Here is a 144,179-nt window from a genome sequence, read left to right as displayed (position 1 = left end):
TGTTAAATATAAATGCAAGAGATGTAACTTTGTCTTTTCATACAGTTCCCCAACTGTGATACTATCCTCTAATGAATTCTGCTGAAAGTCAGTTAAATCAACTTCAAAATCAACTTCAAGGGAGTAATTACAAGGGGGGGTCACGTGACCGGCCGGACAAGATGGCAGCTTAGGCTCTTCGCGCTTGCCCTAACCTCCCCGTTTTTACCTAGTTTATCCCTTTAAGTCTATTTTTACCCGGATATTTGTGACGTTTTTAATTGCTTGTGACAAAATGACGGAGGCTGGGAAGAAGAACAGTACAGGTGGAGGCTCTACGAAGTCGAACAAAGGAGCTCGTGTTTCCGAACAGGAAGCTATGGCAGACATGCTAATGGAGAGACAATGTGAATATCTAGAGCCGCGGTTCGTACAACTCAACGAGACGGCTAAATCCACAGAGGACAAGCTGGACACGATTCAATCTGAGCTGACCTCACTATCGGCCAGTATTGGTGTGGTGAAAGCGGATATTTTGACTCTGAAAAGCACCGTCAATGATAACTCGAGGACGGTTGCAAACCACGAGGCGGCGCTGGGCGCACTGGAACTCAAGATGGCGGACATGGAGGACAGGAATAGACGCTGCAACATACGCATCATCGGCTTGAAAGAGGGTGTCGAGGGATCGAACGGCGTGCAATACCTGAACCGCACACTCCCGAAGTGGTTCCCGTCTCTTCAGCCTGGGCAACCGGAGATCATGCGGGCCCACCGCATATACAATGGACGTCCTGCAGGAGACCGGCCCCGCACTCTCATCTTCAACGTACTCCGCTACACGACACGGCAGGATATTCTCCGGGCGGCGAGGAAAGACCCGGTCACCATTGACGGCAGGAGAGTGAGATTTGCCGCCGATTATAGTAATCACACAGTCAAGCGGCGTCAGGCTTTCACCCAGGCGATGGACACCGCGCGCGAGAGAGGGGTTGAATTTTTCCTCCTCTATCCAGCGACCCTCAAAGTCAAGGATGGTTCGGATTATCGTGTCTTTAACAACCCCAGAGAAGCGGAGGATTTCCTCAACTCTCAGCCGAGAACGACGCAGGAGAGGTCCCCTCGGGCTCTGGCTGGCGGGGCTGTGAGCCGACACACGCGGCGGAGGATCCATAGCGTCCCCGTCACATCGCTTGGATGGATGTGGGACTCATCAGCTGATAATATTCCTGAACGATGTATGCCGCAACGGATCACGGTGAATGGACATCTCTTTTTCTTTCACGCTTCATATTCCATTTAACTTTATGCGCTTGCTCTAGTGGTGGAACAAGGTAATTCGCATATAAGACTTTATTTCTGCATTTTGAACATTCTTAAAGCGACTGTTTAGTTTAAAGACTGGATTTCTCCAGATGCGGGTTTAATCCCTCTTATATATATTTTTTTTTTCTACTGCTCTTATTGACAGTCTGAGTTGCTCTAATATTTTAATTTATTTTATTTATTATTTATTTTTAATTGATTTATTTATTTATTTTTTCTTTCTAAAGTGTCAGTCACTGCTGTCATAGTTATAAGTTGGCGACGTATATGCTCAGCATTTTGAACTTTCTTGAAGGGACTGTTTAGCTTCAAGGCTGGACATTTTTTATTTATTTTTATTTTATTTTATTTATTTATTTATTTTTTTAAATTGATTTATTTATTTATTTATTTATTTTTTTTTAATTGATTTATTTATTTTTTCTTTCTAAAATGTCAGTCACTGCTGTCATAGTTATAAGTTGGCGACGTATATGCTCAACATTTTGAACATTCTTAAAGTGACTGTTTAGTTTAAAGATTGGATTTCTCCAGATGCGGGTTTAATCCCTTTTTATAAGGCGAAAATCCCCCTTTTTTTTATTTCTACTGCTCTTATTAACAGTCTGAGTTCTTCTAATATTTTAATTTATTTTATTTATTTATTTATTTTTAATTGATTGATTTATTTATTTTTTCTTTCTAAAGTGTCAGTCACTGCTGTCATAGTTATAAGTTGGCGTCGTATATGCTCAGCACTTTGAACTTTCTTGAAGGGACTGTTTAGCTTCAAGGCTGGACTTTTTTTTTTTTAATTGATTTATTTATTTTTTTTTTTTTTTTTTAATTGATTTATTCATTTCTTTTTTTTCTAAAATGTCACTCACTGCTGTCATAGTTATAAGTTGGCGACGTATATGCTCAACATTTTGAACTTCTTAAAGTGACTGTTTAGCTTCAAGACTGGATAGATTTTTTTTTTTTTTTTTTTTTCTCTCTTTCTCTCTCTTCTAATAATATCAGTCACTGCTGTCATGGTTATGTGCAATGTCAACAACTTTGATCTTCATGAGTGTTATAAGTTACCGTTGTCACCACAGAATTCCTGCTGGATTTGATTTATCTTTAGTTTTATGGTATATTGCAGCCTTAGCAGAGGGGCATTTCTGTTTTTACACGCTCAAGAGATTTTCTCACATCAGGGGGTAGATCTCAGTTTTGCCCTTGGTGTAGCCAACACTTTAATGGTAAGGCAGCTACCGCAGTCTTATAGTTTTAATTATGGCTATTGTGTTGTATCTCATGCATCATAAATAAGTCGGTACATTTTTACACGCAGCTCCTTGTGCACGGTTCATGCATGTAGTTCTAAGTATTGAAGGGATGACTTCTTTGACATGTTTTTCGTTATTGATACACTCTGGGAGGGGAGGGGCTGGCTGCTGCTGCCCTACTGCTGCCCTATTTCCGACTATGGTCACGGAATCAAGTATTAGGGAAGGTTTGTTAGTTAGGGCATATTTCTGGCCCTTTCGGGGGGTGGGTTGGGTGGGGGGTGGGTTTAAACGTTTATTTTATTTTTTCACTATTTTTTTTGATGTGGAGCGGCTCACATCGTGGATTTTGTGTTCACATTCTGTTTGTGTGGTGGGAGAGAGGCTTGACTGTTTTAAGTTATACTCACATCTGCTTGGGTTCATCATTTCAGAGGGTCGCAGGGGCTGTTTTCATGTCTCTGTCCGCATCCGCTATAGAGGCTTCATTCTAAATTATGCCTGAACTTAATATTTTGAGCTGGAACGCGGGCGGCCTGAATAGCCCTCACAAGAGGATTAGCACCTTGAGTTTATTTCGCAGAAGGAGAATAGATGTTGCATTGGTACAGGAGACGCATCTCTTGGCTGCTGATGTCAGACGCCTGGCAGATAAACATTATCATGTGATAGCTTCCTCCTCGTCTGGTACGAAGACCAAGGGTGTGGCGGTTGTTGCCAGACGTAACTTTAAAGTTAAAATCCACGACACATGCTCTGACAAGGAGGGCAGGCTGGCAATTGTGAAGACAGAAATTAGCAGCAGGAAAGTTGCCTTCATATCGGTGTATGCACCAAACTGTTTTGATAGGGTCTTTTACGAAAACTTGACAAATAGTATGCTGGAACTGAATGATTATTCGTTAGTGGTGGGGGGAGACTTTAACGCTGTTTGGAGTGCAGCCAATGACAGGTCAAGTAAATCCGAGACAAGGGATCAGAAACTAGCGTCCACAGCTTTACAGACGTGGGCTAGCAGCTTGGGGCTCACAGATCTGTGGCGTTCGACTAATCCATCAATCAAAGACTACTCCTTTTTCTCTGCTCGACACAAATCTTGCTCAAGAATTGACTACATATTTGCGTCCCCTAAACTCTTCTCTAATATTCACAGTGTTTCTCTGCTTCCCATGGCCCTCTCCGATCATAAAGGTGTGCTTTGTTCATCGGTGCTCATTAACGCTTCCCCTCGTGCACCAAAATGGCGCCTTAACACGACCCTGTTAAGACAAGAAGAGTTTGGGGCACAATTTACAGAAAAACTTAAGGAATTCTTGGAGTTCAATGTTGGTTCAGTCGACGATCCTAGAATACTTTGGGACTCAATTAAAGGTTTTATCAGGGGTAATGCCACATGGTTTTCCTCCAACCAGCGCAAGATGCAAATTTCTAAATTACATGAATTGGAAAACAAACTTGCAAAACTAGAATCCGCGTTGTCTGCTAATTACTCAGAACAGATAGTCTTGCAGCGTGTGGTGATCAAAAAAGAAATCAATGCCATCCTCAGACGCCGATCAGAATTCTTAATCCACAGGACTAGGCAGCGTTATTATTTTCATGGGTCAAGGCCCAGCCACCTTTTGGCGATGAAGATTAGGTCAAATGAGCAGTTTTCAGATATCTCCTCTATCAAATTACAGTCAGGAGCTATTACCACCGACCCAATGCAGATTAATGACTCTTTTCGCAGTTTTTACTCTGACCTGTATGAATCAGACATACTTTTCGACAAAGATAAATGTGACGATTATTTGGCCCAATTAAAGTTACCTCGTCTTGCGGTGGAGGCGGCAAATGAGTTGGCAAAACCATTTTCTCTTGAAGAACTTAAGAGGGCTGTGCTCAGTATGCAAAGGGGCAAATCACCGGGTCTCGATGGCATTCCGCCAGAATTTTACGCGGCCTTCTGGGACCTTCTTGGCCCGCTGCTTCTCAGTATGATCCATTTTTCGATGGAGAAGGGCTCTTTTTCTAGGGATGTGAATACAGCTGTAATCACCTTACTACTGAAAAAGGATAAAAACCCGACGGAATGTGGTAATTACAGGCCCCTTAGTCTGTTGAACGCCAACGTAAAAATTTATGCCAAGGCTCTCTCTCGACGTCTGCAACCGCATATCTCGTCACTGGTTCACTGTGACCAGACAGGCTTTATGAAATCGCGTCTAGCCTCTGACAATGTCCGCCGACTGTTGCACGTAATCGACGCCGCAACAGACATCAAACATCCGGCAGCTGTTTTATCCCTTGACGCGATGAAGGCGTTCGATCGCCTTGAGCGGTCCTTTTTGTGGTCGGTATTGGGGGCGATGGGTTTTGGAGACGATTTTGTGAAAATGGTACAGCTATTATACTCAAACCCCTCTGCAATGGTTCTTACAGGTAACATTTGCTCCACTCTGTTCCCAGTAACTAGATCATCTCGTCAGGGCTGTCCTTTGAGCCCGACGCTGTTTGCTCTGTCTCTTGAACCCCTAGCGCAGATGATCCGATTATCACCGGTTATTAAGCCCATAACTGTTCATAACACACTCCACCACCTGGCGCTTTACGCTGACGATATTTTAATCTTTCTTGGCGACCCGTTACAGTCTGCCCCCCACCTCTTATCAATGTTGGATGAATTTGGCTCGCTATCAGGGTTCAAAATTAATTGGTCGAAGTCGGCTCTGCTGCCATTGAACAAAGTGACTAGGGACTCTGTTTTACCTCCTAATATTCCCTCGGTTCCACATTTCAAATATTTGGGCATTGAGATATTTCCCTCTTTACACCTTATTGTGAAGCACAATTATACTGAGGTACTGAATAAGGTCTTGAGTGATTTGGAGAGATGGTCCAGCCTGCCCAACTCACTTCAGGCTCGCATTTCTATTGTCAAAATGAATGTATTGCCCAGAATAAACTTTGTTAGCTCTATGGTCCCCCTCCCTCCCCCTACTGGATACTGGGGTAAACTGCAGGCGGCTGTTTCAAGATTTATCTGGAATGGCAAGAGACCCCGCCTCAGATCTGCCACTGTCCAGCGCAAGAGATTAGATGGAGGTTTAGCAGTTCCCAACTTCAAATTTTATCATTGGTCTTTCTCTCTCAGACCCCTGGTCACATGGTTTGACTCTCAGACGTCGGTTTCCTGGCGCACGATGGAAGAAAGAATGGTGCACCCTTGGTCTTTGGCAGATGTTTTATTTGCGAATATCTCTGTGAGGCAGTGTCAGCTGCGCTGCGGCCCCATTGTGTCCCATCTGATTCGGGTTTGGCGCTCTGTAGAAAGGATTTGTAATATATCTTGTAGATGGCACCTACAATCACCAATTTTCAATAATAAGGACTTGCTGATCGGGGGGAGACCTATCACCTATTCTCAGTGGGAAAGGGGAGGTGTACAGTTTTTGGGTGATATATTCAGCTTAGATGGTTTACGCTCTTTTCAGGACATTAAGAATAACTTCAATTTACCAGGCACTTCCTTTTTTTTTTATTTGCAGCTGAGAGCTTCTCTTAAAGCACACGGTGTACCTTGGCAGCACCCGCTACCTACACATCCACTTCACGAGTTGATCATTACTAATAGACCCTCGAGGGGAATGGTATCCACTTTGTATTTGTACATGCTTGAGGCCTCCTACAAAACGCTTCCAGTAGACAGGATGTGGAGGGGTGATGTCCCCGGACTGGTTCAGGATTTTGACTGGGACGAGGTGTGGGCCAATATCAAACTTGCCTCTCGAAATCCTGACCATCAACAGATCCATCATAATTTTGTGCATAGGACCTACCTGACCCCTCGTAGGCTACATTTTATGAAAGTTATCAGTGATCCCTCATGCACCCTGTGTACATTAAAAACTCCTGGCACTTTTCTCCACATGGTGTGGGAGTGCCCCCCCGTCGCTCGTTTTTGGCAGGGCGTGGCCGCTGAGCTGACGACACTAATATCAGAGACATTACCTGTGACCATACCAGTGTTATTACTGAATGATCTTTACGCACTTCCAGTCCCTGAACGTCAGAAACGGGTCATATTAGCAGGTCTAACAGCTGCTAAGAAAATGATAGCAGTACGTTGGAAGCCCCCTCATACTTTGTCCATCAAACAATGGATCTTGACTTTTCTTGATGTTACTTACATGGAGTTATCGACAGCCCGTATAAATGGGGCCAAAGAGGCGAATGTGAATATGTGGCTCACCACAGCTGAAGCACTGAAGCGCTTGCTTTGATCCTCGTGTCTTTTTTTTTTTTTGTTGTGTATTTGACTTAACTTGCTTACTTAGCACCGTGAGGTTCTATATTCACTGTTTCACAAATCCGCGACTCTCTCTTTTTTTTTTTTTTTTTTTGTTGCTTGCTTTAGCCGCCCTGTCTTTTGTCTTTTATTTTAATTTCATATACAGACGTCAGATAATTGTCCTGGTCTTTAATAGTTTATTTCATTTTATGTGTGTCCGGGTGGGTAGGGTGGGGGTGGGGGGATTGATGTAACATATTCAGTGCCTGTACATCATTGATTGTTGGTTTTCTGTTTGAGTGAAAATAAAATAAAAATTTGATCAAAAAAAAAAGGGAGTAATTACAAGACATTAAATTGTCTGTGTGTTATCAGCTTAAACACATAGTATTTGTCTAGTAACTTAATAACAACACTTAGACATAAATCACATTTCATGTTTTTATATCTATGACTAACCTTGGACACTGTAATAGCTAAGGCCTGTAAACAGAATACCTTGGAGTATTCTGTAAGTAAGTGTCTAAATGAATATGGAGAATAATGCCTTAAAAATAGAAATAAAATAATATGAGTACAAAATGTAAATAACAACAAACAGAAGAACCAGATAAATAAACATAAATCGAATTAAAAGTAAACTGAGGTATTGCACAGATATATTATACCTGGCAGTGATGATGATGATGATGATGATGATATAGATTTATTGTTATTTACACATGTACAGTGAGCTATAAATACATAGAAAGAAACTGGAGCGTCTCACTCTTCAGTGCAACACGTAATTTTGGTGATATAAAAGTGATATATTTACATCGGAGTAAAAAAGAGTTCATAATAAACACTAGTGCAAAAATAAGAGTGATGTAAGAATGTAGATGACACAGAATTACAGGAGGTATTGTTATTGTGGGTAAATGATTGCACGGCATGTAAATTATAGCACCACTGGTGAGGTTAAAGACATTGCATAGAGTACACAGTACTAAATATGCAGTACCTAGTCAAGTCAAGTACAGGTGGAGGGGGGTTATGGTCAGATTGTAGTTACTGCATGTTGGAGTGGGCAGTGATGGGTTTCGGGAAGAAAGCCGTCACGTAGTCTGAGTCTATTGGCCCTGGTCCTTGTACTTGTAGCGCTTCCCTAAGGAGAACAGGTCAAACAGTTCAAAGCCAGGGTGGGAGCTGTCCTTGGTGATATTCTTGGCTCTGCTGAGGCAGCCGTAGGTGTAGATATCCATCAGGAGGGAATAGGTCAGCCAATGATGTTCTGTGCCGTCTTGAACACCCTCTGGAGTCTCTCCCTGTCCACTGTGGTGCAGCTACTGTACCATACTGTGATACAGTATGTCAGCAATCAATCTCACTCTCAGCTCTCAATGAAGGTAAAATGATAACAGAGCTAAGAGAATACACTTGACCTGTAAACTCTTATGTAATACTTCACCAATAACACCAACGCAAGATCTCAGTTTTAGAAAATGTATTAACGACTGCTGGAAAAACACACATCCACTTTCTCAATGGAGAAAAGAGAATTAGAAAATAAAAAAGAGAACCCATTGGTATAATTTTTTACTTTTTTTCAATTGTTCAAGTTCATTTTGAGTGCACTCTTTGTCTACTTCTGTTGGACACTCTGTAGTTGGAGTTCATGATGGAAACCTCTGATACCAGTACCTCTGTGTGTAGGTGAAGTCAGCAGAACAAGGTCGCTTGTTGTGGCAGCAACCGTTTCCCGACCAAAGCAGCTCGCAGCAGCAGCGACACATCCTCCAGCTACCCCGGCAGCAGTGACATGTCCTTGATTAATAATTCTCCCCCAAGATGACTCACCGGAGCCGGTGTCCCTGCGAGCTAGCGTAACCGAACATGCCTTGTGCTCACCTAAACACAAGCGGTGGTGGAAAATTCGACTCACACACTCCGAACACGTCGGTCAACTACAGTTCACAGTCCGTCACTGATAAAACTCCACACTGATGACGCACACAGTCCCAGAGTCTCAGCTAATCTCTGCCAGTAATACGTTGCCTTTTCTTCTTAGTTTTTTTTCACGGGTCAACTCCGGAAGGGTAGACCCCTCGAAAGTCATGAACTCACGCATGTAATAGAATTATTTTTAACATTTTTAAATATTCAAACCCCATGAAGTTATGTTTTTAAAGTCACTCTTTTTTTTTATATATATATTTTTTTATCCTGATTTTTTTCCCCATTTTTTATCACCCAGTGCTCCTACCTAATATTGAGCTGAGGTCTCTCTTATCCTGAGGAGTGAACAGACCGCTTCTTTTCACCAGACAGAGTGGGGCTTCTCTGGCCGGACGTAGCGCGTTGAAGGATTACGTTATTCTGGCCAGATCCTCCCCACCCCACCTGGCGCCCCGGCTGGCCAGAGGGGGCATGTATAGCCCAGGACTGTTGCATGTTTATGTTAGGGTAGCTCACATTAGCTACCCAAGGGAACACGGGGAGAACATGTAAACTCCACACAGAAAGGCCCTTTCGCCAACTGAAGTCATGGGGAACTTAACATGCACTAAGTGCCCAAAGCGTCCCCGGCAAGAATTTAACCCAGAACCTTCTTGCTGTGAGACAGCAGCACAACCAGCTGTGCCACCATGCCCCCAAAGTCACTTATTTTAAACATGAATTATTTATACATCTTCTTTATATCAAATAGTTATTTATTTAAATTTTAACTACACCATGAACTGGCATTTTATCCTTAACTTATTCCCATGAAAATAATAAATTAAATACCACTGATATTTATCAGAATATTACATATGTATCCCTTTTGCAGAAGGGGGAAATATTATACAGTTCGATTGCCACAGGTAGGAAAGGTCTCCTGTGGTGTTCTGTGGTCTTGGTCTACGACTGAAGGTGCTCTGACAGGACATCAGTGTGGCAGGCAGGGGGTGAGAGGTGTTGTCCATGGTTCTGAGCAGCTTCCTCAGCATCCTCCTTCTTTCCACCTCCACCACAGACTCCAGTTCAACACCCAGGACAAAGCCAGCTCTCCCGATGAGCTTATTGAGTCTGTTTTGTGTCAGCTGCCTTCAGTCTGCTTCCTCACTACATTACAGCGTAGAAGATGACACTGGAGACCCCCGAGTGATAGAACATCTGAAGCATGTTTCTGCAGACTTGAAAGTTCTGAGCCACTATAATGCTGCTGTCTAGAAGCCTAACATACTGTGGACATCCTGTGAGGTATTTGTTGATCCAGGCACACAGTGGAAGAAATTTATGAAAAAAGTCTGGCATACAGGGAGTTATAACTCAGGTGCGTCTCAGAATTATGCCGTAATTAATCCTTAAGTAATTCTCTGTTAGGTATTAATAAAGATTTTTGAATTAAATTAATTTAATTATTCCTCGTACATGTTTTACTGAATTTTGAAAATATCCCCCCCAAAAAATTGTAATGCAGATAAAAGTTAAGTTGGGACTTTGTAGCCTTTCAATTGTTGTCATATTACAGTTCTTCATCTTTTGTTTGTAAACTGTTACATTTTAAACATAAAAGCACATTACAATGCAGCTATTATGGTTTCTTAAAGATTGTGTTTATCCACTTCGCTACTCTATAGATAGAGCACTTTCTTTTTCGTACTAAATTTACATGGAAAGGTCAGTTAATTAAGATTCACCATAAGTGTTGAGAAAGGGCAGAGTGTCCTGCAAAAATACAAGTAGTCTACTGCATTTGTACTGTGCTGTGTTGAAAGAAAAAAAAGAGCTGTATAAAATGAAAACAATGCTTCTGCTGGATGTGGCCAGAAACATCTTGTGGTAAAGTCATGTTCTAAGGTGTTGAGGGTAATATCAAGCATTAACCATGCCTGTGGCCTATAATGTCATTAAAATATAATATAAATGTGTTAAATATAAAAAACAAAACCCATTTGTGTAGTCGTCACCTGTTTGTCTCACCTATTGAATGTCCAGGGTTTGTGGGTTTTTTCAGTCTTTGCCAGTAAGTTATATTTTCACATGTGCACAGCTAACATTGTATTTGACCTCTGTTAATAGACATTGGACCTGTGCGATGCATACGTTATACAAAGAACTCTTCGCACAGTCATGACAGCTTTCCTAATGCCTGGTGACGAGGTATTAGACAGAAGAAAGAGAGTAATATAACTCTGAAAGCATTTCCTGTGGTTCCTCCTAGATTGAAGTTTCCTGAATTGATGGGGTTCTAAAAGCAATTTGAACAAACAAAGAAACCTGTGCTACCTGCTGATATTTTCACAATTCATGGTATGGTTGCAACTTGTACTGTAGATCAAATAAGTCCATTAACTATGAACTGTTAATGCACTCAAGTGTTGTAACATCAAAACTACTTAAAGGGAGAAACTCAGCCTGACCCTAGAGTTATACACCACTTCGTTATTGATCCACAATGAGTTAAGCTAATAAAACAATAATTATTTTCCACATTTCTATTGGACACAACTATTTAAAATTTACAGTGCTGGAGGAAAAGTAAGTGAATCCTTGAAGGTAATACCTGGCCAATGCCTCCTTCAAGCAAGTGTTTTCAGTATGTCTGAATCAGACGTGACATTCAAGAAGGATTTTTTTGCCCATTCTTCACAGATCAGATATATATTTAGGATGTCTGGCATGAATAGCTGTCTTAAGGTCATTCCATGGTATTTCTACTGGGTAAAGGTGTAAGATCTGACAGGAACATTCCAAACGGTGGAGGGCGGGAGCACATTACACCTGTTTTAAAATCGCTGCATTGGCTCCCCGTCCGCATCAGGATTGATTTTAAGGTTCTTTTACTGGTTTTTAAGTGTCTTAACGGTCTTGGGCCATCTTATTTATCTGATTTGCTTTTACCGTATCAACCCTCACGGACCCTGAGGTCCTCTGGCACCGGCCTTTTAACCATTCCCCGAACCAGGACCAAAACCCACGGTGAGGCTGCATTCAGCTATTATGGCCCTTATTTATGGAACAGCCTGCCAGAGAACCTCAGGGCCGCAGAGAACGTTGATATTTTTAAAAGGAGGCTCAAGACACACCTTTTTAGTTTGGCTTTTATCTGATCTCATTTACCTAGTCTTTTCAGCTGTTTATTGTGTTAATCCATTTTAGTGACTTTTTATTTCATGTTATTTATTATTCATCTTAAGTTTTGTATAGATTTCTCTAAAATGTTACACTTTTAGGCATTTTTTACTTTCTTTTTATCTTTTAGTTTTTAGCTCCAGTGTTTCCTCAGGGGGGTCGTCCACACTGGGAGGTGTGCCTGCTCCGCCCATGGGGGTGTTGTCATGGGGGTCCCTCAGGCCTGGGTAGCTGGGGGTGGGACTCCACCTTCTGTGTGGGGTCTGTCCTAGTCTGTCCGGGTTGGGGGGGGTCTCTGTGGCGATGCTCCTTGTGGTCATGGTCGGTGGAGCCTCTCGGTGGGGACAGCCACCCATAGGTAGTGTTTTCCTCACCTGGATCGTTAGTGCTAAGCCATGTCACCAGTCCATTTACTGTGTGTGTGTGTGTGTGTGTGGGTGTGTGAGTGTGTGCACATGTGTATGAGTGTGAGTGAGTGTGTGTGTACGCGTGGGGGGTGGGGGGTAGGGGTCGTATGGGATGTTTTAAATTGTGTTATTGATTGTTATTTTATTCTGCGTGTAAAGCACCATGTGTTGCATTTATATTGTATGATTTAGTGCTATATAAATAAATAAAGTTGAAAGTTGAAAGTTTTATTTTTCTGTAGCCATACTGTAGATAATGTACTTTAATGCAAAGGGTAATGTGGTGCATCCTGCAACTTGAACTAAGATTCAGTTGGCAGGCAGCCACTCCAAAATAAGGATATACTTTAGAACACTTTTGTAAACTTGTAAATTAAGTTTCATTTTGAACACCAAGTGGTCCAGACCCAGGCTGTCCAGACCCCAAGTGGTCCATACCCATGGTACTTCCTCCACCATATTGATCATCACCGCACCACGGCTGGGATGGTGTTTTGCCTATTGATTGGAAAGTCAATGTGCTCTTGGGAAACTTCAGGCAACTTCAGTGTTTTCTTGTTTTTTGTTTAGAGTGGTGGTACCTGCAGTGGTGATTTGCCATTGACATCCTATCTGTTCAATGGCTTACATGAGGTCAACTCATGAAAAGGATGGTTTGCTAGTTCCAGTAATGTCTTCAGCTTTAACGTGTTATGCCTTGAATTTCCATTTTAATAATTGGACTCTAGCTGTGCTCTACCACGGTTTTTCCATAACAACCACCATGTTCAAGCATAAGGGGGCGAATAAACTTGCTGTTGAGAACTAGTAAGCATCATGGCCGACGTGCGTATCCTACGTTTGTTTGATGCGTTGACATGCACGTTCTCCAAAAGACACTGAACAAGTACGCACCCTGCAGTTCTCGCTTTGCCCGCAAGTGTCGGGTCAGAGCACCAGCTGACCACAAGACTTGATGCGGAGGTCGGAAACCTGCGGACTGTTTTGAAGAGAGGCTGCTGAGCAGGAGCTATTATCCTCACATTTATTGCCACCGCACAGTGACAAATGTGCGTGTAACTAGTAGACTAGTTTTGGGTAGTTGACAGTACACTCAACAACACAATGTTGATTTAATGTTGTAAACAACCAGCAGCATACTTTATGTTAACTTATGTTGTGCAACTCATAGGTAGCTTGGCTGTCCAGTTATCAAGGCTAATGATAATTCTATTAAAGAATGATTAATAATTAATAAAGTTGACTATTTATCAAATTGTATTATCAAAAATGATAATTCTCGTAGGGGCACCACCGCCGGGGCCTTACTTCCGGTGGGATTCGATAACTAACAGCAGAAAATCAGTCTCATTATGATTTGAATTATCCTGCAGAACAGCAAATCTTACAGAATAACAGTGAAGGCGTGATGTCCGAACACTAGGCTCTGCTTAAACAAATCAATTTGTGACCAAATCTTGCATGAAATAACACAACCACTCATAAAGAAATCAATCAGAATTTATTTACATACGGGTATCAAAAGAGATGTAAATAGATACCCGAATAAATCTGATGGCGCACGACATTATTATAAAACCATTAACTAACAAGAAAAACAACAATCAATAAAATGAAACATAAACGTTAAATGCATGGAATGAAAAGAAAAGAATCAAATGTAATAATAATAAAGATGATAAAGAACACAATAATGATAACGTACAGTAATACGCATACAGTAATCTCATTAAACATAAGTTCAGCTTTACACCGTTCTAACTGACTGATCGCCCAAACACAGCCTCACGTCTCCTCTGGATTCTGCATCTGGGCTGCGGGTTCTGTCGGGGGTTCCAGTCCGATGCGGCCTCGTTCCTCTCGGCTTTCAGTCCAAGCAGTCTCTCGTCTCTCTCTCTTCTCCTTCGACTCTGAAGAAATAAAAAGACAGGGGTGCAGCAGCCGGGCGATCCCGCCCTGGTCAACGGAGCCTATCACGGCGTCTCGGTGCGCGCAGGGATCCGGTCCACTCGTCGGACTAGCGGGCTCCCGTCCGGGCTCCTGAGCGCGTGGGCCTCACGGACACAGGTGGCTGGGTGCTCCTCGGGCTGAGCTGGCAGGCTGACCGGAGGATCAGGCCCTCCTCGGGAGAGAACTTAGAGCGGAGAGAGAAATTAGAAAAGAGAGAAACTTGGGAGCGCAGTGCGCTCCGTGGTAACGGGTCTTACGCTCCGCCGGACACTCCAGGCTCGAAGCGGCTCCCCCCCCCGTCTCGTCGCAGCGCTCAGGAATAAATGGGTAGATGCGGCCGTGGCTGCCTCGGTCGGCAGGCACGTCTTGTCCGGTCCGCTGGCTGAGGGAGAGAGCGAGCACTGGGCAGGAAGGGAGCTTTTGAGTTCCGCGGGCTGCGTGATGTCACCAGCCCCTGGCAAGTTATTGGGTGCTTCCCGCTTTTGGGCTTGGGGCGGTTTTACTGAGAGGGACAGTCCCCCCCTTCAGGGCTCGCTTCCGGGGGGCTCCACCGAGTCTGAACCCCCCTTGGTGTCGTCACCCCAGGGAGTCTGTTCCTGGTCCCTTTGCGTTGTCTTTTCCTTTGTTCCTCCAGGTCTGGCGGGAACCCTGCTGGGTTTGTGGGGGCTATACTGCGCCTGACCCCCCTCCCAGGTGTCGTAAACCCCATGGAGTCTGTTATCTGATCTGGAGTCATGCAGCATAAACTTTGGCTTGGCTTCGGCCCTTTACTGGCCCAAGAGAAATGTTCACCCACTCACATATGTCATGAATTCATAATCATATTAGTCCAATAGTCCAACATCCCCCCTTAGATTTGACGGCGGGAATGCAGGGTCTGGTTGTCAAATCTAACAACAGTGCAACAGTCCATGAGATGCAGTCCTGGTTGGCAGAGGGGTACAGTACTTAAGAGTTCAGAGGTTAGCATAGCGTGGGAGGCTTTGTCTGGGCAGATCAGAATCATCTATGCAACGGTGTAAAAGTATGAAAATGAACAAAACACATTCAAATAATACAAAAATGGTTAAATCGCATAATACAGTGACATCACTTCTTAAGGTGAGGTAGATAAAAGATAAAAATAAAAGAAAAACTGGAAAGAAAAGGGGAGGTTCGTTGGATTACAGACCCTTGATACGTAACTGCCAGCAGCAGACCAGGCTCAGTTGGTGATCCCTACGTGTTAATCCCTTGGCAGAGCGGTGCTGAGGAAGGAAACGGATCGGAGGGGTCTGTTCCGTAACAGAACCGTAACGGAAGAAGGAAGTCTCGTTCCCTATTTGGTACTCTTGAGAGGACGTACGATCATGGTAAGGCCCGGTGCCTTCAGCGCCGGGGTCTGTGTTCCTTTGTGCCCATGCAAAAGTCGACCGAGGGTGGTCACGCAGGTCTGTCACATACTGGCGCGCGGTGCTGGCGGAGGCGACACTAACATTGTCAGGCGGGTACAACGGGTGAAGTGGCAACTTCATTTGCTGACCAGCCGTCCGTTCGAGTGGTGTCATCGCAACCGAGCGGTGTGGCGTGGACCTGACGACCCTGAGATCTAGCAGCATATGGACAAGAGTTAGATTAGCTCGTTTGATCTGACGTGGGGACCGGGAGTCAAAGGGAGCTGTCATGACATTTAAGGCCAAATGTGTGATTCTGTCCGGACCACCCGACCGGGGAGCCCCCCGGCGGCTGAAAACATGGCTCAGGAGGAGGACAGTAATCACCCATTTGGTAAACCAGCAGGTGGCAGCGAGGAGATAACGGTTCCCTCCCAAGGATTTCGGGACCGTCCCCCCACGATCCACCCGCAAGTGTGACCCTGAAACTGTCATGCGTGCGCGTGCTGCAGTCTCCACTATTTGGGAGCTGCACAAACCTGACCCCCCCCTTTCCCACGAGGGCAAGAAGGGGGTGTGGTTGACGAGGGGTACCTGGCTGACCTTTCGGTCCCCGTCCCCTGGGGGCGGGGGTTCTGGTTCCGGATTCGGTCCCAGAGGGGGCATGACGTGGGGCAAAGCACCGGCCTGCCAATCTAAAGACAAGAGTCCCTCACGACCTTCAAGTGGTCTCGGGGCCCCCGAGAATGGCACGGCATCTAAGGAGAAAACGTAGGCGGGACTTATGGGTCTGACCCCGGGACCGGTATCTAGGAAAGCAAGGACACAAACACAGCTGTTAAGAACTGATGAGCAATCAACACGCCGATCCGGTCCATTACGGACCAGTTTACCGAGGGAAATCAGAGAAGGGGGGCGTGCGCCTGCGCGCGCTGCCCTGTCCACCCCCACCAGGCAGATCCTGGCCACGGCTGGGGGGGTGGGTCCGCCTAGTCATTCTGTCGGTGGCCTGGTGCCCCGGTCCTCAGGGGGCCCGGAGGAGCGAGGTGGTTTAATTAATCCCTCGAGGGCCTGGCACACGTCCTCAATGAGGTCATCTTTGTGGCGCTTCCGTCTATTTTTAATGTATTTCGGCGCAGCGGTTTCATACTCGTCATACTGTCTGGCCGGGTAGTTAGACCCCCCTTCGTCATGCTGCTCTAACCTGTACTGTGGTTGGTACTCTGACTGACCTGGCGGCGGGCGAGGCTGGTAGTGGTCCCTGGAACCTGGTTCAGGTCCAGTCCAGGCACGGAAAACCTCGTCTCCGAACTCTACGTGACGGTTCTCAGTTCTCTGGACTGCAAGCACCTCGGTATCGTGCTCAGGGGCCCTCGCTGGTCGCGCCCTAGCTTCCCAGGCAATCTGTGCGTACCTTCTGATGTCCCGCATCTGTAGGTCCCTAGTTTTACAGTACATGGTTACATTATACTTTATGCTATCGTGAAGGTTATGCAGGAAAAGGGACTTAAATGCCTGCTCCTCCTCTAAACCTGGGGCGTTGCACCCCTGGAAGTAGGCAGCCCGAAGTCGCCAGTAGTAATCTCTCGGTTGTTCGGACCTCGTTTGTTTGATCGCAAAAGCGCCGAAGGTGGCGGATGCCCGATCAGAAAATATTGAGTATTCTTCACGCAGCGCCTGACATAAAGCTGAATAGCGATCTCTTGTGTCGGGGTGCAGGGTCTCCAGGAAAACATGCACGCTTCTGGAAGTAGTCTTCCAGATTAATTTCATTTTCTCCCGGGAAGTTGCTCCCGGGAGGTCGAGCAAGCATCGTTCAACCTCCCTCAAATAGTCATCAATGTTAGATCCTTTGATGTGGGGGTCAAAACGCTCTATGTCTCTCGCCAGAGACTCTATTTGGCGCGTGCGAAGACCGTGCCCGTAGAACGGAGCTGGTCCATCATTTTCATCATCTGAGCTTTCCCAGTGATGGCGTCCCCTGTAACGTGGGGGGCGACGTTCTCTCCGATAGGGCGGAGACGGGGTCCTCTGCCGTGAGCTGAGGACCGAGCGGTAACCCCGAGTGGGTTCCGGCTCGAAAAACAGCGGGTCATCCGAGGCATAGCGACGACTTCGACTCGGCCAGGGATTTGAATCAAATTCTCTCCGATATTGTACGCCCTGACCGCGGCTCCTCCCTGGAGGGATCATTTCTGGGCTAACCGTGCGCCTTTCCGCTGCCAGCTGTCTGGCCTGCGGTCGGAGGTAAGGGTATTCGGGGGATCGTGAGTTAGCAGCCGGTCCCGAAGGCAGTCCAGCTGTTGAAGCTGGTCCTGCGTTCGGGGCCCTCTGCGCAGGGGGACCCTCGGCGTCCGATGATTCGTCTTCGATTTGTGCTCGAGCCGCAGCTAAGAGGCCCCTCAAGCTTCCAACCGCTTTCTGCAAATCACAATTTTCCAGCCTCTCTGCCTCATATTTCTCTCGCCACTCGTTAATTCTATCCCCGTGCTCCGCCGCCTGCAGTTCTGCCTTACATTGCCCTAATAAGGCCAGCTGGCCCAAAATGTCGGCTTTAAGGAGTTTTTTGGTCGGGTTTTTAGCAAAGTTAACGAGCTCCACTATCTTCTCCTCGCAGGTTTGGAGGTTATAGCTATTTATCGTAAACAGTTCTTCTCTAGGTATTTCCATCATACGTGCAATTACTTCTTGAGTGTCGGAAAAAGTGACGCTGGGGGAAGCCTCGGCTTCCCCTTCATGGTTACCTGAGCTACTCATCGCGCGTCTGGCCAGGGGACCAGGGACTGAAGGGTACCTGGCGAAAAGCTTCCTATTCAAACGGAACTTGCCTGATGGTCCTCCTTAGTCAACCTCTGGTCACCTCTGCTGGCTCTGCGTCCAAATGCGATGAGTTTCCTGCCCTGTACACCACACGCAGCGCGAACCGGACACCAGTGTTTCGCTTGCGACTCTGCCAAGAGATTAACACTCAGTAATGAAGTAGATTCACGTTATCACCCAGATTAGGAGGAATGAGACAATAAATGAAGCATGAGAGACTGAACCAACTCTGATCTGTGCCTCAAAGCAGTTGGGTTCTTGGTTATCATAAACAGAATTGAGATAACCTTGGAAGCACAAAAAAACAAAAGAGAATCAATAAGGTGGATTAAAATTTAAATGCCACCAAATTAAAGATTCAATTTAACAAACACGGTAGAAATTAATCCGAAAGATTAATAACTCACATGGGGTAATCCCGACAAAGTTCTATTAATAGAATTTAAAGAACTTGAAGCAAAACCAACCATTAACTTCAGTGAAGCAAGGTTGCAGAGAACAGGGAGGTTTTAAAATAACCGTAGGAATCAGATAATGAGGGGAAGAAAAAAAATAAAAAATGTTTTTCTTCTGATGACAATTAATGTTCAATTATTTCATACAACTTGGTCACAAATATTGTTATTAGAGAGCCTCACGCTGGGGCGCCATTTATGTTGTGCAACTCATAGGTAGCTTGGCTGTCCAGTTATCAAGGCTAATGATAATTCTATTAAAGAATTATTAATAATTAATAAAGTTGACTATTTATCAAATTGTATTATCAAAAATGATAATTCTCGTAGGGGCACCACCGCCGGGGCCTTACTTCCGGTGGGATTCGATAACTAACAGCAGAAAATCAGTCTCATTATGATTTGAATTATCCTGCAGAACAGCAAATTATTATTATTGTTCAGGGAAGAATTTGGAACAGCTGCTGAATGTGGTGGAAGGAGAACTGAAAAATGTGAAGGCATGGTTTGATATCAATAAGTTATCATTAAACCTAACTAAAACTAAGTTCATAATTTTTGGCACTAGAAAAAAAAATAATCATATAACAATTAAAATTAGTGGTATGGAAATAGAAAGAGTATATGAAAATAAGTTCCTGGGGGTAATAATCGATGATAAACTTAGCTGGAAATCACACATAAATAGTGTAAAATCAAGAATGTCTAAAACCCTAGCAATAGTAAATAAAACTAATTATTTTTTCTGTCAAAGAGCACAGTTTTTAATGTATAACTCACTCATAGTTCCATACATGACTTATTGTGTGGAGATATGGGGTAACACCTATAAAACAAATACAAACCCTATTTTTCTATTACAGAAAAGAGCGTTAAGGATAATTGATAAAACCGACTATTATGAACCAACAAATAATCTTTTTATTAAATATAATATCTTAAAATTCCATGATATAGTAGAGCAGAAAACTGTTTTATTTGCCTTTAAAGCCCAGCAGAAACTGCTTCCAAACTGCATTCAGGACCTGTTCCAGATAAAAGAAACCTGTTATGATCTGAGGGGGAAACTCATGTTTGAGATGACGACAGCAAGAACAAATATTAAAAAGAAATGTACATCAGTTAAGGCTAGAGAAATTTGGAATAGTTGTAATAACAACCTAAAAATGTGTCGCTCTATCGTCAAGTTTAAGAAATTGTTTAAAGAAAATATTGTAAATAAATATAAAACACTATAATTATAAAGTATACTATCAAAAAACATTCTAGGATGTGAAATGTCAATTTTATATTTTGTCCTACTTATTTATTTATTTTTTTCTTCTTTATGTATTGTTTGTTTTCACTGAGTAAAAGCTAATGTCTCATATTTTTGCTGATCAAAAGAAAAAAGGGTAGGCACTATAAGCCACGGCTTCAGCCTACACCTTTTCGGCAAAAGAAATGTTGATTTTTTTTTTTTTTTTTTTTTTTTTCTCTTCCTTTTTATCTTGTTCTGTACAAGCCGAAATAAAGATTAATTCATTCATTCATTCAAATCTTACAGAATAACAGTGAAGGCGTGATGTCCGAACACTAGGCTCTGCTTAAACAAATCAATTTGTGACCAAATCTTGCATGAAATAACACAACCACTCATAAAGAAATCAATCAGAATTTATTTACATACGGGTATCAAAAGAGATGTAAATAGATACCCGAATAAATCTGATGGCGCACGACATTATTATAAAACCATTAACTAACAAGAAAAACAACAATCAATAAAATGAAACATAAACGTTAAATGCATGGAATGAAAAGAAAAGAATCAAATGTAATAATAATAAAGATGATAAAGAACACAATAATGATAACGTACAGTAATACGCATACAGTAATCTCATTAAACATAAGTTCAGCTTTACACCGTTCTAACTGACTGATCGCCCAAACACAGCCTCACGTCTCCTCTGGATTCTGCATCTGGGCTGCGGGTTCTGTCGGGGGTTCCAGTCCGATGCGGCCTCGTTCCTCTCGGCTTTCAGTCCAAGCAGTCTCTCGTCTCTCTCTCTTCTCCTTCGACTCTGAAGAAATAAAAAGACAGGGGTGCAGCAGCCGGGCGATCCCGCCCTGGTCAACGGAGCCTATCACGGCGTCTCGGTGCGCGCGGGGATCCGGTCCACTCGTCGGACTAGCGGGCTCCCGTCCGGGCTCCTGAGCGCGTGGGCCTCACGGACACAGGTGGCTGGGTGCTCCTCGGGCTGAGCTGGCAGGCTGACCGGAGGATCAGGCCCTCCTCGGGAGAGAACTTAGAGCGGAGAGAGAAATTAGAAAAGAGAGAAACTTGGGAGCGCAGTGCGCTCCGTGGTAACGGGTCTTACGCTCCGCCGGACACTCCAGGCTCGAAGCGGCTCCCCCCCCCGTCTCGTCGCAGCGCTCAGGAATAAATGGGTAGATGCGGCCGTGGCTGCCTCGGTCGGCAGGCACGTCTTGTCCGGTCCGCTGGCTGAGGGAGAGAGCGAGCACTGGGCAGGAAGGGAGCTTTTGAGTTCCGCGGGCTGCGTGATGTCACCAGCCCCTGGCAAGTTATTGGGTGCTTCCCGCTTTTGGGCTTGGGGCGGTTTTACTGAGAGGGACAGTCCCCCCCTTCAGGGCTCGCTTCCGGGGGGCTCCACCGAGTCTGAACCCCCCTTGGTGTCGTCACCCCAGGGAGTCTGTTCCTGGTCCCTTTGCGTTGTCTTTTCCTTTGTTCCTCCAGGTCTGGCGGGAACCCTGCTGGGTTTGTGGGGGCTATACTGCGCCTGACCCCCCTCCCAGGTGTCGTAAACCCCATGGAGTCTGTTATCTGATCTGGAGTCATGCAGCATAAACTTTGGCTTGGCTTCGGCCCTTTACTGGCCCAAGAGAAATGTTCACCCACTCACATATGTCATGAATTCATAATCATATTAGTCCAATAGTCCAACACTTAGCTTACCTTGATTTCTTTGTGGTAAATGGAGATGTGTCGTTTCAGGTTTGTAGGGTTCTTTCCTTTCAACTTATGACTGATCCCCGTGCAAAGCATGTTACTGTTTTATTTTATGAAATTAAATCTCTGCGTTGGGTCTGACAGTGTTCAGCTGTGGCTGCATGCTGCGCTGGCGGTAACTTCAAAAGGGGGTGTGTTTGTGTGTGTGTGAGTGTGTGGGGGGAAGGGTATGTTCGATATGCACACTGACCACAATGCCAATACAAAGTGATAGACAACTGTGCTCCCGGACAGTCCCGGTGAGCATTTGCGAACGCACAGCGGCGCTCTATGGCAAAAGAGACAGGAGGAAGTGATACGTTCATTATAATTATATATTTCGTATCATCTTTGTTTGTGAACGAAAGTTACCATAGATTTTAGCGGAGTATTTATTTTGTGAATTATATTTTCGTTTAGTCTTTATTAGTCAATGAAATTGCATAATGATTTTGTCCTAGTTATTGTTTATACATGTGTTTTTTGTCTAGTCCGGTCTCGTTTTCGTCCGGTGAAAAATGGTCGAGAACAACACAGGAGTGGACCATGTTCTCTGCCTCAATTGCCGACGCGTCAGCTCGAAGTTGTGGACACAAAGTCTCTGGTGTCTGTCGTGGCGGCAATCCCAGAACCCAGTGGTGGACACCGGAAGTAAGGGATGCTGTTGTTACCCTGTGAGACTCCTGACCCAGTAGATAGGTCCCGGCAGGCCAAGCACGCCGCAGCTCGGGCAGTCCTGGAGGCAAATACTCAGGTCTTGGTCTAGGAGTTTGGTGAGGCCATGGAGGAAGACTTTCGGTCAGCCTCGAAGAAATTTTGGCAAACCGCCCAGCTCCTCAGAAAGGGGAAGCAGTACTCTGCCAACAAGGTTATGGTGCAGGTGGGGAACTGTTGACCTCGACTGGGAGAAATCGTCGGAGGGTGGAAGGAATACCTTGAGGATCTCCTCAATCCAACTGACATGCCTTCCATTGAGGAAACAGAGACTGGGATGTACTCGTCCATCACCCAAGCCGAGGTCACTGAGGTAGTTTGTAAGCTTTTGTAAGGTGGCAGGGCACCAGGGGTGGATGAGATCCGCCCTGAGTACCTCAAGTCTCTGGATGTCATAGGTCTGTCTTGGTTGACACGCCTCTGCAACATTGCATGGAAGAAGGGGACAGTGCCACTGGAGTCGCAAACCGGGGTGGTGGTCCCTCTTTTTAAAAAGGGGGGCCGGAAAATGTGTTCCAACTATAGGGGGAATCACACTTCTCAGCCTCCCCGGAAAGTCCATGCCAGGGTACTGGAGAGGAGAATATGGCCGATAGTCGCACCTCGGATTCAAGAGGAACAATGCGGTTTTTGTCCCAGTCGTGGAACACTGGACCATCTCTATACCCTCCGCAGGGTGCTTGAAGGTTCATGGGAATTTTCCCAACCAATCCACATGTGATTTTTGGAGGAATTTGGTTCGGCAATAAGTCAGACTTGTTCCCGGTGCATGTTGGACTTTGGCAGGGCTGCCATTCTGTTCATAATTTTTATGGACAGGATTTATAGGCGTAGCCAGGGGCCAGAGGGGTCGCTTTGTTTCTTTTCAATGCCCAGATCAGAAGTAGGACAGTTGGAGCGAAGCTGCTGTGACGTATTTGATTGTGTGATCTAAACGAAGAAGACAACAACACTAAAGATGTAGAATATGGAGTAGATGATAGATGTGCTGCTGGGTCTGTGGCTTCTGTTCGATACCAAGTTAAAAAATGAGAGTGAGAGAAGCTTCAAGCAGCAACGCTTTTTAAAAAAAATTTGTTTTGTCTCGGCGCTGTTGAAAAGTCCGTTGGTAGCCGCGAACAGGTATGAAGTGACAGAGCTTCTGGTAGATCTGGTCGTTCCTTATCGCCCGCCAAGATCCCTTTTTAATTCTCTCCTCAGCCACCAGGTTTATGAACATCTGCACCTCAGAGTTGGATCATGAAACAGACTTTTGTGCTGCTATTGCCTGTTGAATGAAATGAAGAAGAAGCCGTGAGTCGCTCTTTTGCTGATTTCCGCCTCCTGACTCAGACGTCTGATGGCCCCGCCCCCTGACCAATCGGTGGCGTGTAGTGTGATGACGTCAGAAGTAGCAGCCCAACTCATGTTTCATGTTTCAAAGTTTATTTAGACGGGACAATGCATATTCATGAACACTACATTAAGCAGTGTAAATACACCAGGTTTTAGCAGAATTGCTAGTTTCCACCCGCAGTCCCCACAAACAACCGGACACACTCACACTCACACCTACGGGCAATTTAGAATGATCAATTTACCTAGCATGCATGTTTTTGGACTATGGGAGGAAACCGGAGTACCCGGAGGAAACCCACGCAAGCACGGGGAGAACATGCAAACCCCACACAGAAAGGTCCTGCTGGGCCTGGGAGTCGAACCGGCAACCTTCTTGCTGTGAGGCAACAGTGCTAACCACTAAGCCACCGTGCTGCCCCAGCACTCAGCCCGCATAGAACCTCGGAAGAGTACACACAACATGGTTGAGTACTTGTGGAGGTGATCAGTTGACTGTGTGGCTTCCTTTAGTTTTGGCAAGTGGGTCAGAATGTTGTCCTTCACTTGGCTTGGCTTCACTGCAGTCTGACATTCAGGTTGTTCATTAGTGCAGTAACATCCACAGCAAATCCGAGGTCTGCCACCTAGTCTTCATCTGAAAACTCTGGGATGTTATGTCCTTTCTTCACACAGAATTCCTGAATCTGGTCTCTGAGGTCCCAGACACTTTTCAGTACTTTGCCCAGGCTGAGCCACCTGACAGCACAGTGATAGCTAATGTCACCATGTTCAACCTCATTTTCTTCTTCAACAAATTGTCTGTGATTTAGTGCTCTTATGATGAAGTTAACCGTTTGACTTACATTGACTTACACAACACTTCCTGATAATGCAGTGCAAAAATGTCAATTTCTGCACAGGGTTAATTTCTGTCACTTTATCCTGCATTCTCTTTAAAAGTCCAACATTCTTCTCCGTCAGATTTGGACAACCGTCTGTTGTCACACCTTTCAGCTTGTCCCATTTCAGTCCTAACTTGTCCAAACCTGCATTTACCTCTGTGAACAAGTCATTACCAGTGGTGGTCCCATTCATTAACTGCATGGCTGCCAGCTCCTCCGTGATTTGAAAGTCTGCAGTTATTCCACGTAAGAAGATGAGTAGCTGGGCGGTGTCACGCAAATCGCAGCTCTCATCCAAAGTCAGAGAAAAACAGTCAAATTTGGCTGCTCGGTTCTTCAGCTGAAGCTCCAAGTTTCCAGCGATGTCCTCAACCTGCCTTGTTACAGTACGTTGGGAGAGTGACACATTCTCAAATGCGCTCTTTTTCTCCGGGCATATCAGTGCAACAGAGTCCAATAAGCACTCCTTAACAAACTGTCCAACAGTAAACGGCTTACTTTTTCTGGCAATTTTATGAGAAATGACAAAATTTGTCCTGACGGCTGCATCTCGCCTTGTTGAGTTTGCAGTTTTGCTAGCAATGGATCAGCCTCTGTTGTGTGTTCTTTATCAGAGAAATGTCTGTGTTTTTCCTCATGCTTGGTCGTGTAGTGGCGACTCAAATTATATTCTTTAAACAGAGCGACCTGTGTACCACAAATCAGGCACATGGCTATACCTTTAATTTCTGTGAAGAAATACTTGGCAGGCCATGTCTTGTTGAAAACATGGCATTCCATGTCAACTTTTATTTTCTTAGCGTCAGAAAACATTTTGAGGGCAGCATCACGCGCCGTTCACCTTCATGCACAGCTCACATGCGCATACTCTACACGGAAGTACTACGCCTTTCAAAATAAAAGCAGCACATTTGTATTGCACGCACTACATAGATTATTTTGTAAATTAAGTTGTAATTAAATGAAATTTACAGTATGATTGACATCATGTGGGCCGGACAGAGATGCACAAAGGGCCGGATGTGGCCCGAGGGCCATATTTTGCCCAGGTCTGTTTTAGATGCTACCCTGCTTCAGCGCACCGTGATACAAAGGACTGTGTCATTAAGTCACTTGTCCAGACCTGGATGAGAACCTGATGACGACCATTAATTAGAATCAGGTGTGATGATGCAGGGCAACATCTAAATCATGCAGGACAGGGGGTCCCAAGGACCAGGGTTGAAGACCCCTGGTCTAGACTATTTGTTTTATTTATTGTTGGACCTACAGAGACAATCAAGTTGGGTATTTCAGCTCCATGTCAGTAGTTTGTTATTAATTAAAGGCTCATCTAAAATTACTTTGGCCCATCCAGGATAGAAATCCTGGCGCCGCGCCTGGTTGTGCTCCTGACTACAATTAGCTTCTGTTACAGTAATTGGTCTATATTGGTTGTCTTGCTTTGTCCTTCGGCACTGTGAATGTGCTAATGTGTCTCTTTGATAAAGACACAGTGATGATTATGATTGTGTGTTATCATATTAACTACGGTTGTCTGTATATGATATGAGGCTGCTTCCTCCTCCGACCTGAGCTGAGATAGGTGGAGGTTCATAGATGGATTAACAGATCACATTTTATGCCAAATAAATAATAATAATATAATAATAATAAGCTTTATTTGTATAGCACCTTTCCAAACACAGTTACAAGGTGCTTTTACAAAGCAGAATTAAAAGGCAGAATCCAATAAAATGACAAAAATATAAAAACATAAGAGCATAGAAATACAATAAAACATTAGAAAATAGTAACGTTGGATATTATAAAATACATTTTTAGATGTTAAGTAAAAGCACATTTAAAAAAGTGTGTTTTTAAAAGAGATTTAAAAATGGACAGAGATGTGGCTCGCCTGATCTCCTCCGGCAGGTCATTCCAGAGCGACGGGGCCCTGATAGCAAAGGCCCGGTCGCCCTTAGTTTTTAGTCGAGATCTAGGAATCACTAATAGGGACCCGCCGGAGGATCTCAGGCTACACCTTGGCTCGTATGGGACTAAGCAGTCTTTGATGTACTCAGGGGCCAGTCCCATCCGGGCCTTAAAAGTGATCATTAAAATCTTAAAATCAATTCTAAAACGCACAGGTAGCCAGTGTAATGAAGCTAAAATCGGGGTTATGTGTACTCTTTTATTTGAATTTGTGAGGAGTCTGGCAGCAGAATTTTGGATAAGCTGAAGTCTGGAGAGATTATGTTTACTTAGGCAGGAGTAGAGTGAGTTACAGTAATCTAAACGGGATGTGATGAATGCATGAATGACAATTTCCAGGTTCTTGGGAGACAGAAAGGACCGGATTTTGGAGATTCTGCGCAGTTGAATGAAACAAGACTGGACAGTTGCTTTAACATGCTGATTAAAGTTGAGATTACTGTCGAAGATGATACCAAGATTTCTGCAGCTGGGGGTAATACTGGTGGAGAATAAGCCAAGTTGTGGTGAGATGTGATTGTGTGTGGTGTCTGGGCCTATGATAATGACTTCGGATTTGTCCGGGTTCAATTGGAGAAAGTTATTAGACAGCCAGATTTGTACTTCATTTAGGCATACTTTGAGAGTGTGTAGTTGATGGTTGATGGTAGGGTCGAAAGAGAAATAAAGCTGTGTGTCATCTGCGTAAAAATGGAAACTAATATTGTGTCTGCGGATTATGTGACCTAGAGGTAACATGTAGAGTGAGAAGAGCAGTGGGCCAAGGACTGACCCCTGAGGTACTCCACAAGACAGAGATGCTGTGGAAGATCTGCAGTCACCAATAGCAACATTAAAAGTCCTATTGTGGAGATATGAGTAAAACCAGTCTAAAACAATGCCAGAGACGCCAACCCACTTCTTGAGACGTTCCAATAAAATCAGGTGATCTACGGTATCAAAAGCTAAATGAAGGCAACTGTTTAATTCCTTGGAGTTGACACAATTTTTCTTTGCTACTTCATAACTATACTGTATTTTTTTATTTTTTTTTATTTATTAAGTTTATTTGTGTCAGGGACAATGTACAAAATTACATTAGTCTCAGAGATGAGAAAAGATGCTTTGTACCGGATTTAGCTTACTAGCTACTTTCCATCCGTAATCTCTGGGCAGGTATATGAATAATAAAAGGTAAGAGCGTCAAATACAAAACAAATCAATCATATACAGTATACACATGTACATACACACATCAACACATCACTCACACACTCATGTACATAACATATTACATAACAGGGGGAAATAAGTTGTTGTAAAAACAATTGTAAAACAGTTTAGATATAAAATTAATGTTGGAGAAAGGGAGAAAGGAGAAAGCAGATTGTGCAAAGGTAGAGCTACGCTTCGGGATGTTACAGTCTCCACTTGAGACAGACCTTGAGGCTCTGACAATGTGTTCAGAGCGGAGTGCAACGTTTTTCAATGGGGGAGGAGGAGTATTACGAATTATTTTATACACTAAACGGACATCTGAGTACAATATTATGTACTAGAATTACTTGCACTATGAGACAAACATAATGCTGCATGCTTTCATCTGGCTCACAAAAACTTGCACAGAAAAACATCCTTCACTGATTACTATAACTACATGTGCTAAGAGGCATCTTGATATATAGCTACCTGTGCTATGATGATATCTACCCACTGGATGGCAGTGGATACATTTGAGTTGTTTTTGTAGCCTGTAGGTGTTTATTTTTTGCTATAACACAGTGGAAATATCCAAAGATTGGCACTTCAACATCAAACACAGAGCCAACTATGCTAACTTTACCCACCATAAATAGCCCATTTTAACAACATCTGCATATGAAAAAAAATAAAATTAAAAAATAAAACAAAACACTATGACAAAGCAAACTTGCTGTAAAGCTATATTGAACTACATCATCAGGTATTAGCAAAAGCACTGGTAATATTGAAAAAGTATCTATAACTATTTTTAAGAGGCTTGAAGTCATATTCAGTTGTTTGCCACACTGTAAAAGTAATTTCTGTTATCAAATTCAGTTTTCTTACCAAATACGCAGCACAATAGTTGTATATTATTATTTTCAGAGACTTCTACTTTTATAGTAACAAACTCTTAAATAAAATTCATGTCCATGTCCTTGCCTGTCTTAAAGGGATTGTGACATGAAAAACACATTTTTCTTGATTTTTTGTGTTTTGTTGAGTGTCTTGACATCAATTACACCCAAAAAACAACGAACTTTTAACATTCAGTGTATTGTGTGCTTTCTGGGATTTTCCGCATAACTATGCAAAAACGGCGCATCTGGTTTGGTGGCGGGCCGTTACGTAACGGCCCGCTAAATCACCGCCCCCTCCACCCAGCTCCCTGTCTCCTCTCCGCTCCTCTCCAGCGCACCATAAAGGCTGATTTATGGTTCCGCGTTACACCGACGCAGAGCCTACGGCGTAGGGTTACACGGCGACGCGCACCGTACGCTGTTTAGAGCCTCTTTTGTTCTAATCACCGGAGGAAAACTGCTAAGAAGACCCGCGGCCACTGACTGGACTTAAGATAAGGGGACAGTGCTGCTTGCATGCCTTTTATTTTTGTGATTATTTGCTGTGGACTGTCTGCTTCGCCCTCCTGCTTTTCCGTGCATGCTTCGCCTGTCGCTCCGACGCCGCTGTGAGCGTATGGGTTGGAGGAGGTTTGGAGGAGGAGCGGCGCAATGATTGACAGGAAAGGGGGGAAAGGAAGCATTTTTCACGGCGCAAAAAAACACTGTAATAAAAAGCCAGGAATAGAGTACTAGAGTGAAGTTTTTCTTGTTACACTCTTTTAGACACATTTGAGGGATGTTGGCCAAGACTTTTAATAGTGTTAAAAGCATGTTAAAAATGATGTCACAATACCTTTAATAATAAATAATATATTTTCCCTTTAGTAATCCCACAATTCCCATCTGCCCTGATCGCTTGCACCTGTGTCTCATCAAGTCCTATTTCTATATGTTGTATTGTGTTTCCCTTGCTGCCTGCTGATCCGTATTCTTCTCGTCCTCATGTCTTTCTGGTTTTTGTTAAGTTTAGCCTCAGCAGTGTTGTTTAATAAATCAAGTTTTTTGGAAATCCTGCCGCCTTGGTCTCCTGCTTCTGAGTCCTACACAACCCAAGCGTGACAGTAATAATTAAATATATGTCCATTTTCTATACCCGCTTTATCCTGTGCAGGGTCACCGGGGTCTGCTGGAGCCTATCCCAGCTCATCACAGGCGAGAGACAGGGGTTCACCCTGGACAGGTCGCCAGCCACATATACAGACAGACAACCATGCACACTCACACTCACACCTACGGGAAATTTAGAATCATCAATTAACCTACTATGTGTGTTCTTAGAGTACCTGGAGGAAACCCACGCAATATATATATATATACTATATATATGTGTGTGTGTGTGTGTGTGTGACCATATTGCTGATGTGGCTGGTGATTCATCTTTTATAAGGATGTAGAAAAATAGATGTATTGAATAAACAGGGACACAAATACATGTTCGGCCTTTTACCGTTTAATCTGTAGGATCTCATATCTATTCCTTTATTACTTTTGCTATATTTCTAATCATTCGCTTTCATGCCCATCAGTCCAGACTGCTTAGCCTGCTTCAGAAATGTATTTCTTCAAACTTAAATTTTTCTCCACTGTTGGACTGTTTCACAAGATTTTCCTTTTTCCACCACACTGTTCCTGAGTCCACATCTCACAGTGAATCTCTGTGAATAGCTGCCACCTGTAGAGTCAATATCCTTCATCGTAAATTTAATGTTTGTGCTGCCCGCTTTAATAACGTGTTCACAGCCTGAACATTGGCAAGCAGCAGTAGCAGCAGTCACAAAGGCCTGTAGCCATGGTGCTTTGTTAAGTGTGTTCTACCCTCTCAGAAAAGAGATAGAATAGAGAGAGGTGCTTTTGTTAAGGTGGATAAAAACATGATTGACTGTCTCAGTGGTGAACTTTGTTAATAGAGACTTACTATACCCAAGACTCAAAGATGTCCCTATTTGTTTCAGTCTCTATCCATGCTGTTTTTTTTTTTATCCCTCCGATTTTTATCTCATTTTTATCATCCAGTGTTCCTACTTACGTTAGTCCTGGGCATTGCTCCCTCTTTGCCAACCATGGGAGGGCCATACTGAGCTCAAGTCTCCTCCTTAACTTGAGGAGTGAACCAGACGCTTCTTTTCACCAGACAGGGTGGGGCTTCTCCGGCCGGACGTAGCGTGTGGCTGGCCGCCCTTTCACCAACACTCACCCACCCACCTTCTAGCTGTGAGACGGCTGCACTACCAGCTGCGCTACCGTGCATGCCGTTTTAATGCATCATGATGCAACAAATTGCAATGGTTATGTTTTCTTTTCTTTTTTTTTATGAATCTGATGCTTTACTATTAATTGAATCTGTGAAGTATATTCCTTTTTTAATTGTAAAAACTTGCTTTTATATTTATATTTAACACATTTATGACATTTCTCCCTGTTCATGGTATCTACTAGGAGCTCTTTCATAACCTTTACATTATTATGTGCATGGCCTATCAGGAAACTTTTTGAAGGCGTGCTCTGCGGCTCCATATTCTTCCCATTTCTGAGAAAGGCAGCTGCACAACAGCCATCAGATATCAAAGCAGAGCTGTGGTTAAAATGACAACATATATTTAGACCAAAATGTTTCTAATATAAAAGAAAGGAAGAGTAAAGATATTAAAGCCTAAATCCTAAACCAAGAAGTGGGAGAAACGTATTAAAAGAAAAGTGTCTGTGTTTGTGTAGTCCTACTAGTGTGTGTGTGTGTGTGTGTGTGTGTGTGTGTGTGTGTGTGTGTGTGTGTGTGTGTGTGTGTTGGGTGTGTTCGCGGCTCTGCCCGCAGGGTGGAGTGATGCGTCTTGTGTAGCATGCTAGTGAGACGTTGCATGTAGGGATGCATGTGACTTTCCTCCTTAGCCCCTGTCGCTGACCAACCCACTTTGGGTAAAGGAAGCCGAGAGAATACATAGGTCAGTACATAGCCTCTCCTTCACCAAGACCCCCCTCTCTTGCCTCCTCGTGGCAGCACAGGGTAACTGAGGTCCTGCGACCTCAGGCTAAAAGGAAGGGGATCGCCGGGTAGCAGTCGGCCCGACCAAAATACCACTGCCCCATCGCCAAGTGGGTAAACCCGGGAGGCTGCTCTGGTTAGGGGAGAAAACCCCAAGATTAAATCTGCACTCGGGGCAGGCACAGGCGGAGTCCAACAGAACAGATCACCGGTAGTCCCCTGCAACTCCAGTCAGGTCGAAGGTCGTCATGGGTCTCTCATGCCACTGGAGGTCAACCTGATGGAGTGAAGATGGTGGGAGTGAGGACTGCACACCCACACCCTCACCTTAATCCCTACCTCTGTGCAAGCTTCTTGCTCCGACACCCTCCCACCCCACCCCAATCCCCTCAAAAAGCCCTCTGGCGACATGTGAATGGCGGCAGACACAGGCCAAGGATGTGGCTGGGAGTCTCTAGTCAACCATGCACACAGGCGGCAGTGGAGTGATCGTCGTTGTGACTGCGGGATGATGCAGCGCGTCACCTCGGTAGCTTCCACTGTGACAGAGTAGCCCCACACTGCTCTCCCCTGGAATGGGGAAGGACCTGGAAAAGGTGGTTCAAAAATTGCCTGCTTGTCCCACTCCGGACGGTAAACCACAATCATCGGAGCATCCCCCTCTGCAATCGGAAAACAAAGAAAATCTGCTGTAATTTATACATTGCGTCGTGGAATGTCCGTACACTGCTGGAGTTGGCCGAAACATCCGAGAGGTCCCACCGTAGGACAGCACTTGTGGCCCTGGAGCTTGCAAAGTACAATATCGACATTGCAGCACTCAGTGAGACCAGACTACAGGATGAGGACTCCCTATCAGATGTTGGTACAGGTTACACTTTCTTCTGGAAAGGGGTCCCTGAAGGCACTCGCCGCATCCATGGAGTTGGTTTCGCTGTTAAGTTAAATGTTAACTGCTGCAGCGCATCCCAGAATCCCCCATCGGCATCAATGAGAGGCTAATGACCTGGCGTATTCCCCTCAACAAGGGACGCTTTGCTGCTCTCATCAGCGCTTATGCACCAACACTTGATGCTGAACATAACATAAAAGAGGACTTCTACCGGGCACTTGACACCATCTTACAGAAAACCCCAATAACAGACAAAATCATTCTTTTGGGAGATTTCAATGCTAGAGTGGGCAGAGATCACCTGGTATGAAAGCAAGTCATTGGCCAACATGGAGTGGGGAAAATGAACAACAATGGGCTTCGGATCCTCTCCCTTTGTGCAGAACACCAACTGGTCATTACTAACTCCATCTTCCAGATGAAGAACAGGCTCAAAACAACCTGGCAACACCCCCGTTCAAAACATTGGCACCTCCTGGACTATGTAATTGTCCGGCAAAAGGACAGACGGGGTGTTCTTACCACTAGAGTCATGCGTGGAGCAGAGTGCTGGACCGATTATCTCATGGTCAGGTCCAAACTCCTCATGCACATCCAGGCCCATGGCCCTAGGACAGCTAGGACAGCCAAACAAGAAACTCAACTGCTCAGCACTAAACAGCCCCGACACCAAAGACAACCTCCGTCGGTTACTTGCAAGAAACCTTGATCAGATCCCTGAGGAACCCACTGACTGGCCAGCCCTGCGTCATGCCATCCATAGTGCAGCTTCAACCGCGCTTGGGCATTCAAGGAAACGTCACCAGGACTGGTTTGATTGTAACTCGACTGAAATACAGTCACTCCTTCAAGCCAAACACCATGCACATAAAGCCTTCCTGTCCTGCCCTGGATCTGCTTCCCTTAAAGCCACCTTTTTTGCAGCAAGAGCTGCGACTCAACGTGGCCTCCGGACCATGGAAGATAATTGGTGGGTGCAGAAGGCCAAAGAGATCCAAAACCTGGCAGACTGCAATAACACCCAGGGATTTTATGATGCTATTAAAGCCCTCCACAGCCCTAGGAAACGGGCAATTGCCCCTGTCTGCTCTGCTGATGGAGCTACCCTTTTCAAGGACCGTCATGAGATCCTTGGCTGCTGGGCAAATCATTTTGAGACTCTCCTCAATCACACAAATCCTGTCGAGCTTCACATCCTGGATGGACTGCCAGACCTGCCACCAGTTGAGCACCTTGACTACCCACTGCAGTTTTGTGAGCCCCGTCAAGCCATAAGAGACCTGAAGAACAACAAAAGGGCAGTACCTCATGGCATCCCGGCAGAGGTTTTTAAGAACGACGGGTACCTCCTTACACGCCGCCTACACCTCTTGATCACACATATATGGGAACATGAGATGCCCCACAAGACTGGAAGGATGCCAACATTGTGGTCAACTACAAGAACAAAGGTGACAGAGCAGTCTGTGGGAACAGTTGTGGAATCTCCCTCCTCTCCATTGCAGGGAAAGTGCTGGCAAAGATCATGCTCAAGCGCCTGGAGCACATCTCGGAAGCTGCTCTCCCAGAGACACAATGTGGTTTTTGGAAGTCTAGGTCGACCACGACATGATCTTTGTCTTAAGGCAGCTACTGGAGAAGAGCAGGGAGCAGTGCAAATACCTCTATATAGCCTTTATTCACCTCAGCAAAGTGTTTGACACCATAAACCAAGACATGCTCTGGAAACAACTGGACAAACTTGGGGTACCACCCAAGTTTATGTCCGTGCTGCAGCAACTGCATACTGGGATGCAAGCCAGAGTAATCACCGGAGAACTCCAGTCAGAGCCCTTCGAGGTTAATATCGGGGTGAAGCAAGGCTGTGTCTTGGCACCAGTGCTTTTTAATCTCCTCCTTTCTGCCATCACCTGTCTCTTCCATCGTGCCTTGGATCACAAAGACGGTGTTCATCTTGAATACCGCCTTGACGGCAATCTTTTCAACATCCCTCATCTCCAAGCCCATACTAAGACAAATATCTGCCATATCTGTGAGCTACAGTATGCCGATGCACAGTCCTAGCCCACAGCCCAGAGTCTATGCAGCATGCCCTCAACACAATTTCCACTCTGTACCAGTCCCTCGGTCTTCAGGTCAACACACAAAAAACAGAAATCATGTTCCAACTCATTACCCAACCTCCCTCACCCCACAGCTTCCATATAAACGGTATCCCACTCAAAACAGTCGAACACTTCACCTACCTTGGCTCTACAATATCCTCCCACTGCTCCCTCGACACAGACATACACACCCGCATCAATAAAGCTTCATCAGCCTTTGGACGGCTTCGCAGAAGGGTTTTTGAAAACCGTAACCTCAAGGTCGGCACCAAGATTGCAGTTTATAATGCAGTGTGCGTGTCCACTTTGCTCTATGGGGCAGAAACATGGACACAATACAGAAGGCACATAACAAACCTGGAGGCCTTCCACATCCATTGCCTTCAAAAAATCCCCGGTCTGTCCTGGGAAGATAAAGTACCTCACTCGGAGATCCTGAAGAGCACCAATTCCAGCTGTATGGAAGCAGCTGTGACCAAAAGACACTTACGGTGGATAGGTCACACAATTCGACTGCCTGAATACCGCCTGCCCCACCAAGTGAAAATGGCCACTTCTGTGAAAATGTGTTTTTTTCTACCGGACAGCATCATGTTTGCAAAAATTGTGAGGCTGGCCCTATTATTTTTAATATTTTTCACCTGGTTCATCACCCCAGCAACCACCGAAACAGGAAGTAAACGCTCCATTGTTTACAACCGTGAACAACTGTTAGCCCTCTGTAGCCAAGGGAAGCTAACCGGCTAAAAGCCTGATGTTCCCCCGAGCTGAAGAGGAGGAAAAGAGGACAACGCTCGGGTATTATGTGCGTAAAAAGAAGAAGCGCTTCAAGCCGACACTCCCCACCATCATCACCGGGAATTTGAGATCCTTCGGAAACAAGATGGATGAGCTAACGGCACTAGCACGGCACCAAAGGGAATACCGGGAATGCAGCATGATGCTCTTCATGGAGACCTGGCTAACGGAGCATACACCGGACTCTGACGTTACTCTGGACGGATTTAATCTGATAAGGGCAGACAGGACACGGGAGAGCAGTAAGAAAAAAAGGAGGGGGGCTTGCTGTGTTTGTGAACAATAGATGGTGTAACCCTGGGCACATCACGATTAAAGACCAACTCTGCAGTGCGGACATTGAGCTAAGATAAGTAAAGAAAAAAAAAGTATATGTATATATATATATATATATATATATATATATATATATATATATATATATATATATACATATACATACATACATATTTATATATGTATAAAGTGCAAGATAAGGTGATGGCTTTGGGAAAAAACTGTTTTTGAGTCTGTTTGTTTAGGGGAGCAGGTCGAACAGGTGGTGGGCAGGATGGGTGTTGTCTCTGGTGATGGACTGCGCTCTGCTGAGGCAGCGGGATGTGCATGTGTCCTTGAGGGGGGTGAGGGGGCAGCCCAAGATCCTCTGTGCTGCGTTGACCACTCTCTGGAGCTTCTTCCGTTCTGCCTCAGGGCAGTGGGAGAACCACACCGGGATGCAGTAGGTCAGGATGCTCTCAAAAGATGATCGGTAGAAGGTTGTCTTCCTGAGCACTCTCAGGAAGTGCAGATGCTGCTGAACTAAAACAGCTTTTTAAACAGAAATGTGTCACTAATATCAGTTTTTTCCACTGCCAATCACGTGAATATGGTGTATACAGTATTGAATCATACTTCTACTGATAACTTCTGCAACCTACGATTCCTGAAGGCAACATGACTGAGTAACGTCCCCCGCCTTCTCTGTTCTGCTGTCACTCATGATGCCACGCCCCTCTCAGTTGATGCCACTCCCCCCACGCCAGATCCGGGCCAAAAGTCTGAACCTGAAAAAAAAATTTAAACCTGAAAAAAAAGAAGTGAAACTGAAAAAAAAAGACGTGAAACTGAAAAAAAAAGATTTGAACCTGAAAAAAAGATTTGAAACTGAAATAAAAAGATTTGAAACTGAAAAAAAGATCTGATAATGAAAAAAATTAAATTGAAACTGTAAAAAAGAATTTTCAGGTTCAAATTTTATTTTCAAATTAGCAAAACTTTTGGCCTTGATTTGGCTCCATACACCTTCTGATAAGGATTGGTTTTCTTTGCAAATGTTATGCCGTATTTATGTACATATTGAGTTTGGTTGTCATGGTTATTCATGTATTGTGGTTAGCGGTAGGAACCATAAATCAGCCTGTAGCTGTTATTACCGAGCGAGCGAGCAGCTGCGTCGGTCTGTATTTAAGTTAAATGAAACTTTTTTACACGTAGCCGGGTATTTACAAAAACGGATATTTTCCCCTCTACGTTTTAAAAAAAATCCTTGTTTACACGGACCCGCATGAAAATGCTCTTAACGTCATGCAAGCCAATCAGAATCCTGGAAAAACATCAACAAATGACACGTGTGTAACTTCCAGTTAAGGCTGATTTATGGTTCCGCGTTACACCAACGCAGAGCCTACGGCGTAGGGTACGCGGCGACGCGCACGTACCTTGCGCGTCGCCGCGTACCCTACGCCGTCGATTTAACGCGGAACCATAATTCAGGCTTCATGCTGCTGGCTGACGCGCTCACAGGCTTGAATGAGCAGGAGGCTGGACGGGGGGGGAGTTACTTTTAAGTGTGACTTTAGAATATTAAACAGGTAAAATACAATAAAATATTGACGGTGGCCAAACTAATTGTAAACACAGGTCACACACATGACGCTGGTGAGTTTCTGGTGCATAATGTGACGTTCTGAAGCTTAAATCTCAGTTTTCCTCCGTTTTCCTCCGTTTAGACGCAAACGTGAAAACGGAGTTTTTGAAAATCTCCACTTTGGCCGGAGTTTTCAGAAATGATCGTTTTTGGGGGCTTTGAGCTGCGTTTTCGTGTAAACGAACGGCCAAAACGCATGAAAACGCCTCCGTTTTTGCTTCGTGTAAACGGGGCCTTATATGAATGTAGAAAGACTAACTCTATTTTATTCCTTTATAGCTTTGACGGTGTGTTTTCAGTGTATTTATTGTACATCCAAGGAATAAAAACATCGTGAACCATCAGTTTGAGAGTCATCCATCATCAGGGGATGCTACAGAAATTATTTTTTCTCTCTGTGCGGCCCAGTACCAGATGACCCACGGCCGGGGCCCAGGGGTTGGGGACCACTGCTGTACAGTAGAGGAGAGAGGGCACAACCACGCTACCCGAGAGACCAGAAGCCGGCAAGGGAGAAACCCGAACCCAGACATCCAGCAGCCACATGGGGACCAGAAGCCCTGGGCCCATGACCAGGGGTGGAGGCAGCCAGGTAACCACGGTGATGGACCAGGACCCAGCTGAGCACCAACCACCCAGCATGGGCCGATTATGCGGCCAAGAGGTCCACACCCTCCAGGCCCACAACCCCCACCCGGCGAGAGGCCAGCCCGCCCAGAGAGACGGGGCCACCATCACTGTTGCTCAGGAACCCCCCTACAAGGAGCCTCCCGGATAGGCCCGGCAGCAGAGGGCCCCAGATCCAGGCTCAGACAACAGACACACATTCATCCATCCATCCATCCATCCATTTTCTCTACCCGTTTCCTCCTTTATTTTTATTTATTTATTTATTTTTTTTTTTTATTATTATTTTTTTACTTTGACTTTCTGCTGATGTATTTGTAAAGTAAAGTTTTATTATTCGATTATCAAAAATAAGGTTAAAAAAGGTAAAGTGAACATCAGTAAAAAGAATCTACTCTTTCTACTATGACCACATTATGGAAATGTTTCAGTTATTCAAATGACCTGGAATGCAAACTTTTTCTGCCAGACACATCACTATGTTCGCTGCTGCTTCTTTGTATCTCAGTAATGCTCCCTGAACAGTTCACAGAAAAGGTTGTTTAAGGAGACTGGATTGCATGAATATACAGATCCCGCTTATAGAGTTATATTTCAGGGACACTTAAGACATCAACAACAAGATAAAGTGTCAAGGTAAGTTTTATTTATTTTCTTTGCCACAATGGGTTTTTGACTAACCACACACTTAAACAAATATGAATATGTCAAAAATTAGGATATTGCAAGTTATAGTTATAAATACCATGAAAGTTTTTGTATGAAATTCAGTGTGATGAAAGCAGATGTGTGAAGCTGATTGAGCATATGGAGTAAATTATATTTTTATTTAATGGTTTTACCTCTTGATATGAAGTACAAATGTTTTAAAATCTTCCAGATCTTTTCTTGCTGGAAGAGACCTTGCTGTTGCTGTGAAACTACCATGTGTCTCGTTGCTGTCCTCAGACTTTATTTAGATTTTTCTTCTTTTTTTAGCAGTGGTTCCCTAACTTTTTCTGGTGGGCACCTCTGTGGTTTGAAAAAAAAAATGTACACCCCATTGCTAGCCATACATTTTTCAAAAAATGCCTTGCTGTGCAGAATGTGTTTAAAAACATGAAGGCAAGGCAAGTTTATTTGTATTGCACATTTCAGCAACAAGGCAAATCAAGGTGCTTTACATAATAAATATATGAAACGTGAAGATGGAAATGAAAAAAAAGGTCACGGTGCGGTGGCAGAATAAAGAAAAGTTAGACTAAATTACAGTTGAGTAGTACTAAAATTAAAATAGTTTAAAGTTAAATTCAGAAGAGTAAATATTTCCGCCAAAGGCAGCTTAACGTTTTTAATCGTTTTTAATCTGTTATTGATGTTTTTGTTGAACAACGCTCTGTCAAACTAACCCTGTCAAAAACCAAATTATTATGCTCAGAGGCGGTTCTAGAGTCTCTTGGGGCCTTAGGTAAAAATTCACAGAGGGCCCTTCCAACTAATCAATCAACCTTATATAGTTAATAATCTGACACTAAACAAAAAAAAAAAAAAAAAATGTCAAAGAAAAAAAAAAGTTTTAAATCATGCCCTAAATAAAATATAAACACAACTGGCAGACAACGATAATTATTTACATCCAAGCACTGTGGCACTGTTTTTCTAAGTGTCTTATCAAATAATTTTATAACTTAGCATTCTTAGCTTGACAGTAAAGTTTAACTGAGTAAACAAGTTGATTGCAGGTGTCTTTACTGGGACACTCAACGTTAGCAGGACAGACTGAGCTGCTCTGAACCATGTATTATTTGCACTACTTACTGTACCATTTTCTTGATGCTTTTTTGTTCCTCCTGTTTTTTTTTCTTTTATTTCTTACAACTAGGATACAACTTTAGGATATTCTCCAGTGGCTGACCACTGTCATTGAAAATTTTCCTCATTGTCACTGCTCTGTTTCGATTCAAAGTTGGTCGGCCTTCGGGGGCCGCCTTCTGGCTCAGGGCCCCAAGCATTTGCCTGGTATGTCTGTTGGCAAGTGGCAAATGATTAGCTAGCGGTATCCAAGCATGTACTTTTAATTCAATCATGCAAAGTGAAAACCTATGACTTTGCATATTCAAATCATAAACAGCTGTCCTGCAGTCACTTCCTGTGATGATTTTTTTTTTTTTTTATCTGAACCACGCAGACTAGTACAGTTTGTCATTTATTGTTATCTAATTCAAGATGGCAGGGTGAATAATGTATATTTCCGACCATGGTTCCACATTTTAGCACAGGATCAAGCCTTTGTGTGTGTGTGTGTGTGTGTGTGTGTGTGTGTGTGTGTGTGTGTGTGTGTGTGTGTGTGTGTGTGTGTGTGTGTGCTCATGTCTGAGTGGCGGCTTGTCAATAGGGGGCGCTAGGGCGCCGCCCCCATTAAAATTACAGAGGAAAAAAATAAATATATATAGACACAGTACACATAAATTACGTAATAAAAAGTAATTATCACATCTGTGCACTCATAAAATGTGTCTGACTTAATTTTTCAAGCCTTCCCATCCCATACTGGGTTTATTCAGAGTTGTTTTTTGTGCAGACCGAAATATATAGGTTTCAATGGCAAGGGGCGCTGGCCAAATGAGTGTGTATTGCATGTTCTTAAACTTTTCTTCCATGTGACTTCATGCTGGTCTCTCATTGGTTACTCAAAGCCTCTCCTCCGGGCGCAGCTCTCTGCCCCTGTCAATATCTCGATATAATAACTGAAAAAACCTGAAAAATGGTTCAAATATGTTATTTTGTTACTTGAAAAATTTTAAATATGTTTATGTAAAATATGCTACATGTATATGTAGTATATGTATATGTATATGTATATGTATATGTAGTATATGTAGTGATATGTAATAAAAAAAAAAAAAAATGTATGTTCAAGTAGAGTTTATAGTTGTGTTGTAATCCCCGCCAGTGCGCCCCCCCAAAATGTTTTATCACCTGTGTCTGATATGGAAAAAAGAAAAAGATCTGTCATTGTGTTTAGTTCCTCTCTGACAGTCAATATCACTTACTTTGAAATGGCACATGCATTTATTTCACTCACAGCTATGTCTCAGTGTTGATTTCTGCCACGCCTTGTGTTATATAAACATTGCATTTAAAGCAGCACAATGTAACTTTCAGCTTTTGTTGATTTTGGCGGCTCCTTTGGACAAAAGCGGTAGTGCTTTACCAGAAAGAACCCTACATTTTTACGTTTTCCAGATCCGATGTAGTCCTGCAGAGTGTGAGAATAAAGATACAAAAACATTATCTTTCTGATAATTACTGACCTATAAATCAATCGACATACTTTGTTGATCACAAGTTTGAATTTTTTTCGTTGTTGAAGTCACTGTAATTATGCAGACAGTAAAAGCAACTAATGCATAGCTATAGAAAAATTAAAGAAATGTATATATTTATACACTCACAAGATAAAACTGCACATTATAAACACCATATAAGGTTTCTTTTACTACCCTTGTTATTATTTTAATATACAAATTCCAACAAAGTAGATTTCTTTTATATGCTTATATAGTGTTTATATTGTATTCTTTTTATCTGGAAGTGTATACTTTGCCTATATATTTCATTTTTCTGACTATATTTTACTGTATCTACAAATGTGTTGCTTTTACCATCAGTGTATAAGTATCTGTATATACAGACCTGCAGAGTCAAATTGTTTACATAGATATTGACCTTTGATACAGTAGCAACACTTACAGCAGCTGTAGTAGTTTCAGGATAATTGTTTTTGTAAAACACACTGACATAGGTGTTGACAAAAGTGCATACCTGAAGGTGATGAACGTCTTTACATCCTTCAACCATCTCTTGTCCAAGACGACGGCTACAAGAGCTTGTAGCGAGTGAACGCCGGGCCAATGTTTATTCTTGTCCGGGCATTTAGCTTGTTACTCTCCCGCTTTCTTTTTTTCGCCTACTCCAATAAAACTTTTACTTTCTTCGTTTTTTTCGCTGCTTCGGCCATGATAACAGCTCTGCGTTTAGTGTTTAGCTCAACACCAACCTGAGCTCTGCGCTCGACCACGCCCCGCCCAGCTTTCGTCTCGACTACGAATCGGGAAGGAGGGGGAAGTGCCGTATGCCGCAAAGCAGTCAAAGCCGTACAAATTTGTAGTTTTTTAGTGTGGCAGGGATCCTACCATCCACCTCGAAGTTACATAGTGCCAGTGAAGACGATACAGACCCCTCAGACCATGACAGAGGTGTCATTAAACCTGTTGGAAGTTGATGTACCATCACAATGACTCTGGAAATATTATATTAAGGTGGAAAAGTTACATAGTGCTGCTTTAATGTACATTTTCCTCCATTTGTTAACAATCAAACATCTCTCTCCCAGTGAACCATGAGAAACCATAAGAAAAACATGAAAAGGTTCCTGTTCGTGCTGCTGGGCATCCTTTTCATGTGGTGGCTGAGTTTGCCGTATTTCATCCTGGTATGTTTCCCCTACCCCATTGCATTTTACACTTGTTGTACATAAGGGGTGTGTCTCAGCCATATGACAAATCAGTGGTAAGAAAAAGTATGTGAACTCACTGTAATCAACTGGTTTTCTGTATTAATTTTCCATAAATCAGATGGTAAGAAAAAACGAAATACAACATGTTTACGATGATACCACACAAACGTTTATAATTACTTGTCTTTACTGTGCACTCATTAAACGTTCACAGTGCTGGAGAGAAAAGTAAGTGATACCAGAGAATAATTACTTCAGCAAAAGCTATATGGAGTATAGTTTTATCACCTGAAGTCCAATTAATAAAAAGAGTTTGGTGGTATGGTTTAGAGATACTTCCTTTATCTATTAACTTCCTTTTATCCGGTGTGTTTCAGCAGCGTGAGCGGAGACACCCAGGGCTCTGAAAGATTTCTGTGTTCTTTTATCTGCTGCACCATAAGAAAAAAAACAGAGAACAGAATCAAATGTTATTAGGCCGCGTTCAGACTGCAGGCAAATCTGATTCATATCTGATTCCTTCTCATATCCGATTTTCAGGGCTGACTGTCCACACACTGTTTTTAGCAAGTGTCCATATCGAATCTGGCTCTGTTCAGACTGGGCCACATCATTGACTGATCTGATGGGTTGCCTTAGCAACGACGTCAGAGCGGAGGCGTCACCCAGCGCGTGTATTGTGTGAAGTCATGTAATTGCGACATCAAAAACAATAACAATATGGAGCCAGCTCCCATGCTGTTCCATACCTGTAAAGCTGGGCATACACTGTGCAATATTTTAAATCGTTTGAGACTGCCCCATCTCACTCTAATCCTCCCGTCGGACCTCTGTTACTGGAACTCGAGGATGGTTTTGGGGCAAAACGTGCGTCCTGCCCACCCGATCAAAGGTAATGGGGATCCTTTATTTTTTTATAATTTTATTTTTTATATATATATATATATATATATATATATATATATAAAAATATATATATATATCTGTACCGTTCTTGATTGGGTCGGCACTGCGCATCATTTTTAGACATAACAATGAACGCATACCGCAAAAGTTGTGTCTCGGCGGAGGGACCCGGCAGCAGCAAAATGAGAAACAGAGAAAGGTGTTCAGAACAAAACCACCAGCAAACTAACAAACCAACCAACAAAGCTCAGAGTTAACAAAACGAATCAGCAATGAACAACAAATGAGCTGACGGGCTGCAGGTTCAGGCTCTCAGCACGACTGAAGGCTGATTTATGGTTCCGCGTTACACCAACGCAGAGCCTACGGCGTAGGGTACGCGGTGACCATACGTGGAAATGCGGTCTTTTTTTCTGCTATTAAAACATGATTTGTAATGTGAATTTGCAACACTCAAACTACAAATAATAGTTTTTGACGTGACATCAGATATTGTACATGCTCTCTGTGAAAAGATGAGTAGCTCCACAAATGGAAACGGGCGGGTGGTTTGGAGCGCCTGGGACAGTCATATCCGATCTGAGTGTTTGGAGCTGTTCAGACTGAGACGCATCTGCCCAAATGAGATATGGATCGGGTATGAAACTACCTCCCGGAGGTGGTTTCGATCTGGTTTGCAAAAATCGGATCTCATGCGGTTTGGGACTGTTTAGACTTCAAAAGAGTCATCCAGTTTCAATCTGGATGGGCTAAAAATCGGATAGTTGCCTGCAGTCTGAACGCGGCCTTACAAGCTTTATTATACTGTATGATGCACAATATTTTTCGGCTGAACATACATTTGTCTGAAACCACAGAGGTATGAGAAAATACACACCGTGGTCATTGATCAAGTCGTATTTATACTGAAAAGAGAGGTAATTTGGTCTTCATGGGTGTAGGTCTCTAGCCTTATCTTTGAGCCAGATGCTAAGAAAGACCCCCAACACCTGTCACACTTTTGAGTTCTTTGTTCCTTCTTAAAAAGAAGACTCAGCGAAAAAGTCTAAAACAGTCAGGGCTTTAGAAAACAGGAAGAAGCCTTGTCCTAAGAGTAAGCAGTTGAAATGTAGAATCTTCACAAACACATGTAAGCCACTTGATTAAATCTTAACACCTCCCTCTCTCCAGCTACTTCCTCTAGCTTCTCTAGGAAGACATCAAGGCGTTACCAAGTAACCTAAGAAATATAATATCTCCAATGTGTCCTGGGTCCACCTCAGGTCCTTTTCCTTGTGGGACATGCCCAAAACACCTCCCCTAGGAAGGTATCCAGGAGTCAACTTAATCAGATGCCTGAACATCCTCAGTTGGAATCTCTTGACTTGGAGGACCAGCAGCTCTATTTTTTGGTCTTTCCTGGATGACTAAGCTTCTCAGTCTATCTTTAAGGGAGAGTCCAGCCACCCTGTGAAGGAAACTTTTTTCACCTGCTTGCATTTGTAGTTGAATCTCATTCTTTCAGTTGTTACCCAAGAAATGTGACTGCAGGAGAGGGTAGGACTATGGATCAACAGGCAAATGTGTCTGTCTTTTTAGCTCTCTTGATCACAATAGACTGGAACAAAGTTTGCATTACTGCAAATGCTACCCTGATTCACTTGTCCATTCTTCTCTCAAATCGTGAGCAAGACCCTGATGCCATTTGGGTAGCAGCCAAAAGCATGAGCCTTTACATGCTGACCATTGGTTTCTGAAACTGTCTGATACTGAAAGGTATCCGCTGATGTGAACCATGCCTTGTAAAAAGATCTCTGAGGATATATGATCAAGAGTAGATACCTAAGGCTGCAAAATGATACAAAATCATGTTCAGGGGTTTTGGCATTAATTGTGAGCACTTTGAGTGTCCAGCACAATATGAATCAAATCCATTATTATTATTAGTGTACAGTTGGACAAACTGTTCATAAATAGTGACATTTTAGTATTGTAGTCACTCTTCCTAGAAGTGGGCTTCCAGCCAAAATGGCTGAATTTTGTGCAGGTCTGATCCAGAGTCATTCCTGTCGAAGAAGTTATAACTCTTCATTACTCTGTACTCCAGTACTATGAATGTTTAGTGGGTGTGTTCAGATTGTTATCACCTTAAGCATATGTTCCTATTTTGTTTCACATTTTTTATAACTAAAATATTCAAACACTACTTGTTCTGTTTTCAGCATAACGTTGACCATGTGGGTGATGCTGTGACTGTTGACAACATACTGAGACGCAATGGAAATGTGATAATGGAAACACACACGACTCAAGGTGAGAAAGGAATTCAGGGTTTGGGATTGTAGCCAGAAAATATTTAATAAATCACATTCTGTCTTTCATGACAACTCTAATTTCTTTCTTTGATTTTAAAGGCATTTGGTAATGAGCATATTAAGTGCATCACAGCCAACTTCTGATCTTGATTGTGATGTTTGATTACTAAGGAAAAATTAACTTGATCAATCTGTCATCTGAAAATAGGTTCTAATCTGGATTGGTTTGAGTACATCAAATAAACACCGCAACAGGATTAATTCAAGGAACATTTGTCAAATAAACAGATAAAGGCAGTTATATGTGTGTGTGTGTATAATATATATATATATATATATATATATATATATATATATATATATATATATATATATATATATATATATATATATATATATATATATAAATAAGTGGAGGAGAACACTGAAATAAATAGATAATAAAATAGGTAATAACTCATACAGCCTTTGGATGAATCTGCTTAACATCAGAGAAGAAAAGATAGTAAATGAGGAGGACAGAGAGAGAGAGAGAGAGATATATATATATATATAGAGAGAGAGAGAGAGAGAGAGAAGTTTTCCTGACCAGAAATCTGATATAAAAATACAGTATATGTATATAAACAACTACCGAATAATTGATGTTTAACTTTAAAGAAACGTTTATTTTAACTTCCTTGGTTCGGTGGGGAGAGACACAAATGCATGGCAGATAACCTGCCTTACTGAGCCGTAGACTGGTTGAGCCGAAGTGGAATTCTGCACCAAGTGTACGAACAGCCGGCCTTGGTGAGATGCTCCGGGGCCCAATGGACACTTCTCGGGGATGTTAAGGTCGGCCTGTCGTCTCGGCTGGTTTGGCTTTTGTCTAGCCTGGTGTGGTCGATGGGCAAAAGGTGCTGGAATTTCTTCTTGCTGTGTGATGAACAGCGCAAAACAAAAAGGAAGGCCAAAAATGGAAAAACTCAAACTTAACTCAAAAAGTACAAGAAAAATCAAAATTTCTCTGCAGAGAATATCAAGCAGGTTTTAGAATGATCCAAAAGGTTAATCAAAAATGAATCAATACAAAATAAAGACTGATTTCAATCTAAGAAAAGAAGACAGAGCTTCTGAAGAGAGAAACAGAATGAGTCAAACTCAAAGATTCAGAGAAAATTAACTAAGGAAAAGACAGAAAGCTAAAGGAACCCAAAAAGATAGCAAAACTCTCCAACTCTCTCATGGGGTGCCTAGTTTTCTCCCCCGGGGCTGTTGAAGTCCACGGGGTCAAGTTGTCTCTTCAACCAATCATGAGCTGTTGAGATGGTGGCGTTAACACCTTTCATCTGTTGTCTACTTCTCTTATTTCTTTAGGATAAAATAAAAGAATAAAATAAAAAATGATTTCAGCTTTGTATACGTAACCTCATTACAGTTTTCATGCATAACGTATGTTACGACCCGGTTCCACCAGGGAAAAGTGGATGTAACATTTAAAAACCAGATCTTAAAGGTTTGACAGTTACATAGTTTATTGTCCAGTTTGTATTATTTTCTCTATACACAACCACTAGTAAAAAGCACAAATTAATCAAGAGTCAACCAGAGTGTTACAAACCAAAACACGGGATAAAACAAAAAAACAAATGTCAGGCCTTTCAATTAGAGCGGTTACCAGACCACAACAAAACATAACTAGACAAATCTAAAGTCATTAAACCAAGTGGCTTCAAACCAGTAGCTGTAAAAAGTCCAACCACAAAAACAGGATACATCAAATCAAAAGTTACCCAGCTATTTACAAACATATACAGCAAGTCAAAACCTACCCATGTAACGAGGCAACTTGCTCAAACAAAGACACAGCTGCCACGTTTGAGGGGCTGTTCTATGGAGCCAAATCAAGGCCAAAAGTTTTGCTAATTTGAAAATAAAATTTGAACCTGAAAATTCTTTTTTACAGTTTCAATTTTATTTTTTTCAGTATCAGATCTTTTTTTCAGTTTCAAATCTTTTTATTTCAGTTTCACGTCTTTTTTTCAGTTTCACATCTTTTTTTTCAGTTTCAAATTTTTTTTTCAGGTTCAGACTTTTGGCCCCGATCTGGCGTGGGGGGCGTGGCATCAACTGAGAGGGGCGTGGCATCATGAGTGACAGCAGAACAGAGAAGGCGGTTAACTGCGCGCAAACTCACTCTTCACTCCCCGTCTCTCTGTTTCTCTCTCTCTGCAATGTCATTCAAGCCTGTGTGATACTGAATGATATTAAGGGTGAAATCTACATTCAGACATGACTGTAGACAGTCAGATCAAGTGGGGTTGTGGACTTCTCTCGGATTTAAAAATAAAAATAACAGGAGCTCAGGATTCATCCATACAGTAAGGGGCTGCTTTATTACAAACAATTCCACCATATCAACATATAAATCTAGAATGTGTGTGTTTAACAGCTTAATAATGTCATCACATATCACAACATATATCAGACTTATAATAAAATAGCGCTGATCGTGTCCCTGTGAAGCTCAGCGTCAGTCAGGACTCTCAGCTGCTGCTGGAGATGCAGCCGCGGTGAGTGGGCTTGCCACCCGTCCCTTGAAATACAGAATTGTTACGTAATTGGGAATTAGAATTCATATAAAACAGTTTATTCCGTATTTCACAATGGTCCCATGCGCGTCTGTCACATACGCACACACTAGTTAAGCCTAATTATGCCTAAATAATGGTCCGCGTTAAATCGACGCAGAGCTTACGCCGTAGGGTACGCGGCGACGCGCACTGTACGGTGCGCGTCGCCGCGTAACCTACGCCGAATGCTCTGCGTCGATTTAACGCGGAACCATAAATCATCCTTGAGCAGCACGGAGGGAGGAGGGAGGAGGGGGAGCGGGACTCTTCGCACAGTGTCCCCAGCAGATGATTTGTAATACAGGCTGAGCCTACCGTTAGTTCTTAAACTGTAAAAAAGCTGGGGGGGACTAAAGCATGAGTTTGAAAAGTGGGGGGGCATGTCCCCCCTGTTCCCAGTGGAAATTGCGCCCTTGCGCCTCACGGCGTTTTATTTTCACTCGCTTTATTTTTTATTTCTGCAGTTTTCATTATGGAACAATCTGTGTGCTGAAATATGGAGAACACTGGAGACAGCTCCGCTCACTTACTCAGACAAGTGCAAATTGCACTCAGCCGCAAAACTTTATGGGCGTGTTTGCTCCGGTATATCATTAGAGCAAAATCTTTTGTGAATAGGACCTTAAAGCAGGGCAAATTGCGGGCGCTAATGCAGCGCAATTCACAGCGCTATTTGCGGGCGCAATCTATTCTTGGTGGATTTACCCCTTAGACTTTCCATAGATTGGACATACTGTTATGAAATATTCAATGTCTCAACTTGGTTATACATTGGTGATCTTGTTCTGCTAAACCCACGAATACTAGTCTTGCCTTGTTGTTGACCATGACTTGGTCTTGGTTCTTCCTTGACTACAATATTCGCATTATCTCTGAGTAAACAGCCCTGTTTATACAAAATGTATTAAATCAATATTCTATGAACCTCATGGCTAACTGCATGAAGACTTAAATTCAGATGTAAGCATATTGATGTGTTCAATGAAGAACTTGTTCTCTCAGTTTCCTCTGTGCCACAGTTGAAAAACTACAGACAGGAGTTACAAGCACTTCAGGTGAAAGTGGAAGTAGATAAAGCATATGCTGAAGTGAAGGATGAGATGATAAAGGAGCTGCGCTCTGATAAACTCCAACTGCAGCTGCAAATTTCTCACTTGGGAGAGCTCTTGAAGGTACAGCTGGAGAAGGAAAAACTACAGTGGAAAGAAAAGGTGCAACAGCATGAAGAAGAGATACCAGAGCAAGTCGAATCTGGAAAAGGTTCTAAATCAAATATGTGTAGCATTTCACTGTTAACATTCGTGTAATCCCAGAGTGAGGCTTGAAACCAAGGAAAGTACTGTTTTTGTTTCTTAGAGCAACAAACCAAAGATGATAAAAATTGCCCAATACTATCCATGGATGGATTTCCACACTGCAAGCAGAAACTCATGGTAAGAAAATGTCATCATCAAAACCCAAGCATTAATTAAATCTCTTTTGAAACTACCCTGAATGGGGTAAGGGGTGATGTTATACTTCTTTTTCAGCTATGATAATGTACTTCTGTTTCTGTTGTGTGTCTCTGTGGTTCTGTGTGGCTCCAGTGGATGAAGAAAATGTGGAAGACAGACCTGTGCTACAGCAGTTATGGGGTCAATGGGTCATTCTGCTCCTTCCTCATCTACCTCAGTGAGGTATGAAAGTTGTTTTGATGCATAGTCACACACTAGCCAAGTTTTACCTTGACATGCCCGGACACGACTGACCGCAACTCCCCCCTACTGGACCACTCACTCGTGTGACCTTTCTCTGGATCATGCTTGAGCATGATTGCTCCATGAACATATGCCAACACTTCACTACATGCAGTTTACGACTGCAACATTACTGACTTTTAGATTTTTTCTTTTTAGCCTTATTACATTTTTGTATTGCTGGTCCTCATGATTGTCATGAGCAGCTGTGCATCCACATGTCTTGCATACATTGTGTACACACCCTTCTCCATATGCACTACACCAGGGGTATTCAATTAGATTCGGCCGGGGGCCACATCTGCAAAAGGACTGTATGGAGAGGGCCGCACAATTTGAAAATTTGGGGGTTTTCAAAATGTAATTTGCACTCAAAGACGAAGACTTATTTATATATAATACATTTGTATTATACATTTGAATATATCTAGTTTACATATGAATTATGTATTAATTGTCTCCAGATTTAGTCATTGTGAATGTTAAATATAATATTCAGATAAAGAAATATTATTTTAAATGCAAGTTCATTTTGAAACCATGCATTGTGCAAACTTAATGAAGTTGATATTGACCTACTTTTAATAAAACACGCCATAATGACAAAGCACCACTTTCCACCAAGATTTCCTTATTTGAATATTATATTAAGCATTGAGCACAAGCATTTCAGTCCATAGTAGCCAGTTTGATGTTATAAATAAGGAACCAAAATATTAACCATAAGCTCCTTTATTAATGAAACATCTGTGCATAATATCAGCAAAACAAAACAATCACATGAAATTATAGGAGGCTTAGAAGTCCTCACTTATTCAAATGAAAAAAATGTCAGGCCAATCCTAGAAGCCTATGTCAACAAGTCCTCTGTACAACGGAGGTTAATAATAATGTGACAAACATTAACACTGTGCAACACTGGCAAAAAATCTGAAGTAAAAAACATCTCCAACTGAGATTAACATGTACAAACACTATGCATCGTTAACCAACTAAAAAAAGGCTACCAAGCATCTTAAACTTAAATGCTATATGCATTCTCTGCACACATTACAAATAAAAATCGCACCTTGTGTGAACGCATTCCTGGCATATCTGTCTGCCCGTCTGTCTGCATGTGTCTCAAGGCTGCTCGTCAGCCAGCGGTGTGCAGCAGGCCAACAAAATTACGCACAGCTCAGCGCAGCGCAGCGCAGGTGCATCACTATTATTTAAAAAAAAAAAAAAAAAAAAAAAAAAAAATTTTTTTTTTTTTTTTTTTCAACAAACAACCCCTTTTTTGAAATATGACCAGGGGCCACATAAAAGCTCCTGGCGGGCCGCATGTGGCCCGCGGGCCGCCAATTGAATAGCCCTGCACTACACCATACAGCGCCCAAGCACAACCCTTTCAACCAGAGGCCAGGAACCATGCCATGTTTAAACATGGCATGGCACATCTAGTTTTGTGTTTAAACACAAAACTAGATCTCCCTAACATATGCACATTGGTCATTTGGGGTATTATATACCTTGGTTAGATAATACTAATGATAGCAAAGCAAATCCATTATTGAACATACAGTCTTTTTTTTTATACTGTTTATACAGTCTTTTTTTTTACCCTTGTTTGGTGTAACTGTTTGTGTCTGTGCTGTTTTAAGGTAGAGTCCTGGTGTCCCAGGGTTTCAGGCAGGGTGCTTGCCCCAGTTGTGGAGAAAACCCCAGAGGTAATGGTTTTGATCAAAGAATGCTTGGCTCCATGCAATGTGTGTTGCAAGTATTGAGATGTGGTGAACAGACAGTAGACCTGCTAGAACTTGGGAGGTGTTCACTGAATTACAGCAAATAAACATTCAGCAACTCCTACATTTCCAACAGATTATACGTCCAAATGATATAGTGAATGAAATGACTGAAATAGAAGTATTATCATTGGTACTACTTGTCTCATTTGTATTAACTTTTTACTTTGTTTTGCTTTTCAAAGCAAAGTTCAAACAAATTCTTCAAAGTATAACATGCTTTCCTTATTTCCTCAGCTAAAATTTGATGGTGCAATGATACGTGAAAGTTTTAAAGGTCTATACGACTCTATGGCAAACAAGGCCGAGTTTGTTTGGATCCAGAGAAGAATTCAAAGCATGGAAGACATTTGGCTTCAGGCAATGCAGTCTCTTTCAGCCAAATACAAACTGACAAAGCGGAAAGCCAAACAGGTAATAGGTCTGCTACTTATTTGAAAGACGTACAGCTTTTTAGTTGTCATTTTATCAGTTATAGGGTCTAAAGACTTATGCCTAAAGAGGACTCCTGAATCTGGCTTACCTCTGCTATGTGATGCGCTGACCCCTAAAACCCCAAGCATTCTGTTCAGCACGCCAAAGTTCAGCTGATAATTCAATAACTCAGAATTAAGTTGTAACAGATACACAAAAATACACTCAGAATTTAAATAATTTTCTTCCCCGAATCCACAAATAAAAGGTGGCGGAGGTAAGCGTTGTACTAAGTAATGTTCAGTGTTGGGACCGCAGTGAAGTTAGTTTTAATTTGGATATTCGACAGACATTCGCTCTGGATAAACCTCTAAACCTCTCATTCACTTAGGGTCCAGGCCGACTCTGAGAAAGCTGTTCCAACATTTCAAATGCACACGTATTGCGGATTTTATAGTAAACACAGGGACACAGAAGAGGGCTGAAGTGTGTCCCGACTTTTAATAAAATGTGTGATACAGTATAAGCATAAATACTATGTTTAAAGTTATTGCGGAGCTTGCAAGCTATATATATATTACACATATATATAGTGTTGGATCATAGTACTACTCTGGCTGCATGAGATACGGCACTTGATTTTATTTAAAATCTATTCATAATTGTATTCATTTTTATAGGCTACCTTTGGGGCAGAAAAATAGACTCAACATTGACAGTTTACTTCTCTGAATATATAATCTAAAAATTAAAATTATTATTAACAATAAAATGCAGGTGACAGGGCTGTTGAGGGTGGAGCTCCCCCTGCTGGTAGCAGTAGAATACAGGTTTTATGTAATGGTTTTCCTTTATTTTAAGACTATTTTCACTCTAGATTCTCACTACAGGTGTTCATTTATAAATTAATATATATTTAATTATATTATATATATTATATATATATATTATATTTTTAAAAAAATTACATAAATTCTTCAAAAGCCTTTCCCTTTATTACAGTTTTGAACACTTGATATCTGGGCTTCACAATGTTGTCACTACAAATGATTTTAAACTGTTTCAGGGAAGATCTTATGAAACTCATTGACAAAAAATTAAAAGAATAAAGGGTAAGCAAATTTGAATAATTTAAAATGTATATGACATATTTCACCATTTCTTTATTTCCTACATAATCTATGAAATCATTCAGAGTTCAATGTCTTCAGTGAGATTCACAATGGAAATATTGTTGGAATAAAGAAATCCCAAACAATCTTTTACAGGTACTTCAGTGTGTTTCACCTCCAGTCCGTGCTGAAGTTGAAACACACTTTGAGCGCAGAATGACTCAGAATCAATATCATGTTGGATTATGGGTTTTTTGTAAATTAGGAAGTATAGATTAGAACGCAGACTCTGCAGAAAAATAAACAGCTAAATTTAATAGCTCTGCCCAAGTACACCTCCAAACGGAATTTCACGAAATATAAGTCCAGGTCTGTCTTTGAAGAGGGAATAACTTTAAAGTATGGTTTAAAAAAATAATTTGCAACATATGTCCAGTTTTGCAGACAACAAAAGGTTTTGGCTCAACATGAATGTAATAAAAAATTATGTAGACTTGTTTCAAAGAAAACGTATATTAGTCGATGGCCATCTGCCAAATTAATTAATAATTCTGTTGTGATGAGGAGTAATAATAAGTCCACCGTGGCTGAATAGTCACTCTGCAAGAGCACTTGATGGCAAAGTATTGTACTTGACAGTGAGATCAGTGAGAGCAAAGATTTCTCTTAATCTTGAAGGAACCTATCAACACAAAAGAAATAAGTATTATTGCCAAGGTCAGAGCACCAAACTCACATACAAAGATTATGACCATTTCATTTTGCATGCCTATATTTTTATGTTAACATACAATATAAACTAGTCATAATACTGACAAATTAAAATAGAAATTGATGACAATGTTCATGATGAAATTAATTCAAAAATATACCCGTGCACCTCTTCTTCTGCAGTTGAATTAGTTGTAGAAGTTGACATCATGTTCTACAAGATCTGCAGCTTCTTGGATCATCTTCCTTTTGAATTTCTGCTCTCTCTTTACCCGCAAGCCACCAGAGGCGGAATTTTGGAATTGTGGCTGCTGCAATTTGTGTTTTGTGACAGGCCAGCACCTCCTCAAACAAAGTGCCAACAGCCTTGATTACAGCTGCAAGTATGTTAGAGAAAAACTGAGCCTGTAGGCAAGTGCTTATGGAATAGTGGCATACTCTTTCAGAATAAGCACTTGCCTACAGGCTCAGTTTTCCTCTAACATACTTGCAGCTGTAATCAAGGCAATAATCACATGTTGGAATACTTCCCCCACATTTGATTATAATTGGATTATGATAAAGATTTGAAAATTGGATATATATATATATATATATATATATATATATATATATATATATATATATATATATATATATATATATATATATATATATATAGCACACTTAAAATACGGTATTCTCTTGTTCAGTTTTAGTACTAAATTAAGTGTAACATAAGTAACAGAAAATGAAACTGTAACAGCAATTGGTGATCAAGGAGATTTGCAGGAATAGCAACCCACAGTTGGGTGGCTGCAACAATACTCACCATAGATAGAACTATAGCAACTTTAGCACACACCAAAAGAATGTCTGACTATTCTGTTAAGTTGAGAAATTATTGGCCACAGAGCCTGCAAAGTAAACCTCAGCTTCAGTCATTAAAATTCCTCAAACATATGTTTAAAAGCTTCAAAAAGAGTAGCTTAAAATGTTGATGCCACAGTTTGGAAAAACCAAGAAAATAATGTATTAGTGACTGAACCTTCAGCATAGATCTGAGCTTCTCAGACGCAAATTCAAGCCTTTTTACTTTTCCACATTAGTGTGCACTTGCTGGATATAATATTATTCATTGCTTTTGAATTAAATGCAGCCTGTTATTTTTTTCCTTTTTTGCAAAAGCGAGTGATCATTGTGGCTCCAACAGTAGGTCCTATTGGTGTGTAAATACAACCTCAGAAGACGATTGGCAACGCATAACTTTCCCATTACTGTGCAATTATCTATTTTACAAAAATGAAAACAAACAAGGAAAAAAATCATGTGGGCATACCAGGTACCCCCATGATTCAAAACTGAGATCCACTCCAGGAGAAATGATTAGAAACCGCCACTTCCTGAATGTTTAATAGAGGAACTCCAGCCTGTCCTTTTACAATGCTGCTGTAGTTCATCAAGGTTGGTATAGGCAGTTAAATGCAAATTTCTCTTGAAGCTCCACTACAACATTTCACCCCAGTGGTCTGGACTTTGGCCAGGATATTCAAGAACTATGGCGATTTTTTCCTTACTTGCTGCTGTACCTCAGATCATAACACTGCTACACAAACCAATTTCAAGCAAGCTTAACCAGTCACGTGGATGGACTCAGATCCATCTCCAAAATACTCCAGCATGAAGGGTTCACCATCAACTTGCCAACTGCAAAGTGCCCAATCCTGTGGCTGTTTAGTTTTGGCCAAACATAGCAGTGGTCATTCAGGCCGAAGAACTTTATCCGTCCACAGGAAATTGTTGCAGGAGGCTCGGGTTTTGCTGGACGCTGCTTTCCAAACCTCACTCCTGTTTCCACGTTCTTTTTAGTCAGAAAAAGTTTTCTCACAGCAATGTTTTCAAAGAAGCTTTTAGATGTTTATTTTATTTTACTTTTTATTGTGCTTTGTGGACTTCAGAAACAACAATTGTTTCCTCTTAACACCATTGTGTATACCTTTCCAACTCAACGTTATATTAACACACGCCTGAAAGTTCCAGACAAGCAAACTGCCGGGAGAGCTGCTGACAATGACCAAGCCCTGAAGATTACCAGTAAAGGATTTGGTTTAAGTGGCATTATATTTGCCAAATAATAAAACCCACAACAATCAGATCCCTTTGTATTATGGTTTCTACACCAAAACAGGATTCAATGATTAAAAAAATATTTGCAGAGAAATGTGTGTATGTGTAAAATATACAGTTCCATCACATTTCACATGGAACGAAGACATTTCAAAATCTAAAGGTATTTAAGGATGTTTTTAAAAGGGATCTTGTTCCAGTGAAATTAAATTCAGGAAATAACCTAACGCAGGCATAGAAAAAGTAAAACAAGTCTTCCTAGAAAGTAAACACAGTACATCACATTGAAATTTCACCTTTTAATAAAGGGTTTATCTGTTGTTGATTTGAATAGGGATCTCAGTAGTTTGACTACACTGAAAGCTGCCCCTTGCCCATGAGTGTGATTTCCCCCTCTTGTCCAGATTCTCGTACATCCTGGTGCAATTACACGTGAATCAGGTTTTAGAATAATAGATGGAGCTTTCAGTGGAGGACCGCTGGGGGAGCTGGTTCAGTGGAGTGACCTGATCGCCATACTTTATATTTTGGGTCACCATCTTCACCTGTCTAACTCCATACCCATCTTACAGAAGTGAGTATGCAGAGTGACGATGTCTCATTACATTGTTTCTATTAGAAATAAAATAATATAATATAAGCAGACAAATGTGACATTTAACGATTATTGTATTATACAGCATGGATCAAAATGTAAGGCATTTTCCATTAATGTAGTTTAATCATATGATCATCTTTCCCCCCACACTTGATTCTTTATGTGTGCATTCATGTATTTGTCTCCCTCTTTCTTTCTTTCTTTCTTTCTTTCTTTCTTTCTTTCTTTCTTTCTTTCTTTCTTTCTTTCTTTCTTTCTTTCTTTCTTTCTTTCTTTCTTTCTTTCTTTCTTTCTTTCTATCTTTCTAGTATTCTAAACGGGAACGGAGGTTCCTGCCCTCGTAAAACAAAGACAGAAGTGAACCTGATCTATACAGACATTGTCGGCCTCCAACAAATTCAGCCACTAGTTAAGACATCCTGGGAAAAATACAAGTATGTATCGGGATCTGATTCTGACAGTACTTGAAAAATCATTGTATCTCCCTTGAGATGCACATAAGTGTTCACACAGCCTGCATTTACCTGTCTTTTAGTCTTTAATTACTATCTCTTAGTCGCTCTGTGTGCTTTTGGAAATAGTTGATCTGAATATCTGCATACAGTGGCATGAAAAAGTATGCGAACTCTGTGGAATTGAGTGATTTTTCTGCATTAATTTGCACAAACTGTGAACTGATCTTCACCTGAAACAAAGACAAACTCCATGCACTGGTGGAAAAGAAATAAATGGAGCCATACTAATTACTTCAATAAAAGATAATTGAAGTCAGTTAAATCTAAGTAATGAAATGAGGTTAGAGTTGTCATTTAGAGCCACTTTGAGAAAAGACAGTAGTTGTTTCTTGTTAACCAGAAGCTGTGACGAATCCCTCAAAAAGGAGACGTTTGTGGGCACACGATCAAGAGTAGTTGATCTGCATAACGGTTTAGTATATCCCAGACCTGACTGCTGATGAGATTTTGGTAATTTTTGAAGAGTAGGATTGACAAAAACTATATAAAACTTTTTATCAAATGAGAAAAGTGTGACTCATCCTTCGTAGTGGCCTTTAAGCTGTGAACGGCAGTATCTGCTGTCATGCAGGAAAAATTTGCTTTGAGAACATTACAGAATAATTATTCAATTATATGTATTTGAACCTGCTTATTTGCATTTTTGTAAGTTTAGCGTCATTTTTGATAACGACTGTGAACAATGATCTGCTCCATCAAGTTGTGGTTGGATATTCTGCAAACATTTTTGAACAGTGATTGAAGTTTGATGTCTGTCTGGAATCAAAAAGATTATTACTGGCATGTGAAGTCTTATGACGCTCTTGTATAGTTTGATCAGTAGGTCCTAAATGATAAATAAATGAGGTAAACACCTTGCTGAAGAGGTTTAATAAAACAGTATGTGAATTTACTTATGTGTCAGTGAGCATATGTGTTTGTTTCAGGTGTATGATGCGAGTGTTGGACACTTTTGGCACGGAACCAGATTTTAATCACGCAGATTGGTCTAAAAATCACAACCTTAAGAGTCCATTTGGCGGCCTCCATCTGATCCCCCTGCAGTTCTACACCATGTTCCGTACGTTTCTATAACCTAATCTATGTTTTTATTGATGAATAATTCATTAAACACTAGGCTGAAGTTAAAATGTAGTATTTTTTTTTCCGGTGTACGTGCGCGTATTGTATGTGAGCAGCCCACACGCCAGACAACACGTTCCTGGGCTTTGTTGTGCAGCACCGGTTGAATGCTGAGAAAAACGAGCAACTGAAGAGACAAAACCAAGCTCTTGTGTACGGCAAGAGAGGCACATTTTGGAAGGTAACACCAGAAACAAGCTTGTTTAATAAAAGGATAAAGTCTATAGTTAGACATAGTTGCAATACTTCAAACACTTCATTTCACCTTTTGGATGTTTTAAAAGTTGGATGTGGTGTGTGGATGTTTAACTTGCTGTTACACTGCAGGATAAGGAGGCTTATGTGGATGTTATCCACAAGTACTTGGATGTCCATGGTACGGTAGATAATGGCAGACGGATTCCAAGTTATGTGAAAAACCATGGCATTGTTAAAGGGACTGAAGTGCATGCCTTGTTGAGGCAAAGCAAGGTAAGTGTGAGCCAATTACAAAATGTTGTTTTATGTTAATTATTTATTTGTTACTTAAGCTGCTTGTTACAAAAACCAAGTTGGCATTCTTGATGAGTCTGATCTTTAACACCTGCATCTCAATCAGGGATTGCAGAAGAATGGTCTTTGGGACTAGAAAACGTTCTCAAAGTAAATGCTATCATGAGAAAAGTGGACTGAGTGTTACTGTTAGACCTTCCAACAAGACCGTGATGTGAAGCTTGAAGCCTTAATCATCAATGAATGGATAACGGAGAACAATGGAATTTGTAAATGTCACAGACGGAGTCATGACCTGAACCAAACTAAAAGCTGTGAGTTGCATTAAGATAAGGATGAGAGTGAGGAGCCTTTCCAACCTCAAACAGCTGAAGAGACTGGTGTGATGATGGGCAGAGGTCCAAGTCTGAGAGGAGAACAGTTTTACACCCTGTAAGAACTGCCCGGTCGCGGTGATGGCAATTAAAGCCTCTGCTTTTAATTACCGAAAGCGTGTGTGAACCATGTCAGTTTAGTCCCTCAAACAGAGGGGTTGGCACAGCAGACCAGCACGCCGGACACTGGCTGTGGAGGAACAGGATTCCCCACCGCTGCTCTAAAAGCTTCTCCAGTGGAGCGTTTATGTGGCACTCACTTGTCTTGGTGTTGACTGACACCATGTGGTGACACCGAAGAAAGGCTTTACTTTATCCTATTCATTCAAACTTCATGTGTTTAATGTTTTTGTTCTACTTCTTACATTTGCAACTTGTCTTTTTTTATTTTGCTTTTATTAATTTGTTGTAGGTTTTTGTAGGATTGTCCTTCCCGTATGAAGGACCTGCTCCTCTGGAAGCTTTAGCCAATGGCTGTGCTTTCCTGAACCCAAAGTTGGATCCTCCACAGAGCAGCCTCAACACGGAGTTCTTCAAAGGAAAGCCCAACATCAGAGAGGTCAGCAGTCTCTTTGGGAACACAGTCATTTGCTTTGATCAATTATTTAAAGGGATGTAGTGTTTTCTTTTTTGTATAGATATGTTTATTGAGGGCATAGCAAAAAAAAGAAATAATATTTACAATAACAATATAATTATCAATATCTCTCCCCCTTTTTTTTTTTTTTTTACCTTTCATAACATTAATTAAACCAAAATAAATAAATAATAATAATAATAAAAAAAAAAAATGTAAGTAAAAATTAAAAAAAAAACAACAACACACCCCTCTCCCCTTCCCTCCCTCATATGGTCAATAGATTACATCATTCAAAATAATTTTACATATGTCTATCAATACTAGAACAAAAATGAATAATAAATTAAATAATCAAGTCCTGTGTAAACACATTCATTAACATGGTAGATTCAGATCATTAGTCCATTAAAAGCAAAAAATCCAAAAAAGGTCCCCAAATAAGGTCAAAGTCTCTGTTTTTTTTTCTAACGGAATACAATATTTTTTCTGGAGTACAATATGATCCAAGTTCATTGATGTAGTGTTTTCTAACGCACCTCCTCCAGACACACTGTTCAGAAATAAATCTAATGCAAATCATATACAGTAGGCTACATATATACATACATACAGAGATAGATTACATATTGGTTGTACATGTTTTTCAGTCACTCTCTTACTTTTAAATTTAAACATACATTTTATAAATGTTTATTTAAAATTTTATATTAAGTCAATGCACTGAAATTTCATGCAAATGTGTATTTTTGATGTAGGCTATGTTGTGAACAACAAAAAAGGAGCTATTCTATTCTGTTCTATCTACAAAGCCAAACAGCAAAAACATTTAATGCAAATGAAAGCTAGAAATGTTTGGTTGATTTCCTTTTTCTTTTTCGATGTCTGTGCCTGCATAGGTGACATCTCAGCATCCGTATGCCGAGGCGATAGGAGAGCCCTACGTGTGGACGATCGATATCAACAACCTAACAGAAGTGGAAAGAGCTGTCAAAGCTATTCTCAATCAAAGTGTAATGTTCATTGCAATATGCTTTCATACATCCCCATCTCCCAAAAATGAAGTGTAGATACAAGTGTACAAAGATGCCTTTTATTACTGCAGTTTGATGTTTTACATGTGCTTTCAGATTGAGCCTTATCTTCCCTATGAATTTACTTGTGAAGGGATGCTCCAGAGGGTCAACGTCCTCATTGAAAAACAGGTTGGAGAAGTTGACAGAAATGGACGATTAGACTTGCAAGCCTTTCGTTTTCTCCTAATCTTTTATCATTTTGCTTCAGGACTTCTGCTCAAGTTCAAGCAGCTGGCCGCCTTTGAGTGCGCTCCAGGTAGTGACGGCAAAGGCTGGCACTTCTTGTAAAAAGGCATGCCAGAAAACTGGGCTAATCTGCGAACCTGCATTCTTTGGATACCTGAACAACGCTGAGAAACTCTCTAAGTAACTATGCAAGCAAATACTGATGTGAACACATATGAACACATAAACCTCCGGCTTTTTGCTGTGTTAATGAATGCAGTTGCATGAAAGTAACAAAAGTAATGAAAATGGTAATAATTGATGACCTCTTATAGAAAGCCGTCATGGTCTTTGCACCTAATCGATGGACATGGAACGTTCTTTTTTACACCCTGGACTGTCACTACCATCATTACATTGCAATGTTCTCGACTTAAACAGCACGATATCTCCCTTCTCTGATTCGACTATTTTCAGATATTTTTGACTGGGTTGTATTTGATGTCTACTTTAAAAAAAAAAAGAAAAAAAGAAAATGATATAAGCATAAACATAAGATACATAAGAAACTATGCATTATGAGCAGTGGTCTTTCAATATTGCAACAACATAAACTTTTTTGCCTCAACACTTTGTTTACTAGCAATTTTCTGTGAATTATTGTTCTGAAATGTAGTTTACGATTTTGAATTACCAAAATTAATAACTATGCTCCATTAAGTTATTGTTATGACGATGATTCATTTTGTTTCCACAAATTCCGGGCTCGCACCCTTTCATTTAAGCTATCCATATTCATACAGTATTAGGATTTTTTAATCGTGATGACACGTATTTCCATCCTGATGAACATGTCAATCGTGCACTGCACCACATTTTCCTCTAAAATATATAATTAACTACAATTTCAAAGGGAAAATGCAGGGATGAGGAGGGTCTTAGAAAAAGAGACTCAAAACTTATCCCACCCTCCAAACATTAATCTGAAAAAGTATTTAACAGTTAAACTGAAATCAATAAAGAAGAGTGTTACAGGTTCAGTTTACACTAAATGTATAGTGTGATTGTGCCACTGAATTCCTCAATCTCTATCTGGCTGACGTGGCTCAGCTCTTTCATGATTGAGAGCACAGCTGCTGATTTTAGTTTCTTTTTACAGCTACAACATAGATTGTCAAACATCAGAGTTTTCTGGGAGTCAGATGGTGTTTCCAGCGTACAACAGCGACAGCAATCACTGCCTGCTCCAGTCTGATCCCCTGCTCTTCAGCTGTGTCAGATCGGACCCCTCCTTGACTCGCATCTGCCCCTGCAGGGACTACATTAAAGACCAGGTGGCCTTGTGTAAGACATGTATCTGAAATGAATATGCTGATTGTAAATGCAGGAAAGACTGGTTACATAGTGAATTAAGGATTGGGATGGAGGGTTTTAAAATATTGTGTCCATCTTCACTCTGGTTAGAAATGTGAAAGACACAATAATAAGCTAAAGATTCAATTATTTGGATTTATGTTGTACTGTCTCACACTGGAAAAATAATTTTATCTGTAAACCTAAGCCTAATACTCCATCTGGTTTATTCCATTTGGTGTGACTTAGTTTAGTCTTTGTCAATCTAGTGTTTGTGGACTTTGTGGGCTGTGGGTTTGTGGTCTGTCTTTATATTGTCTTGTCTTTCCCTTACTCCCTGCTGGTCCATGCTGTTTCCATGAAAGGTTTTTTGGGGGGGATTATTGCCAAGTTTACACTCTTGTGTTTTTTGTAGTTCCTGCTCAGCAGTGTTTCAAGTTAAAATAAATCACATTATTCTGGAACTCCTCCCTCCTCGTCTCCTGCGTCTGGGTCCTACTCAGCCACACACCTTAACATTAACATTATTTGATCACCAACAAAGTTAGAGAAGTCCCCTTTAAAATAAATCATAGGATGTACCCCACAAAAAAAAATCTCTGGGTGCAATTCTGAAATGGACACAAATCAAACATTCAGTTTCCAATTAAACTGAAATTCTTTTGTTTTCATGATTTGTTTCAGGGATGGCAGACTCAGGCAAATAATAATGCAACAAAAAGTCCAAGTAAAACATCTTCAATAAATATAGAGGGCAGTTTAACTAATTTTCAGGAGAAAGGAGATAATTTTTTATTAAAAGAAACCAAACAAAAAACCCTAATGGTGTCACCAAGGAAAAGCAGCTGTTCTCAGAAATCGGGAAAACCACTGAGCTATTTTGTGTTTTGGCAAATTAAGGTATTTTATTTTTACAAATCTCCTTGAGGAATGTTAAAAAAAAAAGCTAGGAATGCTGCTGCTGTGTTGATTAGCATGTAGTTCTGAGTGTGGAAAATATATCGGCTTGACCCGTCAGCCCCAGGTCTGACCAGGTTCCATCAGGTTCCATCTTGTACGAGACCTTTGGTCCCAAGAGGAGCGTCTCATGGACGCAGAGCTTCTGTCTGCTAAATTGGATTTGTGAGATTATTTATGCAAAAGCTTTGTGAAAAAAACAAATATCTTATTCTAAACCCTATTATCCTTTAAAAAACAACAAGTGAAGTAATAAAATAAAATGTTCTTTTCAAATGCAGAATGAAATGCTGCTTGTATGCAGCTGAAATCTGAGATGACTTGCTTACCTGCAGCCTCCACGGCTTTGTGTAACTGAAATGCACAAGTTAGTCATTTAATCTTGTGTCATGCTGTCAGTTACACCTATGACAAAATTCCCTAAACTGTCTCTCCATTCTGATGATTAAACAGTGAAAAAAGTTCCTTTACTGAATCAAATAAATTTCAGTAACAGAGAGAATTTAGCTTTTTTTTTTAAATTGTCCTTTAATGTAAATAAACAGTGTTTACATCATCTGTAGTACCACTGATGTCATCATTTTACAAACATACAGTCTGTTACATAGTTATTCCTTTGGAAGGTCAGTCACGTTTGTGTGTGTGTGTGTGTGTGTGTGTGTGTGTGTGTGTGTGTGTGTGTGTGTGTGTGTGTGTGTGTGTGTGTGTGTGTGTGTGTGTGTGTGTGTGTGTGTGTGTGTGTGTGTGTGTGTGTGTGTGTGTGTGTGTGTGGCTACAAGCCCATGCAAAGCACAGCAGCTGAGAAATCGCCTGTATTGCTATTATATCTTCATGAAATTTGGGAAACGTAATGGTCTGATGTCTTTTCCTGGATCCTCGGTACACGGTTCATCGCTACAACCTCGCCTGAATGACATATGCAGTAATTCCAGAAGAGCTTGGACGTTATCTCGGTTGTTTTGGTGCAGTTCAGCAATGTTTCCAAGCCATGCCCATCAGATAATAAAACCATGTATCAATTGACGAGGCTGCATGTCTTTGGACCTCACAATATCAAAAAAATAAAAATAAATAAATAGTGATTAGTGATTTTCAAATCACTAATGATTTGAAAAACAAAAAGTGTCAAACAGAAGTTGGGGTGAATTAAATGCGAATGTAATTGTCAGTAGAGAATGACAGACCTTCGCATTGTTTATGTTATGCCATTAATTTGTTGCACGAAACATGATCTGCAGCAGTGCAGGTAATACCCGGAAGGTTGGCTGAAATCGTCGGCAGCATAAATGTGTTAAAAATAAGTGTCACAGAACGAACAAAGAGTCAAAAGAAAAGAGGTAGGAAGAATATTGTTGTCAAGATCAGAGTGTTTTTAGCTTGTTTTTTTTAGCTTTTCCTATACAATCACTCGCCATTTGAGCTACAGAGTTACAACAAAGCATCACATTAATTTAACTGTTGTGTGTATTGGTGATTTCAGCATGTGCAAACACTGTGTTTTGATCAAAAAAGTCCATGTAAAGATTGTCTTCTCTTCGGGAAAAAGGTGGGGGGCAAGGCGTTACAAATCAGTGTGCTGTTGGTGAGTTAAACTGGTGTGAGCGGATTCACAGCTTCACAACCCATATTCTTTACACAAAAGAGCTAATATATACCAGTCATTCTGGTCCAGTATGTCAACTCAGAGCAGATGCAGCAGATGTAGGCCGCCTCTTTGTCGCTGCCCAAGGCTTTCACTGCCTTCAGCTGGGGAGAAATATAAACTCACTCCTCTGGAGTGAATATTAATCACCTCTGTTGTTATAATGCTTCCAGCCACAGGGGGGCGCATAGACCATTCATTAATATTCACAGAGGAAAACCTTAAACCTCTACAGGGCACTTCATTAAAAACTTTGAATTTAAAAATAATGAGTGTTATTCAAGATATTACAAGACTAATACTTTTAACAAAAGTTTCAGACTATTACAAGCCTACTGAATTGAACAAAAATGGAGCTTTGCCAGACTTAAGTGTATTAATCTTCTTGTCTTGAAGCCGGCAAACATTAGTCATACCAGCGAGCTCACTATTAATACTGTACCATGTAGTTATTTTGATGCTTCTGGAAAGCAAAATTATTATCTAAAAAGAGGATGTTGTCAGTGTTTGTTTAAACATGTTCCAGAAAATAATAAATTATACTCCAAATATCAAAGTCTGTATAATAATCCCCAGTGAATAAGCAATTCTTGCTTTAAAGTCACCCTATGTAGCAACATCTCTACTGGCCACATGGGGGCAGCATATCAGTTTATGCGTCATCCCCTGGTGTGAGAAACAAGAGCGTGCATCTCAAGTGGCCATACTGAACCATGCCCACTCATTAGCACAGTATTATCAGTGTCCCTCTTGTCCGTACAGCAGATGTGCACATGCCGCCATGTGACTAGAGGTGGTAATGCTATATTGGATGACTTTAAGCACATAATGAGGGATTTGCTCAATAATGAACATCTAAGCCTGAGACAGGACCTTCAGATCACAGGTACACCTTATCAGAATTAACACTTGCAGTGCAAAAACGTACAGTAAGACTTGTCTTCTCATTTCACCAAAATCTACAGTAAAATGTAAAACAACATTTACAGTATATGCACACTACAGAGTAAACATTTTACTAAGATATGCAAATATTACTTAGTCTGTACTTTAAATATATGATGTCTACTCTCAAATACGGAAATAAATATATTTACAGGCCATGTGCTTTGTCATTACATTCTGTTCATTGCACGTAATGTTAAGGTCAATAACAATGGGAACATGCAGAAGAGAAGGTAGACACACAGAAAACACTGCGTCAGTAAAAGATATTCCTACACGCTGGTTTGACTATGTTATTGTGCCTAGGTTCATCTCAAGTGTCATCTTTGCAATCTAAATGAAAAAAAAAGAGGCAACCATGACTGAAATAACAGTACTTCAAGGAATAAAACACCTTAAGCTGAAACATTTCAGTAGTAAAACGAAACACAAATGATGCAGGAATCTGTCCTTTCTAAAAATGTGTGTGAATGATTCTTTTTCTTATTGCCTGGTTATATTTTACTCTGATGTCATCAGTTTCAAGTAAAAAAAAAGTTACTGAGTAAAGTTCAGCTGCAAACATGTCACAGTAAGCTAAGTAAACTACAGAATTCCAGCAGTCAAAACGTTTTCACAAAACATTTCTCTGTTGATCTCTTAATCTGATCTCTTAAATTCTTTTTGTAATAGTTGTAAGCGGCAGTCATCAGTGCTCGAGGAAACATTTGCTCGAAGACTCCACAAACTGTCCTCTGCAGCGGGATTTTTGTGCCTGAAGGTTCCTCATCATCATCATCATCATCATCATCATACAGTAAGCATTTGTGCTTCATGAGTCTTAAACTCTTTTTCATTCAGTTCAATTCAATTTTATTTATATAGCGTCTATTACAACAGAAGTTGTCTCTAGGCGCTTTCCAGAGACCCAGAACATCTTTCATCTAGAGTTTTAAGATCGTACATTGCCACACGCCTCCAAAGGGCAGCGTTTGGTGAAAATACCCTGTACGAGTTTTAATTTTTTGTTTTGTTTTTTCTACTTTCATCTACCTTTTTTCTCTCAGATACAAAGTAGACCTCATGTGAACAGGCAGGTCAGGGTCTCCACGGAATTATTATATTATTTTGTAAATAAGTTAATAACTTAGTTTGCGTCCAACAACTGGATGTTGCAAAACAGAAAACTGAAAGCTCATTAACAACCTATTGTTTAGTATCTGGATTGGGTTAACAATTTCATGAAAAACTTTAAGAAGAAAAACCACTCCATTTCATAAACTAAAACAAAAAACAAGAAAAACAAAGAAGCAAAAGCAGTGTTGGCATGAACAGTGTTTTCTTAGCTGCATTAATGTCTGTCCTCCTGGACAAGGCCAAAGCTGTTCTTGTGCATCTTTTAATTAGTTTAGTATCTCCGCTTGTACTCATCCAGGGGGCAATCTTTAAACTGGTACTTTCACGAACAAAATCAGAAGAAAAGAGGCAGAAATTCTCCCACTGAGAGGTTTTCCTTCCAGAAGACGGTCTTCATCCATCGTCTTTCAGACTTCTTTACGTGTGTGCATGAACATATGTGTGTACTATGTACAGGATATACAGCATATGTGGATGTACTGGAACACAAGTGAGTATTGTCTTTCTGACTGTGAGAGCGAACGTGGATGCAGGAGTGTATGAAAACGAGAGAGAAGAGAGCGCGAGGAATCTGCGTACATGTTTGGCTGCGTCTGTGCCTGAAACTGCTCATCTGGTTTACATCCTGGTCTCTCACTCAAAGCGTTCGTAGTTCCTCGTCTGTCTTACGCGCGGTACCATGTCCGTCAGGAGCCTGTTGGCAGAGAAACAACCTCTCATTTAAAAACTTGCAAATGTCTACATTTTTAGTTTTAAAATATATCCTGAGTGAGCTGATAGACTGATAAATAGACAGCTCTAACCTGACATGAACATATGTCTGCAGATGCATGTGGCAACTTGTGATCTGATCTCATTTATATGTACCGTATTGGCCCGAATATAAGACGCCCCTGATTATAAGACGACCCCCTCCTTTTCAAGACTCAAGTTTGAAAACAGACAGAAAATAATTACAGTACATCTGAAACAAATGATTATAACAACATATCTCGAGAGAGAAAAAGCATGTTATTTTGCCTCATTCATATCATCATCTTGAAGTTTGCATCATAACTTCAGCTGCCGGTTAACCTGCCGATCTTCCACCCACTTTTCTCCAGATTGTTGCTACGTTTCTCCATTTTCTGTTATCTCTTCTCTTATTTTCTTCTCTTTTCTTTCTTACTGCTATTTATTATTTTTCTTCTTCATCACAGGGATTTGCTTTGGCCTGGGGAGTTAAATTCAGCATTCGCTTTAAAGATATCTGGCGCCATCTAGCGTTGTAAATGGGTATAATGTCTAGACCCCGAATGTAAGACGACCCCCACTTTTTCAGTCTTATTTCAATGCAAAAAACACTGTCTTATATTCGGGCCAATACGGTAAATATACAACAATGAAGGCAAGAGGAAACATCCGAAAAAATGGACGATAACAAAAGGCAGAAAGAACAGAAATGATAAATGTCAGAAGTTAAAAGCTAAAGAAGAGAATTAAAGGAGAGATCAGTCTGTGTTATTGTAATTCCTGGTTGTTCTCCTGCATTTTATTATTTGCTTTAACATGATGCCATTATTTGCATGTCCTTCCTCATAGACGTCATCAGTTATGTACATGACCCTGCTATGTGGAACGGGATGCTTTGTGTGTGTGGAGCAGGGACTGGATCTCAATGTGTTCTCAAATACATTCTGGACGCATTTACAACTGCACTTCAGCAGCATGGATGTTATTGCCAGGTGTAAAAATGGCCACTGACTTAATATTAATTAATAGCATTAATAGAAGCGGATCAAAACTTAACTGATGACAGGGAAAAAACACTGCAGAGAGATAGTCACTTACTTGACCCCGTAGGCAAAAATGATGAGTCCAATAAGAACTCCGATGGTCCCATCCAAAAACCAGACACTCGGGTGCTCATCAAAGACTTCGGCACTGATGAGAATAGAGAAGCCCAATATAGCGCCAACCAAAGAGTTAAACCCTAAAAAAACAAAGTTAAAACAAGTCAAAACAACAAGCTATTCACCAGCAACCTTTAGTTTTCCTAGACTAGACTTGTACTTTGAATACACAAAGCTGCAGTACAGATATTGTAACCTTAGTTATGGTAGAAATGAAGCGCTAAACATTTACACTAAATGTATTGAATCAACCATAATTAAGATGGTGCACATACAAGTGCCAGGTTCCCCTAATCTTTATAAATGAACATTTCACAAAAAAAATAAGAATAATTTGATGGAGAGCATATATTTGAATGTTGGAAGTAACAACAAATCAATAGCAGTAACAACAAATCAAAAACTCCAACATAACCCAGTCTCGTCATTTTGTTGGATAAATCAGTCTGAAAATATATAAATATGTTGACAGAGCTGTTCAAATTTGCAGGATATTACTATGACGTCCCAGACCAGTATAAGCGAAGAATTATCCAGTTTCCAATGCTCATTTCTTCGGACAAGAAGTCGCATCAGTCAAAAAATGCGTCATGAAGTAGAAAAAAACATATCTAAGGACTAAAAGTCGCATTTTTGGGGGAGATGTCATTCACAAAATCCCAGACCAAGAACAGACATTTCATCTGGGGAGGCAAGTTATAATAATAACAATAGCATGAGAAACATACCTGGGAGGCTGACTAGGCAGAATCAACATAAAAAGCTTGCGAGTCCAACAAGCAAGTTTACCAAACCCTCGATCTCATTCCACATCATTTTAAGTTATTGTTTAAGTTACTTGTCAGTGGTAATGCATAGCACATACTGGAAGCTGTCACAAGCCTAGAGCGACTTTTTGCGGCTGTAGGTAATGCCTACTCCTCATGTCGGTCAGTGTTAATTTACATTTAAGAACATGTGAAATTATATATTTTAATAAGTCGCAGGTCCAGCCAAACTATAAAAAAATGTGACTTATAGTCCAGTAATTTCACATCATGCTGCATTTGTTTTAACTTGGAAGTGGGTAAAGGCATGCCATGTAAAAGAGGATGCAGCAGGTGACAGATGCTTTCAACAGAGGTGTGATGTGGTGTTTCAATGAGGCCTTTTTACCAAAACATGCAACATCCATGTGGCAGGGTGGAGTAGCTGCAGCCACTCAGGCTGACGGGACACAGGTGTGTCCCATCAGCCTCTCCACCCTGCCAGCCTTGATAAGGAGGACTGGGAGACTGCAGCTGGGTCGGACTGAGAAGCTGCTGCAGAGAAGCAGAAACTGCTGCTCGTGGTGCTTGTGCACGTGTGGTGGTGTCGTGTGACAATAAAAGGGTTCTGCACAAAACTCTGTGTCCTCCTCTATTGCCACTTCTCCACTAGTCTCGCTTCAGCCCGGCTCGGCTGGACGCGGCTCCACCCGTATGTTTTTGCACAGCCAGGGGAGAAGTGGGGGGGGGGTGAAGCTGCTGTGACGTACTCGATTGCGCAGCACCTTTGTTTGTGTCGGCGCAGAGAAAATCAGACCTCAGAAATAGTCCCGGCTCAGCCCGCATAGAACCTCGCTCGAATGGTTACAGAAAAATGTATCGGCTTGGAGCGGCTCTACCCGTCTCAGCCCTAATGCAAAAGCGCAAAACGGGTAGAACCGAGCTGAGGTGGTACTAGTGCAAAAGGGCCATATCCTGTCGGTCGGGCCCCCGTAGCACTCGCACTGCTACAATCCATTTCCTTAACATCTCTGAAATCGGTTTAAAATGTTTTTTTTATTTTATTTATTGTATTTTTTAATGCTGCAAAATGTTTCATTCAAATCAGAAAATCGAGAAAGATGAAAATCACTATTTTGTTTTATTTTTGCAACTTAAATCTTAATTTTGCAATCTAACGTTACTGCTGTCCACTGTGCCTGAGTTATCCTTTATAAATGTGTGTGTGTGTGTGTGTGTGTGTGTGTGTGTGTGTGTGTGTGTGTGTGTGTGTGTGTGTGTGTGTGTGTGTGTTTTTAAATATAATTACATTTCTTGGAGTTGAACACTAGCTCAGTAGGTTATTGTCTTGCCTGCGGTAAGTGCACGGCCTTGTGGGAAATAAATCCAGTCTCAGAGAACAGCAAGCTCAGGTTTATTGGATTGATGCCCTGTGAGTTGGACAGCGAGATCTGGGGACAGGGTTGTGTAGTATTATCCATGTGTTTGCACTTGTGTGTATCCTACCATCGGTAATAAGTGCTCGACTAGTCAGCTTTCTTCCCAGCATGAACTTGACCACTGCCAGCACACCACATGCGAACCCACTCACTATGGACACGCTGAACAGGAAGTCATCCTAGGGAGAGACACAGGGAAGACAGTACATGGGAAGCGGGCAGGACTTGTAAAATGCAGGTATGTGTAATGTATGAAATATCTTGAAGATGGTTTAAAGTATGAAGCACCATGGCAGCACCATTTTCAGATGGACTCTCATTGCTTGTGGCAGCTCTAAAGTTATTAATACCAATTGTATTGCTACGGGTGCACCAGCTCAAGGTCACGCTAATGATGACTCAGACTTATGTGAAGCTTGGGTGTTTCAGCTTAAGAACCAACACCTGAGTGTTGGCCTCTCACATTTAATTAGATCGCATCAGGGGGAGATAGAGAGATCAGAAAGAGAGAAGAAGAAGAATCAGAGAAAAAGGGGAAGTTGGATGAAACAGTTGTATTGTCTCTGCCAGACTGTGACTTTCCACACAAGACATTTAATCAAGGGTATTAAAACAGACTTGCATGAAATGAGATGTTATATACAACCAATCAGAGTAATTGTGCCATACACTCACATCGCCATGAGGTTTGGTAACAACTGTGGGATTTACAACACATGGAAATGAAGCTGGGGATCAATTACATCTATGGCTCATATCTCCAACACTGACAAAAGCTAGAATTCTGTAAGTTTTGGGTGTTTTGTGTCCCACCAGGCTCTGACTTTCTCTGCTGCCCTCGTTGCAAGAATGCAGCTGCAAGTGTCCTCTTGTCTGCTGCCTGCAACATGACCTGCTGATACCGTTCAGTTACCCATTCCTTTTCTGGTGGTCTTTCTTACTGTAATTGATTATCAAGATCAAAGTGATACAATTTTATGGATCATAAATGTCACTTTTAGGATTTAAAGGACAATAAAGTAATTCAGTGCCAACATATCAGGTATATATAAAGGACAAATGTGGAGGAGGGTTAGTTTTAGACTTGCTTTTCCCTGTCTATGACATACAAACGTACTGTATAAACTGATGAAAAGTGAACTATTTGTATTTGTGGTCTGGATTATGTTATGCTTCCCCCCCTTGTTTATCTCCGGCCATCTTTTATCTGTTTATTTGAAAACTGAAATTGAAGGACATCTCACACCAAAAGGAGAAGTAGTCATCATAGACTCTTAAATGAATTGAAAAATAAAAATGACAAGAATTGTCTTTTTTTTCCTCACAATACCCATTATTCATTCCAAGTTTCTGAATGTATTTGAAATGATTTTTCTTTGTGTCTACGCCACATTTCTTTCTTTGAAAAGGAGGATGAGATATTTTCAGTTTGGCTTCCAATCACTGCCACACTGTACTTTCAAGTGAATAATTTTAGAAAAATTGATAAAAATGGAGAGTAATACTTGAAAAGTAATTGGATGAACTGTGTTTCTTTGAGAACTTGTACTAGTTAATACTGAGAAGGAGCAAATCTAGACAAAGACATGAAGACTCTGTGGTCACTGAAATATGGTTTAGAAGGACAAAACATCAAAGACTTTAATGCATTTCTTTACACTAACAATCAAACTAGCACTACTACTACAGTGACTCAGCTTCTACATGATAATCACATTTTATGTTGCCGTCTATTGCTGTTGTATCTATTTTTGCCTGTTGGATGATGTCGTGAAGGCATGAGGGACACTCTTTCATGTTTCATAGCTGGTAACTCTATTTGGACCTTTCATATCATGAGGACATCTCACTTTTCATCATCTTAATTAAGCAGTGATAAAACTCTTTACTTAAATGTGTAAATATATCATATTTACTGCGTGATTGGTTGTCTTTTCTTCCTGAAACAGCAGTAAAAGCTCTGTGTTTAATCTAGTACTCGACACAAACAATTGATCAGAGCTGCATACCAGGACATGGTCTGGATTTCTGATTTTCTTCACTGTCTCTCAACTCAGCCCTATTTAACAGCCCTATATGTCAAAGTTGCATCATTTTGCCATACTCCCACCATACTGATGTTTTCCTCTGGCAATGCAGTTTACACTTGAGCAATAAGATCTCAGCAGAAGATGACATCAAAGTTTTGGCAATGACACCATTAACTGAGGCACATCATATTTCACATTTATTACTTCCTCCAAGTCATTATAGTTGTGTCTCAACACACTGTTCACTATACACACAAATACACGTGCACGCAGCATAACAACAGATCGCCTGTTTAATGTCTGATGAAGACTTCTGTGAGCAAGTGCTTCTCTGCCCCCCCCCAAAAAAATCAATCCTCGATGAGTACAGAAGGAAAAAACCATGGATGATTATAAAAGAAAAAAAATTCTGGGAGACAGCTCAAGTGAGCTTGTGGAGAATTGAACTCTGTTTTGAACGGGAATAGAGGGAAACAGAGAAAAATGTAGTGGAAAATAATAATGAATGAGGCAGTAGTGGAGGGATGGTGGGTGGGTGAGAAAATGACAAGACCATTCCATCTTTGAATCTTCTGAATCCACTGCCTTTTTCTTAAAAAACAGAGCCAGATGGTGGCAGCAATTCTCAACTACACTGATTATATGCCTGTTGCATGCTGAGGATTATTAATTGCACCCTTTACAAGTTTTTTGCTCTCTTACTATTCACTAACAGACCAACAGCAGTATATTCATATATAGTTATGCACAGAAGAAGAAAAACATGACAACTGAAAAAAGAAGGCAAAGAAAAGAAAGAAGTGAGGAAGATACTGAAGGAAAAAACAGTGTTAAAGAGACATATAGCAGGATTAGGCTCTTGCTGGTGCTCAGAGATGTAACACACAGACTTGCTATTAATATAATGGCGCTGAAGCACCAAACACAAGCTGCAGAATATCTGCTGCCGTCGACCTGCTCCTCTACCATCTTCTATCTCTTGGCTCTACTGCTTCTTCCTTTATCTTGATTTGTCCAAAAGAGACAATTACAGACCCAAAATCATGCTAATATACTACACAGTTTTCATTCACTTAAATACCACACCCGCCTGCATGTCAACGCTCAATAATAGTGTCACTGAATGTTTTAGTGTCTGTTCATCTGTTCACTGGCTTTTAATATTCAGGTAATTCATTCTTGTAATGAGGCTGCCGAGCAATGGGCCATAAATGTTGGAGAATCTCTGTTACGATGACACTGCAATGGACTGGTGACTTGTCCCGGGTGTACCCCTGGCCCAGGGTCAGAAACAGCTGTAGCAGCTGTAGCAGCCCCCAGTCGGTATAGACAAGGAGAAGCTATTTCACCTGGCATTATTCCAAGTCACCCCACAACACTAATCGGAAAGGGAAAATAGTTTCAGGAAAAACTGATGCGTAAAGAATATTATTATTTTACTTCATAAGGGAACACGGGGAGAACATGCAAACTCCACCCAGGGTGTGGGCACCGAAGTCATGGGGGAACTAACACGCACTTCAGCGCCCACAGCGTCCCCGGCGGGAATCGAACCCAGGACCTTCTTGCTGTGAGACGGCTGCATTTGTTTTGAATTTGGATACAGGAAGAAGAAGCGGAAATGACGGTAATTGCGTCATAATGTTCTCCGCGCGTTGCAGGTTTGATCGAGATATCTCGAATGATTAAATACCATGTAAACGGAATATTCCGAATGTCTCAGTAACCGGAATATTAGCAATAACCTGAATTTTGACTGCATGTAAACGCAGTCACAGATTGACGTGACATGAAAGAGTGCCCCAACTGTCACAATGAGCTACTACAATATGTTTAAAAAGGCCAAGAACAACACGAGTATAATCACTAGGCTACTCCAGTCCCCTCCCAGTCCACAAACATTTATGTTAGGCTAATTGCTGATTCCAAATTGCTCGTAAAAGTGAGTCTAAGCATTTGTAAGCTTCTCTTTATGTGCCCCTGTGATGAATTGGTGGCCTGTGTAAGGTGGACCTAGCCCAAAAAGAGCTGGGATAGGCTCCAGCAGACCCTTGTGACCCTCAAATAAGTAGAGATATCAAATGGAAGGAGGCAGGAAATAACCAGGAATACATAGAAGAAGTAATCAAGGAGCTTAAATGGTAAAGAACTGAATTCAAATTCAAAATACTTTTTTCAACACTGACTCAGCCATATAATCTCTGTTATCAAGGTGACTTTTTCTTACTTACTAAAAGCAGGAAAGCCAGTGAACAAACAAGTGTAACTAATTTCACATAAAAATGCAAAATAAGCCAAACCTCTTTAACAGTGACGTATGTGAGAGGTAATGCATTGAAACTGTGCCAGCACTATGGCAACAACATCATTAGAGCGCAAGAAAGCAGATTTGTCATGGTGGAAACATCTTTTATTTTTCATTCACAACAACCAACAAACCAGTCACCTCCTTAGAAGTGATTGAGAAAAGTAATGCAAGTGCTTTATGCTTTGAGAGGGAAGAGACATGTATCTGAGAGCAACATCGAAGCATTTTTGAGAGCGTGCCAGAGAGAGGGTGATTTTAAATAGTGGACCTTGAGTTTGTGCATCTCCTTCCTCTCACTAAAACTTAGTGTGAATATGTTGAGATTTGTTCCTAAACGACATCTACTGCAGCATCTTAAAGCTTCGGAGCCCATTAGACTGAGATATTTTATCTTATGTATTGGCTTCATGGTTTAATGAAATGGACAAGCGATATAAAAATTTGAAAGAATAGAAATGTATATGATGCAATGGGAACTTCCCAAACTTGTGCAACAATTGGTAAAAAATGGGCAGAACCCAACAAGTGAAAACTTATTTATATATAAATGTATCTTTATAGCTATGTTGAATTCATCAAGCACTAAATATGAAGCCAAATCCTTTTACTCCATGTTTATTGTTGTACTCATGATTAAAATCAACTCTTATCAGGCAGCACTGTCCTCATTCTCCATTACAAAGAATCACTTTAATCTACCTTTCAAACACAAAAAATACAATATAATATGAATGATCTTTCATTTAATTATGTTAATGAGTTCAGATACGACAGTGGTTACTGCCTCTGGTAAAATATCACTCCTGTATTAACCATATTTCTGATATGTTTGCAACAAGGTGACAAGGCAAAATATCTGTTTATCAGAAAGTTATATTGGTAAAATCTGCTACCTGGAAGTAAAACCGTTTCTTGTTTTTGTGCAAATCAAAAACTTAAAAACACAGTCCTTCCCCTTGATGCTGTTCGCGCAGGCTCGTGTACGTGTGTGTCTCTTACCACCTGTGGAGGCATCTTGGCGACCAGACCATGGATGGCCTTTCCGAGGATGCACAGGGAGGAGAGAACAAACACAACCCCCAGGACTATACATGCTCTGCAGACACAAACAGACAGAAAGAAAAATGACCAAAGTCTCAAAGGAAAGCACTGAAAATAGTATTGCACTAAGTTTAACCGAGTGTTCAACTGACAATTCACCCTTCGACTTCTAAACCTGAGAAGTTAGAAATACCATCATGATGCACCATTCCTTTACACACACAAACTGTTCATCAACAGAATACAGGGAGCCTTGTGACCAAATATCCTGACAAGGTGTGGGAACATGCTAGTTACATATGCACTCTGCAGATGTGGTTATTCAAAGCCTCCATAGCGCTTGACTTTATTAGGGGCCTATCTTTCTCTGACACTTCTGCCAGTCCTGAATAATATCCGTCTCAAATCTCTCTCACTTTAGAACACACAATTTTCATTTCAGTCCTGCACAATAAAACTGACGTGATTCTCTGACAAAAGGGCACTTGCACCAAAAGGTACACTTGTTTAGATTTTTATACTTTTTAAACTTATATTACACACAATTATTACAATTATAATGACTACTTATGCAAAAATGCTGCAAAACCCCTCCTTTGGAGACTGAGGAGATTTTTTTAATTTAAACATATAAAAAAAATTGTATACGTTTTAAGTTTTCTAGTAATAATGTCAGATGAAGCATTCCAAACCAAAATGAATGAGCCCTCTAGTGTATCTCTCCATTGCATTGAACAGGCTGTGTGCTGCAAAATGTGCTGCAATTGTGACCGGAATTTCCTGCGCTGGGCTGCGGATGTGACGTCAAATGACGCTGCATGCGCATTCTCCCCGTTCTCCCGTGCCGGCTTCGCTGTTGGCTGCAGTACCCCTGACAGCCGTCGTGGTGAAGGGTGGCGCTAATGAGTCTCATTTCTTAAAAGGAGCCTCATGCTCCTTTAAATGGAAGATTCCTATTTGAGACTTTGTGTGAGTGTGTGTGTGTGCGTGCGTGCGTGCGTGCGTGCGTGCGTGCGTGCATTTCATATTATTAAATGTTCATGTCAGACCAGCAATCCTATAAGCAACCCAAACCCATGTAAAAGTGAGCTTATGTTACGTTTGACAAGGATTTTGCTAAGAAACTAGTACTGAAATGATGACATTTTCCATATTATAGACATGTAATTGTATAGTGACTTTTGAAAGCAATACATAGAATGGCAATTCAGACTGATTTGACCACTAGAATTCATAAGTAAATAGGTGTCTTATGTGTCGTTGTGTAGTAAAGAAACAGGACAATATATTGATTTAGATGCATCAAGATGCATTTTTAAATGTTAACAGGTGAGTCATTAGTGAACTGAATCATGAATTGAACAAAGAGTCATGCATCTAATAGAGGACTTCAAGAAAAGCTATTGCCAGCGAAGTCAAAGAAATCAGATAATCATACCGCCCATCGCTAGTACAGCTGTGATCAATAAGCTCTTTCTCAATGGAGAAACTTCTTCCCTGATTTTGCAGAAACTGTGGACAGTTTCTGAAGACGTTTAGTTAATGTCCCAGCATGAAGGGACCCTCAGTGTACTTTGTAACTGTATGGTAATTGTTCCAGACAACTGAAGTGGCTAGTTGAACACGTGCATGAAGCACCGGCACCCACCATAACAAGAAAAAGAAACTAGAAAACAGTAGAGCTCAACTTCTGCTGGGGAAAAATAAACCTAGAAACATTTATTTCTCCTCAACAACAATAAGAGGAATGTAATACCAATACCAACGGTTTCTACTTACATATACTCCCTGTGTGCAGAGTGCACAGCTGCTGCATTGCTGTAGCGCCAGAGGACAATGACTGATGACATAACATCCAGCGTGGCATCAAACTACAGCAGAAACCAACACACACACACACACACACACACACACACACACACACACACACACACACACACACACACACACACACACACACACACACACACACACACACACACACACACACACACACACACACACACACACACACAGACCGAGGACAGAAGGCAAAGAGAAAAGATTAAATCAATATATCTGAAAATGTCTTTTTGTCATCAACTAGTGTGAACAGCAGTATTTGTTATATCAGCTACATATGACAGCATTTTCTTTATGTTCGAATCACACATTCCTTTTGAAGTTAAACTTTTTCATAAAACTTAAAATGGGGTCTCATCATTATCATCATCATTTAATCTTCAAAAATAAAACATAGAGCTAAAAGGTTGACAAGGTTTCAGTTTTATACCAGCGATCAGTTGCCATGATTTCAACGTCTTTTCTTCAATGCTTATTGCAATATTATTAAGAGTACCACCGGCGCTTTCTAATTAAAATTCCCATCTTTAATAAAGAGATAGCTAGCACTGCAGATTATAGGTATTCTTATTGCATTATGTTAACCACATTTTCCACTCCTGTGGCCTTTTTGATTTCACTGTTATTAAGTCTTACCTTTTTCAGCTGATTGCAGGATCAATATTTTCCTCTGAAGAACCAGCAATAAGCATTCTGCAGCTAATTGAGCCTGCAGATCTGTTTAGTAGCCACGCTAAACATTTTGACAGGCATGCTCAACTCTGTTCCCAGTTCCTCTTGTCTGCCCTGTTACCTTGGCGACGAAAGGGCCAATAACAAGTCAACACTGGGATTCATTAATAAATCAGCATGACCCCAGTTGTGACTTAAACATTCAGAGTAAAAGGAGGGAACTCACAGCAAATCCGAAGGCTGACGCACTGTGTCGCATGAATGATACAGCTGTGGAGACAGAGAGCGTTGACGTCAGTGACTTCTGTCATTCAGATCAAAACAACCACAAACAAGTCCATTTTTGATGCTTTTTTCAGTTTTATTGACATTACATACAGATCATTTTTCATAGGAAATAAGGCTATGCACAAACACTAATGTGACATCCACGGTTGATGTTCTGCATGAGTGAGAAGGGGTCAGTCATAGTGCACAAAGGTAAAGGGTTTAAAACAAGATCAAACACAGTGAGGGGGACGTTTAAGCCTGCACTCCTTTTCCAGAAAATTCCATTGACCCTTAGTCCTCCACAAGTCCAGAAGTGTTTCCTTCTGTCTTTATTTCCTTCCCAGCAACAAAAAGGTGTGAAACAGTGAGCAGCAGTGGAGAAATACAGGAGCTATTTAATATTCCAGACAGAAGGACCTGGTCTGTTACCCTGCAGCACAATTTGATCAATAAGTACACAGTCATTAACAAAGCATAATATTTCTTGAAACTCTTGAAACTGTTACATTCACAGCTTTGTGAGCTCCCTGAAAGCTACACTGAACATGATTAAATACATGCTGGTTTATGAACAGAATGAAGAGCATGATATATGTATGGCTGTGCAGTGCTTGTGCAGCGCACCTGTGTTGTGTTGTCCTTCTGCCTGTCCTTGAATGTTTTGCTCCCTCCCTCTTTGCTTTCAGGGGAGGGTCTCATGAGACACCACATCGGCAGTTAAATTGCCATGGCAACAGGAGATTTGAGGCCAAGCTGGGAGTTGGTTTGAACTTATCCAACCAGCACAAAGGTTTCATCTCCCTCCTCCCTATCTTCTACCTACCAGTCTTTCTCCTGCCCTCCACTTTCACTCAGATTATCACACTCAAGATTTCCTTTCACAAATATGTCTTCTTTCTCTCGCCCTCAGCTCTCTGTTTCATCTCTCAGTGATGGCCCTTAGGTTTTTCATTCATTCTGGTTTGAGCTTACTGTTATTATTATTGAATACCATTATGTTACAAATAACACTTGATGTTTACAGAAGGACAGGATTTAGCTGAACTAGGGCTGTTCGATTAATCGATTTTAAATCGTAATCGCGATTATGTAATTAGAACGATGTTAAAACGTGAAACTCGTAAAATCGATTTTTCACTTTTTTTTTTTAATTTTTTTTTTAATTGGAAATATAACATACTGTATGTTTGCAAGTGCTGATTTGCTGATTTTTTTTTCAGAGATAAAACTTATATTTTTTAAAACTTTTTTTCAACTTATTTTACAGAGTTTTGCACTTTATTCATTCATTTTGGGGCAAATGTTCAATAAAAAAACAGCATATTTGAAATCATTTCTTTGCCTTTTGTCAATTCACAAAATAATCGTAATCGTAATCGAAAATCGGATTTTGAGAGAAAAAAATCGAGATTTTATTTTTGGGCAAAATCGAACAGCCCTAAGCTGAACTATATGGATATCAAATAGAAAGCATAATGAGGGGCAACACTGGGGCTTAGTGGTTAGCACTGTTGCCTCACAGCGAGAAGGTTCCTGGTGCGATAGTTGCCTGTCTGTATATGTGGCCCTGCAATGGACTGGCGACCTGTCCAGGGTCAACCCCTGCCTCTCGCCTGTAATGATCTGGGGTAGGCTCCAGCACACCCCCGTGACCCTGCAAAGGATAAAGTGGGTATAGAAAATGGATGGATAAATGGAAGCATAATGAGGTGAAGCAAATGAAAGAAAGCTACACAAGAGAAATAAATAACCTAATTGAGAAGGAAGTAAAGAGGATGAAGTAGAATAGGTAATAAGACCCCTGGTATTAGTCACACTAGCTGGTAACACAGCCCACTATATCCTGACTACCCATCCTAGGGGCCATTACCCAGAGCCCCCTCTCTATTTCCTCTTCACACATTTTCTTCTGAGCCTCCTCTCTCACTGTATCTCACATGCAAAGCCTGTGAATATCCAAACCTCAACCAGACCGCTAATCCATCTGGAGAGTCCAAGAACAGAGCCAACCTGAGACCATGCCAGCTTTTACCACTGATGCAAAGACCCAACGAAGATGCTCAGAGCTCCATTATGTTTTTCCTTTTATGAAGCATCCCTTTTAACACAATAAGGCTCCAGAATAGAATCAAGCTTCTTAATCAGTTTATTCTTTTTTTTAAGTCACTGGCTCTGATGCTACTGCCCCAACAGAAGACTGCAGATGATAAAACACTCTCCAGTACAGACTTATAGGAGATATGTAGTAGCTTTCTGCAAATGGTGAAGGACCTCTAAGCTTCCTCAAGAAATACAATCTGTTCTGTCCTTTCTTATACACCACATCATTATTGTGTCACCTCTCCACTTTGTTTAAACAGACACCAAGGTGTTAATACTCCTCCACCCTTCCACTTCATCTCCTTTGATGGAAAATTTGACTTATTCCTTGCTCGCTTAAAGGTGCATCTCCTTTGTCTTGTTTACATTTTAGTTGCAATGATTAAACCCACACAATGCCACAAAATGGTCCACCAAGGTCTCTGAACTTAGTCTCTTGTCCACCACTAACACAACCTAAATTTTTTTAGGTTGTGTTTCTGCAGTTCATAAGACAAGTCTTCTACTGGAAGTCTGTAGACGTCAGAGTGAAGAGGAATGGTGAGAGTATGACACCCTGAGGTGCCCCGGACCACCCAATTACTCAAATTCATGAGGCTATGATTAACCTCCCGTAGCACTAGGGCTGTTCGATTAATCGATTTTAAATCGTAATCGCGATTATGTAATTAGAACAATGTTAAAACATGAAAATCGTAAAATCGATTTTTCACTTTTTTTTTTTTTTTTTTACCTTGTCTGCACACATATTAATGATTGATACCATATTAATGATTGATGGAAATACCTCTCAATACCTGTGACAAGTGCCCCATCGGAGAGGCTCTTTAGTGTAGGAGGGGGCGTTGTAACATGCCACCGGGCATCCCTCAAGCCAGATGCGGTAGACCGGCTCGTGTTCCTTGCAAAAAACTTGCAAATGTGAATAGCAAATGTAATGACTGACATTACACACCTCTACCTCCTTCATGGGTTGCATTATTATTTAGCATGCAAAGACCCAGTTTAGTTTAATTAGAAAATGTCTTGTTTTATTTAATTGGAAATATAACTTACTGTATGTTTGCAAGTGCTGATTTGCTGATTTTTTTTTTCAGAGATAAAACTTTATATTTTATTATATTTTTTTAAACTTTTTTCAACTTATTTTACAGAGTTTTGCACTTTATTCATTCATTTTTGGTTTAATAAGAGCAAAGTTTGCACTTAAAGCCCAATGGGGCAAATGTTCAATAAAAAAACTGCATATTTGAAATCATTTCTTTGCCTTTTGTCAATTCACAAAATAATCGTAATCGTAATCGAAAATCGGATTTTGAGAGAAAAAAATCGAGATTTTATTTTTGGGCAAAATCGAACAGCCCTACGTAGCACTAAACAAACAACAGTGGGTTTTGACATGGGCCTGTTTGCTTTCTCAGGTGGGTCAATAAATGGTTAAATAAAAGTTGTTAAATGAGTTACATGATGTGTGATATTTGGGGAACAGGTCCTATGCTCGTTAAGGACAGATAGATGAGATTTCTTTGGTACTGGAACAAGGCAGGGTGTCTTCCACAGCACCGGAACCTTCTCCTAGCTCTGGCCGGCGGTTGAATCCCAGATTGCTCGTCCACATAGGCCTTCAGGACCCTGGGAGTGACACTGTCTGGACCTGCAGCCTTGTTCCAGTACCATCTCTCCAACTGCCTGTTATAGACAGACAGGAGAGGGAGGCAGAAGAACCCCTATCATCTCAGGTGTAGTTGGAGACAACAGCAGCACCAAGATCCATGACTGAGGTGGCTTTGAACTTAAAAGCACGTCTGCCAATTTCTTTAAATGTCAAAGGAACGGAAAGGAAGGGTTGCTGAGTGTTTCTGAGAGAATATGAGGATGTATATGGAATCAAATATTGTTTCAAGTAAGATGGATAACTAAAGTGGATACATTTGAATGAGTTGGAGCCAGTGGTATTGTCTTCTTGAGCGGAGGGGTAACCAGTTTAATGATTGATACATGGAGCAGTGGTGAGTTCAGTATGGGCACCTTAAGACAAACATACAGAGACTGTTGTAAATTACATTGAGGAGTTGAAGATGTGATTCATAAGTGTTCCGGTAGACAACATCAGCATAATCTAAAATTGGTAATAACAGTTGTGTGACAATTATTTTCCTTGTTTGTAGAGTGAAACAGTTTATTGAATGGTAAAGGATGCCTAATTTGCGATGTAATTTAGTTGTGATGGACTCGTTATGATGTTTGAAGGTGAGTAATGGGTCGATCCAGAGGCTGAGGTGTTTGAATGAGGTCACCTGTTCAAGGGGTGAGCCATAGTTAAAAAGAATATGGAGATCTGGGTTATTTCCGAGGCCTAATCTGGTACCAAACAACATTGAACGTGATTTATTTTTGTTTAACAATAGTTTATTTGATGATGTAGGGATCTTTCAATTACTGATGTATTATTACCGGATGTATATATTACTGTGTCGTCTGCATATACATGTATTTGACAGTTGGAGCAGGTTTTTGGGAGGTAATTAATAAAAATGGAGAAAAGGAGTGGTCCAAGGAATGGGCCTTGTGGTACTCCCTTCTCAACAATTGTGTATTTGGATCGGATTCCATTAAGGTTAACACACTGACGTCTGTTATGGAGATATGAGTTGAACCAAACAAGAGAATTTCTAGAGATACCAATTGAGTAAAGTTTGTCCAGTAGATGGTAGTGATCAACAATGTTAAAAGCTTTAGTGAGATCCAGAAATATTGCACCAGTGAGTTTACCATTTTCAGAATCTGTAAATGTATCATTTGTAAATTTAAGAAGAGCTGTGGTTGTTAAGAAATTTGATCTGAAACCAGACTGGAATGGAGAAAAAAATATTGTTTTCAGTAATATATTGTGATATTTGGTTGAATATTAATTTTTCAAAAATCTTTGCGATGGAGTTGATAATATCCTCACAGTTTTTGTTTTTTTTTGGTCACAGGTTACCTCTGAGCAATATGCTTACAGGAGGAGAAGAGAAAAATCAGACTGTGATATTTCTTGTTGACATAAGGTTGTGCAGAGAAGCTGTATATATCTCTGACGTTTGCAATGAATCCAGCATCTTATTTTCGCTCGTGGAACATTCCAAATACTGTTGAAATGGAAATGTGACAGAGATGGAAACCTGGTCTCTAGAGATTTCTACAAATATCTGAACTGATAACATCACACGCAGCATCAGCACTTTCTGGCGAAGGGATGTATACTGCTACTAAAATAGCACTGACAAACTCTCAATAGATAATATGGATGAAAACTTAGAGCTAGGAGTTCTACATCGGGGCTGCATAGACAACATTTCACATTAGTCCACCTGGATCACTTTGCTACCTTCTGTAGCTGACAGGCACTGCAGTTCCTTTACCTTGACTTCTGCTTCTACTCTTCAAATCTCTGTGTGCCCATACTATTTGAAACCCGGCCATATCTTTAAGGAGCTCTTTAAGGAACACTTCTGCATCTAGTAAACTTCTCTGCTCATCAGAATTAGTTAGAATATTTGTCCAGCTCTTTGTAGGACTCAGCACTGAGTAAGCTGTATGCACTTATGACGAGATGACTGCATGATAGTTTCTTTTTAGACGTAGCTTTCTTGTATAAAGGGAACAAAAAAGAATTCTAGTACCGACATGGCAGCACCTGTGTCCAGTAGTCTGACCAGCACTTATTCAGCTGTACCCTCCTATGTGATTTCTTGTTTGTGTTGTTCTCCCATATATAAGCTGCTTTGGATATAAACATCTGCTAAATAACAGTAGTAGTAGTAAGAGAGACGTTGGAGTCAGGTACAGCACAGACCAAAAGTTTGGACACACCTTCTCATTCAAACAAATGGGGAAGTATGTCCAAACTTTTGGTCTGTACTGTATATGCTTCTGGACCCCATCTCAGTGTAACACACAACAATCCATTTTGTAACAATTCTGTTACTACCTCCTAAGGAGAACAGCAGCATAAACATGTCTTTCAGCTTTCTGCCTCTGTATTGGATTTGTGAATGAGGTTGTAACTGTTTCTATGGCTATGCTTTTCTACAGAGGATAAGTAAGACTCTTAAAGCTTACAACAGTTTTTAATGTCATTGCACATGCACAATGGAAGAAAAATCTGCTCTAATCTGTTCTATTCAGAAATAGAATTATTTTCCCAGACACCAACATTGAACAGCTGGAATGGTATGAGTATAGTGACAATAAGTAACATCTGCATGACTCAAAGCTGCAAACCAGAACATAATAACATAATACATAATTTTACTTATTAAACTGGTTGTTTATAAAATACATAAATATCAAGAAACTATGTTATTAAAGTCTTTGAAACATTTCTCTTCTGATACATCAACATTTAGATTTGAACGTAGGCTATTTAGTGGTTTTCCTGTATTAAAGCTCAGCTCAACACCCCCAAGCTTGTGGACTGTTGTCTCTGCAGCAGTGAAGCCCTTAGTAACTAAAGCATTTCTAATCCAGCTAATGACATTAAGAGAAAATAATGTAGACTATTTTATTGTGATACGATTTAATCCCTCTGGTTTATGTCAAGTTTGCTGACTATGATGTCCTTGATATCTGTCACATCGAGTAACCCTTTACTTCATGGTTTGATTTCTTAGTGCGTAAAAACCATGGTTGTAAAATGCAACCATCCATCATGTGGCCATCCATTTTCTGTACCTGCAATGTCCTGTATCTTAAAGATTGTGAGGTGAGACGTAGGTGCACTATGGACAGCTCACCAGTCCACCTCACCCCACAAGGATGATAAATAGATAGGAACGAACTGGAGATAATTTAGCAGTACTGCACTCGATTCTGAATGCGATGTGATTGTTGAAGTAGGTGAAAGAAAAAGGTAACTGAAGTTACTCTGAAACTGAATGTGCATGACGAATAACAAATGTTCAACCTTTTGTTGTTAAAACCAGCTTCTACTTGACACCGCCTCGAGCCCCAATCAGACCAGCATGGCCACACAGAAAAATGTGGTGAGAAATTGGGGGGCAGAGTGGTCTGGATTAGCTCTGTTCAGCACAAGAACTGATAATGAGAAGCAACTGGCTCGGCCTCAGCACAGGTGGCATGGACTTGCTAGCGGAAACAGTGGCTGTTGAGCATTCTGCTGCTTCATTTACAAAGTCAGGTTGGCGGCCTTATGGATGAGCTAGGTAACAGCCACAATACACACTGTGTAAAAAAACAGACTGAACAACCTAATTTAACGGCATGTGTTCTGTCAGACAAATGTAATTATAAACAAATATTTGATAAAAATTGGCCAAATAGAATAAAAAAAAATTGTTTAGCACATGGAGTTTATAAGCATAACACAAGTTGTCATCAAAATGACAGATCCTAAGAATCAACTATACGGTTGTGATCAAGTAAACCTGCCAAACCTATTAACATGCTCTAGTAATCTTTGGCATGTGGTTTAGTATTCTTTATGGGCAGCCTTAAGACAGAGATGAACATGAGGGTGGCAAATAGATGAGCCACACAACAAGCTGGAAAGTAAGACGAAGAGGAAAGTGTGGGATACGTCTAGCACAGTTAACAGGTTGTCAACCGTCAAAGCAGACTCCTTTGACTTCCCCAGTTACAAAGAGGGGAATCAGTCTGGTTTCTAAGCCAGAATGAGTCTTTTCTTCTTCAGTTGAGTTGATGTGGGTTTCAGGTTACAGGAGTGTGGCCTGTGCAATCTGAAATGTTGATGTATTCCTTCATGAACTTCACAAATTGAGAGCTGGAAAAAATCATAAAACTATGCATTATGGTATATTAGCCACAGGCTTTAGAAATACATCTGCCAACCTTGCTGTCCTGTTGTGTGTTTATCCCCTGTGTTTTAAAGCGTCATGTGAGCCTGTGCATGAGTGGAAATGCTGTTGTGTGCCGTCTCACATACTGTTACATTCCTGAGCAGTTTTGCACTAAAATATTGTGTTACTGGTCTTTGGCAGAGGTGTCCTTTGAGCTGTTCCAACTGCTTTTGGACTTTCAACAAACAACATAACAAAACATCATCCAGATGAAACTTGTGCCTCTGTGCCCTGAAGAAAAAAAAAGACAAAGAGCTGAGCCACAGGTCAGGCTCTTTTTCTTTTTAATCCCACCCCAAGACTTCATTTTTAATGCTCATTGATGTGCAGACAACCTTCAGGGTTTCCTCGTGGTTAATTACTACAGGACCCAAATCAGTACAAAGCTAAAGCAGAAATGAAGTCATGTGTCATTCCTTAACCTACGGGATCTGTGATTTATGATTGGTTATAGATCCAGCATTGGTGGGTGAAGGGCTGACCACCAGAATAATTGGCCCCTGCAAGTAAAAGCCTCCATGTGTGACTTTCGACATTCCAAGAACGCTTGGGAAAGAAACCTGCTGACCGAGAGGCACTCATCCATAACTTGTCATGTGTTTAACCTAGTTTCATGGGTTTCATTCTGGGTGGCACACCTCAACAACACATCATGGCTAAAAGCAAAGCAACTATCCTTTAGCGCTTAAGGTCAAGTTTGGCAAGTGTCAAGAATGATATTTATTTCCAAGCAATTCAATCGTGGACACATTTGATCAACTATCAGGGAAAACTATGTCATCCTTTGCCAAATTTATTTATGTGAACTATTTTCTCATGACACAGGAGATAATCTAGTGCAGCATACGATCAAAAGAGCATTATATGGAAATTACATGTGGTCATTAGTTGTAGTGATTTTTCCCCTAGAAAGTAAACGCTTTTTCACACTACTGCCTCTTTCACTTCTTTTCCCAGTCAAGGCAAATAACCACCATCCCTGCGTCTATTCTGTTCAAGAGTGGGGTCCTCCTCTCCACTGTCACACACGCATGTGTGCTCAAGATGAAGGATTGAAATGAAGATCACTGTGATCTATTTCTTTAGGCTATTCGTTAGGCTATTTTGGAAATATTGGTATTTTATAAAATTCATGATATAGGGAGCTGTCAATGGTAATGGTGTCCCTTGCCTCTTGCCCAGTGGCAGCTGGGACAGGCTCCAGTAACATCTAAGACATTCAATGTTTTAATCATCGACTTCATTTCTTTTGTGGATTTAGACCATTTTTTTCATTTCAGACCAAAAACACATTAAAAAAAGTTGGGGACAGTAAGATTTTAGCAATTTATAATGTTCCTTCTCACAACACTGAAAAGGCCCTCTGGCATTTTGTTGCATTCCTTATAAACAGAATGTGAAGGTCTGCAACAGTACATGGTGATTATTTTCAAATGTTTTCATTTTAAATTACACATTCTCTGTCAGGGACAGGTCAGGACTGAGTTTTCTTCTTTAGCCATGTTTTTATAATAGGGAGGACTATTTTTTTTCGGTGTTTTGTCAAAAAAAACGCATGGAGGACTCTGGCTGACCTCATGAAAGCAACATACTGTAAATCTCAGTGTGCTTCTTTTCATTAAGGATGCCATCGCAGTGAAAACTGCCTTTGCCAAGAGCACTATTAAAACCTCAAACCATTACAGAAGCTGTTTTTTGGGCTCGTTGATAACAACATTTGGTTATTTTTTGTTTCAGGTTCATATCACACGGTGCCCATTTAAAATCTTTCCTTTTTGCATGATAAGTGATATTTGTTGATGTACTCTTGTCCATGTGTTTCTTTAGCTATTGACAAAATGATGGTTCTTGATCTAGTTGCATCTCAGGCACCGGAGATTATGGGCCGTTTAACTAGGTTTCAGCCCTTTCTCTTAGGTCAATGACAACGACTCCTTGAATGGTTTGACAACATTTTGAATTGTAGAAAACAGAGAGTCAACACATACATGACTTTTCCATGTATGTGTTGAGAAAGTAGATGTCATCTGTCTTTCCTCCTGAAAGACTCAGACTGTCATGGATACTACTTTGTCATATGGATGCCTGTGTTTCAAATGGCATTGTGCCTCCATCAGCTCTTTGCTGCAAATTTTTTACGTTTTCTAAAGAAATGATGTCAGTGATCAGGTCTCCTGTCTCTCCTTCTGCCTCCTAGATATATACAAGGAAGAGACTTACTTCAGATGCTAGAAATGTATTTTATTTGACATCTTTTTTATGTATAATTCCAGAAAGAAAAAGAGAGTGAGATGTACGTCTTGATGTAAGGAGCAACTACCTAACAATCGTAACATGACCTCAAAACCATCTGTTAAATTTGTAATCTAATGTAATCATGAATTCATCTGAGCAGGCAGAACTCTGCTTTTGTAATGCCACTTGGTGGGGATCCAAGGATGCTTCAAGACCCTTTCACCTCTATTCACAGTGTAACCTCGGGTTTAATGACAGAGCAACACCCTACTTTGTGCAGACTTCTAAAGCCTCACACTCCAGTCACTAACGTCCAGAAACTAGTGGCTTCTGGATGTTCCCATAGTGTTTTTCGGTGGGGGCTCCTAGTCTGTGAAACAGCTTATCTTTTAATATCAAAGCTCTAACACCACTGATCATTTTAAAACTCATCAATATGTAAGGCATAACCTTACATATTGATGGTCACTTACTAAAAAACATAAATATTAAATCAGTTATTCATGCTTTAATGTGTTTTCAGTTGAAATCATTAGTTTTTATAACAAGCCACCATATTATTTATTTATACAAATTACTGTATAGTATAAAACGTAAATACAAGCATATAATTTATGTTTAGTTGTGGAAAGGGGGTGGGATTAAATAAGTTTATACTTCCTCCCACTCCTTTTCGAACATGTAACTGAAATATGTTTTTTGATGTGTTTTTTTTTCTTTATGTGGTGGAATGCCCACCTGTATTTGTTTCTCTTATCTTTTCTTCTTGTTTTTTTTTTATACATGTTCGAAATAAATAAAAACAAAAAAAAAAAGCCACAGCTGAGCGGCTGAGCAGACTATTTAATCTCTCGTCTGCAGCCGTTGCAACCTGGTAAATTAAAAAGTTTTTTAACAAGCCATAACTCAGTTTCCTTGGTAACACCTGAGGGTTTTGACTAATACCTGGAACAATCACTACCGTCCCATAACGTCCTTATGCAATGGACACAGTGTTGACTTCTCCAGTAACTAGGACGGACCTGAGATACGATTTAGCAACAGGAGATATTCTAGTCCGCTCAGCTCCGCTCGGCTATTTTCTTTTCTCTCCAATTCTGCATCCCAGTCATCAAAATTGCTAAATTCACCAAATAAATTAAAAGAAATTACAAAATCATTCATGTCGCCGTCCTGCGGTAGCCGGCTCTTCTTCTCAGAATCTCAGTTGCCGTGGTTACAACCTGGCAGTTGATCCAGCGCAATTATATTAAAGATATCAGGCAATTTGACCAAACTTGTTTTCTAGGTGTAGGTTATCACTTTAAATGTACACCTGCCAGCCAATCAGAATGGAGTATTCACACAGATCGTGGTATAAGTATTTTTACTCATTGGCATTTTGTCCCTCTTGAGCACCATGTCGTGGTTCTTTATCATACATGCAATGTCTATTCATGTGCTTTATTCTGTCATTGCATCATATTTGATTGTTTTTAGTTTTGCATTTATTGTTGACATTGTGTTTTTGTTTCGTTGAATATCTGACTGTATAGTGTTTGTGTGAAGTGTTTGTGTGAAGATTGTGTTTGTGCACAAATGTTATAAAAACTGTAATGCACATATTTACTAACATACTCAGTTCTTGAAATGAACATTGTTCTCTATCATCTGTATGAAAGAGTGCCTTGAATTTCGATTTCATTTGAGTTTCTACTGTAATTTGTTCTATTTGAGTATCTGGATCAGAACAATAATGACAGAGGAAGAGTATGAGGCAAAAACTAAAATAAAAAAACTAAAGGAACTGGCATATTATTAACCCATAAAACATAGATTGTACTCAAATACATCACATGGAGAAACTGTGGAATATTTGTGGCCTTTAGCAGCATCTTCTCAATGAGAACAGACATCCTTTTATATGCGACTGGCAGGCCTAAAGCACTTCCTCACAACAACCCTTTACCCTTTACAGCCCCGCGTTAAAGCAAAATTCCCATATAATTCTTTTGATTCTAATAGATACTTATTAAAAGCATATTATTAAGTATCAAAAGTACATTATTGTGTACAAACTCAGTTACTACACATTCTCATTCCATGCCTTCTCTAAGACCCTTTAAATGTTGTTTTAACCACCACCCTGCTCAAACACTATAGAGAGATAAGTGAGGTGAGTTACTATGCAAGATTGCAGATTACATTCACTTGCCTGTCCAACAGAAGTCAGTCATTTTCACATTTTTATTCTTTAAAAACAGCTGCTGTTCAGATAACCATGAAGCAGCTCTTCTTTTCAGGGTGAAAAGCTGATATGACATTTCTCATAGACGGAGAGACTCTTGACAACCGACTGGATGAAGAGATGTCCATCTACTTGAGAGATACCTATTTACATGAGGCAAAAGGGACTGAGAGCTCATCCAGTTAGCCTGCCAAGGGGTGTGACTGTTCTCTGGACACCTATGACACCTTTGATACGACTGAGCATATGGAGGAGCACACTTACACAGTAACCTGACAGCCAAATATTTCTTTCTTTCATTCGTAATATACAGTATTCATTTAGTTGTCTTTCAATTTCTATCTGGGACCATACGTTTTGTTTTGTGATATTATGTTGGATATAGTTCTGTGTAAATCATCAATAAAATATTGAGTTCCATCTGGAAGGCAGAACTACATGAAAATTATTAACATGTTAAATAATCGGTCCATATACAATAAACATTACTTGTGTGGGAATGTTTACACCTGTCTTTGATCTACCCCTGTCATACAAGGGTAAAATTTGTCTAAGGCTGCAGTCACACGAGCCAATTTCGACCGTGTCATGTCCAAGCATGATTACCACCCCCCCTCTTCAGTTCTTCTGCTGGCTCACGCTTCCATTACTCCAGTCTTAATGTGCTATTTTACTGACTGTATGTCATCACATCATGCATGTGTTATATGTGCCCTGTAAGCTGCAAACTGGTCCAAAAGCATGTCTTCCAACTGTGCCAGAGACCAGCACTCATACCGGCCAAATGAAACAGACTTCAGGTATCAGTTGCACATGAGCACAATATGAACCGCCTGGTGGGAATGCTATATCAGAGGAGACTTTCAGCTCTTTAACCTTTCACAACGATAACGTTTTGCAAACAAAATAATGTTCCATAGAATATTGAAAATAATACTGAAGAAAGATGCTAATTTCTTTCTCATTACGACCAGTAGTGGTACCATCAGTACAATCAGTATACCGAGTCTACAACAAACAGTTTATTGGAGTAATTGTATGTAAAAAAGCCCGTAAACTATCACAACATGAGGGAGTGGAAGTACCGGTACACTTTATCCCAAAGGCTGCAGTGAGCCACAGCCTAATGAGCACAACATTCTGCGATAATTAGGACCGTTTATTATGTTTGACTGGACTGCAGAAGTCAGCTTAACCAGCGGTACAGAGAGCTAGCTTCCTGCTATCTTGTGGAAGAGTAAAGTCAGTCATTTTATTCTTATACCTGAGTGGCTGCTTTCAGTTTCTACTTGAAACAGCACAGGTGGTAAACTATGGAGGATTTTTTGTGCCAAAATTAAATAAATAAATACATCATTAATTAATTAAAATGGGAATGAAATATATCATTAATTAATTAAATGTGTCATGAATTAATTAAAATTAGAATTAAATATGTCATTAATTAATTAAAATACAATTCATTTTAAGTAAAAATATATATTTATTATCTCAGCATTTAATTAATTAATGACACATTTAATTAATGATTTCGTGTTACGTGTGAATTATGAAATGTAAAACTGCATTTAATTAATTAATGACACATTTAATTAATGATTTCGTGTTGCTGAATCATGAAATGTAAATGTAAAACTGTCAGTTTCACTCGTCAAACTCAGTGGGCGGGGCTAACGCAAATCCAGTGGAATCCACTGCTTTGGTCTGAAACTGGAGGTGGAAGAGGAAGCCGTTCGTTCTAAACATGACAACTGTGAGTTCGGAGGATTTTCGTGAACTTTGTTGAGAGTTGGTGAGCGATATCTTCGACCTTGCAGAGTATGTGGAAGCAGGACCTGCTGAGCCCGAGCATGTAGCGTGTAAAGCAGAGGAAGTTCCTCTGCTTCCTCTGCTGGATTCGCGTTAGCCCCGCCCACTGAGTTTGACGAGTGAAATTGACAGTTTTACCTTTACATTTCATGATTCAGCAACACGAAATCATTAATTAAATGTGTCATTAATTAATTAAATGCAGTTTTACATTTCATGATTCACACGTAACACGAAATCATTAATTAAATGTGTCATTAATTAATTAAATGCTGAAATAATAAATATATATTTTTACTCAAAATGAATTGTATTTTAATTAATGAATGACATATTTCATTCTAATTTTAATTAATTAATGACACATTTAATTAATTAATGATATATTTCATTCCCATTTTAATTAATTAATGATGTATTTATTTATTTAATTTTGGCACAAAAAAATCCTCCATAGTAAACAAGTGTTTGTGTAAAGGAAAATGGTGCCTGGTGTTACTGCCCCAAGTGAAGCAACATGGTTCCAATAAAGCACATGCACAACTACGGTTGTGTTTTGATGGAACTCAATGGGAGTTTTAGCACTTTCCCATGTAAATGTAACATGAAGCTGCTTGAGCTTATCCTCATGCCTAGATTTTCTCAGTTTTAAATTTTATGTCATGTTAAAATCTTTCACAATCTTCACATGGTTGTTTTTTTAACTCTAAACCTTTTCAACCATTTTTGAAAGTCCCCATGTCAAGCAGGTGAGTAAATATTTGCTCAAACACGAGAAACTTATTTGGTTGGTGTCAGCAGCAAGATGAACTGACGAGGAAGCTAACTTTAAGTGAACAGATGAGTGTGATAATTTGTGGGCGTCAGAACTGTCAGAATCTTGTCATTGGTGTTTGTTATATTCATTACCAGGGATATGAATATAAAGTACAGGAGGTGTCGAAAAAATGATGCGGCTCCTGTTTCCTGGAAGTAACTTGATAAGGGAAGCCCCTTCAGCCTCTTCTGCTATGTCACTCACAATTCCACAGCCATGTCATCTGAGGTCCCATCCCCCGCCACAAATCAGTGTAAGAAGTTACAAACGGGATATAGAACGCTTCTGAAGCTGTCAAAAAAGTTTTGTAACAGATTTTAATCTCAAACTTGTCTTGTTTTTTTTATATGATAACCCAGAATAACAGACAATAATAGAATGTCTCCCTCCCAGCGTCCAATAGAGCCAGCTTCTTCGGAAAGAACAAATTTGACTACGTATATCAAATACACTGTTTTATTTATCCTATAACAAAGGAAATCATTGGCTGTTGTCTCTTTACAATATTCATGCTTTATTAAATCATTTGTCTAAGTGGTGTATAATAATAAAAAATAAAAATAATAACCAACCTTGAACAGCAGTGGTCTCACTCTGCTTTAAACAAACAAATTAAATTAAATTAAAAACACATTTAGCCCCAAATGGGCCCCTTGAACAGTAGTGGTTATTATGTCCCTGTTTGTGTGTGTGTGTGTGTGTGTGTGTGTGTGTGTGTGTGTGTGTGTGTGTGTGTGTGTGTGTGTGTGTGTGTGTACACGCGCATTCATGGGACACTTGGAGCTGAAACTCAGACCTTACCCGGCAACAAAAATTCTATTTTCTGATTGGCTGATAGGTTGGTAACTCCAGTCAGCTGCTCTGAGCTGAGAGCTCAGTGTTTGGTAGGGGAATTGACCATTATAAGACCCCCCCCACTATTGTACAGGAATGGGACATTCCCGCAGAAGCTGCTGAGCATTGTCTTCATGTTCTGCTGTTCATTCCTAATGAATACTTAATAGTGCAAACACAAATGAGTCTCCTGACTCTCATTTCACACAAACACTCAGGACACAGCAGTCTACCTTTGACTAGTTTGAAAGATGAGCTGTTGGAATTACTCTGCGATGAAGTTAATTTCTCAGCATGAGAAATGCCATGTGTGGCGTTAGAGCGTGTGAACTTGTTGAAATGCGGGAGTCTCACGCACAATGCGTGAGACTTGAGAGCCCTGCTGAACTTCAGCTAAATCACAGGCGCTGAGTTCAAAGCAACAGGAAGACACAACCAACCAATACCATACCAAAACTGTAAAAAAAAACGTGACCTTAATGTGACAATGACATACTGGGCGTGAGTGTGAGTGTTATATTATTTATTAGACAGACAGCCCAGCACAAAAAGTTTAGATAACAATGCGATAGATTTGGTTTTAAATTTAACATTTGGCTACTGAAAAAATGTTAAATATTCTGACAAAAATGTTGCATAAAAAAATGTATTAGGACAATAACGTTGGTCTGAGTTAGTGAAATGATGTCCCTCAGCGATGAGAAGAAAACTGGTGCAGATATAATGTTTCAGCTATACATCTCAAAAAGACCATTGCCTGATTAGCCGCTGACAGGTCATGTCTGAGCCCATTTCTATAGGATCCATCAAATCTCTGCTACCGTTGTAAAAAATGTCCATATAAAATTAGCAGGATCAATTGCAACCACATAAAAATGTAATTACATGTGCTTCTCTGTTCCTCAAGAGCAGGCAATCAATTACATCAGAACAAAAAGAATCATGTGAAAGACTGGAAATAAAAAGGACAAATGACAATGTTCGGGGGGATGATTAGACATATAGAGTGAGAGATCAAGACTGAGATGCAATGTGAGCGGGACGTCAGCTGAAGCGGTAAAGTCAGAGATGAAAGTAAAAGACAGAAAATAAAGAAAGAAAGAGATGTAGATTATATAAGCTGCTGCCAATCGATAACACTGAGCTTCCAATTTAAATTGAAGGGTGTCATCTGAGCCCTGATGAAAAATATATCACCGTGGACAAAAACTGTGGTTAATGAGAACCTCTTAACAGTCCCAGGATGAGAAAACATATTGCCAGTGTTTGAAGTGTAGCATTGTGACTGCCAAGCAGTTCATTTAAATTCTACAAGCTGTTAAACTGGTATGTTTAGAGCATGTACAGTAAGCAGAGGCTGGGAAGAAAAGGCAAGATAAAAGCAAGAAAGCTTTGCAGGAAGATAAGGAGCAACGGCCGAAAGGAAAAACGAAGCACCATTACAATGGTCTGAGCAAGGTATTTATGCATATACACCTCTGTGGACAGAAATTGCATGAGGTTATTAGTTGGCAAGAATGCTTTTTCTGCATCAGACTAATTGGAAAGCCAACCAAGCTCTGTATATATATATATATATATATATATATATATATATATATATATATATATATATATATATATAAGGGCTGTAATCTCCTCGTCGACTAGTCGATTTATTAGTTGATGTGGCCTGGCTTGACTAAAATTCTGATTGGTTGATTCTTTAATTTCATTTCAAACTGTAAGCAAGGTCCGGTGATTTGTTGAACTCTATCATGTCAAAGACAACTGCATTGTGGCAGAATTTCATAAAAATAGACAATGGAAAAAAAAGTTGAATGCAAACTTTGCAAGCAAAAGTTTGGATATCGCAGCTCCACATCAGACATGGTGTATCACATGAAAACGGTAAGTCAACTTGCCCCGTCCGTTTTGACAATATGAACATGTCACAATTGATATGTTTCAATGTTTTAGTCTAGTAATTGTTTTTTTTACTTAAGGCGCACCTGACCGCAACAATGGTAGCATCCCCCAGATCACACCAGATGTTTAGCCTCTCACTCCGATCCACCTGTGTGCTGTTAATGTAACTAGCGCCGTCCTCGTGTCTCTCTCTTTTTCTCTCTCTCTCTCTCTCTGCGCGCCTGCCTGTTTCTAGCTGCGGTGGAAGGGTGTCGTCTTATTAAATATATATTCACATTGAAATTCTGGCATTTATTTGAGCCCCACCAAAATATGGGTTAGCCCCACTGTAGTTGAACCAGAAAGAAAATACTCGCCGCCACCGGCGTGTTTGTTTATGTGTGTGCGCGCACACGTGCACATTTCTGTAGGTCAATGTGTTAAAATGCTGGTATTCCTGGACTGGGACACGGAGAACAACAATAACCCTCAGGATGTTAGCTTCACTTTCACAAAGCTTTAAATAGGCATAGACACCCACTGATTACTATACACAGAATAGAAAAACAAAAAAAAAGCATAACATACAAAATATCCGAAATAAAGGGCTTGTAGGAAAATGGCTGATTATATTGGATGCAGAACAAATGCAATGCTTCCTCAGCACCAAATCCAAGAAGGCTGCGGCCGTCTGCTCAGCTGCAAAATAGCGTGTTTAATAATTCAGGACGTACGGCTCAGCGCTGCACCATGGTCCACACTCTGGCTGAGTTCACCCTGCAGAAAACCCTGCTGGGAGTCTTCCTGTCCCTCCGCCTCTGCCTCTGCTCGTCATCCCTCATGCTTCTTCACCTCGCCCTTTCCTGTCCTGTTCTCCCTCTTTGGCCAGTATGGGTACCCTTCCTGCTCCCCTCTTTTTTTCTTCTTTTTGCCCCTTATGCTCTATCATACTCCTCTTGTTTTTGCCGCAGTCATTCAATCCTCCTCCCCCCATTTCATCTCACTGTTGTTCTACCATTTATCCCCCCCCCCACACACACACACAGACACTCCTCCCCCTCCTCTCTTAGAAAATATCACACTCCAATCAATGTCTCCCTTTCATTTTGTCTCTTCATTTGTCTCTCTGCTACATTAATATCCTGACCTTCCATTTCATTCTTCACCGCGCTGCCCACACTGCTGCTGCTCCACCTTCAGCTGTCATTCCCCACAATTTCGTAGCAGTGTTTATTGGCAACAGGGCAACAGGAAACTTAATGTGCACAGCAAGAGAAGCGCCATCTGTAAGCAGCCTGACACTGGGATGTCACCACGGTTCACGTGAAGACTGGTGCTGATGCTTCCTAGCCACGCCAAGTTTTCACAAGTTTTTGTGTTTAAGAGTTTTCTGAACTTTTACTGGAGTCCTTAGTTTTGTCAATATTAAGAAAAAAAAAGGTCCCTCTGGTAGACTAAACATCCAGTATGTTTGCTGAAATTATAACTTCACTGCAATTTACTGATTAGTAAATAACAGTTAAATAAAACCCAACAGAGTCATAAATGTCTCATGTTGCAGAAGAAAACCTTTCTAGCGGCTGTTTGTTATCACTTAATGCCCTCACTGCAGGGAGATTTTATGTGATGACAACAAAGAAATAAAATTAAATTGCAACCAATGGGCCAGTAGAAGCTCAGTGCTGCAGTTTGTCAAAGCTAAAATGGTGTCAATTTAGAGCATTTTTTTATGAAAGGAATACAGATTAAACATCTATCTTGATGTTAGGTTGAAGAGTTGTTATGATAGGATTTCAACAATTTACAGCGCCAGTAAATTGTCTGTCCACATTCACTTTTAAATCATCCGACTAATACCGTTACCCCCAGGTCCCACCTGATGCAGAAGCACTGAAGTCCAGCTGCGCCTGCCAGCCATTGTGATTTGGAGCAATTCTAAAGAATGTGGCTGGTCTCAGGAGCATGCAGGGACGTCCTCGGCTCCACTAGACACTTGTACAGAATCTATTCTGTTGTGCAGTCGTGGTTGTAGCTCTCTGATTTACACACATCAGATCGAGCTGGTAAGAAGTCACACAAAATAGAAAACCAATAGCATGGAGGATCCAATCTTAGTTTAAAATCATGAGCAGAGTGTGTTGGGACTATATGGAGGCCTGGGATAAAGATCTCAGAGGATTGCTAAAGAGATTTCAACCATGTAGAAAGTTTCATTTTAGAAGTTGAAAAGCAGAATTTAGTTGACAACAAGACTTGATACCAAAAGTTTCGGTAAAATACTATAAAATACTCCACTCTGACCTGAGGTCAAGTTGAGGACGGCGCAAGACCGTGGCACAAGAAGACCAAGGTACCTTCCCCTCCAGCAGATCTACAGCCTCCGACCTTACAGCCTCTATTTTGTACCACATGCATTTCATCACATGACATTGAAAAGTACCTTATTCATGCTAAACATCTCATAAAAGCCAAGCTTTGCAAAAAGAAAAACTGGGGTCAGGGTGAGCCAGTACCACACAGGGAAAATGGAGACCTCTTTAGAAAACAACAACTCACGACTTAACACGCATAAAGAATGAATGATGTTCAATTCAAAACACTGGAATCTTTATATTCAGATTGAACATTATTGATCTCACGGACAATTCACTGGCAGCGCAACCCATCTACAAATATAAAAACATGTCAAAGCCCCAGTCAATACACAAGCAGAAGCCTGCCCCCCAGTTTCCATCTACAGCTAAATTTTAGACTGATTGATTAATGAAAATATTTTATATAAATGTAGTACAAGTTGAACTGTATAAAAAAGATTGTCTTTCAGAAACTTGACCCTACCTTAAAAAAAAAGAAACTTGACCTTGCTTTGAACTGTGAAAACATTCTAAAATATTAAGGAGAAAATTATAATGAACTTAAACACATCTGAAAATAAATAAAAAATGGTATTTTACTTGGAGGAATTGCTGAGTCAACAACTTAGCTCCGAAGAAGATTTAGTTTTAGCAGTCAGCAGAAATTGTAAGCAGAAACGGGACCTTGTGTGTGCTCATAAAATCGTATGTTTGAGAGAGAAAGTTTGTTTAAAATAAGTCTTTTTTTCTTTGTTACTTTTTTGTTCTGCTTTGTTTTCTCTTAATAAAGGACCCTTTTAAAACAAAGTCCATCTTGGGTTTCTTTAACCGCAGCGCATTTCCCCAGTACTTTAACAGTTTAGTAATGAGCCCTTTGGAGACTATCCTGCACAGTCAGAATGAAGCCCACACAGAAAAGTCTAACATACTTATACGAGCGGGCATATAATAACAAAAACACTGTATACTGTAAGCGCTACTCTTGGTGCGAGGTATGATTACTTCCCACCAAGAGCTGCCAAAACCCAATTACTGTGATGTTTTGAAAAGAATAAAAATTAGGCTTCTGATTTTTTTTCCTCATCATGTTTTATACTAGACAGTTCTTGACTTTACAGCAGGAAACAGATGACTTTAAGTGAGCAAACAAATAATCCATCAACTAAATCTTTAGTAAAGGGAGCTTTTTCATGGCACTGACTCAAAACCAAGATGACTGATCACATAACACTGGCATTTAATCAGACAAGGATGAGCTTCTCCTATTAATATCCAGTCGCACAGGTGACTTTATTACAGTTTAATAGTCAGTATTTCATCATTTAATCCATGTCGTTGAAACCAGTTTCTCCTCCAGCCTCTCCTACTGCTCTCTAGCTATGTGACTTCAACCATAAATACAATCTTAAAACTAAACATGCTAATTAGTGACATCAGAGTCACAGAAATTCATGTTTTCCAGAGTTTTGCCACCTATATACGATTTTCAAGATAAGATATAAAAATAACAACTTTATCACCTTTGTGAGTGGTGAGATGTTCAAGTGACATAAAAACAACTCGGAAACTCAAATTTGAACAAAATGTAAGAGTAAAGTTTGCATACTGTACCCTGCACTGAAACTCTCAATCATTATTGTAACTATAGACCATGTAGGCAATACTAAGTACCCAATGATGAAATAGCTTATAGATACACATTAAGCAACACTGATTTCACTGATTTTCATCTGTCTCTAACAACATTGTGGAAGAATTTTGACCCATTCTTCTTTGCAAGATTGCTCCAGTTCATATTCATTTTTAGGGCATCCAGTTATGAACAGCATCCTTAGGCTATGTACACACGTAGCCGGGTAATTTTAAAACCGAATATTTCCCCCCTCCGTTTATAAAATAATTTGTATCCACATTACATCGTTTTTAAAAAAAAAAACCTTCCACACATAACCGAAGATCTGCGTTTTCGACCACATTCATAAGCATTCCAAACCTGTAGATCGTCTATTCTTCCGGCCTTCGGGCCTGCCTCCGCGGCGCAGCTCTCCCGGGAGCCGCGTCTCGTTCTCGGTAACGAGCCCGAGTCCCTCCAGGTGTCCCACCACGGAGCTGCCGCGTTAAATCGACGCAGGGTACGGCGTAGGGCTGCGCGTCACCGCGTACGCTACGGCGTAGGCTCTGTGTCGGTGTAACGCAGTAAACGGTGGTCAAGAGCAGAGACCATTTATTTAATAAATAGCTTGGAGAACAGATGGTGGATCATCTGTAGTTCTGTAGTAAACAAAGGTCGCACGTTAGAGGTCAGACTCAGAGCAGATTTGTTGTTGTTTTGGCGCATAATGTGACGTTCGAAAACGCGAAACGCTGGTTGTCTCCGTCTACACCAGTCTACACGCATACATAAACGGAGTTTTCAAAAGTCTTCACTTTGCCCGGAGTTTTTTTAAACATTCGTTTATTTGCGTTTTCATGTTGATTACAGGTCCAAACGTAGGAGAATATCTTCGGTTTAGCAGATACCCGGCTACGTGTGTACGGGGCCTTAAAGGTGCAATATGCAACTTCTGAGAGCTAGCAAGATTTGAAAGTGCCCCCCCCCCCCCCCCCCCCCCCCCCCCCCCCCCGCCCCCGCTGGGCGGAGAGTCCTGCAGCAGCAGCCCGGACCGACGCTCTGCTCCCCGCTCTCACACACATAGCGGGACCGAGCCGCTCTGGAAATAACTACATAATAACTACATACTGGGGGTCCGTGGCAGAGGGGAGGGAGGGGGGTTACACTGGGACACTGTGAGCCCAGGAAGATCCGTGGGAAGTGGACACGTCGGGCTGGAAGCGAGTGCGCGCATGGGACGGAGGGGGGCGTGGGCGTGGTTTAAAATGAAGGCATCTGATTGGTTCTTTCCCTTCCTGCCAAGCCTCTGGTCTTCTGACCAATCCGAGCCATTCGGTGCGCAAATAACTGATTGGTTAGAGTTTTTACAGGATTACAGCTTTCAGAGAGGATTGATTTTTTTCTTTTCTTTATCTGAACACATTATTCACTGGCTACTTTCAGGATGGAAGGACCATTTCACCCAGTATAACAATAAATGTTTTTGAATACGATTGCAATTAATACCTTTAATGTCCTGCCACAACTGGGACTGTAACAGCGCTATTATAAAACTGTGTATCTTTTATTTAGTAAGCATGTAGATTCTCACGTAGATTTACTGGTCTACATCATTGTTCAGTTGCATGAGCCGTAGACACCCATTGTACAAATTTTAAGTGTGTGTATTTAAGTAGATATTTTTGTTATAGAATACACAAAGGTATGAGGTACTTATTTCTACGAGAGCTTTCATGACAACAGAGCTCAAGGTTCATCATCATTCATGGTGGTAACACCAGCACAGGAAGCGCTGACAGGCTTCTCAGATGAAAACACAGTGTGATGTATTGAACTCTGAAGAAGTTGGCATCTTAGGGAAACCAATGTAGCGACTAGAAATGAAACTGTATCAGGATTGAAAAGATGAGCCAGCTCGATACACCCAGAAAATATCTCATCACCATGCTTTTGAGATGACACAGTAGAGACAAAGCTCTTCCGCAAACCTGCACAATGTTTTCATGTGAGCTCTACATAAAAAGAAAAAAGTAAAAGTCCTGTCACAGTCTTAACTATCTTTTTTCCATCTGAAAGACTTGTTTTTATGCATTGCTATCTATGACCTTTTCTGCAAATGCTCTGTCTCTGAGAAACTCACTAAGTTTCTCACAGCGAGTTTCACATTTAGCTGAGCAGCTGCAGCAAGATTTTCAAACAATCTCGCACCCAGTACACTATTTCTGCTTAAAAATGAATGAGGTCTGACTCAGAACCAACAATTACTTCCTTATATCAGCTTCTGTTCTGCAACTTTACTTTAGCCGCAATCCTCTTGAACTTGAATACACCTTACGGTGATACTTGGACACGTCATCAGTGATTGACCCGGGGTCACAGGGTGTTTCGGGTCTTTAACGATCATACACCCTCACCCGGGCGACCCAGCCGGGGGTGATCAATCCCCGGCTTGTGTCCAAGTAGCGCACCACGGATCCCCCCTACGGATCCACAGCCACCGTGAGGCCTTTTCTGCGGCCTAGAGGATGTTCTTGGTGGCTCTCCTCAACTGCAGTCCTCTAACTCCAAGGAGTTTGAGCACTGTCTGGAGTGAATGTTCTGCGAAACCTCTGCACCCGATTTCGACTGGCTCGCAGCGGGCTCTCCAGCCATTGCTCCGGCACTCTGTGGTGAGCTCAGAGTATTTGGCCCTCTTGCGCTCATTGGCCCTTATCAATCCGGTCCTCCCAGGGGACCGTCAGTTCCAGCAGGACCACTTGCTTGGTGGACTCCGATGTTAATACCATATCTGGGCGGAGTGAAGTGGCAGCTATGTTAGTTGGGAACTTGAGTTGCCTTCTCAGGTCAACTTGGAGCTGCCAGTCATGAGCGGTAGCGAGGAGTCCTCCTGCGGAGTTTGGCTGGTGTCTTGCCTTCTGCCCCGCTCTAACAAACGTGATTGACTGCTTGGGCGCGACCTGGGTCTTGCTGTTCTGTATCGCTGTGCAGATGGAATCCGCCAAGTATTTTAGAACCTGGTCGTGACGTCATCGATACCGCCCCTCTCCTAACGCCTTTGGGCAGCAGCTCAGAAGGTGCTCCATGGTGCCCCTCCTCTGGCACAACTTGCTCTTCAGAGTTAATAGCAAAAGAACACACGATGGATGAAACTGATGGGGTTGGCTGTGAACTCCACTTCTCCTAACACTGTAAAGATACTGTAAATTTGACACTTAATCATAGGGAAAAAAAAACATAATTCAAGCTTTGGACAGACCTTTCATAGTTCAGTCACAGAAGTACATGGATACTGTTCTGAGTATATCTCTTGTTCATGTTGTGTTTTCTACAGCAACTATAGTCACAAATGAAGACTAGACAACTAAAGTTGTTTTGCTATGAATAACAACATGTAAAGTCTTGTAAATAAATGCGGGTAGGATGATTTGACAGATGAAAATACCCTGTCAGTTCACGATTCCACATAGACCACGCTTCCACATAGACATCAACATTTATCTAAATGTGTATTAATACAATGGAAGACTGTTATTGGGCTAAAGGTTGCATTTTTGAGAAGCCTTATTATCCATATTACTGAGCGTGTGTAAGTGTACATGGACATTAGAGGTGTGTGAACGAGAGAGTGATGGTGTGTGTGTGCATATTTAAATTCCTGCAGTTATTCGACTAACCATAAACTACTCTATATTCACGTTTTCTAGAGGTAAATGCTGGGCCATCTGTCAGACAGCTAAAGTTTTGCCAAAACTGGGTCCCGTGGCAGGACAGCAACTAGCATGTACATCGTAATGGAAAAAAAAAAAAGACTGAATAAGGGAACTGCAGTGGCCCAGTCAAAACACACACCTCAAACTGATTTAAATCTGAACAAAGGTTTGCATAACCAGGCGTTATGTAGTGCTGTATGTCATGTGCTGCTGTTCATCTAATGTTTTATTGACCTCATTTTAAGACATTTTAAAAGTTGGTGTTAATTGTCAATGTGAAACTAGTACACAAGTGAGTGCACTTCTTCGTAATTGCACACACACACAAGAGTTGCAGTCACACTTTATTGTGGCGGTGTGGTACTTTGGGTTTTCCCTTGCTAGCACCTTTGTCATAGAGGGCTGTTATCTTGGCAATGCTCGAGGTCACCTCATTCAATATGGTTGACACCTCCAAAGCTTACAAGAGAAGCAGAAAAACTGACACATCTTCTGAGTAGTCAAGGTTTTGGTAGAGGACCAAAAAACAAAACAAAAAAAAGACTTGATTCCATGGAAATATTTCAGAAAAATGTCAAGGACACCGTGCTAATCTTCACATTCAGTGGATAAAAGATAATCTAGGATGTGTATGTGTATGGCCAGAAGACCAGATAGTTCTGAGGGTCCACATTTTATTAGCTCAGGCAGCATTTTTCTGGCCCTTGCTCTGTTTAAACAGACTTTCAAAGAGCCTCTCAAGGCCCAAGCTGGTTCCAAAAGGTCATCTAAATTTAGGGCAGATGTGATGTAATATCTCTTATAGAGAGGCACAGCATGATACTCAGTACTGTATCACATGTTACACTCCTCTGACTGGCCGCATCCAACAGAGCCCAAAGGAATTTTAAGATAAGCTCACTGGCGATACTTTAAAAATGAAAACATGCAGCAAGAGGTTCCAGTATGAAATTTGCGCATTTAGTTCATCAGTGAGATGTGGGTCAGTTCTCACTTGCATCTAATAAAATAAATATTTGACATGCATTACCAATGGTACATTCTCCATAAATAGCACTACCACTTCAAAAAACATGATTAAAAGTGTTTACTGAAGTGGACCTTCTGAGATGTAGATAGTCCTGTACGGTGCCCGGTAGCATTTTGTCACCACATTCTAAATATGACTAAATATCAACATGCAGAATGACAGTGTAACTTTATATTCAATAAAACATCTTAAGTCCATTCATCCATTTTCTATACCCGCTTTATCCTTTGCAGGGTCACGAGGGTCTGCTGGAGCCTATCCCAGCTAATTTCAAGCGAGAAAGTGCTAACCACCAAGCCACCGTGCTACCATCTTAAGTCCTTGTTAGATTACTGAGTTTATGAAAGAGAAATCTATCAGAGTTAAACCTAGGTGGTTTATTAGCTAGAATCATGTGTTTTAAGACACAAACATACGCAGACACACTTGCAGCCATTACACAAGTGGCTTTGGCTGTCAGCTCAAGAAGCAGCTGAGGGCTGAATTTAAATTAGTGCCCCATTTTTGCATGTGTGTTTGTGCGTACGTGGTAGATTGAGACTAAATAATTGTAAACAGGAGGGTTCTCATTCATGAAAGAGTCAGGCATCTCATAATATTGTTCCATTTTCCAACTTGTCAGATAAATACTGCTTACTTGTGTGACAGCCACCAACACCTTGTCATCCACACATCTCCCTTGTTTCTTATGTGGCTCCCTGGCACAGCAGCACGAGGGAGGGCCAGCATGAGGAGGAGCTGAATAACCTGTTGAAAGTCCCTCATGATTTTTGATTTTGATATTGTGCTTTAAGAGCATGAAAACTATTTGGAAAATAGTTTCAACGTTGCTTGAGTTTTTTTTTTCTTTTTTGCAAAAAAGATTTGAAATGCATAAGGGCCGATGAAATCGTTTAACATAACCCAGACAGCAAAATATGAAATATGGTTAAGCAGAAATATTGAATCCATGTTGAAGCTAGACATTTAAATTATACAAAAAGTTGTCAGCAACAAACAGCATACGTTGATTCAACACTGATTAGACATAATTGGCTAGAATTAGATGATTGTTGAGAGTGACTCCTAATATACCACAAGTTTCTGTTGTTAACAGATGTGAAATATGCTACGCACTATTCCTGTTATAGGACCACATACATTGAAAACCCTCACAACTATGATGCACCAAACCCTCATGGCACCTCTGGGCTGGTCGTGGGTAGTAATGTCAAATCTAAGTTTCTTGTCAGTAATTGGATGAATCTGATTTCACTTTGCTCTGCGATAGACTGGCGACCTGTTCAGGGTGAACCCCTGCCTCTCGCCTGTAATGAGCTGGGATAGGCTCCAGCAGACCCCCATAACTCTGCGAAGGATAAAGCGGGTATAGAAAATGGATGGATGGATGGATGGATGGATGGATGGATGGATGGATGGATGGATGGATGGATGGATGGATGGATGGATGGATGGATGGATGGATGGATGGATGGATGGATGGATGGATGGATGGATGGATGGATGGATGGGTGGATGGATGGGTGGATGGATGGATGGCACAGACTCTTGTTTTATTAAAAAGAAAAAGTCACCACTTTGAAAACTACATTCCTTTTTACTTAACCAACATTTGGACGTGTGGAATAAAGTTTATTTTACTGTTATTTGTTTGTGTCTATGACAGTTAGGGATGGGAATTGATAAGATTGTATCGGAGCCGGAGCACGCGGCTCTTCCTACCACACGCCAGCTGACTCCACGCTCCCAGGTTACAGGGGAAAGCACCAGCCGGCCGAGCCCTAACAGTTTCCTCCCTTTGTTGAAATTTCCACATTGCAAGTATTGTCGCCCTGTTGTCATCCTTTTTGGTAAAATGTAACCAAACTTTCCAGCGTTTATGCCGCTTTGTCCCCATGTTTTCCTGCTGGGCGCGTATGTGCACGTTGTTTAACTTCGCAACATGCGTTTTGCGCCCACTGGAATCGATAAGGGAATCGTTTGCAAAAAAGGCAAACGATTCCAAGGAATTGAAACACTGGGAACCGGTTCTCCACAAGAACCAGTTCTCGATTCCCATCCCTAATGACAATGCAGAAGGATCATGCAGAAGTGCAGTTAATGTGGAGCAGTGATGGTGACTGCATGTTTTCATCTAATGCAGTAGTCTTCAACATTTGTCTTCACTGTCCTGGATCCTTTAGATGTTTTCTTGCTGAAACACACTTGATTGCATCACCACCAGCTTGTCCTTAAGACCTACACAGGTCTGTCCATAATCCACTCATTTGAGCCAGGTGTGTTAGAGCAAAACAACATCTAAAGCATGCAGAACATAAGTTCCGGAGCACCAGAGTTGAAGAACACTGAACTAATCTATCATTAAGCTGTGTGACCGTGGACCCAAGTGAATCTGTGAACATCATTCCTGACGTGTCAGCTTGGATCTGCCGTCCATGTTGTGTCTGTAAGATGTCTGGATTGACTCCAGAGGTATGCAACAACACAGTCAGTAACACATCTAACTCCATTTGCAAGCAGATATATTTATATGGTGACTTGGCTTTTTCTAGTTATACCTCATTGATCACCAAAAAGATGACGAAAGATGAAAATAACCCTGTAGAATGAAGATACATGACTTTCTTACATTAACTTCCTCACCCTCTCACAGGCATATGTGAAGCTATTTATGAGTTCCATCAGCTCCACAGTGAAGGGCTCAATAAAACATTAATGTATTAAGGAGAGAATTACGTTCTCTAAACCCCTTTCCCTGAGGCTAAACTGGCTGGAGCATACACCAATCTGTTCCCAGAAAGCAAATTACAATGTGAGAAAACCTAGACCCTTGGTAATAGATCCTTTATGGATCACTTCATCATTGATCACAGTGGAACTAGTTGTGGAGATCTCTAAGAGTTTTATTGACTGTTTTTCCTCCCATTGTACACCATATGGCAAGAAACCAGCCTATAAAGTAGTTTAAGAGTAAAAGTTTCCTTCTTAAACAATTCATACAACTATAAGGATACTTCAAAATATGTAATTCAAAAGACAATATGGAATCTGAGAGTAAAGAGATGGCTTTTGTTTCTAACATGGAGAATAAGATCAAGAGTGATATTAAAAACAAAACAGCGAAGAGGGCACAGTTCTATCCATGGTATCTGAAGGGCCTCAATTGGTTCTGGTACAATAGCTTTTAGTAAGCATTTGTGCTGATTTCAACTGGAAGTATGATTGGTCTTTCTAATGTTTTTGTGACTATTAGTCAGATTCCCATAGAACGACAGCTATGTTATTGCGTCTTTCATTATTTTTTCGTTTCTTAATTTAACAAAGCAATTTCCCCACTTAGCATTAATGAAGAACATCTGAATCTGAATTTTATGTTACTGATACTACAACCAAAGCCTTTTCTTTTACAAAGTTGCTTTAAAATGACTTCTTCCTCTTCCTCTTCTTTTCCTTTCGGCTGCTCCCTTTATAGGTTGCCAAGTTATTCTTCTCCATCCACCCCTGTACTCTGCATCCTCCTCCCACAACAATAAACCTCATGTCTTCCTTCATGACATCCATATACTGTATCTCCTCTTTGGTTTTCCTCTAAACCTCCTGCCTTGCATTCACAAGCACCTTTCTTTCCAAAGAATTCGCTGTCTCTCCACTGTACACGTCCAAACCATCTCAGTCTAGCCTCTGACTTTATCTCAAAAACATCTAACATGTACCGTCCCTCTGATGTACTCATTGATCGTATCCATACTTGTCACTTCCAAAGAGAACCTCAACATTTTCATTTCTACAATCTCTAGCTCTGCCTCCTGTCCCTTCCTCAATACCAGTGTGTCCAAACCATACAAATTGCTGGTCTCACCACTGTTTTGTACACCTTTCCTTTCATTCTTGCTGATACTCTTTCATCATACATCACTTTTTACCACCTGTTCCAACCTGCTTTAACATGTCTTAATGATATTCTTCCCTTTATGTTCCAACTAAATGAATCCAAATGATGAAGATGAACCCTTTACTTTTGTCTAACACCACCTGTTGAAAAAATATTTGATTTATCACATGAAATATTTAAAGATTTACAGGTGTGGATTGACACATTTTGTAATCAGTGTCCTGATTCCAGGACACTTTTCCCAGGCTCCCAGATTGCATGACTAATTCTTGTTCAAGCTTTCAAGTATCAAGGTCCTGTGGCTGTAAAACAAGCACAAATCATTACCCCACCACCACTATGCGTGACAGCTGGCGTGAGGTAGATCTGCTGATATGCTGTAATTGGTTTTTACCAAATATGGCGGTGTGCATTATGGCCAAACTTTGGTCTTGTTTGTCCAAAGGACCTTGTTACTACAATTTGTGTGATCTGATCAGATGTAACTTTGCAAACCTTCACCTGTGCTGCTACAGTATGTTCCTTTAAGAAAGACCAGGGATTCTCCTTGAAACCTCTCCAGGCATATTTTTGCTGATTCAGACGGCCTTCTGTGTAGCATTTGAATGTTTTCCGTCCAAGATTCTACGTTGACCTTAGTTTGTGTTTCATTGTTTAATATGGCCCTGTTATGGGCCCCCGGCCAGTCCTGGGCATACACCTGAACAAGAAGAAGTGGATATAGATAATAGATGGATAGCTTTACAGCCTTTCCCAGACAGATGGGCAACAACAACCGTTCCTCTAAATTCATTGCAAATTTCCTCCCTGAAACCTTGCAAAAACACATCAGAACTCTCATGACCTTCAAAGTGTGCCAAAACATCTGCTTTTATAGAGATGCTCACGATGATCAGTTGATCAAGTGCTTTTAGATTGGGAGCACCTGGCTGCTACTTATCATCCTAATTCCTATGGAAATACTAATGTCATGTGTTTACCCAACAATAACCTCTAAAAAGAACCAGATGATTTTGTTGCACTATGTCATGAAATATAAGTTTAGAATTGAAAGAGAGTGTGCTTTTTATTTGAGAGAAAAATACACATTTACACTCTTTGTAAAAGTATGACTTAAAGGAGCTTGAGGCTCCTTTTAAGAAATTAGACTCTCTAGCGCCACCCTTCACCACGACGGCCGTTGGGGGTACTGCAGCCAACAGTGAAGCCGGCACGGGAGAACGGGGAGAACGCGCATGCAGCGTCATGTGACGTCACATTGTTGAGGATATTTTTATATAATTATGTGAATATTTTATAATCATCTAACACCTAAGTAAAACATTTAACTAAGACTAATATTGAGAGTGGAGAGAGAGACAGAGAGAGTGGGAAAAAAACACTGGCCGGACACACACACACGGGTAAGGGAGGGGGAAGTCCGCTGCACTTGCAAACCTATGACCTTGAGTGAACTGCAAGCGAAGCAAGTGAGAGGCGAAATAATGAAGATGATTGTAAATGAGCACCAAAGCTTCAGGTTCCTATGTGGCAGTTATCTAGCAATGATAAAGGGAACATAAACAAGAACTTCAAAGTATTAGGAACAGATGTGTATGATCATTGATGGTGAAAATAATGCATTTATTGTCATATGTCTCTTATCTTCCTATAAAAGCCGTGGGTGCGGAGATAAGTTTTCAGAGTTTTCCTTGGACCGCGGAACATGCGATGCTCTCCTGTGGACGTCTTGTACTTTTTTTGGAATAAAGGACCTCCACAGTATTTGTTGGACGAATGCCAGCCGAAACTTTGACTCCTGTGTTTTCTTCAAGTCCACGGATGAAGGAAAAACTTAGACGATTTGGAATAATGGAAAACTTAGGATTATTGTGGAGATCCCAAAAAGGATTTTCTCTACAACATCCGCAGCCCAGCGTGGGAAATTCGGGACCGAATTGCAGCACATTTTGCAGCAACAGCCTGTTCAAGGCAAAGGAGAGATACACTAGAGGGCTCATTCGTTTTGGTTTGGAACGCTTCATCTGACATTATTACTAGAAAACTTAAAATGTATACAGATTTTTTTCATAAATCCTGCCACAATCCGGCCTCAAGCTCCTTTAAGGACCAGATGTAAAAAAAATGTATAAGTAGTTCCAAAAAGACAAGAAATATACTGTGATTCTCCTTTGTTCTTTGTCATGTAACAAAGGGGTATCTTAATAAGGTATTTGGTGTGTTTAGTAAATTAAAGTACCTTGATCTATTGTAATCCAAGCAAGCAGTACAGTAAGTAACTAAGCTGTGATTACAATTACATATCAATCAAACTCAATAGAATATGACAAAAGATATAAACATAGAATCTGACACGACGAAAATGTTAAATACATCAACTAACTCAAGACAAGATCTGTTATAGAAAACCTGCTTAATTTTTTTCTGTGAAACGCTATGAGATATAAGACAGGTTATACAGCCAAACTGTGACTGGCATGAAACACGCTCAGCCTCTCAGACATTGTTTTCCGATGCTTTCATCAGATCACATTGCACCACCACACTTCTTGGGTGCATCAGTGAGGAGTAAAAATAGTCATGTAGTGCTGACTGATAAAAGAGGGTGTGAGGCTGCTTAGGGAGGCTGTCCTATAATTATGCTGCAGATGGAGAGTTTCTGACAGCCAAGCAGATACACAGATAAAACACCTTGTATTTTCTGATAAAAATGCCTACCCAGACTTTCCAACAAACATAGCAACTGCAAGGACAGGCGTGTAACTGAGGTAGCCCTAAAATGCACCGTGCAAACACAAACAGAAAAACATAGCTACTACTGAGAAATGTTTCCATTCTACAGTGGCTGAATACATCAAAATAATCAAATACACATGGCAGTGGCAAGAAAAGGTACGTGAAGGCCTTGGAATAACTTGGTTTTATATTAATAATTTCATATACAGGTAAGTCACAATAACAGACTAAAACAAGCTTAATTCTGTGGTCTTATTGAATACAATCTTTGAACACTAAAAGTGATGGTGGAAAAACTGAGTGCCACCACATAAATTACTTCCCCACAGGTGCTCTGTTTGTGGATCACAAAAAGTTCATTTAATCAGTAGTTTGAACACCTGGAGTGCAATTTAATGAAATTAGGTTGAAGGTGTGATTTAGAGCTACCTTAATTGATAAAAGACACTCAAACTGTTTAACGTTGTCATTCATAAAAGCTCAGTTAAAGGAGCCGTCTGTAAGAAATGTCCCAAACTGTTACTGCAGTCACTTTCAAAATATTGTTGAGCGGCGTGTACCCTCCCCCTCCTCCCCCCGACCAGAGGTTGCCAGGTAGGCTGCAGAATGCAGCAGGAACGTAGGCTGCCATGGCTGCGATAATTAGAGCCGAGCTGGCAACCCGGATGCCGAAACAATACTGGCTTTGTGATTTGGAGATAGGTGGAGGGTGGAGCTTCAGGCCAAAACAAAAAATGACAACATAAACATCAGTTGAGGGCTGCAACTCCTCTTTTTAAACGGGAATATCCTGGCTTGAGTGCTGTTGTCAGTGACATAAGTATTTGAAATGAACATGATTTTTAAATGTCTGTTGACATATCGGGGTCATTTTATGATTTGTTTTATTATTGCTCTTACATACAGCTCCTTTAATGTGAAATGCCTCTGAGAAAAGGAACCTTCTGAAACCTGCTGCAGAGTAGTTGATCTGCAGCAGGCTGGAAAGCCCAGCCAAGGCGGCTATAAAGGAACAAGTAGAACCCTCAGTGAGGTAGAGAAGAACCCCCAGGTAACAACTAAAGATCTGAAGACCTTGGCAAACATCTCTGTTTATGAGTTAACCATGCATACAGTAAGTCACTGAACAGACAGGCTGACGATGACACATACTGTAGGAAATAATTACATTCTCTCTGAGGATTGACAAAGAGTACTTTGGCAATCCCCAATCGCCAACCAATTCTGGTTTTGTGATTAACATGCCAAAGTGGCATTGGGCAAGAGAATGAACTCCACAATGTCCCAGTTGTGTTTATCACAATTTGTATCTTCAGAAAAGCACTGCACAGATTTAATTTAAAAAAAGTAACTGTATATGAATCTCTTTGGACAAAGAATGTGTGTAGATGGGTGAATGGGACTTAAGGCGAGTAAAAGCGCCTTAAGACTTTGAGACTGATGAGAAAAGTTCGATAAAAATAAATCAAATCAAGTTTATTTATATAGCCCTTTACAATAGGCAAAATGGTACCCAAAGTGCTTTACATGAAAGTCCTAAAACAATAGCCTACATAAAAGGGATAATTGAAACCAACGTGTAAAAATAGTTAATAAAACAGAGCGTAAAATGACACATTATTTATTTATTTAAGGGACAACGTACATTAATTGACATGAGCACTTGAGTCTATCATGTAAATGTGCCAGATTTAGCCATACAGGCTAATCTACATCTGCACTCCCTGGCAGGTTCATGGTATATATAAAAAACATTGAAAAAGAACACACTAAAACACAGAGTACAAACAATTACACAATCACACCAACACATAAGTGGATCTTCAGTTTTGACTTTAAAAGGTTGAAGTCTGTGACAGTGCGAATGTCGGAGGGCAGTTTATTCCATAATTTGCGGGCCCCAACGGTGAAGAACTGTTTAAATTTGGATCTGAGGATATCCAGTAATAGCTGGCCTGAGGAGCGTAGGGCTGTGCCGTGGTCCAGGATGGATAAACTCTTGGACAAATAAGTGAGCTCCAGGCCATTAATGGCCTTAAAAAGAAACATCAAAAATTTTAAATCAATTCTAAAATGAACTGGAAGCCAGCGGAGCGACTAAAGGACAGGGAAGATATGCTTGCATCTGTACGTGCTGGTTGAAAATCGGGCAGCAGGGTTTTGTACCAGCTGAAGACGTACAATAGATGACTGGCAGAGACCAACATACAGGGCATTACATTAGTCCAGTCGAGAACTAATAAAAGCATGGATTGCCTTGTCAAGGTCCTGCCGATTAAGATAAGGCTTCACTTTGCCCAAGAGATGGAATTGGGAGAAACTAGTTCTGACAACAGAGCTTTCATTATGTCTCAGTGGCAGATATAATTACACATCATCAGCATAAAAATGAAAGGACAGGTCATGTTTTTTTATAATTTTACTAAAGGGCCACAATTACAGAGAGAACAGGATAGGGCCGAGAATCGATCCTTGAAGGATCCCACAGGTAAGTGAAGCCTGAGAAGAGCAGTGGTCACCAAACATCACGGAGAAGGTCCTATTTGTCAAGACCTAAACCACTGTAGGACAGTGCCTCGGATGCCAACGTACTGCTCCAAGCGGTTAATATGAACTACATGTGTCGAAGGCTGCTGTGAAGTCCAGGAACACCGACACAGCGGGACTCCCGGCATCCACAGAAAGAGTGATTTCATTGTGCACCTTCAAAAGTGCTGACTCAGTGCTGTTCCGGGATCGTTTTATTCTTTTTCAAGAATAAAATGTTTCTCTAAAAAGGACTGTAATAGATTCAAATGCAATAAATCATGATTATGTGTCAAATGAAGCACATTGTTGTTGTCTGTTATCGTGACTTACATGAAGATGAGGTCACATTTATGAACAAATAAACAGTAGAAGTATTTAGTTATAAAGGTTTTCTTGTCATTCTTTTCATTTTACTTTCTTTTACATTAGTCACCACTTTCATCAACCTCTTCTTTAAGGCCACAGCCTGCAACATTACATCCTGGCTGTAGAGACTGGTCATTACAAGTTATATAAAAACCTTATGCAGACACCTTACATTAAATTCGCCACAAAATTTCAAACTGAGCCGTCAGTGAGCTCATGTTTTTCTAGTTCGATAATTTATTTTACCCCAATAAACATTTTACAATTTAGATTTCCAGCTTGATGTGTGCAGCTTGTCTGTGTTTTGATTAAAAAAACAAGGTTTGTGTTTATACCAACTTCAAACTCTCTATTAAAGATAAGGTGGGCCATAGAGAGACACATGAATTATTGGAAAAGCTACTTGAGTATCTTCGGCCCATTAACCACGACTGAACTGGTAGTCAGCTGGGTTGTAAAATCTGACAGCCTCTCGTAAACCACAGGTTGGATTAGAAGGTTAATTTAGTGTGAAACCTAAACAGAAATCCATTCAGCTGGGGGGTGGAAAGCCAAGCAGCAGTATTGAGAGAGATGAGATTACCTTGACAGCAGTGAGAGATGTATTTTAATGTAAAAACACAAAGACTGCACAATTAGAAGAATTGAAGTTTGTTTGAAAAGATTACATGGAAAATTGGACAATGGTGTGAAGCACACCAGCAAATCTACGGACTAACGGACTAAACTAGCTATGTATAAGCAAATCCCCAAACACCCCAAACACAGCGACGAACCAAAGCAATTTTTTAAAGATAAATAGACTGAAATTCCCTCACAATGATTTGCAAGAGTTAATTATGTAATTCTATTAACAAATAGTTAAGTTACTGCTGCTAAAGGTGGGTCTACAACCAACTAATTAATTGAAAAAAAAAACCTTGGATTATAAGAGGGGGTTCTAACTTTGCACAGTGTCCAGTGTTATTTTTCAGTGCTACTGTTTGTATAACTACACCTGAGAAAAACAAATCCCCTAGCACAAACAGAAATTCCGGAGGGACTGACAAATTACATTCAGACAAATGTATGCCTTAAAAAGCTACTCTTGAATCCTGGAGGACTACGATGTTGCAGTATAAGCAGTACTTTTCCCAAACTGGTTGTTTTTTCTTTTCTTTTATCTATCTTTATGTGTGTCTGTTCAAGAATGTATAATCTGGAGTAACCTAGAGTTCACACTGATGATTGGAGCTGTGCACCAAAACATGAGTTAGCAAAGAAAATACATAGCATTAAGGGGTTTTCAGCCACAGCACAGGTGCAAGTTGAATCACACACATATATGTACTTGTTCAAAGGCTTTGTACTTCAAACAGAAGGTGCTTGAACATTCTAATCCTGTATGAAAGGGGGAAAAAACGTTGTCTTTATGGCTGCATGGCCATGATTAAACATCTTTGTTTTATGTGCAATTTTGTTTTGTTTGCCTTGGATTTGGTTTTCTCCAGCATGATGGAAGAAGACGGAAGTTGCATGACAAGAGTAATTAGAAATCACGGGGGCTCGCCGTGCTGCTTGGGGGGGGGGTTGCTGCCCGGTGGTGCCGGGCCCCCGGAGGGAGATGGGAGTGGTGACAGAATGATTGTCCATGTCTTTGTCATGTCTCCGTGCCCGTCACCGCTCCCCCTCGCTGCCCTTGCAGCTGGTCTTTGGCTGTGGGGTTCCCGCTTTCATCGGGGGCGGGTGCCGGTCCGTTGGCGTCAACGGTCGGGGTGGCCCTGTCTCTCCGGGCGGGCTGGCCTCTCGCCGGGTGGGGGTCGTGGGCCTGGAGGGTTTGGACCTCCTGGCCGCATGATCGGCCCATGCTGGGTGGTTGTTGCTCGCCTGGGTCCTGGTCCATCATTGTGGGTTCCCCGGCTGCCTCCTCCCCTGGTCATGGGGGCCCGCCCAGGGCTTCCCGCTGTCGCCTGTAGGGGGGGGGGGGTTTCCTCCCGCCCTCTTCTGGTCCTCCGTGTAGCTGCTGGTGGCCGGGGTTCGGGTTTCTCCCTTGTCGGCTTCTGGTCTCTTGGGTGGCGTGGTTGTGCCCTCCCTCCTCCACTATAGTTGCAGTTCAGGTAAAACCTTGTTTTCACTTTGCACACACACAGTTACACAGACATAGACACCTGCTCACTCACCTACATACTCACTGCACAGTTTTAGGGGACAGTTAATCGCAGTAGCAAAAAAAAAGAAAAAAGAAATCACACTCTTACTTCTCATCAGTTTTAATTTTAAGCAATCATTAAAAACAAAACTTGCAATATAGGTGACTGCACTTCTTCAAGAGAAGTATTTATATCATCGACTCACATCAGTCACCGTTAACCGCAGAAGTCCCATCAACGTGCGAATGCTTACGTGTGTCTGCCTGCGTAATTGGTCTGTCGTCTCTGTGGAGACGGAGAGGAGAACTAACGCAGGCATCTGGTGTGCGAAACTGAGAATACTGAAAACAGACAACCTGGCAGCTTCAGAGGGTGAAGAGAAGCCGATTCATTATTGTGAGAACGCTTCATGCTGGAGAGATGCAGCATAAAATTGTATTGTATGATAGTAACACAGCTTAGACCAGCCACACTTGAATCCGTAAATGCGAATGATTCAAACACCATCAAATATTAACTGCTGTTACTACATGAGTTGTCACAAAGCTCTTTTAATGTTTATAAAAAAAATTATCATAGCCTCTTATTCCTTAGAATAGACTTATTTTAAGCAGCAATTAAAAAAAATGGTTTAAACGAATCAAAGTACAGCTTGTGAGTGACTTTTCATATATGAACATCTGAGGTGGATTTAACATGTATAATTATTTTAACAAATGTCTGCATGAAATTGCAGCAAAAAATTAGTGGGTTTTGGTTCAAATTAGTTAATTCTGTGGAAAAAAAACGTTTTTCTATATGTGTACTATAGTTTATTTCTAAGATTTATTTGTATGTCAGAAATATAATAACAACAATACTAATATTATATTCAAATTATGAAGTGCCAAAACTGTGCAAGCAGTAAAAAACATGGCACAACACAACAAATGGTAAGTAAATGATCTCATACAGATTTAAAGAAACTGATCTATTAAAGAGAGTATGATTGTCTGAATAAATGAGTTTTGAACTGGTTCTGGAATACAGAATGTCATCATCAACATTAAAAACCTGATGTCCTGTGGAAGATAACTAATTTGCAATGCAAACATGCAAACACAACTTCTGTTGTAATAGACGCTATATAAATAACATTTTATTGAATTTTACAGAAATTTTGAGAATTGTTCCTTCATTTACATTGGTATAGTTATTGAAATCAAAATAATGGACATGATCATTGATCCGCTGCCAGATTCGAAGCTGAAGCCTTTCTTCCTGAAATATTAATGCCACTTACAGCTCCTACATGCTGGATCTAAATCATCAAATCGTCTGGTGTTTCCTTCACGCCATAATAGGTCAACAAGTGTTTCATATTAACACGTTCTTGCAAGACCAATCCCTTAAGATAAATGAATGATGCTCATTAACTCCATAGGTCAAGAGAGGCGTCTTCAAATGTACAAACGATCGTCCAGTGAGCTTTCTAGGCATCGCTCTCCGGCCAGTTTCTTGTACATACAGTCAGGTCCAGAGATATTTAAACAATGGCAGAGTTTTTATGATTTTGTCTTTACACACTCCTATACGCTATACACTCTATACACTATTAGACACATCAAATACTTCTGGACTGACTGTTCATTATCACTTTCCACTTCAAATAGAACAAGACAGTGACATCTTTAAACAGTTCACAAACCAGAGCAGGTTGGATGTTGGAGACATGAGACATGAAACATGAGACATGAGCCTGGGCCAGATGCATAAAACTCTGAACACTGTCAGCAAGAATCCAGGTAGGGTGTATGCATGTATTTATAAAAACTAAGGTAATGTAGAGTTTCCTTTATTAAATACTAAATTATTATGAACTTATACCCAGGTGCACGAAGTTTATTTCTTCTCCCATCCTTAGTCATGAATGGATGTGGTCAGTTAGGAATTTGCATATGAAAACATAGTTTGCACCACAAGTGAAGAGACATGACAGTTAATGCAATAAAGAAGAAAGACTATTTACCACATGAGAAATTAGGAACAGTAAGAAAAAAGTGAAATCCTTTAAATTTGGGCTGTATAATCAGAAAATATTTAAAAAAACAAACATTACTGAATGAAAGAAAATAACAGAAGAGATCAACTCTGTAAGCTCAGCACGAAGAACACCACAGAGATTGAAAAAGAGACTTCTGAATCATAAATGAGAATTAAAAAGGCACATTGGAGCTACAGGAGAAAGACTTTCAATCCCAACAACCAACAACAGATGCAGAAACTATTAAAATAATAAAATAAATCGTTGTCTGCATATAATTGCATTATTGCAGTCCCTCCAACACCAATATAATTTTTACAACTCTTATGCAGAATTGCAGTTATTCATTGCGATCACAAAAATGAAATCAAAAATCTGACAAAATTGTGTAGTTAATACTTAAGATAACATTGAGGCAGGAATAAAGGACAATCTAATTTAATTAATATTATATTACATTTAGCAAATGCTCTTATCCAAAGTGACTAAACTATTAAACATGCATGTTTATGGACCCACTCAACAGTGAGAACATGCAAACTCCACACAGAAAGGGTCCATGTGAGCCAGAAACCTCCCTACTGTGAGGCAACAGTGCAAACTAGTGCTGGGTGGTATACCGGTTCATACCGAATACCGGTGTTTATTTTTCTTATGATATGAATTTTTCATATACCGTAATACCGGTGAGTATGTACAGTAGTGTACACAACGTTGGGAACGCCGCGCGGCGCTACATTCCGCCGCGCCCATGCAAACCTGTATTTATACTAGTGTGGATATTCATGTTTTTCTACAATATTTCCTCCTCATGACAGTAAAATAGGCCATTCTAAGCCAATTTACTGCAGCAATTCCTTTCCAAATCATTAGAAAATGTGGTTAACACCCAGTTGTGCATGAAAAAAAAAAATACCGTGATATACCGTGAAACCGATATAATTTTGAAAAATACCGTGATATAAATTTTTGGTCATACCGCCCAGCACTAGTGCAAACCACTACGCCACCAAAGAAAGGCTACTTGCCAAAACCTCCCAGGTCTCTTCCAAGTCTTTCTTTTTTGCACTAACCCCCTGATTGTTAGGGTTGCACCGTGTCCACACTGCATACGACGCGAGCGAGCGTCAGCGTCAAAAACAGTTCCATTGCTTTATTTTTTATGTTTTGTCTACACTGGTTGCGAGCGATGCGGCGCGATGCGGCGCGCCGTTTTGAGCTGGACTTTTGTCGCACGCCCTGCTTCTATTTTCTTCCTGTCGCTCGCTTTGAAAGCCGGTTGAAAGTTGAAAAAAAAGTTGAAAGCGCTGTAGGAAACAGTCATTTCAATACAAGAACCTCAATAAAGTGGCAGCTTCTGGAGGGAGATCGCCAAGGAGCTGGAAGGTTCTGATAAAATAATACGATATAATAAGAATCTTATCTTAAACTTATTAGGGCTTAATTTGTGCCGGATCCAACAAGATCTGGTACCTATTTGATCATTTCTCGTGTCCTCTGCTTTTCCCCACATCCCAGTAATGACATGCTGACATGTTTGCTGCTTTAACACCACGAACACGCCGCTCACTCCAGCTGTTCGCTGTTTCATTGCGTCACCACACGCCGTTATTTTGTTCGTTTTTTTCCCCACTTTGGTCGGACGTTAGACCTGCTTCTATTTTCTTCCTGCCGCCTGCGTTAAAAGCCGGTTGAAAGCGCTGTAGGAAACGGTCATGGATGAGGAACAGCTGATCCAGTTAGTTGAAATGAGAAGTTACCTCTATGATTCCTCCTCATTTCACTACAAAAACCTCAATAAAGTGGCAGCTGGCTGGAGGGAGATTGCCAGGGAGCTGGCAAAGGGAGCGCACGGGCGGTTGGTGGGGAGAATAAAAGGCGAGTCTCGGGCGGGTGAATAAAGGCTGATTTATGGTTTCGCGTAAAATCGACGGCGTAGCCTTCGGCGTAGGGTACGCGGCGACGCGCACCGTTCGGTGAGTGCGGCGCATACCCTACGCCATAAGGTCTGCGTTGGTTTAACGCGGAACCATAAATCAGCCTTCTAAAAGGCGAGTTTCAGCTGTCAATCAAAAGAACGTGGTAGAACGTGGGGCCGATAACGCGTTCAGTGTGGACAGAGCGCGTCCGATGCCACGCAGTGCGGCGCGACAGTCGGACGCTCGCATGCAGTGTGGACAAGCTGTTAGAGCTATTACACATGGTTCCAAAGTTTATGGCTAGGGCTGAAATATATACTCGGTCACATTTCATAGATTATATGTATTATTCACTTGGATTTCACTTGGGATACACAGCCATCTGAGCTTGTGATTGTATGCTCTTACTCTACGTGTTGGCAATGCCAACACAAGTAGATGTTAATAACACATGAGCAGCTGATCAGCTGAGAATGGGCTCCAAGTTACTGAAGGTAGAGATTGTGTAACGATATAGCACCGATTCTGGAAACTAAGCAGCAAAACGAACATGTCAGTAACCCAGCTCTGTTCCCGACAACTCAAAGTGCCCTTGTCCTCATTCTGTCAGCAGTAAGATAGTACAGAGATGCTCTGTGATATTAAAACCACTGAGACTCGCACAAACCCATTACCATTCATCATATATTTGCTGATAAATGTTAAATACAGTCTCAGCACATGCCAGGGAGTAAACTACATGATTATCCAGTTCACCTCACAATACAGAGACACAAATAAGACACATAGTATGACTGGGCATACATTTAACAATATTAGTATGCCTCTATAGCCAGTCTGTTTCCTCGGCTGGGCTAACTATTATCCATTGTTAAAATTCAGATGCTCGAAGAATAAGGACCATGGTGAGGTTAATCACTAAACACTGCAGGGTAAGAGGGAATGAGAACGTCACATCCAGGAAGGACTAGCAAATATATAATTTAAACAGTCCAGTTTGCATGTGTTTCATTATTGTTTAGAAAGTAGATATTTATGGTAAATTACACATTGCAAAGACCAAGGTCATCTGATGATAGCAATTCGAGTTTAACTGGTGTCTTTCAGCATAATTATGGGTTACTTTTTCTGCAGCTGGTGGCTGGAAATGAAACAGAAGCTAAATGTGTGTTACATTTGAGCTTGAATGTTGTCATAGAAAATAACCTCAACAGTCCTTAGAATAAGCCGTCTTGAAAAATGTTACTGAAAATAAAAATAAGAAAAACAAATGCAAGATCTGTAACACAGGACCATAAAGTAAAGTAAGGATTTGTGTGACCGCACACACAAGCTGAACAAAAAGCACTGTCTGAAGCCCATGTTTGCAAAACACATTATTTGCTCATAATCAATTTCTGTAGCTCATCACTACGATCTCTGCTGCACAATTGGAAGTTTCAAGCAGAGGCAAAGCATCTATTGCTGGTCAACATGCAGTTGTCTAAAGTTCTGTGTCTGACGTATCACTTAATCTTTACTATGGTAAAGAAACAGAGAGATATAAAATAAAGAAAAAGATAAAGAATGAATGGACCGGGCTAAAAGTGTCATGAGAAAAGCTGCCAAATGCAGAAATAAAAATTAACCTGAACTAAATGAATAGGTCATTTTAGAGGAGATGAGGTTTGAATAAGAAATGCATTTCTTTTTCCTTTCTTGGATACTTGTATAAATGCCAAATTAGTCATCATCTTATATTTTGTCTCAGTTACATCAAGATACTATTGTAAAGACTCCACTTGCATGCCTGCACATTTACTAAATGTCTAATGAATTTAAGTTTTTGCCATCCTGCTGAGCAGCTTCACACTTTGGTATCCCTTTCCTGCAAGTTTAGTCCATATTTGTGCAAATCTATTTCATAATATCTGCTTTCCACCCAAAAAATGTATTTCGTATTTTTTTAATTATACATTTTGAAAATATTTTTGTTTGTTTCTAGTATAGAATACCTAAGTCTGAGCAAACAAATCTATTATTTACTTAGAGAGGGGAAAAATGCCATTTGATCTCTCACAAATATACACATATACAGCACAGATGTGTATTTAAATTTATTTTTTTAACCATGTTTGGGCAAATTTGGATGAAGCCATTATTGGACAATGTGAAATGTACAGCACCAAATAAATTCAGTTTACCCCAGCTGCATGTTTGACATTATTTTAAAAGTGATGGATGACTTTATAAGTGATTGCTCGCAAGTACACTCCGGACTTGTTTTTAAAGCACATATTATACATCTGTTGGTATTCCTTGTTTGGGGAAAAAGAATCTGACTATAATGTTTTCTTATAATAGCACATGTGCATTGCTCTTTCAGATATTTTGGAGGGTGAATAAGATTTAGATTTAAAGAAAAAAGGTGTTTGTTTTATCTACAACAACAAACTATGACGATTCAGAATAGAAGACTGAGTCTAGTCTGATTATTAGAATCAGCGAGTGGGCTAATCACCAAAACAATCTTCACTGTGCAAAAAGTCTAAACTTTGTACAATAAAGAGAAAACAAAAAAAAATGTCAAGATGAAGAAAATCATTTACATTTTTAATCTTGGCACCAAGTTGTACAACACTCCGTCCCTGCTGGCAGCATGTTTACCAAAGAAAAGCACCCCGAGTGAAAGGAAAACAACAGAATAAATAAATGATTGTGTTTTCTAGACTGAAGCAGACAGAAGAAAAGAGGGCTGAGTTTGGGTCGAGGGAGATGGGACCGGAAATAGAACTTGGTGCTTGAAAGCTTAAAACAGAGGAGGTCTGGATGAAGAGACAATAAGGAGGGAAGGTAGGTAGGCATGAGGGACTGAGGGAGTAAAGAGCAGAGCGAGGCAGAACTGGAGCAAGAGCAGGACGAGGGGGAGAGATGGATATTGGTACAAGTGTGTTTCTGCAGGGACTGCCCAGATATGATGAATTGCCTGCAGATAAAATTACAGATGCAGTACAACTGAATGCAAACATCTCTGTTATGTATACACACACTCCTTTCTGTGATTCATCATTTGTTTTCATGCTGATATGAAACTCTATTACATCCAGAAAATGAGATAATAAAAGCAACAAATGAGAAGAAAGGCATTTCTAATCATTGTGACTGAATTCAAATACGGATAATACTGCATTACAGAAGCATGAAAAAGCATATGAACCCCTTGGCGCTAACAGTTTTTCTGCTTTAATTCACCATTATATACGATCTGACCTTCATCTAACACGCACTAAAACATGCATTAAAAAGGCAAAAATAGTTTTAATAGTGTCTTTACTGAACACCCATTAAACATCACACTGCTGAAGGAAAACATGAGAAGCAAGTGAAGCCACGACTAGTTACTCCAATAAGACTAATCAGAGTAAATAGTTTGCACATAAATTAATTAAATACATTTGGAGGTGTGATTTAGATACCTAGATAACAGACACTTGAAGCATCTCCCTATGTGAGCCATGCCTTTTTAAAAGAGGATTACTGAGGACCTACTATCTCAGTTGAGCTTCAAGAAAGGGATAAACACAGCTTTGGAGACAGTTTAATACTGTAGATACTCATCCTAGATGAATTCCCAGTCAAGTTGACTCCAAAGGCTCAGAATCCTCAATGAAGTAAAGAGGAAGCCACAAGTAACTCAAGCTCGAGGCTTGAAGGCATCGCTGGGACTGGCAAACGTCTCTGTTCATGAGTCATCCTGTTTCATATATTATTAAACAGGCAGAGTGTTCACGGCAGAACATCATGGAGGAAGCTGCTGATTCTCTGCAAAAGTTGAAGTGTTTGGAAAAAAATACTCGGTGCAAACTGGCCACAATTTACCAACATCAAAACATCCTCCCAACAGTGTCATGTGGTGGAGGAAGCTTCATGATGGGGGCTTGCTTTGCTGAAACAAGGTCTGGAACACTTGTCATCATTGACTGGAAATTGATTTTCCAGGTTTGCCCAGATTTCCTGGAGGATCCTGAGGAGGATCTGTCAACCGGCTGAATCTTAGTAGAAGGTGCAGCAGGAAAATGGACCAAAACATGAAAGGAAATCCTCCACGGTTAAGCCCATAGAGATGCTGTGGAATGACCTCAAGAGAGCCGTTCACACCAGACGTCCAACAAATGTTGCAGATCAGATCCTGAAATACTTAAAAGTGCATATTTGAAATCAATGCTGCCAAAGAAGGTTCAACAAGCTTTCAAGGGTTAACTTAAGTTTCCTTCAGAAGTGTGAATTAATGCATGGAAAATGATATCAGTTCGAGGTCATTGTGTTGTCTGTTATTGTGACTTAGACGAAGATCAGATCCTCCCGTTAAAAAGCACAAAACAAAGAATGATTATTCTCTAAATTGTTCGCGTTACGGATGATAATTGATAGTAGATGATCAGTTTTTTGTTCAGCATCATCACCCAAGGTGACAGAAAAAGTCTGAGGAAAGTTCTCAAAGTTTATTTTTATCTTTAACGCAGCTTAATAAATAAATATGAAAGAAAACCATGGACCAATTTGATTCCCAGTTATATGGCCTGCAGTCACACCTTTTTCTAATGAGGCTATTGATTTTTATAATGATTCACACACACAAACTTCATTTTCTAAACTCTGCACTGTGACGTCTTTGCAAACCTTACACAATCAAAAGCACAGGACACACTTTTTAGGAACTATTTTCGGATGCACATGAACAAGAAGCTGGCTGACGTAATGAGCACACGGCACAAGGGTGGTGTATGTAAGACCCAAACCCAAAGCGCAGCTCACTTTTTGGAAAACAGTAGAGCTCATTCAGTTTTGGTACTGCCTCTGGTCTTGTGATCAGACTTTGGGCTTAGTATTCCTAAAGGGCTGCATAAAACTATGTTTTGATTAATTCATCGTAAATTCAGCCACCAACGATCACTTCTGATTCCTGTAACCTAATATTAATGACACGGTACTGAAGCTGACAAAGGCTGCAAATGAACTTCAGCTTGTAGCCAGTTAGGGTGTTAGCATTATAAGACCTGAATTAGTGATGAGATAAAGTGTGTTTGAGAACCCCAATGCTATGAAAAGGTCATGTGAGCTCCTAAACCCTGTTGCAGGGATTAGTGCCTGTGGTTTAAGGTTAGCTAAACCAGAATCACTGTGTCCTTAAAATGTATCACAAATCAATCCATGTTTCTGTTTATTTAAACCTGATACATGTAAGTTTTAACACCCAAGGAGACATGTCTCTCACCTACACACTAATTTTAGGTTAATAATGACAGATAACACCATAAACTACTGGCATTGTGTTGGAATCCTTTTCATTCTAATAATTACCCAGATGGCAGAGAATGTTTAACCTAGACTGGCCCATATCTGCGGTTTTCTTTGGTCCACAGTTGACCTTTACTCACAGTTTTGACTGAGGGTGACCGTGGCTGCCTAAACGTGTTCATATATTCATCAGGCATGGCCTTATTCTTCATTTTCTCTGAGGCTAACACTTCCTAGTGCCATAACTGAGCAATAAGTGCCCATAGCAGCTATCTGGATAGTGTTACTCCTCCATGTGGTTATAACTGAATGTTTAACTGGTGGGATGCTAAGTACTAAAGAAGATATTGTGTATTTTTGTCTGTACTGGTCCTCTTGTGTCCCAAGACCTCATTTACTCAAGAGTGGCTAAAATCCCTCTGCCAATTTTAATAAAGGTGCGAAATTGTGTAGACCTAACATAGAATCTATTCCAGAATGTATTTTGCATCAGTGAACTGGGGTGATGATGGAGGAGGAAGCTCCCAACTGGATGTTACAATTTCAAAATGTTACTAAGTGTAACGAAATGCCCTTTTAAAATGCTTTCAAGCAAGAATGTACTTCTTCCAAATTAAAATTTGGGGTTGATTTATTTAGATAGAGTGTATGTTTTGCTTCATAATTTCCATTTTCTTCTTCTACCTCAGAATATTCTATTTCGATCATATCAACCAATCAATTGTTTTCTCATGAATGCATTCATTAGTTTATTCATATAAATAAATGAATTAGCTCACTTTTGCAACATCCTGTGGTTCTGCTACTTCTGTCTACAGCCTGAAAACCGGGGCACACATAGATGTCTATAAAATGTTGTAGTTATTAATACGTCTGGGGCTTTTATTTTATGTATCTGGGTTAAATGAGCAAGTACAGCTCCAGTGCAGAGATGCAACGAGCAGTGGAGTAAACACTGTGCTGTCATAGGTCCCCAGTGACGTCTCACAGGCGACAGATAGAAGGATAAGAAATAAATATGCTGTTTATAAAACAAAGCCAAAAGTGCTGCAGAAATAGGGAATTTAAGAAGAAAACTAGAAAACCAAAAGCCCAAAGCTGGACGAGGAAGGGACCAGAGGGATGTACTACAAAGTAAGACAGGTGGGGTACCAAGATTTAGCAGTGCTTAAAGGAGCTGTATGTAAGAGCAATAATAAAACGAATCATAAAATGACCCCGATATGTCAACAGACATTTAAAAATCATGTTCATTTCAAATACTTATGTCCCTGACAACAGCACTCAAGCCAGGATATTCCAGTTTAAAAAGAGGAGTTGCAGCCCTCAACTGATGTTTATGTTGTCATTTTTTGTTTTGGCCTGAAGCTCCACCCTCCACCTATCTCCCAATCACCAAGTCAGTATTGTTTCTGAAGCTCCACCCTCCACCTATCTCCAATCACCAAGTCAGTATTGTTTCTGAAGCTCCACCCTCCACCTATCTCCCAATCACCAAGTCAGTATTGTTTCTGAAGCTCCACCCTCCACCTATCTCCAATCACCAAGTCAGTATTGTTTCTGAAGCTCCACCCTCCACCTATCTCCCAATCACCAAGTCAGTATTGTTTCTGAAGCTCCACCCTCCACCTATCTCCCAATCACCAAGTCAGTATTGTTTCGGCATCCGGGTTGCCAGCTCGGCTCTAATTATCGCAGCCATGGCAGCCTACGTTCCTGCTGCATTCTGCAGCCTACCTGGCAACTTCTGGTCAGGGGAGGAGGGGGAGGGTACACGCCGCTCAACAATATTTTGAAAGTGACTGCAGTACCAGTTTTGGCCATTTCTTACAGACTGCTCCTTTAAGTTAGGATCTCTAGCAACACAATGACTCTCTTTGAATCTGGCTAAATCTCCATGGTAACTTACATTGAACTTTAGGATACAATGTTGATGATTATAGTTTTCTGAGCAGAATCTGTCAGACAGTAATTCAGCTGATGGTATTGTAGTCTCAGCTATCTCAGATCCCAGCTTTTGTATTTCTACAGCTGACTCTCTCAAAGAAAGCCTGGCTTTATTGAACCTTATTCATAGCACACTCCTCTGGACTGGACTGCCATGGTGCAAACAACTGCACCAGAGGACTGAGGACTGCAAGATGGTAATGAGTGTGTGTGTGTGTGTGTGTGTGTGTGTGTGTGTGTGTGTGTGTGTGTGTGTGTGTGTGTTTGTGTGTGTTTGTGTGTGTGTGTGTGTGTGTGTGTGTGTGTGTGTGTGTGTGTGTGTGTGTGTGTGTGTGTGTGTGTGTGTGTGTGTGTGTGTGTGTGTGTGTGTGTGTGTGTGTGTGTGTGTGTGTGGTAGAACAAAAGTAATAGATGCGCTCAAGGTACACTCAGCCACGGACGGTACAAAAGATCTGGACAAACTGATTAGATGAGATTATATTAAATTATATTAAATTATCTATTTAATTGTTATTGTACATGTATCAAGTACTAGGCAACAAAATACATTTGCAAGTGCAGATACACGTATGAATAATTTTATGTGATGGGGCACATAAACATTCCCACCCCAGACAGTTGTCATGGATACTAAAGCTGGATTCCCTAGCTGTAGAGACCAAAACAGTTTTTTTTATACTTGGCTTTAACGATGTTCATGGATGATCTAAAGTTGGACATTTTAACATGCAAGTCAACGGAGATCGACTCACTTTTGTCGCCAGACCCTAGTGGTCATTCTAGAAACTTCAACGCTGGCCATTGTACAAATCTGACGAGAAAGTAATAAAAAATAAATCATGAACTAAAGCCAATCAGAACTCATATCAAGAAAATGAAAGAAAAAAAAGACTAAAAAATAAAGTTCAGAAGCAAACACAAATCCACAATTTATGACAGACTCAGACAACATGAGTCATTTTTGACTCACACTTTCTCTACCTTTATTTTTCCAATGTTTTTCAACACGTTCTTTCTTTTTTATAATATCCCAAGCCTCTGTTCTGCTGCTTTTGTTCTTTTTGTTCATTTCAAAACCGTTGCTTCCTCCAATTGTCACTTCCCATCTTTTCTTCCTCTTGTCTGTCTCCCTCTCAGCCCCAGCTTTATTCCTCTCACTATCCCTCCCTCCTCGCACAGTCTTCTCCTTGCTCCAACAACAAATCGTTGCTGGCAACAGCGCTGATGGATCATGTGGCAGCCTATTAGTGTGCAAGCCTATAACCTGCTCCTAGAAGTCCTGTAAGGCAATCTGAAAATCATTGCTCTCAGTGTGCAGTTCATTCCCAACTTTGAATATGAAATAGCTTTTCCTCTCGCTGCTTATCCAAGCAAAATATAAATGCACCACACAAACACAGTGCACTGTAATCTTTTACAGTAATGACTTGCTGTACTCCTTCACTTACAGCATCTAAGAGCAGCACTGAAATGATAGAAAAAGGGTATATAGCTCTTTTTTGTAGATCATTGCAGGTCTGCAAAAACACCAAAATGAAACACAATATAATGGATAATTATTCATTAAAATTATCAGAGGGAATTTGGGGATTTTGTGTTTGGAGGATTTCACTTCTCTGTCCCACTTGCGAATAAAGAAAATGCTATTTTCATTAGCAAGTATGAAGCGAAGGAGCTGAAAACAGATCAGTTGGAGAGCCCAGTGCCAGTCTAGACAGTGTGGGAGTGGACATGTGCGTGTGAACACAGCTGAAAGAATGTGCATATTTAGTCCACATCCAAATCCTCTCTGGTCCATCAGGGCTCAGTACATCTTCAGCACATTCAAGAATGCCAACACCTGTACGTCAATCTGTCCATTTGTTATCAAGGTCGTCATTGCTGATATCATAGATCAATATCCTATCCACAACAAAGATAGGAAACATGTTAAATGTTGAAACTTAGTATATACGACATGTTAAAAATAGAATAAGGTAATTCTGAATGGCAGCAATACTTCACAAAAAAGTTGGGACAGGGCGATGTTTACCACTCAGTCAGCATCCCCTCTTCTGTTGTGATGTGATGGATGCTGTTTAGGGTTTAACATTGTCTTGCTGAAATATGTAAGGCCTTCAAAGAAAACCAACATCCCAAAGATTGTCTGCACAAGGGAGAACATGTTACTTTAAAAAGCTGTATATAGCTTTTATCATTGATGCTTCCTTTACAGATGTGCAAGCTGCCCATTCCAAGGGCTTTTCCAACTGAGCCCTGATAACAAGCAAAATGGTCCATCATGGACCATTCATGGTGTCATGGTTTCCAGAAAGAGTTTCAAAATTCAGCTCACATTTGATTGAGTCAACTTTAAATGCACTTTGGCCCGAAGAAAAGGGTGGTGTTTCTGGGCCATGTTCACATATACCTTCCTCCTGGCTTCATAGAGCTTTAAACAGAATGTGTGGGTGGCAGTGGTCTGTGTTCCTAGATTGTATTAATATTAATGTTCACCAGCACACAGAGATTTCTTCAGATTCACTGAATATCTTGATGTTTTATATAATGTAGATGCTTAGGCATTGTTTTAAAGTTTTTTTCATAATCTCTAGCTGCATTTTTGGGGAGATTGGTGAATTCCTGCTCATCTTTACTTATGAGAGAGTCTCCCTCTCTAAGAAGGTCACTTACCTAATACTATATCTAATCATCAGTTGAGAGATGTGCCTGCAGGCGATTCTTTTATAAAACCAGATAGTTTTCCAGTCTTTTGCTTCTCATGTCCCAACTTTTTTGAGATGTTTTCAACAAATTCAAAGTGAGCTAATATTTTTTCATGGAAAAAGCTAAAAGGATAACCATGAACATGTAATATTATACTGTGAGTTTCCAAATCTTTGCTCTCTCATTTTATTATCATTTCACCCCAAACTGTTTTAGACTTGATGTTGCAATTTAACTGTTATTTTAGACTTCTGGGATCTGTTCAATGGTCTGTGTTTGACTTAACCAGGATTCAGGATAGAAAGTACTGTACCAAGACCTTTAAACTAATGCAGATAAGCTTGTATGGAGTTTTCAAAAAGTTAATATCACAGTGCCCTTAGCAATGTCTTAACGCGCTAAACGAAAGCTGACCAAACTGTTGGCATGAGCCGAAAAGCTAAAGGCAGCAGCAAAGATCACGCTGATAAACAATGAAGCACAAAGATGCAGCAAAGAAGGAAGTTACACCAGCAAAAGGTTAAAAGGATAGCTGCAATGGACTGTGAAATAATGAACAACAGCATGTGCACAAACAAGAGCATACAGTAGCCCTAGATGTTTCTGCTTGTCTGCTCAAAGCTCACACACTTGATTTATGAAATAAACCTCAAAGACATTCACAGGTGAAAAGAAGGTCACAAAAGGCAACTCCCTGAGCAGAACTCTGTGCTAAGACAGAGCAGACATTCATGGCCGTGACATTCAGGAGTCAACACCACTGAAAGTGGAGCAGAAGAAGACTGGCTTCAACTCTCATCCCCTCTAAATGTTAAAATGCTGCTAAAGGTCAGAAAACAGCAGAGGACTTTTTGCAGATTTCCTTAGAGACACTAAAGAGAAAGTGATACAAAAGGAAAAAGGAAAAGTAAAGATAAAGATCTAATACAAAAAGGTAAACAGGTGCAGAATGTAAGTATATGATTACCCTGATAGCAAAATATGAGTGAATTAACGTTGAAATATGGTTAGGCAGAAACATTGAATCCTAGGGGTGTAACGGTACATGTATTTGTATTGAACCGTTCGGTATAGCGTGTTCGGTTCGGAACGGAGGCGTACCGAACGAGTTTCCACACGGACATATTAAGTAGAGGACCGCACGTTGTGGAGCAGAGCGCTGCTGCACATAGGCAGTTGCACTCACACCGAGAAAGTATTAAGATTAAAGAAAAAAGCACTAACTAATGAAGAACTAAAGAGCTAAGCACATAATTGTGACAAGTCCAGTGTTTCCCCTACCATTGTTTAGGCCTGACGGGGCCTGGCCAGGCCTAAAAAAAAAAAAAAACAATGATCATTTACGTTTATGAGCCTCTGCAGCGCTGTTCTGCAACGTGAGTCAACCTGCTTCGTTGCCTAGTAAAGCCTGAATTATGGTTCGGCGTTAAATCGACGTAGAGCCTACGCCGTAGGGTACGCAGCGACGTGCACCGTACGGCCGCTCGCTGCGTACCCTACGCCGTAGGATCTGCGTTGGTGTAACGCGGCACCATAAATCAGCCTTAACGATGCGAGTACCGCTGCTGAGAGCGCGGGCATATTATTATACATTATGGGATGTATAGAGTTGGTAGCCAGCCAACTATGGCGCCGGCCAAAAAAAGAAAAAATATCGCGGGCGACAGACAACATTATATAAAGAAATGTTTCTGCAGGTCCGTGTGTTTGTGTTTGCATGTGACGCTGCAGGGAAGCATGAAGGAAAAAACCGCCCGACGACACACCATGCATCCGCGGGGTCCTAGTGCCGGCACACGTAGAGCCAATGTCATTTTGTGTGTGTGTAATAAACAACTAGCACGTTTATATTTTGCATTTTGTTTTCTTACTGTACCGAAAATTAACCGAACCGTGACCTCCAAACCGAGGTACGTACCGAACCGAGATTTTTGTGTACCGTTACACCCCTATTGAATCCATGTTGAAGCCATGTTGAAGCCATGTTTGTCTGTGACAAACAGAATACATTGATTCAATATTGATTACACATTGGCATTAGAATTTTATGATTGATTGATTGATCAACATTGATTTAACATATTTTGCTATCTGGGTATACCAAGACTTTGACTTGTGTGCTGTTTTTTTTAATTGAAATGTGCCTTTAGAAAAACCCATAAAACCTTAATTAGAGTCAAACCATCTTTTGACTTTGGCCATGTAGTGCATTGTGTAACTGAAAAAAACACATGAAATGAAGCAGGAGAGATGTGGTAAGTAAAGATAAAACAGGTAAGAAAAAAGTATAGGTGAAGGAATTATGCTGACAAGATTTAAAAGATAAAAGATAGTCGATAGAGAGACTCAAAAGCAAGGGGAAAGTAGGGCATGGGCAGGAGGAAACAGAATGCCGGTGTTCTTTAAAGTTGAGCCATCACAGCCACTAAATCCCTGACGCCGGCTGCCAGAACTCATCCTTTCCCGTCCTGCTTCATCCCCCTGGTGCAATTCTACCTTTCAGAGCTTCACTCCTCCAATTCCATCGGTCTGTGTCTCGGCCCCACCTCTCCCTGTCACTGAGCCTGTGAGACTAGCGCTCTTCTTTCCTCCACTCCACTGCGTGTGGTGACAGAAGAAGGAAGCGTAGCATTCATATTTTGATTTCCAAACCCAGTCTTGTTCAAGCTGCAGTTATGGCTGATTGAGTCATACTTTTCTACACTTCCCCTCTTTGGATCCCTCCTTTCCCCTTTTCTCTTCTCTTATCATGTACTTGTAAGTTCTTTCTACAACCCCTCAGTTTTTGTTGTTCACATTTTTTTATCATCTATATTCAGTAATGTAAATGTGCACTTGTTTATCTTGCGTAGAAGAAAAAACATGTTCAAAGAGAATAAAAACTCATCCATTTAACTTAAATGTCATTGTGGAAGAGGCAGGACACACACCCTGCACAGGCCACTTGTCCGCATGCTCCTCCTCACTCCTATGGTTAATTTAGAAGAACCAATAAAGTTGTTCATTTTGCTCTGTGGGAAGAAGCCAAAGTATCTAGGAATAAAGCCACAAACATACAAACTCCCCAACAGAGACTTCGACTGGGAACCTTCTCGCTATGCTGCCTCTGACATAAAAAAACAGCTAAAACTCAGTTTACAAACTAAAATTAAACAGCTGCACAATTTAAAGCCAGCCCTGACATTATTCAGCTCAGGGGGATGACACCAAGTTGTTTTTGTATGTTGTTTTATTGTAATAGCGAGTGAATTGTAGTTTCTAATAAGAATTATCACAGGTATGATTTTGAGTCCACCTCCCTGTCTCTTTATCTCAACAGAACTTGCAAACATCAAATTCTCTACTTTTATTTTGTGTCTAAATTATGATGGCTTATGCACACATTTCATTGTACATCATTCAACCTCTAATTTGTAACAGCCTCGTGCCTCTTTTTACATTCAAAATTAGACTTCCACTGGCTGCTGATGTTTTCTGACACACACACAGATACAAATAGACATCTAGTATGTCTTAATATGTCAACAATCCATCACTTGAATCTACGAGAGCAAATTAGTTACAATTTTAAAAGATAATACATCTTGTTCATAGACAACAAATCTTATTTATGTAAGACATTAACTGATTATCTATTTCACCCTTTTTTGAAATATAGTTTCTGTTAGGGGATCAGGACCAAATCATTTGGAATAATTCATTTTGAACAGTGTACAAGGGCTTAATTCTTTAATTTAGGTCCTTAAGTGTTTTAAGTAAAACTGCATTGCTTAAAAAAACAAGTTTTTTGTCTCTTCATAGCATGAGTGCCAAATCAAAAGGGTGTAATTGGACACACTGACATGAAAGCGTATGATGCTTTGCCAGCATGACAAAGCAACATCTCCCTCATGCATACCTTCAACACCCTGCCTGTCATAAGACAGCTAGATGTGTGTTGAAACTGTTACACTTCCTTTCATGGTGACTCAAGTACTGCAGGGTGTACAGCACATACACTGGTCTGGATTCATACAATACTTTAATAATCTTGTTGACCACTCAATGCACTTTTATACAAGTCACAATCACATACACAAATTCACATGTACTTCCTTAGCTAAATCAGTATTTCTCCTTTAGTCTAACCCGTCCTTTCTCTCTGTCACACACGCACTAATGAATGCATCAGGAGCAGTGCAGCGGGTCACTGTCGCTCCATCGACATGCTGACTCCAGAGGCCAGGAGTCAAACCACCAACCTTGTGACTGGCATACGATTATTCTACTTTCAGACCATATGTCCCAAACGTCAGAATTAGAATAAAAAACCTCTTAAAACATTCCCGAATTCAATTCAAAGGAGTCTGGGGACGTCGTTTCAGTTCTTAAAGACAATAAAATCCTGTTTATTAAATAGTCAAAGGGAATTAAGACAGTGAACGGCTCGACAGGCTTGATATTCAATGCTCCTTAGGTCAAACTTTTGTGGATTAAATTTAAAAAAGGAAAGAAAATATTTTAAAATTTAAATGGGATATTTTTTTTTTTGCTGAGGATTTGCAGATTATGTTGTTATTGATTTGACAGCCAAAACCACCCACAATTTAATTTAAAAAAAAAGATGGCCAAAATAAAGAGGTATACAGTATACAGCATGTATTTTAAAGACGGCATCCTCAAGCGTTACCTGCCAATACATTTCTGCATGTAAATATGTATTAATATCCCATCTTAGTTCATAAAATTGCATTCTGATAACCAGATTGTGCAAACTAACCCCAATTTACCAGTCCTTTGGTGTATAAAATAGTATGTTGATGTGACTTACTAAAGTCAGAATGTATCTTAGAAATACTCAGGGATACATGCAACTTAAATGGTGCCACTGAAATGATGCGTTTTTTGCATCAAGGCTTGGTGATAGTATAGTGATGCCAGACAACATTGTCCGTAAGCATGGATCTAGGGTAAAACAGTTTGTCTGCTGAAATGACGTGGTACCAATTCATATATGTCACTCATTGGAATCAGGAAGTGTTAAATAACAACAAAATTGTTTTATGGAGTCTTGCTGATCTCAACTGAGATGTAGTTTGGCAGTGGAAGGGATTCGTAGAGGGTCTTTTCCACCTGACTAAGCTGTGGGTACAGAGTTTATGGTTACTTGGTGGTTCAGCAACGCTGGGACCTATAGGGTGAATGAGAAAGCCTCTGAAGATGTACAGTAGTTGGACTTTACCGGTTCACTTGCCTATGCAACGTAGCATGGAGGTTGAGGACAATGCTGCCCATGCTCATGGGTTAGTTTACGCTTTTGCACTTTTCAACCCCAGATGTGTCTGTGCCCAAATCGTTGGGAGAGAAATCTGAGTTGACTCTTGGATTCAGATGTAACACCACAGCCATCTTCTGGACCAGCTCTTTACTTTACCCAGGATATACGAGGGGTCATTGGAGAGCGCCTAATTAGTATTCTTTTTTTTTTTTACAAATATTTTTATCCCGATTGGTTTCCCATTTTCATAACCCAGTGCTCCTACCTCCGTCAGTCCTGGGCATTGCTCACCCTCTACCAACCCCGGGAGAGCCCTGATCTAAGCTCAAGGTTCATCCTTATTACTATTCATGTGGGGAGATTTTTAACCTGGAGAAGGCTTTTGAACATGTCCCTTGTGGCTTCCTATTGGAGGTGCTTTGGGAGAGAGATATTGAGTCCCTTATGGACAGAATGTCTAGGTGCAGGCAATGAGCAGAGGATTTCCCAGTTTGGTCTACTTAAGATTGTGTCATTGATTTCTGAAGAGAATGTGATCCTGTTGGCTTAATGGAGGGGAGACCTCCAGCAACCACTGGGGGGACGTCAGTCAAATAATAAATAGATGAAATGAGAATGAGCACCTCTAAGTCTGAGGCTTTTGTCCTGTGTCAGAAAAAGGTGAATTGCCCACTCTCGGTTGGAAATAGGCTTCCATACATCAAGTGAAAGATTTTAGTTATCTTGTAGTCTTGTTCATGACTGGGGTTAAAATGGAGTGGGAGACTGACAGATGGATTGAGTGGATGCTATATTGGTCTCTTGTGCCGAACACAGAGCTGATCTAAAAGGCAAAGCTGTCAATTTTGTTTCAGTCATTTCACATGAGCAATTATACTACTCTCTGTACCACCCTCAGCTATGGTCTTGCACTGTGTGGCTTGGGGAATGAGAGGTTTGGGACTAGAGATATCAGGCCTTTATGAGATGAGGAAAATGGATATATGAATATAATTCAAAGACAAAACTGGCACCTGACTTTTACCTCCTGCATGTTTGCCAGCTTCATGTAGCATAAAGGCGGTTTGAAAACCTTTGCCACATGGTTGCCCCACTACCAGAACAGATGCTTTGATGACAACATCTCCACTTAGTCAACAGGAAAGTGGGAAATCAGCAGCTTCCCAGTCTAGCCACTGCGTAACACAGTCATTCAACAAATTCACTTCACGGCACATGGTGCATGTTTAAAAGTGTGTGTTTTAAATGCTTACTGAAAGCTGCCACGGCCAGTATAAGAGTGACAAAAATGGAGATCCATGACACCCAGAGAGCCTTCTTCCTGTAGCTCTGTGCTTCATGGGGCTTCAGACGCATGCTGCTCTCGAGGAGACCTGCAGTGAGAGGGACTCTGTTACAATTCACTCATTCTTTTTGTCTGTGTGTTGTAATGGACATTTGATGCACTTTTTTCACAATATGATCATCTCCAGCTATCATAAGTAAAATATGAGGTCTAATGTGCTAATTCCTTTTTGTCGGACAAGAATACTTTTAAATACCTTTAAAAGGTTTTTTAAATACCTTTTCAAAACATGTTTTGGCAATTCCTTTCGCCATATTGTATTTCCTTTACAAAACTGTGGTTGCTTCCTCAAGTCGGGTGACTTTATAACCCCAATTTAAAAAGAAGGTTGGTGTGTACATAAAAAAATACTGCAATGACTTGCAAATCTCATAAACCCATATTTTATACAGAGTTGAACATAAAAATCCATCAGATGAAGATACTGAGACATTTTGCCAATTCTATGAAAATAGTGGCTCATTTGGAATTTAAAGGCAGCAACACACCTCAAAGAATTTGGAAGAGGGCAATGTTTACCATCATATAGCATCCCTTCTTCTTTTAAAGTTACCTCAGTGACAATTATACGTTTTTCTTTCTTTAAAAGATAAACCAACTTACCAACAAATTCATCCATTAACAGTTTCCTTGAATTTACCATATTAAAATCCTTTATTTCTAATTTTATTTTAATGAAGTAAGTTGAACAGGAACACAACTGCTGTTAGAGGCTCAAATGATCATTTCATAAGACAACGAGGACTCCAGTCTACACCTGAACATAAATGTCATGAATGAAACTATCTATAATCACATGAAAGCAGACCGCTTAGCAGAGTTCTAAAGTCATGTGGGGGGGGGGAAATACCTGCCATATTACTTCTAAGGTTTTACATTTATTCCCATCTTTATGTAAGGTTTCAACATTTATTTAAGAAAAAGTATAGTCTAATATAATATAATATAATGTAAATGTATGTGATTCACCATTTTTGTATAATTTTTACAATCATAGATTTCCCCAACAAACATACTAATCTTTACTAACTTTACCTGATGGTGCTAAACAGTTGTTCCAGACTGAAATAGTTACAATATTATCAAAAGTGAAAAATGGCACGTATGCATTTAAAAAAAACTGAAGATGAATAACTTTGCTGCTCACGCGGAAAACCTTCTCAGGAGACTGTTAAAAACCTAAACTAGCTAACCGGTGTGTGTGTGTGTGTGTGTGTGTGTGTGTGTGTGTGTGTGTGTGTGTGTGTGGGTGTGTGTGTGTCTGCGTGTGTGTGTGTGTGTGAGCCAGAGGGAAGTGAGACAGCGTGGTAAATCACTCCCTTCACATGATCCCTGGCTGAGAGAACAGACAGAGGGCATGTGTTCAACATCTTCTCATAGCTGACATCTCTCTGTGACTCAAGCGCACGTTTGTGTGTGTTCGTGTGCGGGAGTCTATGCATGTGTGTGTGTGTGTGTGTGTGTCTGTGTCTCTGTGTGTTCACACTTGTCTTTGTCACGGCTTTGCTTTCCAGACATTAATGAACATCAGGAATGCAGCTCAAAATGTTGTCGCACAATTCCCAAACAGAGAAGAACAGAAACACACAAGTGGTCTTTTAGTGGAAGCGTACCGTACATTGAACAGATGAAGAAAGTAGATAGAGGAGGTGAAATTTATACATATAAAGGCCCATATATCCTTACACACCCAGAAGACTTGTTCCATACACATATAATGCAATCATTTCCCACATCTACACTGCTACAGAGGTTAGACATGGTTCATGATTGCGACAAACTGTCCACTATGCTGGACAAAACCTGACATGCACTGTCCAGGGAACTTTATAGTCTCTATTAAACTTCTATCTACATTAACTGTGCTTGCTTCTTGTTACAGTGCCTTCTACTGGATGATGTAATTAATAATCAAGAAGAAAGTAGGCAGATGTTACGAAGACTCAAATTCTGCAGAAGAGCTAGGTTAGCGAGAACGCAACATAGGACTCCTTTTCCCTTCTTATTTAATACATTAGGGCAATCATTCCTTTCCATAATCTTAACCCCATCATTTTTTGGGGGGGACATTTTAGGTAAACTACACATTAGATGAGTTTGGGACTTGATTATTAGCCTGATTTGCCCCTCCACCCAACATTGTGGAGCTGTGGCCCAATCTGAAGCTTAAAAAGGAGTGTGGTATCAATGAAATAAGTCTGTGTCAATACAATAATTTAACTGCTGCCGGCAGAGCCTGCAAATCATTGATACGAAAATATAATTGATGTTTGATTTTTATATCCAGCTGAGAACCTGCAATAGCTGATGAGAGCAAACAGACCGGGTAGCATTGTCACAAACATGGCAGCGAATAGAACAACCTGAAGAAAAGTGAACAGAGAAGAGGACCAGCTTCTAGAGATGGCCCAAAAGCTTGATTACATCATGACAGACATAGCTCAACAGAGCCACTTCCCTTGTTCCTAAGTGACACTTGATCAGAAATGTTTTTGTGGGATGTGTGTGTAATTACCTCCATGAAATGATCACTACAATCTTTAGGTGTCTGGTTTTGCAGTCTGGTTGAATCTTTTAGTGTGCAAACTAAAGTTATTAAAATCATTTAAGAGTTGAAAATGCTGAAATAACTTTTAGACAGTATAATACCTAGTGCTGTAGAAGGACTGTAAAAATGTGTAAAACCAAGGCTAACCGGTGTGCATTACCAGGTATGAGAATATACTGATGTCATAGTTATCCCGGATGATTAATATGGCTTGGTTTTATAACAAACTGTCGCGTTTTGGTCAGTTCCTGTCTTATCTTGAAACCCGTGTCTGTGTTTCAGTTCTGTCTTGACTTCCCTGGTTCCCATCCGCCCTGATTGTCTGCACCTGTGTCTCGTTAACCCTTCTGTGTATATCTGGTCTTGTCTTCCCCTTGTTCCCTGCTGGTCCGTACTGTTTCCTCCGTCCATGTGGTATGTCAGGTTTTTGTGGTTTTTTTTATCCTGTTTAAATTCTGGGGGTTTTTTTTGTAATCCTGCTCAGCAGCATTTTTGATTTGGTTAAGATAATAAATCACCCTTTTTGGAACTCCTGCCTCCTTGCATCTCTCCTGCATTTGGGTCCTAATCTACCACTCCTAACAACAAACTGCTTACTTTATGACTTTAAGGTACTTTCCTATCCCTGTGATGGACTGGTAACCTGTCAAGGATTAAACCCTGTGTCTTGTCTATTCTTGGCTAGAATGACCTCCATGTTCAGAGACCCTGTCCTAACTTATGCAAATAAATACTGTTTAGGTGCCACATTGATGAAGTCTTTAGATTCAAATACATTACTTTTAATGAACTTAGATGCTAGCATGGAGTTTTTTGATTTATTGTCCAGGTAAATCCAAGTATTTGGAATGGTCTGTTTCACAGTTTTTAGTAAGAGATTAGTAAAAAATGAAACCAGCAGCGATAGACACATACACATGTGATTGAGAAAATGCAAACGCATTCTGAGTGCTTGTGAGACGTGCATGTGCATGGTAGCAGAAACCAGCCTGAAGCCAGACCTAGTCTGAGCAGTTCTGATGGTTTAAAACGCCTAATTCCAACAGAAACTTAGTATCCACATGCAACAAAGGCTCATGTTGCTGAATACATCTGAAGGAAATGACTGAATAAGTGAAGGACTTTGGGTGCTAATTCTAAGGCACTGAACTAAACTTTCACATTGCTCAAATATGAATAGTGCTGACTTCAGTCTATCATACATTATTCAAAGGAGCAGGCCAAAAATATACTCCATGAGTAAAAATAGCCATCCAGTCTCCCTCAACTCTTCTCTCTTTCTCAGACACAACACAAACGCAGTACACACTCCCATACCAAACACACACACACACACACATGAACATCCATCTATGAACAGGCTCAATGGGGCTGATGTGTTGTCTTGACTGATATGTTTACTCTGTGTTCATGTGTTTAGCGTGTTGTGCATGTGCACCTGAATGGGTTACATTTCTGAGTTCAAAGAAATAAAAGTCAGTAGTTAAAAGTCAAACCTTGCTTCACTTGTAAATTTGTTTCCACTCATATCTTGATTTTAATTGATTTTCTTCATCACGTTTTACATAAGTTATAAATGTGATCTAACAAAGGTAAAGGGCAAATATTAACCATTTATACTGTTTATACTGCTTGTAATTGGGATGAAGTAAACATCTGTTGAGTATTTTAACATAAAAGTATTTGATTGTGAGGCATTAAAAACCACAACATGCAACGGGTCCACCAGACCCACAAACACTGGCTGAGTAACAACAATATGAACACCCAGGGGCGAAAATCCCGGGGGGGACAGGGGGGACAAGTCCCCCCCATTAGTAAAGCTGTCCCCCCCTAGAATAATTTGAGACAGAATTAATAATTTTGGAACAATGCAGTAGTATTTAGTAGTGATGCACCAAAATGAAAATTTGTGACCGAAATCGAAAATAATAATAAACAGTAAAATCTCATTACACTTAAAACAAGATTCATCACCAGAAAAATAACTTGTTATTTGACAATTTTCACCTGTTTTAAGTAAATTTTCACTTGAAATAAGTAGAAAAATCTGCCAGTGGAACAAGATTTATCTTCTCATTACAAGCAAAAAAATCTTGTTCCACTGGCAGATTTTTCTACTTATTTTAAGTGAAAATCTACTTGAAACAGGTGAAAATTGTTGTTTTTTCCAGTGATGAGTCTTGTTTTAAGTGGAATGAGATTTTTTTTTAACTAAAAATGAGACATTTTAACTAGAAATAAGACAAATATTCTTGTTAAGATTTTGGGTTTTTGCAGTGTATTATGTCAGATGTGCTGTATTATTGCCACCTTCCACCTAATACCATTGTTTTGTATTGCTCTAAAAAAGGTCTTCTGCCTGTTTGCGAGATAGAGATGAAAATGTCAAAATGCTGTATTAAAGGAAGGTTAAAACTTTTATTCCTTGTCCCCCCCTGGATTTATTCCCTAAAATGTTACTGTTTATTGTCCCCCCCCAACTATGAAACGGGATTTTCGCCCCTGTGAACACCACACAAGGTTTAATATCCAAACATGGGTTGAACACATGGAGTTACCTTCTCCATCCACGCTGTCAGCTATCTTCATCTCCTGGTTGCTGGTGAAGGACGGGTCGGTGGTCTGGCCTTGCTGCTGCTGGTTGCTGAAACCGTCCACGGCGCACTGGCCGTTCCGCACCGTGGCCGGCCACGGATCCACAACACTCGAGTCTGGGACGGGGCACGACTCCTGGCTCACCTGCTCTGTCATTGTTGCTTCTCTTGTTGTTGTTTTGTTGAGTTTGTTTTTTTTCTTTTTCTTTTCTGTATCAGAGGATGTTGAGGGTGGGAGAAGAAGGAAAAGGGAAATAAAAGATTCACACCGGTCCGTTAAGTGCAGCAGCCATCAAGCGCGTCCGCTCTGCCACCACCGGTGTAGTCAGCTGGATGGAAGAGATGGCGATAACACAACACAAGAGATAAAGGATTTATCTCCAGCAGCCTCGGAGGGAAGTAACTCTCTCTGCGAGATGTCAACACGACAAGCCCCAAAAGCAGATACCTTGTCCGACTGAGCCCGTACGAGACAATTACTAGAGAGATGAGAGGATGTGATAAATGTCTGAGATCTGCTGTGGATCTGGCAGGCAATCCCCGCAACTTCTCTTTCCTCCTCCCCTTTCTCCCTTTCTCCTCCTCTTCTCACAGAACAGCAGTTAATTCCCATACTGAGACACTGGATGGACCATGGCTGTTATCATGAATTACTGTCTCCCTAGAAGTTTTCTATCATTTTTACCCAAAATAAGTCGGTGCGGATCTACAGAAGAGATGTTATGCATTTCAATATATCTAATGTTACCAAGATGTAGGCCTATTTATATGTCCTTTCTGGATGCAAAGTCCTTTCTTTAAGGGAGACTTGTGCAAAATTG

General features: G+C 40.7%; 2 protein-coding genes across 2 annotated transcripts; one reads left to right on the top strand and one right to left on the bottom strand.

Annotated features, from left to right (window-relative positions):
- The first annotated feature begins 38,867 nt into the window (after positions 1–38,867).
- Positions 38,868–63,328, top strand: LOC133446507 (alpha-1,6-mannosylglycoprotein 6-beta-N-acetylglucosaminyltransferase A-like). The gene is made up of 18 exons (XM_061724547.1): positions 38,868–38,899; positions 42,639–42,737; positions 45,869–45,959; positions 49,579–49,836; positions 49,933–50,009; positions 50,163–50,252; positions 51,956–52,021; positions 52,334–52,510; positions 56,844–57,013; positions 57,346–57,471; positions 58,479–58,612; positions 58,731–58,855; positions 59,002–59,145; positions 59,953–60,099; positions 61,017–61,130; positions 61,248–61,322; positions 61,402–61,559; positions 62,518–63,328. The coding sequence occupies exons 2-18, from the start codon at positions 42,645–42,647 to the stop codon at positions 62,717–62,719; spliced, it is 2,247 nt and encodes a 748-aa protein (XP_061580531.1). The 5' UTR covers positions 38,868–38,899; positions 42,639–42,644; the 3' UTR covers positions 62,720–63,328.
- A 3,843-nt stretch (positions 63,329–67,171) lies between these two features.
- tmem163a (transmembrane protein 163a) lies at positions 67,172–143,870 on the bottom strand. The gene is made up of 8 exons (XM_061723963.1): positions 143,323–143,870; positions 138,122–138,241; positions 79,568–79,611; positions 78,607–78,698; positions 76,786–76,882; positions 71,516–71,627; positions 69,202–69,343; positions 67,172–68,065 (listed from the first exon to the last, which is right to left on the bottom strand). Exons 1-8 carry the CDS (start codon positions 143,513–143,515, stop codon positions 68,005–68,007), a joined length of 861 nt encoding a protein of 286 aa, XP_061579947.1. The 5' UTR covers positions 143,516–143,870; the 3' UTR covers positions 67,172–68,004.
- Positions 143,871–144,179: the final 309 nt, after the last annotated feature.

This window comes from Cololabis saira, chromosome 6 (assembly GCF_033807715.1).
Source record: "Cololabis saira isolate AMF1-May2022 chromosome 6, fColSai1.1, whole genome shotgun sequence".
NCBI classification, from domain to species: domain Eukaryota; kingdom Metazoa; phylum Chordata; class Actinopteri; order Beloniformes; family Belonidae; genus Cololabis; species Cololabis saira.
This window is presented reverse-complemented; position numbering and strand designations above follow the sequence as displayed.

What these genes read in the sequence shown, in the direction of transcription:
- LOC133446507 (XM_061724547.1), top strand. Translation starts at nt 42,645, where the DNA reads ATGAGAAACCATAAGAAAAACATGAAAAGGTTCCTGTTCGTGCTGCTG. An exon ending in GGAAACACACACGACTCAAG is followed by an intron (nt 45,960 to 49,578) that starts GTGAGAAAGGAA and finishes TTGTTCTCTCAG; the next exon opens with TTTCCTCTGTGCCACAGTTG. An exon ending in GCAAGTCGAATCTGGAAAAG is followed by an intron (nt 49,837 to 49,932) that starts GTTCTAAATCAA and finishes TTTGTTTCTTAG; the next exon opens with AGCAACAAACCAAAGATGAT.
- tmem163a (XM_061723963.1), bottom strand. Translation starts at nt 143,515, where the DNA reads ATGACAGAGCAGGTGAGCCAGGAGTCGTGCCCCGTCCCAGACTCGAGT. An exon ending in CCAAGATGCCTCCACAGGTG is followed by an intron (nt 71,628 to 76,785) that starts GTAAGAGACACA and finishes GTCTCTCCCTAG; the next exon opens with GATGACTTCCTGTTCAGCGT. An exon ending in ATTTTTGCCTACGGGGTCAA is followed by an intron (nt 68,066 to 69,201) that starts GTAAGTGACTAT and finishes CTCTGCCAACAG; the next exon opens with GCTCCTGACGGACATGGTAC.